The 132,656-nt window shown below is 50.2% G+C and overlaps 4 protein-coding genes and 2 pseudogenes across 4 annotated transcripts; 3 read left to right on the forward strand and 3 right to left on the reverse strand.

The window, feature by feature from the left end:
- Positions 1–1,093: 1,093 nt before the first annotated feature.
- Positions 1,094–27,817, reverse strand: PPM1F (protein phosphatase, Mg2+/Mn2+ dependent 1F). The gene is made up of 8 exons (XM_028095505.2): positions 27,755–27,817; positions 20,797–21,043; positions 15,961–16,109; positions 10,830–11,032; positions 10,018–10,206; positions 8,236–8,379; positions 6,402–6,495; positions 1,094–5,224 (listed from the first exon to the last, which is right to left on the reverse strand). The coding sequence occupies exons 2-8, from the start codon at positions 20,991–20,993 to the stop codon at positions 4,872–4,874; spliced, it is 1,329 nt and encodes a 442-aa protein (XP_027951306.2). The 5' UTR covers positions 20,994–21,043; positions 27,755–27,817; the 3' UTR covers positions 1,094–4,871.
- A 4,661-nt stretch (positions 27,818–32,478) lies between these two features.
- Positions 32,479–54,863, reverse strand: TOP3B (DNA topoisomerase III beta). Its single transcript, XM_028095515.2, has 18 exons — positions 54,776–54,863; positions 48,783–48,965; positions 47,694–47,825; positions 46,359–46,465; positions 45,637–45,711; positions 44,148–44,344; positions 43,549–43,705; positions 42,657–42,770; positions 41,089–41,179; positions 39,084–39,238; positions 38,832–38,937; positions 37,898–38,044; positions 37,577–37,750; positions 36,175–36,303; positions 35,529–35,678; positions 35,057–35,157; positions 34,054–34,255; positions 32,479–33,042 (listed from the first exon to the last, which is right to left on the reverse strand). Exons 2-18 carry the CDS (start codon positions 48,850–48,852, stop codon positions 32,561–32,563), a joined length of 2,589 nt encoding a protein of 862 aa, XP_027951316.1. The 5' UTR covers positions 48,853–48,965; positions 54,776–54,863; the 3' UTR covers positions 32,479–32,560.
- Positions 54,668–62,204, forward strand: LOC114202358 (peroxisomal trans-2-enoyl-CoA reductase-like; annotated as a pseudogene).
- A 13,624-nt stretch (positions 62,205–75,828) lies between these two features.
- Positions 75,829–76,559, forward strand: LOC114202338 (swi5-dependent recombination DNA repair protein 1 homolog pseudogene; annotated as a pseudogene).
- A 21,064-nt stretch (positions 76,560–97,623) lies between these two features.
- Positions 97,624–98,326, reverse strand: LOC114202357 (melanoma antigen preferentially expressed in tumors-like). The gene is made up of 2 exons (XM_088019401.1): positions 98,297–98,326; positions 97,624–98,168 (listed from the first exon to the last, which is right to left on the reverse strand). The coding sequence occupies exons 1-2, from the start codon at positions 98,324–98,326 to the stop codon at positions 97,665–97,667; spliced, it is 534 nt and encodes a 177-aa protein (XP_087875527.1). The 3' UTR covers positions 97,624–97,664.
- A 24,355-nt stretch (positions 98,327–122,681) lies between these two features.
- On the forward strand, positions 122,682–123,680 carry LOC114202348 (immunoglobulin iota chain-like). The gene is made up of 2 exons (XM_028095513.2): positions 122,682–123,009; positions 123,095–123,680. The coding sequence occupies exons 1-2, from the start codon at positions 122,754–122,756 to the stop codon at positions 123,499–123,501; spliced, it is 663 nt and encodes a 220-aa protein (XP_027951314.1). The 5' UTR covers positions 122,682–122,753; the 3' UTR covers positions 123,502–123,680.
- Positions 123,681–132,656: the final 8,976 nt, after the last annotated feature.

Below are 132,656 nucleotides of genomic sequence, written 5' to 3' on the forward strand. Positions count from 1 at the left end.
TCGGTCCCTGCCTGCCTGGGTGCCTGGTCCCTCAGGTCTTCCCCCACTCTCCCTCCCCAATGGCCCCAGAGAGGATGCTCTCTGGGACTCAGAGCTCAGTGACAGTGGGGTAGGGGGGGCAGTGTGGAGCCACCATCTGGCTATAGCAATGAGATTCAGACACATGAGGCAATTCGTTTGTGAACAATCAAGACAGCATATACTTAAGAACGAGGTTCTGCTGGGCAGATTCTGCAGGGAGCTTCCAAGGAGGCGGAGAGGACCCGGCAGGGGGAAGACAGATGGGTGAGTGGGCGGGGCTGGGGGCGTGGTGCTCAGGGCCTGGTTGGGAGCCCCAGCCCCCTCTCGGTGACATGTTGGAGACAGATAAAGCTGCCTCCTTTGCAATGAGGCCTGGAGTGGGAGGGGCACGGAAAGCTCTCAGGGTGATTTGAGAAGGGACCAGAAGCTGGTCTGGCAAGGCCCAAACGTGGGCAAAGGCTTGGCATCCAGGGCAGGGCTGGGGGGTGGGGAGGGGGGCAGGGACGCAGCAATCTGCCTAGCTGGCCCCAACTAACCCAAGTGCCTCCCTTACATTTTGGGGAGTTCGGGCAGCATTTTGGGGCCATCGCTCAGCAGTGTTTGCATGGAGGCATTCTGGATGTTTTCCTGTTTCCCTGGAGTCTGAGTTCAGCCAGGAGCACAAGAGAGCCCCAAGCAACTGCTGGCCTGCCCTCTCCCATCTGAGTGTTTTGCTGGGAGCGTCCCCATCCTCAGTGTCTCTGGGCCACTCCCGGCTGCCCCGGACTCCCATGTTGTGAGGTGCCCCCCTGGGGCCTCACCCCTCTCCTGTCAGCCCCTGCACAGGCTCACAGTGGCCCATGCCCTCGTGCTGCAGGGACAGTTGTGGGCTTGGAGCCCAGAGAAGAGAACCAGGCCTGACTGGCTGGTCAGAAGGCAAGGCAATCTCCCGAATTAGTCTGCTGCTTTAGCCTTTGGCAGGTGCCCCCCGCCCCCGCCCCTGCCAGCACCCCGGCGGCTTCTAAACGCACCCTGGACACTCAGGGGCACCAGGTGCTCAGGGGTGAGAGAAGGCAAGACTCAGGCGACAGGGTTTCAGAACTCATGATTTATTGACACTTAGTGACCCCTGGGAGGAGACCGAGTTTCTGGCCCCCTCATCCTGGCACTCGTCCCTACAGACAGGGGAAATGGCCATCCCGTCTCGGGACGAGACGCCTCTGGCGGAGAACACCTCTCCCAGGAGCCCTGATGAGATGTGCACAGATGAACCCTTGGCAAGGCTGGCATGGCGCATGAATGGCAAAGCTCGGCGCATTTGGCAAAGCTGCGGAGCCTCGGCGAAAAGCACAGGCCTCCTGGGGCTGCCTCCCTTGGGCGACAGGTAGAATCAAACCCAAACCAGCTTATCTTGCATAGGCCCAGCAAGTTTCCATTGAGCCCTTGTCAGGGTCAGGCCTAGGAACCGGCGGAGCTGTACCCCAGGCCCCGGGAATACTGCTGAGGTAGCCGGGCCACCTGCAAGGGGACACGGGAAGGGGTGAGGGCCGCATGCCGGCTGGGGAGGGTAGGGGGAGAGAGGGCTGCGGCCAAAGGCTGGCTCGGGACCTCGGAGAGCTTGTGCGTCTCCAGTGGGGCCTGCCCCTGTCACTGTTCCCCCTAAAGCACATCCCTTTCCTCGTCCTGGGTGCGAGGTCAGGGAGAGCCCAGCTGTACCCTGCCCCTCTCCATTCCCTTTCGCCTCACACCTGCAGAGGGAGGGAGCCGAGCCTGTCTGCTTCTCCCACCCCTGCTGGCTTGCAATCAGCTCTACCTGTAAAAGCAGGGCCTACTCTGAGCTTTTGTGTTCCATGTAAGGCCCAACCCTAGCATCTGCAGCTCCATTCTTTCCCAGCCCACTTAACTGTAAGAATAGACGCTAATAATACTTCACCACCCCTCCCTGCTAGCAGCCAGGGAGGGCTCTCGTGGCACGGGCAGCAGCTCCCTGGGACGCACCAGGCTTGCCTCGGGTAGCCCCCGAACCTCCAGAATCACAGCTTCGGTGCAACCCTGTGCCCTAGAGAGGAGAAACTGAGGCCAGGGAGGCTCCATGACTTGCTCAGCTCATACAACAAGCTAGTGGCAAAGCGAGGATTTGAGAAGGGGATTGGGGCTTCCAGACCTGGGGCCCTCTTAGGACTGTGGCCTGGAGAGGAGGGGGGCCAGGGCTTTCAGAGGCCGAAGACGCCCAGTGGCTCCCAGTCCAGACCCAGTCAAGAGGGAAGAGGCCTCTATGCCTAGGTGCTTGCACAGAGCCGGTGTCTGTGCAGGAGGAAGAAGGGCTCCCTCAGCCCCCAGGCAAAGATGAGCAGCACCAGACAGCAGAAGCCTCTGCCAGACGGAGGTGGCCACTGGGACAAGCCTGGAGAGATCTCCTGATGGAGCCTCGAGCCAGGGCGTGAATCAGACCACCACACGGTGAAAGCCACACTCCACGGGGGAAGCCCCACTCTTGGTGGCAATCACAGGATCCGACTGGCAAAGAAAGGAGGACAAAGAAGTCCACGCTTCCACCCTCTGCTAAGGTCATGCCGGGGAGCAGCCAGGCCGCTGGTGAAGGGCAGGCCCACATGCTGCCTCTGACCAGCCCTGCGCTGGGGAAGGGCCGAAGAGGGGGCTTCAGGCCCTAGAAAGCAGCGACGCCTTCAGATTAAGTGGGGCAATTCTAGGTCACTGTTGGCTCCCACCAAACCTCTGAATTGCAGTGACCATGTTTAAGATGCCTTCCATCTCGAGCCTTGGGGCATGGCATCGGCCGCATCATATGGGCTCCCTCATCCCTGTTGTGGGAGTGAGGAGTAAAGGCCAAGCCTGCGGGGGGCAGCTCCCACTGCCCCGCTGCCTGCCCTGAGCTGCCTCCCCCTCCCTTCCTGCTGCAGGGTCCGGGGCGGGGGGGCGCCTAGGCTCCCCTGTGCACTGGGATCACGGTCCTCCCTGCACTCTCCTTGCTGGGGCCTAGCCACTGCGGGTGGATTCTGAGTACCCTCACAGGACCTCCCAGCCTGGGGGACCTGGTGCCAAGCTTCCTCCTGCTGCCCACCTCCCAGCGACATTCTCCAGAAGCCTCAGCTAAGCCACCCACTGCCATTCCCAGACCTGTAGGCCTGGGTCCTCCCACCGGAGACCCCTCTCTCTGGGCCCTTGACCTCTGCCTGGACTCTTCACCCAGCCCTGCCACTTCCAACTGGACACCCATGCCATATTCGCCTCACTGGATGTGAGCAGCCTGAGTCACCCAAGTTTCGTGGCTCCCGAGCCTCATGTGCCCAGAGCATGCTAGGGAATGTAGAGCTCTCCCCCATGTGGTCAGAGCAAGATGGCAGAGGGTGCAGCCGTGGCAGGCGGGAGACAGGAGGAGGGGTTTTGGGGGCTGTGGGGCGGGTGGGCGGGATAGGCTCCAAACAGAGCCCAACGCCCTCAGGCTGCCCTCGGACTTGCTGGGGACTCTAAGCGTGTTTTCCAATGAAACCAATTTGATTACTAACACAAGACATTCTAGGACATTCCAGTCAAACGAGGAGCCCACTTCATGGAGCTCAGTCCCTCAGCCTGGGCACCAGGCCAGAGACATGAGCAGCAGGGCCCAGGCATGGAGGGAGGCTGGCGGGGCTGTGGTCGCCCTGATCTCCCGGAGCCCTGCCGTCTGGCCCAGGCCACACAGCACAGCCTATGTTCTTCAGGGCTGCTCTGCTGTCAGCAGCGAATGGAATCACAAGAGGTGGAAAGAACTCGTCTGGGAAGAATTCTAGCCAAAATCATGCCACTATAACAAAATAAATCCTGCTTCTGTAAAAACGGAAACATGCCTGTTAGAATCTGTCCAGGCCCGGCGGTTCTAGCCCTACCTAAAGCTGTTTAAGGCACTTGAATGGCTTATTAACACCACCTGGAAAAGTTTTTGTTTCAATCCTGATTTAGGGGAAAAAAAAATTCAGTAATACTGCAAAAGAAGTTTCTTCTAAAAAAAAAAAATCAATACTTCAGTTTTCTAAGAATAAAATAAAAGCTAAGCTCTGCTTAAGTTATATGACACAACAGGTCAACTTGGCACTGACAAAACAAAGACAAAAACCTGAAATACTGCTTCTGAGTTAGACTTCCCTGGGGAGAAAAAAAAGACCACAAACAAAAGACACACGTGTCATCATTCTGACCTTCCCCTCCCTGGGTGTGTGCGCGCTGGGAGGGGACCAGGGAGGCTGGGGGCCGCCGAGCACCCACCGCAGACCAGATCCCTGATGCTCCCTCCTTCCCAAAGGGGCTGTTTTCCCCACTCTGGGAAGCCGGCTTGGCAGGCCAGGACCAGCCAGGGGCATCTATACAGATGAGTCCTCCCAGCCGTGGCCAGTGAGGAGCCAATGAGAAACCTGGGCCGGACACCCAGGACACACCTGGAGATGTCCATGGCCTCTGGGTCTGTCCGGGGTCTCATATGCAGTGCCCTGTTGCCCCAGGCGTGTGCCCAGCGTCTTTGGTCCGACTGCGGCCCGCGCCTGTGGCCTCTGGTCCTGCCCCCTACCCAGCGGGGCCTGGAGAAAAGCTAATCCACTTCTCAGGTCACCTCTTTGGTGAGGTCTCCTCCCTAGGCCTCCTTTGGAGATCCGGGCCATCCCACTGCCTGCACGAGCAGGGCATAAATACCCCCCCCCCCCCCCGTGCAGTTCTGCAGCCACCAGGATGGACTGATGCAAGCAGCACAGGGGACTCGGGGCCCTGGGAAAACACTGTGAGGGGGACACCCGCCCGCCCACTGTCACTGCCTCCGCCGGTCAGGTCCTAAGGCATCCGAGGGGGAGGGGCCTGAGGTGGGGGCAGGGGGCCTGCACCTCCTAGCTTCTCTGTGGAGTGTTGGTCTCTGGCTCTGAGAGGCCAGAGGGCACATGCCCTGCCCCCTGGGCCCTGCCCTTCAGTAGGTCTCGGGGGTCCCTGAGGAAGACCACCATGACCGTGATGTTGTCGTGGGAGCCCCGCTCCCGGGCTGCAGCCACCAGCTCCTCGGCCACCTGCAGCCCGCTGCCCTGCTGCCTGACCAGGTGGCTCTGGACAAGGCCAGGGACCTCCTGGTGGGGGACGACGTCGAAGAAGCCATCACAGGCCAGCAGCAGGTAGTCCTCGGAGCCCGTCAGCTTCCGAGAGGCCGAGTCCGCCTCCCCTGACACGTAGGGCTTCTGGAACACGTCCCCTGCGCGAGGGAGAGAAGGGCCTCACGTCAGAGGGCCGGGCTGCCTGTTGCCGAGGGCCACCTGCCGGGCCCGGGCCTCACCACGGCCACCCCCCTCTGGCACCCGTGCTCACTGGTGAAATTTGGTAATTTCACACAGTGCTAAGGGCTATGAAGAAAATAAAGAGAGGGCGATGTGGCCGACTTATTCTGGTGTCCCAGAGGGCCGAGTTAGGGCCCAGCCAGGCCAGAGGTCAGCTCGACAAACAGCCTCTTCACTGCCAGTGGAGCCTGGCCCGGAGTCGGAGACGGGGGAGAGCTGAGGCGGAGGACCTCACTTTTCCTTCCTTGTGCTCAGGTCTGCAGGTTCCCTTCCCCTCAGGACCCTCTCTGTGGGACCCCACATCCAATCCACTAGCCAGTCCTGCTGGCTTTACTTTCAAAGTGCGACTGGAACCCACCGCCCCCTCCTCACACCCTGCCCAGGCCCGCGGGTCCCCCGCCTTCCACTCCTGCCCTCCGAGGGCGCACCAGCCCACGCCGCTTCCTGACACGGACCTGCCCAGGGTGTTCCCCTCTGCGGAAGGAGCCTCTGCTTGGAGAGCTCCGCCACCGCCACCTCCCCACCTTAGTGTGTGCAGAGGCCCTACGGTGGCGGCAGCAGCAGGGAGAAGGTGCCACATTGTGGGGCTCAGCAGGAACAGAGTGGTGTCTAGGTACCTGGGGGGAGAGGTGTGGCTGCCGAGCCCCAGCCTGAGGCCCAGCGGCAGCAGGATGCTGACAAAATAGGATTGTGGAAGAATAGGGGTCTTTTTTTTTTTTTTTTTAAGATGGAGAAAAGAATCAGCATGAATGGGGGGAGGATAATCGATAATCTTCATTTATGGAATATTTGAAAATGACCTTCCAGCACAGATAGTAGCTATCCAAGGGTCTCCTAGTCGGTTTTTTCTGGGGAACTGTTTTAACGAGGAGATAATCGCATACAACTTAAACTGGGATTATTCGTGAGAGATGGAAGTCTCTGAGGTGTTTGCACGTGGGCTATCTAAATTCACCAGAGGTCCTTCACAGACTGATTACACGGCCCCACAGGCCACAGGTGCTTTATCAGCACTGGACACTGCTGTCCCCAACAGCTGGGTGACCCTCGGGCTGCAGACAAGAGGCCTTGGTCCCCCGCCCCTTGCCTCCTTACCGATGGCTCTGGACACGGCCAGGGTCCCGTTGACTCTCCAGCAGTCCATGTGAGACACGAAGCCGCCCAGCGCCTCGATGCGCTCCTTCTCGTCCTGTGGGGGACAGCCAGAGTGGGGGCCGGGGCAGGGTGCCTGGCAAGGCTGCGCGAGCGCAGATGCATTGGTTTCCGACACTGAGCTGTGACCACAGCCCGGGAACGACACCCAGAGGAGGCATCAGGAGAACAGCGAGAAACCATGAAGAACCTGCACGTCCTCCTCTGAATGCAGGCAGGGCCACCGCAGCTGCGCGGCAGACACAGCCAGACCAGCTGTGGCCACCGACCCCCCGCTGCCTCACCTTTCACTTTGGGATACTGTCCCCTCCTCGCAAGCCGCTGGGGCGAGAGCAAGCCTGTGCTGTGTGTGGCCACCTGGCAGGCCTGGATGAAACCTCAACAAGGCCTTGTCCTTTCTCAAAGGGCCCCTGCTCCCCCTCCTCCCAAGAAGTGAAAGCAGCACCGCCATGTTGGGCCCCAGGGTACCAGCTTTCTCAGCTGGGAGCTTCCCATGCCCCCACAGGACAGTGTCCGCTGGATAGGCCAGTCCCCTCTCTCTGGGACCACGGATGTGGGCCCTTCCACCCGGAGACGGTCTCTGTGCACATACAGACCCGCCGCAGGGCGGGAGGGAGGGGGCACACCCGTACCAAAGGCTGGGCCACCCACACGGTTCCCTGCAGAGGCGGCGGCAGTGGGACTTGGAAGGTTTGCAGGAGCCCTGACCTGTCGGCACGGCTCCCTCTGGGCCTGAGAGGCCACCGTGGTGTTGAGCAGTGCCAGAAAAAGACAAAAAGGATCATGAACGTGGGCAGGGAAGGAGGAGGAAGGAATTCGCAGGTGGAGGGGAGAGAGAGACTCAGAAGGGTCTGGGGAGAGGCAGGTAGATACGCAGGCTGGCTGTGCTCTTTGCCACGGTGCCACGTGGCAGGGCTCCGGGAAAGGCTGCCCGGAAAGTCCCTGCTGGGCCGCAGAGGTGGCGCGGGACAGCAAGCTTCCGGGGACACGGGCGGGCAGGAACCTAGAGGCTCGCATCTAGTCCTGACTTAGACCGCATTTCAGCCGACTGCCCGTCCTGGGGCAGGACGGTCCACCAGGGAGCAGATGCCAAATGGCCCGGTGCTGCAGTGACGGTGGAGGGACCCGGGACAGCTGCCATTTCTCAGCTGTGTGCTCTGGGCAAGTTACTTGACCTCTCTGAGCCTCAGTCCTCTCCTCTGTACTACCGGGAGAGCTTATGGAGGAGGTGAGGCCAAGGAATGCTGTCCCTCCCCGCTGTTGTGGTGATCACTGCCTGACACTCCCTGCGGTGCTTTCCAAATCTAGAAACCAAGAAAGGACAGCTCCATTCAGTTACACAAAAACCAAAGTGTCTACAAGGCAAAAGCCCATAAACATAGACAAAGCGGTGGGCTAAGCGGCGGGCTATTTGCAAATCGCCCTGCAGACAAGGAGCTGACCTACAAATTGATAAGGACAATAGCAGGAGACCAATGAGCCAAGGACAAGAAGGAAGGGCTCTCCAGAAAGGCAATGTAAATGATCTTCAGTGGCTGAGAAGGTGCTCGGCCTCAAGTCCGTAATGGCTAACGCCCCAAGCTTTCGGAGACCCCCCGCCCTCAACCCCGGCCACTCGAGTCACAAGGGCCCTCCCTCTGGAGGAACACCAGGAGCTCCCTGGGAAGGTGGTCCAGGGCTCCTCTTACTTTGTTGCCCACCTGACCATCCACTATCCTGCACGGTGCAGCGTGACGGGGCTGGGGATGTCCCAGGCACAGAGGAAGGGGGCCCTTACCTGTCGCTCAGGTCTGTGAGGTTCCATCAGCTTCACCACCTGTCCCTGCTGCACCAGGATGACCTGGGAGTCCCCAAGCCAGGCGACGTGCAGGGTCTTTCCTGCGATGAGCGCACACACCCCCGTGGTGCCGCTCTGCAGCCGCTGCAGGGAAAGAGGGACGCCCGTCCAGGCTGACCGACTCCTGGAACAGTGCTCAGCCAGGTAAAAGCTATGTCCATCACGGTGGTGAGGGTTACACAGCTGTAGACAAATGTCAAAACCTATCCAACTGCACACTTTATGTGTTATTGAACCAACTGTACATTGTACGCTTGTAATACATGCAATCTGTTATGGGTCAATTATGTCAATAAAGCTACCTTAAACTAATAATAACCTAATTTGAACACCTGCTTCAGGGAACCATTACTCTGGGAGGTGGCCCAGGGGCTGAGGCATGTCAGTTTTTCACCGGGCTCCCACGTGACAGTTCTGGATGCTATACGGTTTTCCGTTAAGATGCAAGGTCTGGCTTTGCTGATTTCCGCTGGGGTCTGTGCTCAGAGTGTCTGATGACACTGTAACCCCTTCCGAGTTTCCCGATGAGCCATGTCAACTGGGGCAGATCCGTTAAGCCCTCTGGGCCTCAGTTTCCCGATGTCTAAAATGGACACAATTTTAGTAGCTACCTGCCAGGGCTGCTGGGAGGGCCCCATGGAAGTTCTACAGGTAAGGTTCAGTGGGTGGGAAGTTCACAGACGAGGGGTTGGACGTGTTCTTTCAGAAACAAGTGCCCGATCCCTACATGGCTATGATTCCCGGGGAGAGAACACGCCCAGCGGGCACCAGCAGCCTGCCAAGACCCTGCCCAGGTGAGCAAGGGGAGAGGGGACCGTGTATTAATCATGGGTTTTTTGATCTTTTCTTAAAAAAATTTTTTTTGTAAGATTTTTAAAATTTTTAAGTAATCTCTACACACAACATGGGGCTCAAACTCACAACCCTGAGATCAACAGTCCCATGCGCTTCCGTCAGAGCCAGTCGGGCGCCCCTATTTTCGGATGCTCTGACAAACTGGGGTACTTGCTAATCGTGGAGCGAATGCCCCTTCCAGCACGGCTGGTCCCTAAAGATAGCATATGTCTCCCCCGGGCGCACAAACTTCTTGCACGAGCCAGCTGGTCTGAACCCGTGTCCTCAGCCGCGTCCTGTGTCTCCCGCCAGGCTCTTTCCCCTGGCCTGGATGGCTGGGGGCAGCCCGGGTAGCCCAGAGCCCAACCAGGTCATTCAAACCATCCAATCCTCCACTTGCCCTGATGTGCCTGCCCTGCCTCACCCTGCCTCGCCCAGGCCTTGGTGTGAGGCCACCTGAAGGCTTCGCCATGTGGTGCTCCCTTCCTCTGCCTCCGGACCAACCCTGGGGCCTCCTCTTGGGCACTGGAAGTAATCAAACTCCTCTTTCAAGGTGGCCTCTGTGCCTGTCATCTTGCCATACCTGAGCAAAACAGAATCCTGGGCGCATTTTACAACAGCTGCCTTCCCTGGGAAGCCTGCACCCCCACCAGAGTGGGGCAGGTCTATGCTACTGCGGGGCCAGGGAAGCTTCATGTTGCCTTTATTCAAATGAAAAGCCAGCCTCCCTGTACTAAGAATGCAGTCACATGATGGCCAGCAGAGTTTAGTGGGGACCTTCTGACACCACCAAGTGCTCTGATTTCTCTCCCTCGGCCAGGGCCAGCCTCTCTGATCTGAACGGCTGTTGGCCCACACTGCATGCAAGGCCCATTCACCGGTTCTCACCTCTCGCTTGGCTTTCCAGAGAAACATCTCATCGGTGTGCCGGAAGGCTTCTCTGAGGGCTCCGGCGGGGTCCGTGGGCAGCTCAGGCCGGCGGGCAACGTTGCTGTGCACGTGCACGGCGGCGTACCGTGCGGCATCCACCCCTCCGTGACCATCAAACACAGCGAAGTAGGCTCGGTCCACGGGGTCCTGGTGGGGAGTGCAGCGGGAGTCACACTGACCTCGCCCTGACCCACGCTGTCACCTAGCCAGAGGCTCTCGTCTGGGGCTGGAGCCCAGGCGTGGACTGGGGTGGGTCTGGGAGAATCAGCATGGCCTTGGACATCAGGTAGGTCATCCTGACTCAAGCACTTAGGAGCAGCAAGACTTGGAAAAGGAAAGGACAAGCCTCCAGAGCCTCGGTTCACCTTCTGTTAGAGTTGCTGGAGTATAAAATGAGGGAAGATGTACCAGGTGGCTCCTGGTGCCTGAGACAAAGCAGGGCTCAGCAACCGTGAGTCTGGGGCGAACATGACTCCTGGGGCCTCCCCTTCTAACAGGCTCAGGCAGAGCATTCCCTTTCCTCAGTCCCTTAGCTGGGAGAGCAAAGTGACCCAGAAGTGCTTGGTCAATGAATCGGTCCTCTGAGCCTCCCTGTGACATGCTTGGCCTTGCCCCCTTCAGAGCACAACGACGGGCATCACTCCTGCCTCGGCTCTGGCTGGCCGCTCTGCTCGGAAGCCCGGGTGGCCCCCACCCACCCCCTACACAAGGCCTCCGTGGCTGTTCTGACTGGGGTCTGGGAGGAGGAGCACTGCAGGTGGAGCACTCACGGACAGGCCGAAGAGCTGGTTGAAGGTGGGAAGGCACACGTGCCGGTCCTCCATCTTGCGGCGGGTATTCCGGATGGCATGCATGGAGACCAGCCATTGCCGCTGAGGAAGCTGGGCGGTCAAGGGCACCTGCTTCTGCCACTGGCTGCATACTTCCCAGAGCCGGTTAAAGAAACTCCACGCCAGGCCCTTGGCATCCAGCACTGATGCGCATGACAGAGGACTGTTAGGGAAGCAGCTGGGCTCCACTTGACCTACCTGCCTCCCTTCCCCGGGGCCCCTGCAGCTCTCCAACAGTGCCCCCCACAAGCTTGCACAGGCCCCACCAACCCATCAGCCCCGGGGGCATTCCGAGCCCCCCAGCCCAGTAAACTATGCGTGACAGCCTGTGTCATGGACACCCAGCGATGTCTGCTTGGGCAATATGCACAGGAAGGAGCCTCCCGTCCCATAGTGAGCAACTCCACTCATGGCAGCCCACCCCAAGGAAACAGCCAGAAACGCAAAGATAATTTCAGGACAAAGTATAAAATCATTTATAATTGCACATTAATTAGAAGCAATAGGTATCCAGTGACAGAGTAAATTATGGTCTATTTTCTTGATGAAGAATTAAGCTGCTATTAAACATGATTTTCACAACTAAACACGCAACCGCCACACTGCCCAGCAACTGCACCCCTGGGCATTTATCCCAGAGAAATTAGGATGGCATGCGCACAAAACCCTGCGTGCCCCAGGGTTCACAGCAGCTTCATCTGTAATAGGCAAAAGCTGGAAATGGTCCAGTTTTTCAACCTGTGAGCAGGTAAACTTCGGTACATCATGCCACCGAATACTACTCACGGAAGGAAGGAGGGAAGGAAGGAGCAAGTGAGCTCCTGGCGCGTTACAGAAACTCAGATGAATCTCCCCAGAGTGATGTGGAGTGAAAAAGCCTATCCCCAAAAGTTACGTACTCTATGATTCCACTTCTAGGCATTCTTGAAACGACAGAATTATAGAAATAGAGAAGATTAACGGTTGTCAGGGTTAGGGACAGGAACATGGGGCATTAGGGTGACCACAAAGGATAACATGAGGGATCCTTGTAGGATGAAACTGTTCTGTATTTTGACTATGTCAAGATCCTGGTCGTGATAATTTACTATAGTTTTTTAAGACATTACCGTTGGGGGAACTGGGTAAAGGATACATAGAATCCCTCTGTGTTATTTCTTTCAACAGCACGAGAGCCTACAGTTATCTCAAAGTTTAATGGAAAAAAATTAAAGGGTAAAACAAAAATGGACTTCTAAAGAGTGCGCGAGCATGTAAAATGCTATGTCATAATATTAAGGAAAAAAACATTAAGGAAAAAATGTCACAAAAAAAGGAGAACAGAAAATCCCACACACAGTTTGATCATGAGGACCTGAAAAGGCCTTCAACTGCTTGGACCAGAAAATTGAAGGCAGGAAAACCACACAATCAAAATGTCAGCAGTGGGTGTCTGCAGGCGTGACTCTACAGGTGATGTTTTTTCTTAAGAACACTTTTTTGGTATTTTCTCAATTTTCCATGACAAGTGTTAGCCCCAGGTGATGGTTTCAAAATATGTCCATTATTCTTTGATGCCTGATTGGGAGCCCAGTTCCCTCCCCTTGAGCATGGGCCTTAGGGACCCGCTCCTAATAAACAGAATCGTCTGGAAGTGACCACGAACTGCTTCCTAAGAGGCACTGTGGCTCCCGCCGGGCACACTCTCTCTCCCTCCCTGTCTGTCTCTGTCTGTCTCTCTCTGTCTCCTGGTGAGTCACTGGCCCCGAGGGAAGCAGCTGCCACGGTGTGAGGACACCCAAGCAGCCCCATGGAGGGTCCACACGGGGAGGGACTGAGGCCGCCTGCTAACAGCCAAGTGACCGAACCCCTTGGAAATGGAAACTCCGCCCCACTGGCCACAGGCTCAGGACCACGATCCCATGAGAGACCCTGGGCCAGAACCACCAGCTCAGCAGCTCCCAAATTCCAGACCCACAGAAACTATGGGATAATAAATGTTTGTTTTAAGCCACTAAATTTCAGGAGGAATTTGTTATGCGACAACAGGTAAGAGCCCCCCCTACAACACACACACACACACACACACACACACACACACACACCCACCCCAAATCCTACCCACACTGCCTTCTAAAGAAAAGCTTAACAAGGAACTAACAACGGACAGGTCCCAAGGAATCCTCAGGTGGTGTGCCTCAGAGGCTCAGGTCATTTCCACACACAAAACCCTCCTGGGACTCTTGCTGGCCAGGGTGCATGAAGCTGGCACAGGTGAGTCAGGGCCCGTCTCCTCGGAGGCGTGTTCAAGGGCAGACTCTGAGGAGAGTCGCAGGCCACACTTGAAGGACTTGGGGTGGGGGGAGGTGTTGGAGAAGGAAGAGCTCCTGCCCAAAGGTGAGGGCCGCAGAAGAAAAAGAGAAGGGCAGAGGCCAGGGAAGGCAGAGAGGGTCTGTGAGGACGAGAGGTCATGGAAGACATGTTGAGGGAATCCAAACGTGAAGGCGGGGCGTGTGTGTGTGTCTAGAACTGGCCACCGCCAGCACACCCAGGACACAGGTGCCATTCAGGTGTTTGGCAAGAAGTGGGAGACCAGGCGGGTTGGCCCGAGGGGCTGTGGGTACAGGAAGGCTCAGCTCTGGAAAGACAGGTCCACATGAGCTTGGCCCAGTGCATCCCCTGCCAACAAGTCGTTCTGCTGGACCGCACAGCGCTGCCTCCCTGGCCTCCCCTCCGCTGTAGACAGCTGTGCTCAGAAGACCATCTGGGCCGCTGAGCTCCTTCCCTCTCCCTCTGGGCTCTGCTTTTTTATTTTATTTTATTTTATTTATTTATTTGTCAGACAGAGAGAGAGCACAAGCAGGGGGGACGACTGGCAGAGGGAGAAGCAGGCTCCCCGCAGAGAAAGGAGCCTGATTCGGGGCTTGATCCCAGGACCCCAGGATCACAACCTGAGCTGAAGGCAGATGCTTAACCAACTGAGCCACCCAGGAGCCCTGGGCTCTGCTTTTATTAGGCCTAGACACCCAGGGAGGCACAGGGCGCCGAGTACTCTCTTGCCTTAGGTTGTGCTACCATTTCCGTCAACACGTTTGAACTTGAATTTCGGCTTGAGCAAAGGCAATTACCACTGACAATGATAAGCAATGGATAAGCCAACGGGAGAATTGTCCGCTCACTGACTCCTGATGCCGCCGGCAGGAGAGCCTGCTTTCCAGGCTGAGGGCCTCATCCTGGCGCCCACAGGACCAGCCCACTGGAGAGGGGCCGGCTGGTGTTTCCACATGATCCAGCCACAGAGTCTTAGTTATATCTCTGTCCTTGAGCAGTGGTGCTTGTATCACCTGCCGGGAAATCAATTTTGCAAGAAGGGCTTCGAGATGATAGACTTAACTATGTTCTGCTTCAGTGACAGGGACGGCTGATCAAGGCTGCGAGCCCAGGCCTGTACGGAGGGCGGCGGCAGGCGGTGATTTCCTCCCCCGTTCCCTGGCCTGCAGGAGCCCCCAGGGGCAGGGCTCTGCGGGTGTCAGCCACCGCCCGGGGCCTTCCCGCCAGCAGGTGGCGCTGGTTTCCCGCCGGGACTCGGGGGCGGCGCGCTCCCTTTGTGGGGCTCTACGGACAATGGCTGCCTGTCACTGTGGGCCACTGTCTCCCGCACCTCCCAGGCAGGAATGCGAGGCTGTGCTGGGATGGAATGTGGGCAGGGAGCCACGGAAAAGGCCGGGGACACGGACAAGAACTCAGCATGTGCTGAAGCGAAGGGCCGCATGGGTTTGTCTTCTTTCTCTGCCCCGCCCCCCCCTTCCTTGCTTTGCCCTCACGGCTCGCTCTCGGGCTAAGCTTAAAGGAACATAGATAACAAATATGGGACAAGATGGAAGTAATCATATGCAAAATATAAAGAGACCAAATCAATAAATTATACAGTAGTCCCCCCGGATCCACGATTTCGCATTCCGTGGTTTCGGGTACAGGCGGTCAACGGTGGTCTGGAAACGGGGTCATCCCGTTTGTTTTGCCAGAAGGTCCACAGTAGCCCAAAGCTACACTGTCATGCCTACGTCACTCACCTCACTTCATCTTATCACGCAGGCATTTTACCATCACACACCATCACCAGAAAAAGGGTGAATACTGTACACTAGGATACTGAGAGAGAGAGAGGAGGACCACCTTCATATCACTTTTATTACAGTACATCGTTATAACTGTTCTATTTTAGTATCAGTCATCGCTAATCTCTTACTGTGCTTAGTTTATAAATTAAAGTTTATCACAGGTATGCGTGTATAGGAAAAAAATGCAGTATATATAGGGTTTGGTACCATCTGCAGTTTCAGGCATGCCCTGGGGGTCTTAAAATGTATCCGCCTTGGATGAGGGGGGCCTACTGTATTAGGAAAGTGAAAGAAAGATATGCAAAGTAAGAGCCCTGACTTTTTATGAAGAGGTTCACTGCCCATTTCTGGGTTCCCCTGGCTGTGCCGGGTGGCTCGGGGTGCGCCCTGCTAACCAGTATCTCAGAAGGAGGCCGACCCACAGGCCCCTTCGGCCCCTCCCCAAGCTAGCTCTCAGACGCCGTGGAGCCTCCATCTGACGGGGTCCCGAGTTGGATCAGCCCAGGCAACAGGCCCAAGTGCTGGCATTTTCTACCAGCTGGACCCTGAAGCCGCCCCCAGGAGCCGCGCACACGTCACCCTCCTGACTCCCACGCCACCCTGAGGCAGTGTCAGCTGAGGCAGAAGAGCAAGTGGGCGACCGAGGTGCCACCTCAGCTTCCTCCCATGTAGAATGGGAAAAGCATTATTCATCTCCTGGGTGGTTCGGAAGCTCAGGGAGACGGCGGCTGCGCTCCCCCTGCCGACCTGATGCTGGAGCGGGCGCTCTCTCTGCATCCTGACCCCACCGCACCGTCAGGAGCATGCATGGCCGCTGCCCTTCCGTGGCCCTCAGCCACGTGCTGCCCACGACTGCCCTTCCACCAGCAAACCGGGAAAGGCACCACCCCCCCACCCCCACCCCGTGCCTCGTCTGGCGGGTGAGTCTGTCGCCTGCTAAGCCTCCGGGCCAGAGAGGGAAGAGAACTCACGGGTCACAGGGGCCTTCTCTTCCTTGTCGTCATCTTCCTCTTCCTCCTCCTCCTGCCCGGGCAACTTCCTGAACTCAGAAAGGTCCGTCTGTAGCAGCCGGGAAACTGCCTCGTGGGCCAGAGATGCAGCAAGTGGTGGCGGGGCGCTCCTGGGGACAGGAACAAGGAGTGAAGTGGGGCTGGCACCTCAGCAGAAGCTAATACCCCAGTGCCTCCCCGAATGCTCCAGATGGAGACCCCCTTTCTCCTCAGGAAGGCCCTCCCAGAGGAAGCGATGACTGCTCGTGCCACAGCGTGTGGCGGCAAGCAGATCGGCCTCTGGGGCCTTGGGGAGCTGGATGGGACAGGTCCTGAGCTACACCGAACGTGGGTGGGGGCTGGTGGCGGGGAGAAGAGGTGTCTGCTGGCCCCTGTGGCCGGGCCGCACACACTGCCCAACGTCCAGCCTGATGACAGCTCCTGGCCACCAATACCAGGTGGGGCCCTCTAGAGCGTCAGGAGTCTTATGGGTTGAATTGTGTCCCTCAAAATTCGTATGTTGAAGTTCTAGCAGCCAGTGCCTCACAATGTGACCTGATTTAGAAACAGATGCAATTAGTTGCAGTGAGGTCGTATAGGAGGAGGGTGGGTCCCTAATCCAGGAACACCGGTGTCCTTATAAAAAGGGGACATTCAGGGGATGCCTGGGTGGCTCAGTCAGCTAAGCGCCTGCCTTCGGCTCAGGTCATGATCGCGGGGTCCTGGGATGGAGCCCTGCATCGGGCTCCCTGCTCAGTGTGGAGTCTGCTTCTCCCTCTGCCCCTCCCCTACTTGGGCACGCTTTCTCTGACAAATAAATAAATAAATAAATAAATAAATAAATAAATAAATAAAGTCTCTCTTTTTTTTTAAAGGGGGACATTCAGACACAGATGCACACAGGGGGAACTGTATGTGAAGATGAAGGCAGAAGCTGCGGTGATGAGCCAGAAATCACCAGAAGGAACCAGCCCTACTGACACCCTGATCTTGGACTTCCAGCCTCCAAAACTCTGAGACAACACATTTTTGTGTTTAAGCTGCTTGGCCTGTAGTCCTTCCCACACCACATCCATGGAAAGCCCTCCCTGGCTCCCCGGCGCATAAGGGGTCCATTCCTCTGCTGCCCCTGTACCTCTCAATGCATCCAGGCCCCAGAATCTGCCTCCCCACCAGCGGGAACCCTTCAGAGGCCAGACAATGTGTCTGTCCTCAAGGGCTGGGGGTCCACGCCCAGGGTAGCCAGTGATTCTGCACTGGGCAGACACACCTGGCTTTTCCCTGAGGACAAGGACCTCCCAACAGCCAGGCAAATGGGTCACTTCCCTTTGGGGGCTGGGCATCCACGGTGTGTCTATAGATGGTCTCAGGAATTTACAGGGATGAATCTGATTTTTTAAAATGAGAGGGTGACTCAGGGGAGAGGCCTCTGGAACTGCCTTTGAAAAACAACCAGCCAAGACATGAGAAATGAGTTCCCCTGCCATTTGGGGATTTCCTGCTAACCACTTGGGTTTTCCTTTTTCACAGCAGGGAGAAGGGGCACTGTTCTCTTTGCTCCTGGGGAGGTGGTGCCATGGATTCCTGCAGGCCTGCAAAGGTCACTGGGGCCAGGAAGCAGCTTCCGGCCTGGGGAACACAGACAATGCCTGGCCTCAGGCCATAGGCCTCGCTTCCTGGATGCGCCCTCCCTCCCCATCCAGGGCTCCCCCCCCACCCCCCATACACCCTCCAGGCACTCAGGCCCTGCAGCAGTCAGGGCTCCTAAAGACTCCAGAAGATGCTGCAGTGAACAGAAGGTGGGTGCAAGGCCCAGGTACCCAAGAAACACTCTAGTTTCACCTGCTCTGGGGTTTTCAAGTTTGCAGCGTAGCAGCCGAGATGAAAATGCAGAAGAATAATTATAGCATAAGGTGTGCCTTGCTCGGGGACCTGAGATGGGACACAGAACTGCTCACAACAAGGGGGAAGACAGGATGTAAATCACTGCACTCTTGAACTTGGTGATCTGACTTCCCAACAGTCTCATGGAAGACACCATTTACAACCTGAGAAAACACCGTGCGCCACTATGCTTGGGGCCCCGTGCGCCGCAGGGATGGGAAGCAGCCCGGGAGCTGCGAGGAACGTCTGTGGGGGTGCTCCTGACAGACCCAGAGTAGACAACATGTGATCACACGTGTGAACACCATGCTGCACGGGGAAGAAATACGCGAAAAGAACGAAAGGAACTAAAAATAAATCCATCAAGATGAGTAGAAAATACATGACTTTAAAATATTATGTTTTAAAGGTGTTTTAAGATGGATGCGTTAGGAAGTTGATGGGGGCCATGGCCCTTGGCCTCTCCCTCATGGCTAATAGACTCAGGCCTGCTCCGCCATCCTGCTAATTAACGGGGCGCCTATTCAACGCCTGAGCCCAGGGCCTGCCATCAGGGCCTCACGGGGCAACCCCGTCACCTCAAGCAAGTCCTGCTTTTCTCCTACACGTAGCCTAGACACCTGCCCTCCAACATAATTGAAACCCGCTCAGTCCCAAGGCCCTGCACCCAGCAGACCCCTCTAGTCAGACCCCCGACTTCTCCACCTCAGGGCCCTCCCTGGGCAGGAGGGCCGGTTACCTGCTCCTGCTTGGCCACCCTCCTCTTCCTCACCTGCTTCCATCTCCACTTCCATGGAGCAAAACCAGCCCCACCTTCCGGGATCCTGCCCCTGTGGGCAGGGCCCTCCTCTGTGCCCTCTCCTCCCCCCACCGGTGGACTGACTGCTCACCCTGGTGGCCCTCCCAGGCTTGGCCCTGTAGCTTGCCCTCTTCTTCTTTTTTTTTTTTTTAATTGTTATTGCTATGATGCAGTTAAGTTTTTTTTTTTTTAAGAGTTTTTTTTTTTATTTGACAGAGAGAGCAAAAGAGCACAAGCAGGGGGAGCAGCAGCAGGAGAGGGAGAAGCAGGCTCCCCACTGAGCAGGGAGCCTGACACGGGGCTCGATCCCAGCACCCCGAGATCATGACCTGAGCCGAAGGCAGATGCCTAACCATCTGAGCCACCCAGGTGCCCAGCTTGCCCTCTTCTGACTCTGAGCCACCAGCCTTGGGCTCTCCTCCCTCCGTCCCCAGGTCACTTCCTCTCTCTCCCCGGGGACAGGTCATCTCCGACACAGCAGGCTCCGTGCTGGGTGTTTTCACTCTCCCCGGGCTCTGGGCTCGCGCGCAGGGGCAGACGGGCACCAATCCTCCCCGGCCTGCGATTCCTCCCACCGCCCCTAAAGCCCCCACAGGAGGCCCAGTGGCTGCTGGTGGGACAGACCCTGCGGCCCCGGGCCCTGAGGAAGGCAGAGCCCTGGGAGCCCTCCCCTCCCCTCCCCCACATCCAGCAACTCTGACCTATTCTGTTCCACCGACTCGCCTTATGCCACCTGCCTCTAAAATACTTCCTCAATGCAGAACAAAACAGGCCAGTTAACACCCTCTGCACATGCCACACCCTAAAGGGACATGGTCACTGGGCATGTCCGCCTGAGCTCTGTGGGGCCGTGGGGCTGTCAGGATGGACCAGGCCAGCTCACACCGACCTTCACGCTCAGTGACCCGGGCTCCCACACTGTACGGGGTGAATAAGAGTCATTAACTCGGGCGCCTGGGTGGCTCAGTTGGTTAAGCGACTGCCTTCGGCTCAGGTCATGATCCTGGAGTGCCGGGATGGAGTCCCACATTGGGCTCCCCGCTCAGCAGGGAGTCTGCTTCTCCCTCTGACCCTCTTCCCTCTCGTGCTATCTCTCATTCTCTCTCTCTCAAATAAATAAATAAAATCTTAAAAAAAAAAAAAGTCATTAACTCTGTTGGATCCTAGCAAGCAGGCCCTTAGGGGGTGTGTGCAGGATCGAGCTGACCTGTCACAAAGGAAGCACGCTTGGGGACACTAAAATGCCGGGATGCTGAGGCTGGGGGCATGGTCCGACTTTAGGGGTGACACGGTGACTAGGGACTGTGGGCCCGGCCCCTGGGGAGGGATGAGGTTCACGCAGACGCTGCATGGGCCGTTAGCCTTTACTGTCTATTGCTTTCTCCCTTCAAATCTCACCTCTGTGCCTCAGCTGCCTGGCCTGGGAACAGGGGACAGCACCATCACCTCTTGGGTCATTTGACTAGGCTGGGTACATGGCCTGGCCCTGCCCCCACCCTGAGGCCTCTGCCTCCCAATTTGTGAAATGAGACAGAAACAGGATTGACTGCGCCTGTCATGGGTTGGACTGTGTCCCCCCAAAAGATATGTTGAAAAGTCCTAACCTGCTCAGAATGTGACCTTATGTGGAATTAGGGTCTTTGCAGGTGTAAGATGAGGTCATACTGGCCCTCAATCTCAAAGGACTAGTGTCCTTACAAGAGGAGAAGAGACCCAGACAGGGAGGGAATGCCACGTGAAGACACAGACGCACGGGGCAGACACCATGTGACAAGAAGGCCGGGCTGCAGGGATGCCTCTGCAAGCCAAGGAACCCCAAGGACTGCTGGCAACACCGGCAGCTGAGAGAAAGGCCTGGAACCAATTCTCCACACCCTTTGAGAGAGCAGGACCCTGCTGACACCCTGATGTTTGACTTCCGGCCTCCAGAACTATGAGACAATCCGAGCTACTTTGTGACGGCAGCCCTGGGGAAGTGATGCGGCCCTGTCACGGGGATGTCATTAGGGAGCATAACCGGCACGGGGCAGGGTGTGTGGGGTGAGCGGGAGCTGCGGTCAAGTTCAGCCGGTGGCACGTGCCAAGCCCCTTGCTCCCGGCCCGTGCTGTCCCCTCCTGGCAGGTCCGCCTCCTACCTGCTGCTCAGGAAGCCCATCGCCAGCTCGGCCAGCTCGCCCTCCACCTCCTCCTGACTCAGCACTGTCCCCGGGACCTTCCATGGCACAGGGCTCTCTAGGCTCAGCGGCGCTGGGAAGTCGCAGAGGAAGGCGTCCAGGAAGCCTGGGATCTCCTCTGCCAACTGGCTGCTCTGCTGGGGGGCTCCAGATGCCATGCCCAGAGCATCCCGGGAGGTCTCTGCTGGGATTCCGGGTGGTCTTCACTCTGAGGAGAGACGTGAGGGTCAGAAAGCACATGGGGATCGGTGCCCTCACCCCACAGTGCTGAGTGTGCGGTGCCTTGCTTTCTCTCCTTCACCTCGGAGCATCATGCAGCAGGTGCCACGCCAATCCCAGGGCCTCAAGGCAGAACGGCAGGGCCACTGGCCTCACATAGAGTTCAGGGGACCCAAGTAAGGGGAAGCAACAACCGTGGTCAGTGTCCTGACACAGCTCCAAGAGGGGGCACTCGGAAGCCCAAGAGAAGTGGCTTCAGGAGACAGAGCTGGAATCAGAGGCCACATGGATGCCCTGAAGGAGAAGTGACAGAGAAGGCAGGCATGTTCCCGGTAGGGGATGGCTGGCGTAGACAAAGGTGGGCGGGGGGGGGGGGGCACCAGGGCCAGGCCCCTGAGGCAGGAAAACACAGCAGGTAAAGGGGCTCAACCTGACCCTGGGACCTCAACAGCCAGAAGGTGAGGAAGTGACGCCATCACGTCTGTGAGCCTTGTGGGGAGAAGGGAGAGGGGATGCCTGTCAAGGGAAGAAAAAGAAGGGCCTCGATGGTGCCGGCGCTGGTCCTGGGATGTTTTGGATGTGGACAAGAGGGGGAATAGGAAGGGACCCCAGAGGCTGCAGGGCACCCCAGGGCGTGGGCAGGAGAGAAGCCAGGAAAGCTGGGGACACCTGTGATGTGTCCTCTCCAACAGGAAGAGTCCTGGGCCTCCTGAGTCCCAGCTGAAGGAGAGGCACCAGGGACAGCCCAAGCCACTGACCCCACTGCCCTGGGCACTGGCTCCTACCTCTCAGGCTCTTCCTCCCCCGTCCTCAGGAAGGCTAAGGGCTTACTAGCTGCCAGGCCCTGTGCATTGCCCATAACAACCCTGGGAACCAGGACGAGCCCCCATTTCACAGATGGGAACACTGAGGCTGGGAGAGGGGCAGCCCTTTGAGAGTGGAGGAAGGATTCTGGAGCCCATACTCATCACCATCCCACCCAGCTCTTCTCCCACAACAGCCTCACTCACACCTGGCTCCCGCCCCATCCTCCTCCCCCCCAAGGTGGGCCTCCAGCTCCTCTCCCCCAGCTCAGGACCTCCACACACCACCCGCCCACCCTCTTCCCTCACCCTGCCCCCCTGGGTTCATGGGCCAGCGGAGGCCTGTCTGTCAGACTCCTGCACGACCCGTCTGGACTCCCACCTCTCCTGTTCAGCCCTCCAGACCCAAATGGTCCCAGAGCATCTCTCTTCTAGCATACACCCTCCCCCATTCGCTCTCTAGGCCCCACTTCCTACCCCACACCCAGATGTGCCACCACTGGCCACCAACGCCGAGCACAGGCCCTTGTTTCGCCCATTCCCCTCCAGCTGGGAGCTGTTCTGTCTGAGCCTTCCCAGGGCTGGGGCACCCCCAGGGCCTCCATGACACCCAACTGGGAAGCTTGCTTTGGGAGCAGTAACAGCTTGACTCGAGGGTCCAATCCCAAGTTGCAGGCGGAGAATGTGGGGAGCGATTTCACGGCCCATCCCCTCCCTGAGGCCTTCCCGGTTGTGATGAGCACAGGCAGGGAGGAGGCATGGGAGAGACTCTTCTGTAATTCCTCATGCCTGCAGACGTTACCGGAGGGCAGCAGTGGACAGGGGTTGGAAACTGGAGGCTGAAGGGCCCTGCCTCCGAGGGGAGGGGTGAGAGCCGGCCTAGCACCCACACCCATGGGCACGGCTGCCCTTTTCCAGAGCCACTAACTCAGCACAAGTCTGTGGCAGAATAAAGAAAAAAACAAAACAAAACAAAAAACCACAAGAAGAGCATGGGGTGAAGGGGAAAGGGCAAGTTAAATGTCTAATCTGGGAAGGACTTGCAAGGACAAGGGGGGGTAAATGCAAAACAAACCAACGAACCAACCCACAAAACCTCTCTTTCAGGGCCCTGTCAAAAGTTGACTTTTTAAAGCAGACACAGAAATAATACAGAAATTAGGGCACTTATGAGGGAAGGTTATGGGGACAGATTTAAAATCACTGCTATCCTCCATGCTTACTTATCAGTAGAAGTAAAGGCCTGCAGCCCCAGGTTACAAAAGGTGAACAGGTCAAAAGATAAAGAGGCTAAAATAAAGAAGCAGAACTTAGGACAAGAGCAGGTTGGACAACCGAATCATAACCACAAGGGTAAGGCTTGGTGAAATGGGGAGATCCGAAAAGGCTGGGAGCCTCACCGGGGGTGGTAAGGATCACCTGGGGAGAAGGCAGGCTGCCCAAGAAGCCAGCCAGAGAAAAACAAGAAGAAGATGGCGTGAATTTCCCAGCAGGCTCCGACACCCGTCGGCAGAGAAAGAGGCCAAGCCACCTCCTCTGCTAGGGAATAGCTCTGGCCTGTTGCTTAGGGGAGAGAAATGTGAGTAATGCAGAGCTGCCCTCGAGCAACACCCGGCGCCCCTGGGGTCGGGAAATGCCGCCTGGCTCCCTGTGAGTCCTGAGCCCAGTCCGAGCCCAGAAATAATGCTCTACAGATGCTGAAATCTTCGGCGGTGCACGCGCTCCTGTGTTAAGTCTATGATCGGGACCTAAATGAGAGGAGGGCTGGCTCACCAACCTCCCCAGAGTGCACAGGAGGGCCCTGCTTGAGAAACCCTGGCCCCCAGCATAAAGCACAGAATGCAAGACCCTTCGCCTGCGTCCTCACTTGCTGGTGGCATCTGCTCGGCATTTTGGAATGCGGGTACCTCCTCGGGATGTTTTCTGTGCCTGGGGCTCCCCCCATCCCCCCCGAGTCTGCCCCTTTCCCTGGGGGTCGGGCCCCTCCTCTCCGCATTGCTGCCTCGGTACTCTGCCCCGTGCCCACTGACCCGTGCCCAGGGTTGGGCACAGGCCCCGAGGGCAGCCTGTGACATGCCTGCTGAGTAGGGTTGGGGGAGGGGGGCACGGGGGGGGGGGGGAGGGAGGGAGAGGGCAGGCGGCAGGGAGAGGGCAGGCGGCGCGGGCGTGACAGTGCTTGTATGCATGCCTGGCCTGCATCTGCCCGGGTGTGGGCTGCCTTATCCTCAGGGCCTGTGCCAGCCACCCTCCTTTGCTAGACAGGCGGGTGGCCCAGAGCCATCCTGCCGGCTGAGGACCAAACAGGCTGGTTTCTACATCAGCAGGCTGAGGCGAGAGGCAAGGAGAAGAACCAGGACATGGCTTTCCTTCTCTGGGGTTCAGCTGGGGAAAAAGACAAGAGTAAGTTCCTTCCAGGGCTCCTGGGTGGCTCAGTTGTTTAAGAGACTGCCTTTGGCTCAGGTCATGATTCTGGAGTCTCAGGATTGAGTCCCGCATCTGGCTCCCGGCTCAGCAGGGAGTCTGCTTCTCTCTCTGACCCTCCCCCCTCTCATGTGCTTTCTCTCTCTCTCAAATAAATAAATAAAATCTTTAAAAAAAAAAAAGGGTAAGTTCCTTCCTTGCCCTTCTTTTTTCCAACAAACTCTGAATCTGTGATATAGGCTATACAGAGAGGAGCAAAACAATCCCGCTCCCAGGAGCCCGGGGCCTACAGATAAAGGCAGGAAGCACGCAGCGGGGAGGGATTCCCAAGGCAAAAGCAACCCCCCCCCCCCCGCCCCCGACAGCCCCGGTGCCAGGAGGGGCAGGGGACCGTGCCGTGGTCCTGAGCTCTTGCCGGCCCAACGGGGGTGGACAGGGTCTCAGGGGTAGAAAGCAGGATAAGGTGGTGGGAGATGAGGCAGAGCTGGGTGCAGGGTGTCCAGTTAGATGCAGTGCTGAGGGGTGCTGGGGAGGGGGACTTGTTGAGTCTGGGTGAGTCATCAAGGACCGGGGGTGGGCAGGGGAGGAACACCGGGCTGCCAGCCCCCTTGTCACCGGCCTCCACCAGACTGGCCAAACGTGGCCCAGGAACCGGGGACTCCCGGCTCCCAGAATGCTGCCTCTCTGCACTGCTCATCAGCTGCCAGGCAATACCCTCCAGGGGCCCTCGGCTGCCAGCGTCCAAGGCACTCCTCCTGCTGCGTCTCTTTCCACCTCCCAGCAACCTGTTGTCATTACCCCCACGTGGGGGTCATGACAGGTGCAGGTGGCGGGGGGGGGGTACAGCAAAAGAACCAAGCAACTCGTTCAAAGTCCCTCGGTGGGGTTCACGCTGGGGAGTCACCCGCCAACCCCTCACTGGTCACCAGCCTGGGAATTCAGTCTCTCGTGGCCTCTTCTTTCATCTCTATGCCCATCACCCTGTTCCTGCTCCTCACCTCTGTGCTCCTGTGCCTTGCCTCGTGGCATTCCATTTTGCTCCCCCTGCCCCCCCCCCCCGATCCAAGTTCTGCTGAGCTGTCACACCTCTGGGGTCCAGCACACTGTCTTCCATGTGCTAGATCCCAAAGAAAAAATAGTTATTTTCCTCTAGTTTATCGGTTTTGACTCATAAGCTCAACTAACGCACATTTGTACAACTGCCTTTTTCTTGATTTTTTAAAAAAGATTCATTTATTTATTTTAGAGAGAGCGCGTGCATGAGCGGGTGGAGGGGGAGAGGGAGAGAGTGAGAGAGAATCCTCAAGCAGTCTCCCCGCTGAGTGCAGAGCCCAACCCAGGGCTCAATCCCAGGACTGAGATCATGACCCGAGCCGAAATCCAGAGCTGGCCGCTTAACTGATTGAGCCATCCAGGCACCCCAACTGCCTTTTTCTAGGTGGTAGGGACAAAATACTTGTTCAGAGTCCTGCTCGACTTCAGAACCCAGGAGCACAGCAAAAAACAGCAATCCTTAAGAAAGGAAACTGCATCATCATGACAACAGTATTGCCTTCCTTCTTAAAAACTTCTCTGTAAATGGAGAATCTTATTTCTTTGTTCATAAGTAACCACTGGGAAGAATATGGCATCAATTTTCCAGAGCTTTTCCTACACACGTATCTTTTTTCTTTTAAAAAAAAATGTATGGCAAAATACACGTGACACGTAATTTATCGTTCTGCCCATTTTTCCATCTCCAGTTCTGTGGCATTAAGTACATTCACATTGCTGTGGTTGGGTGCAAGTCTACAGGCTTGACTTTCTCACTAGATGTTCCCTGAGTCAGGAAGCCCACCCCTGTCCTCTCAGGAATTAGCCCGTCCCTCTGTGCATATGGTGTCTGGCCAGTGTGATGGTGGAGGGAAGCCGGGGGCTGCCTTCTGCCCCTGCCAGTGGGTGGTGTGGGCTGGGATAAGCAGCCTGACGCCTGGCACCTTCCAAGAGGAAGTCAAGATAGTCTGTGGAGAACAAGTGATCGGAGGAGAAAGGTTTTAAAGACAGGGATGGCCGCAGGCAGTATCTCAAAGGAATTCTACAAATGAACTTGTATGGAGGTTTACAGCTTTCAAAGTGGTATTCAAAGTGGTATTTGTTTTGTTACCTCTTGCACAACTACTCCCAGAAGTACAGGCTGTCAGGCCACATTGCGGATGAAGAAACAGGCTCGGGGAGGGTAAGCTACCCGCCTAGGGTCACACAGGTAGGAAATGGCAAACCCGGACTCACATGAGGTCTTCTGATGCCTTTTGTCACTTCCAGTTTGGTTATAGGAAGAAAAGACTGAGATGTGACAATAGGGCCAGATATGGGCATAAAGGCCAGGAGTGAGGGGCGCCTCGTGGCGCAGTCAGTTGAGCAACTGACTCTTGGTTTCAGCTGGGGTCGTGATCTCGGGGTTGTGAGATCAGAGCCGGGGGGGGTCTATGCTCAGCGGGGAGTCTGCTGGGGTTTTTCTCTCTCTCTCTCTGAAATAAATAAATCTTAAAAAAAAAAAAAAAAGGCCAGAAGTGTGCTAGAGATGACCTCAGAGTACTGGCCTTACATTCTATCTCCCATGGTGGGAGTACAGCTAGGCCCACAGGACTTGCCCCAGGAAATACCATGAGGACATGTGTCACTCAGGCCATGTGTCCCGCTGGGTGGAAGGCTGTGGGGGAGGAGTCCATCACCATCAACTAGTCCTGGCTATGTGTTAGGCCCTGCATTAAAATCCCTACAATCAGGTGCCATTTCTCCCTCCCTGCAGCAAAGAGGTTAAGAGGCTCGCCTGAGGTCACACAGCTCCCAGCGGTGGAGTCCATCACCTCCCTGCCTGAGATTTCTATCTCACACACCTAGGGCTGAAAGTGCGGCAGCCCAAGCATTCGCTTTCACTAAAACACTCGCTTAATCACTTGGACGAGGGCCACGGATGGGGGCAGGCCATGGGGTAAGGGCACGTGGGCAGAGATGTGGACCGGCAAAGGTGCAGGGGCTGGTGGGATAGGGGTCGGAGCAGTGGGTCCGGCCCAGATGCTCCTAAGAACAGGGGCTCGGCCACGGGCAAATGGGGGCACGTCACCCCTCGGCATCCATTCTGCTTCACCGCCCTTGGTTCCCACCTGGCCTTTGGCTTGGCCACACCCCCGCCGGCCCCTGGGCCCCCAGGTCTGCACCCTTGCCTCCCTGGCCCTTCAATTCTCTGCCTCGGGCTCCTCAGATCTTCAATTGCTCCCCTCCGCTCTTCAGCCCCCCACTCGGCCCCTGAACCCCTTGGGTCTTCCCATTTCGGCCTCCCTGCCTCCCCAGCCCCCCTTTTCCACACCCTCCGGTTCCTCAGCGCCCCGTTTCTTCCCTATACGCCTCAGGTCCCCACCTGAGCCTCACTCCAGCGCGGTCAGCCCCCCGGTCCCATGCCCCGGGCTTCCTCACCCCCGGGACCCCCAGGGCCTCACCTGCTACTCCGCCACTCCGGGCCCCTCGAGCCGCTCCCGGCCGGCCCCGCCCACTTCCCGTCCCCCGCCGCGGGCTCCGCGCAGGCGCAGTCGGGCCGCGGGCGGGCGGGGTCGGGCCTCTGCTGCCCCCTGGCGGCCTCGCGGCCCTTTCATTACAGGTGGAGAACAGCTGCGCTCCACCCAAAGAGTCGCGTGGTGTCGCGGCCCACATCCTGGGTTCTGGAGCAAAACCCGTGATCACTTGTGAATTGCCTCGCTTCTCGAGCCTTGGGTGGTTGGTAGATGGGGACAGCAATCCCTACCTCACAGCGCCCAGACATTAAGCAACATGTGCTGTAGGGAGCTGGTGAGCAGCGAAGGGATGCCGACCCAGACTGCCCCAGGGCCCGCGGGCCATCAGGCAAGGAGGCACAGTACCTGGGGCCCAACATACTTTTAGCGGTTATGTTGGTTTCTTATTGCTGCTATGACAATTAACACAAACTTACACAAATTTATTACTTACAATTCTGGAGGTCAGAAGCCCGGAAGGTCTCAATGGACTCTTAAGTTTGAAGCGTCGGTAGGGTGCGTTCCTTTCTGGGGGCTCTAGCAGGCAATCCGTTCCCTTGCTTTACCGGCTCCTAAAGACTGCCCATTCCTTGGCTTGCGGCCTCTTAAGACTATCTTCAAAGCCAAGAACATCCAGACGAGTCCTCGCGCTGCCTCCTCAGATTCCCTGTTCCTTTTTTTTTTTTTTAAAGATTTTATTTATTTGACAGAGAGAGACACAATGAGAGAGGAAACACAAGCAGGGGGAGTGGGAGAGGGAGAAGCAGACTCCCCGCGGAGCATTGAGCCTGACGCGAGGCTCGATCTCAGGACCCTGGGATCATGACTTGAGCAGAAGGCCAACTGAGCCACTCAGGCGCCCCTCCCTGTTCCATTTTTTAAAAAACTCTTGTGACTGCCCAGCTGAGACAGGATAATCTCAGTATTGCAAAGTTAGATGATGGGGTGCCAGAGTGGCTCAGTGGGTTGAGCAGTAAACTCTTGGTTTCGGCTCAGGTCATGATCTAGGGGTCCTGGGATCAAGCCCCGCAGGGAGTCTGTTGAAGATTCTCTCTCTCCCTGCCTCTCCCTCTGCCCCTCCCCCCCCACACCCATGGGTTCTCTCTCTCTCTCTCAAATGGATAAATCTTAAAAAAAAAAAGTGAGATGTGAAACCTACATTCTGTCTGCAACCCTGATCCTCCTTTGCCATGTAATCTAACACAGGTTCCAGGTATGAAGACATGGACATCTTCGGAGAGGGCATTTTTCTGCCACAATAGAGGCTCACGAAAACGTTTTCTTTTCAAGCTAGAAAAAATAAATGAACTTTTAGATTAAAAAAAAGTTTTAATATATATTAATATATTCATCTTTATATTAATGCAGTTGTACAGTATAATTTAAAAAAATTAAAAAACATTTTTATGGAAGAAGGGCCTTCAAAAGCCATACTGCAGCCCCACCTCCTTGACTTTCAGGCCCACATATGGGCCTCTGTCCTTTCCAGGAATCACGGTCTCTAGAATGCTTCACTAATAGGAGGGGTTCAGTGAAGCAAGAAACCTTGGAGAACTAGCAGTTGGCTGATATGAAAGGAAACCATTTTGGGTAGATGTGAGCCTGGAGGGTAGGAGGTATTTAGGCAGAGAAAGCAGTGTGGGAGAGGGGCGCTGGCTCATGCCATTCTCCTACTTACACCTTCCTGGATCCTATAGCCCCCTGTCAGTGTGGTGACCCCAAGCAAGGCTTCAGGTTACTTCTTATAACTTGTCCTACCTTAGACATATATGTTCCTTAGCTCATCTGGGCCTGTTTCCTTACCAGAAAAACGGGGACTATAGCAACCAAGCTATCTCATGGGGTCGTTGTGAGACCCTGCATCAGTGTTTCTCAAAGTCTGTCCAGAATGCCTGCATCAGGGTGACTGTGGGGTGAAGTTTGAGAACCAGGGCACAGGTGAAGCGGTGCTCGGCACGGGGCCTCCCGCACCGTGAAGTGGGGTGCCTGGGAAAGCTGGGACACCTGCAGGCCTCTTCAGCGAGGGCCCACATTCAACTCTTTGAAGCACTGATTCCACTCAAGATTCCATTCAAGGCTTAGAGATGACAGCAAAGTGGGGCACTGCCACTTGGCCAGGAGCTGGCCCCTTAGGGGCACTAGGCCAAGGCATTGCCTTTGAGATGACTTGGGCCCTGTGGCTTCTGTCAACCCCTCCCCGTCTGCATTCCATCACGCCTCAGCTTCTGGCTCTTGGCTTTCACCCTGGTGAAAGGAAGCTTTCAACGTCACCCACCCCACCCAGCCACTGATGTCCAGCTCTGCCTCTCTTCCCAGGCTGCGCCCCTGGCGTTGGTGAGCCGAGCACACAGAGCTCCTAAAGCACTCAGCCTGGGTTTCCCTCCCGCCTCTGCCCCCTCTGACTGAACCCTCTCCTGGTCCCCACATGTCCATTATTCCGGGTCCCCACCCAGAACCCTCTACTCCCGGGCCATAGGACCTCCTGAGTCTGCGGGTGGTCACACCTACCTCCTCCTATCTTCCCGCCCCACCCCTTCTCACATTGCCAGACTCATTGCAGAGGTGGGGTGACATTGCTCTTGGATTTTCAAACCATCAGCGGTGCTGTGACCTTGGAAAGAAGGTACAAACCCTCACCCCTGACTTCTGGGACTCCCGCTTGGCTTCCTGTTGCCGGCAGTGCTGCTTTCTTAAAGGGAGCCCACAGAGCTTCCTTGGCTGCTGGTATCTGCAGGTCTTCAGGGGTCTGACTGATCCATGGTGGAGGGGGGAGTAGGGTCCTAACTGCAGGTCTATGGTGCCTTCTCCTGTCTAGCAGCCCCAGAAGGGGTGCCACACTCAACCGAGCAAATGCACCTGAGGCACCTAGTGGCAATATGCACCAGAGTCTCGAAGTGACCAGAATAGGCGTTGTCCGGGGCAATGGTCTGTGTCCAGCCAATTCAGCTGGACAACCAGGGCCTGCTTCTGTGGGTCACACACAAAGGCCTAGTCTGCAGGAGTTCTGCCCCCTGCTCCTCCAGAACAGGTCAGCCTGAAGCTACGGACCTCCCTGACCTCAAGGGCAGAAGGTGCTGTCCTAAGGAGCATGGAAGGCTGTTCTGGCCAGAGTGGCCCTCGTGTCTTCCTGTCCTCCTGGCTCCTGCAGCCACGTTGGAAGAGTTGTATGCTGTTGGGGATTCGAGATGAAGGGGCCCAGAAGGTAGACTCCAGCTTTGAATGCCAAGGACATTCATACACAAGGGACAGTTGCAGAGAAAGAGGAATGAACCCTTTATGATTAGTCCTGCTTGGGGCTGAAACCTCAGTGCAGAATCCCGGTAAGGAATAGGTAGTTTGGGTTTAAAGCCTAAGGTACAGTCTCTGCCCCCCTAAGCGCCTCTGGCCATCCACCTGGGCTGCCTGTGTCTGTGTCTGTGTCTGTGCATGTGCGTGTATCTCGGAGCAGAATGGAGTTGGGTCACCCTCCCATGGAGAAGGCCCTGGGTCCACCTGCTATGTGATGGGGTGGCAGAGCAGTCATAGCCCTGTGCCAGGGACACTACCCATTAGCAGATGTGGCCTTGCTGATGCCGCTGAGTCTGGTCCTAGCAAGAGGGCAGTGGGGGGGAAGGAACACAAGCATCTGAGGGCCCCCCTTCCCCGGGGACACCATCCCAGCAGCTTCCCGGGAGCCTGCCCTCAGGTCACGTCGTCACCTCCCCAGCTCACTGCATATTTTCTTTGAACTTCTAGAGTGCTTCCACAGTGTTCCAGGCACACCCAGGTTGGTTTGCTGGGGCCTCCCAGAAGAGGGAGCCTGGAGGGTGCAGTGCCTGCTTGGAATGCTAGGGGGTCACAGGTTTATTGATGGAAGCTCTTCTCAGAGCCTTGAACATTCTAGTACCTGCTACCCAGATGGGGAGTCCTCGTGCAAAGCGTCTCTGACCTGCCCCTCACAGAGGTGTGGCGCCACACCTTTCGGAAAGCTGTTTTACCACCAGCCTGCGGGGGCCAGAACGGGAAGGACGGCAGGTGCAGCACAGCCCACAGGGCCGTCTGGCTGATGGAGTCTCTTCTCAATCGGGCATGCAGACGGCTTCTGTGGGGCTCCCTGTGGCTCAGCATGGCACCCTGGCCCAGCTCCTCTGAGGAAGCGGCTGGCCTGCCTCTGTCTGGGACAATAAGGGCTCGTGGCAGAACAGGAATCAGGACAGGCCCTGGGAGGCCGCCAGGGCCGCACGCACCACACACAGACCTGCTCAGAGCCGCCCTCTGACCCCAAGCAGTGGGCTGCGGGGATGGCCAAGGTCCAGGGAGGACTTCTTTCAGCCCTGCCTCCTCCCACAGGCTGCCCTCCTATGACATCTGCCTGGGATGACAGGCCGTTGGGGCCTTCCTTTCTTCCTTGCCTTGCAGACATCGGGACGCCTCCTGCTTGCGCACACAGCTACCGTGCCGTCCCACACATACTGAAGAAAGGTGTGAGCCTCGGACAGGGCTCGATCCCCCTTCCCACACTCGGTGGCCTCCTAACGGGCAACACCGGGGTGTGGGCAGGGCAAGGGCACTCAGGTGGTGTGTGCAGAATGAAGGGAGAGGTGGGGCAGGGAGACCGGGAAGGGCAGGGAGGAGAAGGGCAGGGAGGACACCATAACCCTTTGGCTCCAGTGAAAGGTCCCGAGCTGTTTGCTCTGGAGAAGACAAAAAGCATTTTAATGATTTCCGTGGCCCATGGGACACCTGGGTGGAGCCTGGTGAGGGACGGTGGGGCCATCATACAAAGTAGGCAGCCAGGGCTGACATCTTGTCCTTGGGCCGCCTGGCGCTGGGCTTCCCGGGGGGCCGCCGGCCCCGGGCCCGCCCTCGGCCCTGCCTCCTCCCTGGCCCGCCGCGGTGCATGGGGTGGCAGGAGGCTGCGTGCTTCAGCTCCACGAGCTCCTGGAAGATGGGGTCGCAGAAGACGCAGCCCGTGTGCTGGGTCTCGTCACCCGGGAGCGGGGACTTGGCCTTGTTGAAGTCCACGGCGAGTAGGGCAGCCTCGCAGGTGCCACAGGTGTCGGCTGACACGCGCACTCGGTAGGCGTTCTCGAAGCAGTGCGCCACCACATTGCACTTGTTGCAGGCCACCTTCCACTTGGGGCCCGAGGTGGGGTCCAGCACCAGCACGCCGCTCTCGCATTCCACGCACTGGCCGATGCCCAGCATGCTCAGCGAGTGCTGGCAGGTGGGATGCGTGCACTCATTGCAGCCCATGCCTGGTGGGGAGAGGGCAGCCTGATGCGCACCCCCAGCCCCGCCCCACCCCCCCCAGGGGCCTTCTCCAGGGCCTCATGGTCCACACCCTTCATCCCAGCAGAAAGCGTTCCTCTCGGCCTTGCACACCCTGGCTCTGGATTCCTCTGCTGCCACTGCCCCTGCTTCTCTGCTTCTCTAAAACCTCCTCAACCTCTGAGCGCCAACACCCCGATCATTTCCACAAGGCCCTCCTGGTGGCCTCCAGCCAGGTTCATCCTCCCCTTCACTTTGCTTCCACAGCTCGTTATGCCACTGAGTCACACGGGGCCGTCGGCTTCCCTGGAAGCTGCTGGAGGGCAGGGAAGGGCCTCAGTGACCCCAGCAGCTCAAATGCAGATTGTCCCTGCCTCACAGGTGAGGTTTGAGTCAGGAGGGGTGAATTGAGACCCCTGAGGGCTCCCGAGACCCCCAGATGAAAGTGGGTAGATGCCTCTTGCTGTGCCTCGCTCCTGTCTATAGCATGGGGTGATGACACCCCAGGGGCTGGCTGGGGTGTCAAAGAGACGGCACAGGCCAGGGTGAGTGTGCTGGGCCCTGGGCCCCCTCTAGACTCTCGGTCCCACCTGGACACATGCTCTCCTTTCTCTAGTAATAACAGCGAGGAGAGAGAACAGTGGTGGATGCTGACTGAGGGCGCACCCCTTGCCAGGAGGGGCCCCCCAGCCTGCTGCGTCCTCTCACTCACCCTAGCCTGGCCGGGGGCACAGCACGCCTACTGCCCAGATCCCGAATGAGCTGACTGTAGGTGCCCACTCGATTCTGACCAGCATGAAGAGGGGCAGATGCCTGGCTCCGCCTCAGCAGGGCCCAAATCCACCCCAGGTCTCCTACCCCTATGCCGGCGAAGGGGCCGGGGAAGGGCCCCTCAGAGGCCAGCATGGTGTGGGGCAGGGGCAGGGCCTGACTGCCCAGGGGGACGGGACAGCCTGTCTCCGGAGGGAGCGTCCGAGGCCCAGAGACATGGCACTCACCTTTCTTCATGTCTCGGAAGGGCGGGTGGTTGGAGCAGTAGGGGCACAGTGGGTAGCTCTTGCCCCGAGAGCCCGATGACCACAGGACCAGCTCGAAGTCATCCAGTGGGCACCGGAGCTCCTTGTAGAGCTTGATGGTGCCATTCTGGGGGAGGGTGTAGGTCTCGTCACAGTGCGAGCAGTGCAGGCGGCTCGGCTTGGCCTGCAGTAACACCAGGGAGGGGGTTCGGGGTCACCGAGGCCACCAACTCTCCTGTCCACCCTCACTCTCATAATACCGAAGTAACTGGTAACGTGATACGTACCGCATGTAACACGTGATCTATAACATATGCTACACAACACAGACTATGCAACACATAACGAGTCGTGCATGATACATGATACAGAAAATGTAACATGTAATACATAATACATGACATACATATATCATATACACAGCCTGATACACTGTTTATATAAGACGTGAGTACTATGTAACACAAAATACTAAGGCATGATGCATAATATCTATGTATACCTCCGCAAGTAATAGCAGAATACAGACCTATGTAATACACATGTCACGCGTAATCTGTAATGCGTAACACATAATACATAATGCATAACGTGGAACGTGTTGCCACGCAACGACCTCTCAGGCAAGGACCCCTGGCCAGGAGTCTCAGGACACCTGCTTGCACGGGTGAAGAAAAGCAGTTCTAAATCCCCTGTGTGTATGTGAATACCCAGGACAGCAAATAAGGTGTTGTTGGGAAAGAATGGACAACGTGTTTAAGCGGCCTCACAGTTTATATGCTCCTGGGGTCAGGGGGACACTGTGGGTGTCTGCGCGAGGCTGCGGTAGGCCTCTCAAGCGTGTGTGACCACCAGGACCAAGACTATTATTCCCGGAGGACTGAAGATAAAGCAGAGGCCTCCAGAGGTGACAAGACTTGCCCAAGCCTGTGCACAACGGTGCCAGAGGCCAGAAGGGGCGGCCACAGCCCTTCACCCCACTTACCTGAATGTACTTCATGAACCGGTGGCACTTCCCACAGCGGGACAGGGGCTTGCCCGTGGCCGCCAGGGGCGAAAAAGACACCTCCATCAGCTCGTCCATGCCTGAGGGCAAGTAGTGCAGGGAAGAGTCACATCCTCCGGGCCTGGCAGCCCCCCTCCACCTCGGACAGGCGGGTGGAAGGGAGGCCCCCATGAGTGGGCAAGGATCGCAGTGAGTGCGTCTCTATCCCCGAGGGTGCGGGGATCACGGGAAGGCAGAGCTGCAGCCGCACTGGTCACCTGAGCCGGGTACCTCGCGTGTGGTGTTGAGATGCCCACTCTTTAACCCCGATGATGATGAGGACGGCCCAGCAGTGAGGCGCCACCGCCTCGTCCTCCCAACAGAGCCCCAGAGCCTGGAGCCCAGATCTGGATGCTGGTCCCGCACGGCCGTGGCGGCCCTGGGCCAGGGGTGGGGAAGAGGCAGGCCTCACCGGCGATAGAATCCACGAAGTAGTGGAACTTCCTCTTGAAGACATCCAGTGTGTGGCTCAGGACCTGGCGGTAGTCGGCCTTGCCCTGGGCGATCAGGTTCAGCTGCTTCTCGACCGCACTGCGGATGGTGGGGAGCACCAGCTCCGCATCTGCGGCGGAGGCGGGGGGGGGGGTGAGGTGCCACTGTGAGCACTCGCACCGAGGGGCTGTGGCCGCCCCCCCGCCAGTGCAGGCTGGAGTCATGTGACCCCAGGCCTTTCCCGATCTCCTACCCAGAAAATCCTGTGTGGAGTGGCCAGGGACATCCTGTCTCTAGGACGGTGTCACAGTTCCTGGGAGTCCTTGGGCCAGGCCTGTGCTCTGCCATCTCCCCTGGTCCCCTGGGAACCTCTCGGGGACAGAGCAGACAGCTCCACAAGGAGGACCCGGGCCCCACCAGGAGCCAGTCTGTGGGGAAGAACCCCCTGCACCGCCCCCCCCCCCCTTTGGATCCTTTGCACGTGACCATTCATGCATCAACCACACAGAGCCCCTGCTGGGGCACGTCCTCAGGGGGGCCAGTGTAGCACCCTTGCAGTGGGAGTTTATTGGCCCGTCAGAGGCTGTGGGCCGATAAATGCAGCGCCACAGCTCAGCCAGACTCACCGATCTTGTAGTAGCCGTGCACCAGGACGATGCCCAGGTTGGTGGGTCTGAGCCGGCGCCCACTCTCCACAGTGACATAGTTGCGCTGACAGATGTTGTTGATGTGCACAGGGATACTGGCGTCTGTCCCTGAAACACACAGCAAGGCCCCGGGCTTCCTCAGCCTGCGCCCGTCACACTGCAGGCTCCATGTCTGCCCCCACCCACCACGCGGGCCCTGGTTCTCAGCCCCTTCCCCTCTGTTTTTGGCCAACACTGTGCGAGACACCACAGTGTGTTTTGAGAATGGTCTTATGAATCAAAAAATGGCCCTCCCAGTGCCAGCGCTGGGTGCTTAATCCCCCTCTACAGACAACAGAGGCTGACAGAGGTTAAGGAACTCTGCCAATGTCACGGGAGCTCATTCTACCTGCCCCTCACACCTGGGAAATGTCACCTCCTCGGCCTCTCCTGCCTCAATCCTGAGACACTCGACCCTTCTAGAACCAGGGCTCAAGACCCCTGAACATGGAGGAACTCCCATGCTCGCTGCCAAATCGTCCCCTCTGAAACCTGCTCAGTATTGCCCACTTTCTGGCTCCTAGGTCCCTCGTGATCAGTTTCCGGGGCGGCACCTCCCCTGGAGACTTCAGGGATGCTGCCCTTACTGCCCCGCCATGCTGAGGAGCCTCCTTAGATGGTGCTCAGAGGCTGAGACCACTGAGGTACCACACTCGAAGGATGATGCTGGGACTGGGATCTGAACCAGCACACTCCCCGCCGTGCCCACCGCATTCCTGCCACCACTGGAGTGGTACCCCCCTTCCCCGGCGAGAGCGTCTCCACGCAGCCCTAGGGGCGCCTGGTCAACAGTGGCACTGTCATGTTCAGAAGGTCACGTGAGCCCTCTTCGAGGACACAAACTCATTTTGGTCATGGGGTCTAGGGAGACATGGATGTCTTGTCAACGGGGAAGGAGAGAGGATGCTGGGGGAGCAGCACCCCCACCCCACAGCATCTATACCTGAGGACCCAGGGCAGGACCCACCAGAGGCACCCAGGCCCCTGGAAGCAGCAGGCTCAGCTCTCCAGCTGAGGCCACCACTGTCACCAGAACCCCAGCCTCGGGTGAGACGTCACCTGTCACAACTGTTAGTGATAGAGCAGAAACCAGGTACAGCAACCTGGATTGTTCGCAGCCCTCTAGAGCCTGGTCAGCTGGTGCGGCACATCAGGGAAGAGGCAGTTCCCATCAGAGTGATCACTGCCTGGGGAGCTGGCCACACCCTGGGCCCCAATTACCAGGTGCTGGGCACGGAGGGGTCACTGAGCAGCTGTGGAAGCACCGTCTCCTGGACCTCGGTCCTGGGATGGGGACCCTCGGGCCCAGGGCCTGGGCAGGCGGGAGGGCGGGTGCACCCACCGATGCCGTGCTTCTCCATGAGTGTGATGAGCTCAGCTTCCGTCAGGTAGTCAGGCGGGCTCGTCTGCTTCTCCAGCATCTTCATCTCGCTCACGGGAAAGGTGTCGCCCCTCTGGCAGGTGGGCAGGCTCTCCTCCAGAGGCACGCTCTGCCAGGGCATGATCTCCGTGAAGCCTGGAGACACAGGGTGCTGCCACTCAGGGTCCCATCCCAGGCAGCCCAGGCCCAAGACACTGAGACCCCCTCCCCAGGTCTGATGGAGCACATTCTGTCCGTCTGTGGAGGCGTGGGAGGAGCACACGCTGGGACCTGCAGTTTTACCTGGAGACATGACGGTTTTCCCTGTGCAGGTGAAGTGCTCGGGCCCGATTCTAAAGGAAATGGTGCTCTGGAGGTACTTGCAGTCGTAGCTAACCGTGGCGATGAAGTGTCTGGTGATGTACTCATAGAGCCGCCACGCCTCGCTTCCTGCAACGGACAAGGAAGCTGGTCACTGGCCGGGGACTGGCTCTAAGCTCCGCCCCCCCCCCCCCCCCCCCAGCGCTCTCACTCAGGCAGCAGGGCCCAGGCTGTCCAAACGGGATGCCAGGGCTGGCCTACACCCAAGCTCGAGAGAGGAGGAAATACACAGGAAGGGAACGTGAGTCTCCCAGGCCACGGCGGTTCCTTCATAGCTAGGGCTCCCACCTCCCACCCCTGCTTTGAGGTGGGACTGCTCTTCAGGGCCTGGCCAGTCCGCAGCTAGGGACTTGCCACCGTCACTTCAAACTGGGGCTATGCCCAGTGGCTCCTGTCTCTACCTCTCCCCTTCCCTGACTCCTCCCCCCGCCTTGATCAGGTGGGAAGCAGGCTGGGCCCTAGCACTCCCTGTCTCACTTGGTCCTTGCCCTTCTGTCTCACCCTCCCACTGCCGCCTCCTGTGAGCAGCTGCCTGCACCCTGCACTCAGGCACGCCACCACACACCTGCTGCCACTTCACTCCTGTCCTGTCCCTCGGCCACAGAACACAACTTTCAGGCGACCCCCTCTGCCACAGCCAGAGGCAGGTGGGGGAGGGAGGGAGCCCCCACATTGCCAATGGGGCCTGACACCATCCAAAGGTGCCATGTAGCTTCCCACCCAGAAGCTTGGAGAGAGTGAGAGAGAGTGAGAGAGAGAGAGAGAGAGAGAGAGAGAGAGAGTGTGTGTGTGTGTGTGTGTGTGTGTGTGTGTGTGTGTGTGTGTGTGTGTGTGTGTTGGGGGGAGTGCCCAATACCTAATTCGGCCTCTGTGGCAGACCTCATGGGGGTGATGGGGGGATGGTCACCAGCGTCGTGGCCCTTCCGTGGCCGATTGATACCTTCTGCTAACAAGCGCTTTACCTGAGGGAGAGAAGACAAGGTGGTGTGAGTCCGGGTACAGCCGCCCTCCCACGGGGAGGGAGCCAGCACCAGTTCTGGGTTTGGCCAAAGAGCCTGAGCTGGGACCCAAGACCCTGGCAACAAGTGTGCCCGGTGGTTCTGCTCACCGTGTCGGCCCAGTAGGGGTGGTTGGCCTGCTGCCGCAGAGGGCCCTTCAGGTCAAAGTTCTCGGGGTAGTGGGTGGTCTCAGTCCGCGGGTAGCTGATGTAGCCTTGTGTGTAGAGTCGCTCGGCGGTCTGCATGGCATGCTGTGGCCCCATGCCTGTGAGAGAGGGCAGGCTCAGCTGGACCACAATGCTGGGGATGGCCAGGTCCCTGCCCATGGGCCTGGGCACTCAGGCTCCCCACCAAAGGCGGCCAGGGCCTCCTGGTAGGTGAGGATGGCTCTGGGTGGGCACCGCGAGCGCACGGAGCTGCTGGCCAGGCAACTGTGCCCGGGCAGCATTCTCCAAGGCCGAGGTCCTGAACCTGTGAAGGTGGACCCAGGATGGGGATGCGCCACAGTGTCACCCTCACGACATGGGCTATGCTGATTAAATGTGGCCTGCAGAGTGCTGATATTGGACACTCTGGCCATGGTGCACATGAGGTCTGCCTCAGGGTTGGCTGATGTCCCACTATGACAGCAGAATTAGCACTCGCCTCCCCATTCTGAGGCCCCTGGGTGTTTCTGTCCTTATGGCACTCCGGGACCACTGAGGGAGGGCTTGTCCTCCTGCTTCCCCTGACCAGCAGAGGCTGGCCCTCAGCTGTCGGTCACTTGGTGTCATCATTGCCCTCTGAGGATCCCTGAAGGGGACGCTCTGTGAGGACACTGCCCAGCTTCCGGGGGCCGCAGAGGCCACCAATACCTTGAGGCCAACAGCTGTCAGAGAAGGCCAACTTTCCAGTCCCCACCCCTTCTCACTACCATGGAAACAAGGCTCAGAGAGGTTACGTCAACACTGGTCACACTTGCCCCTGCAGGAGACGGGCCTGGAGCGCCAACTTCCCACTCTTGGCCTCTCTCCCTATACCAGGGAAGCTGCTCTGGGATGCTAATGCCAGGCTGCCCCTGTCAGGGAGTGGATCGCCTCTGCTCTTGTGAGGATGCACATTTCAATCATTTCATCCTCAGAACAACCAACTCCAGTGATGGTCGTGATGGTCGCCCTGTGTTCCTGTGAGGAAACTGAGGCTCCAGGACAAGAAAGAAAGTAGCCAAGCTGAGATTGGACCAGAGTTTGGGTCTGGACCTGGACCTCCATGGTCTAATGCCTCTGAGGGGACTCCACTGAGCCAGTGACACATTGAGGGCTTGCCCCACAGGGAGGGGTCACTGACCATGGCCTTCCATGTACAGCCCAGGCAGCAGCTGCATGGATGTTTAGTAATACAAAATGGTCTGAGTTTTCCCCACATAAATTCAAAGAGCTGTTGAATATTAACCAATTATCCTCTGAAATGGGATCCTCTCACGTGTTTGTTAGTTTATTAGTTATTTTCACTCTGGAATTTTTTTTTTTTAAAGATTTTATTTATTTATTTGACAGAGAGAGACACAGCGAGAGCAGGAACACAAGCAGGGGGAGCGGGAGAGGGAGAAGCAGGCCTCCCGCTGAGCAGGGAGCCCGATGCGGGACTTGATCCCAGGACCCTGGGATCATGACCTGAGCCGAAGGCAGACGCTTAACGACTGAGCCACCCAGGCGCCCTTCACTCTGGAATTTAAGAGAAATGAACTCTGCATGAGGCTCAGATTCCCACTAAGCCTCACAAGACACTGCAGGTGGGCTGTTCCTTGACACAGGTGAGCACAGAGGGATTACTCGGCACAGGTGAGCACAGAGCAAGGGGCCTCGGCACAGATGAACACAGAGCAGGGGGTGCTCGGCACAGGTGAGCACAGAGCAGGGGGCACCTGGCACAGGTGAGCACACGGTGGGGGCACCTGGCACAGATGAGCACAGAATGGGGGCACTTGGCACAGGTGAGCGTGGAGTGAGAGTGCCAGCAGAGGTGAGAGCATCAGCACTGCCCTGCATCCCCAGGCGCCGCAGCAGGGCTGAATGGCTCACCGCGTGCCCGTCCTGAGAAGTCTTTTATGGGCTTTAGAGGAACGCCCTTACATACCCAGAGAAGAGCTAGCTACTCGCAGCATCTCCACAGTGTTCAGGGCGAGGGGCCTCTGCTTTGCCTTCTCTTTCCTGCTTGTGGCCTCCACCTAGAGAGAAGACAGAACAGATTCAGGGATTCGGGCGGCAGGGGGAAGGATGCCATAACAGAGAATCTGGATGTGTGGGCAAAGGGTCTCATTTCATTCATCTGGTCTCCCTGCTTCTTGATTTCACTCTTCACAGTGGTCTCAAGACTTGAACATTTATGTAGGCCCAGGAAGGGGAAAAAGAAAAAAAAAATTCTTTTCTAGAGAATTTCTAGGAAAAGAGAAAACTTGGAAGAATGGCAAAGAGCGAGGAGAAGGGGTTGCAAACTCAAAATCCTCCACGAGCCAGTGGTGGCCGGGCCAGGGGGACGGCAGGTGAGGCCTGGGCCAGGCCACGGAGCGCGGGCCCACCTCGGGGGCAGCCACTTGCCCTTTGCTGCACCCGAGCACTCCCACCAGGGCCTATGCGTGGTGCTCCATCTTCCAGGTCGTCAACAAAAGCTGCAAATCAGGACTCTTATGTGAGTTGGTAACTATTTTAAGTATCTGTAAACACCGTGCAGTTTAAATAAAATACCGGTCAGCTTCAAACTCTGGGCTTGAACAACTGTCAGAAGAGACGACTCTGTCTTGCCCGTGGCAAAAACAACCCAAACAACTCAACTCCGATGCCTTGCCCCTCCCAATCCCATGGAGACCTGGCCACGGGTCAGTGCAGTGCCTTCTGAATTCCAGATGGACAAACGTGGGGGCAAATTTAGGCCAAAATGGGTGTGTGCTACAGTGGAGGTTGGGGTCACTGTGGGTGAGATCTGGAGATGGTGGTGAGGGGGTCTCTTGAGGAACATGACTGAAGATAAAAGTATGAAGCAGCTTTGGAGAAAGTTCTGGAAGCCTGAGTCAACTGCATGGCTGAGCAGAGAGCACCCAAAGAAAGCTTGGAAAGGATAAGAGAAGGCAGCTGAAGGCGACCAGGCCACTCCTCCACGACTCTGGTAGCTGGTAAGGCTTTGGGGAATGGTGGTGGAACTCCACCACCTGGGGCAGCCAGCCCCTCATCACCCTCTTCTAACAGCCAAGCACGTGACCCTCAAATTCATAAAGACCCTGAGTAAGAGCCACAGTACCATAAAGGCCATGAAAGCCGACCGAGGTGGGGATATCCCATACTAGCTGTGGGACCCCGGACAGGGCCACTGACGTGCACACAGGTCCCTCTGGAGCTGTTAGCATTCAGTATCACAGAAAATGGACCTCTCTGTGAAACGGAGTCCTGCCAAAAGGAGAGAATGCCCCTGGGGTCACGTGGAAAGGGGCTGGCAGGTGGCGGATGCAGGGCAGCGCCCAGGGCAGAGCAGGGGCGCGGCATTCCGCAGTGACTACAAGCGTCAGTAACCGTCCTTTCCGAAACACGTCTGTTTCCAAAAAGGAGACAAAGACGGGACACTGGGTCATGAGGTGCTCTCCCAGCCAGAGGCGCCTAGAAGCCTACTCCCACCCAGAGCAAACATGACAGATGTGGGCGGCGCAGGCCCACCTGGGCTTCCTTCTCCAGCTTTGTCAGGTTTAAAAACATCTGTGCGATCTCCCGGTCGAACACTCGCACTCGGTCCCAGTCCAAGAGAAGAGACCTGTCTTTATCCACATTAACCTGCAGGAAAAAGGGTAAAAGAAGTCGGGAAAGAAAACATCCAGGTGAGCACACTGCCAGGGAAGAGAACTGAGTAGATGAAGCAGCTCCTTGTCTGGGAGGAAAATGGTCCCGTCCCTAGGTCTCACGGCCACCCCTGTACAAGTGTGTACAGGTGCACGGACACACAGGCTGAGACCCTGCCCCACCCCAAGGAAAGGCTGCTCTGATTCCAGGCCTCTTCCCTGAGATTAGGGAGGTGGTCTCACAAGGGGAGCCCGAAGCCGAGGCTGCTGTGTCCTTAAGGAGTGTGGGAACCTCCACCTCAAACGCCATCCCTGCCCACGCTCTAAGGCCTGGCCAGCACGAGGTGTGGTCCTTCTGGGGGTCCCCAGCCCTATGTCAACCAGACCAGCTCTGTATGATTTAAATCTTACAAGCAGCTTATGTGGAGGATTTTATTTGAAGAAAGGGTTCTAAGGCTTCAAAAAGTTTGAAGTCACTGCCCTATGGCCCTCAGTCCAGACCTTGGACCTGACCATCACAGCTGACGGCCCTGAGGCGTGACCTCCCGTCTCTGCGCTGCCAAAGCTAACTTCATTCCTGCTTCTCTAAGTTCAATGCATCCAGGCCTATGTAGGCTGGGGTCCCTTCTCCGGGCACCCTGCAGACCAATCTGGCCTCCGTCCTCTGTCTGTGGCCTGGGGGGCTTGCAGGGCTATGATGATGATGGAAGACCCTCAGAGTCCATAGCCTGAACCCGGGAAGACCCAGCGTGCATGGGGAAGGGAAAGCAAACCTTGGCCTGCAGCACCCAGTAGGTCTCCGGTTTGAAGGACTGGATTTTATCATGTCTCTCCACGCAGAAGCCCAGGGTAGGGGTTTGGCATGGCCCAAAGGAGATGAGGGAGCTGTCCAGATTGCCATATTTTCCCTGGAAGTACTTAGTTTGAAACCTACAGGAGGCACGGGGCAGAGAGAGCTATTCTGGTCATGGATTCACTCCAGACACCATCATTAACCAGCCATGTGAGTCCAGGACTGGGCCAGCTGGTGGCGGCGCCCTGCTCAGAAGACAGGGGGACAGGGTGAGGACACGCTCAGCAGGGGGCCTGGGGAGGGTGTGTGTGGGGGGGCACACACGGCGGGGAAGGCATGAGAGAAGAGCAGATGGGGCTGGGAAATCCTTCTATTCTGTTCCATCCCCTCCAGCCTCTCCTCAAGACCCACACAGTGTAGAGGAACACCCCGCTCATCATGTGGTGCCCTGTGTAGTCTAAATCAGCTAGATCGTTTCCTTCATAGAATGTTGACATTGGCCTAGAGCTAACCAGGCCCAGGGCAGCCAGTGGGGACTGGCGAGGCAGTGGCTCTGGCCAAAGGGCGGGCAGCCAGTACCTGGTGAACGCGCAGCCGATGCGCAGGTCCAGCTCTTGCCTGGCGTCCACCGACAGGGCTTCGTTGTGGTCGGGCTCGCCCAGGCGGGCCATGGCGGCGCAGATGTCCGTGTCTGTGATGGAGCTGAACCTGGCCCTGAACACTATCTTTTCGCCACCACGGGTTGAATTCATGACAGGCAGCACAGCGTCTAGGACCTGGGGGAGGCGGCCCAGCGGTCACCCACCTCGGAGGCCTCTGCCTCCGGCTCTGCATCCCACCTGTGGGGCCGCGGCTCCTGTCCCAGCCAAACCTCGCTGTGCGTGACTCCCTCTCCCTCCTCCGTCCCCTTCCTGGCCCAGAAGCTTCAGTCTCTCCACAGCACTCCTGCTATATGGCTTCCTTTCCTTCCGCTGACAAACCTGTTCAAACACCCCCCTCCTCACTACCACCCTTTCTCTCTTCCTTCTGCTTTCATCCCCGCTAAACCAGGAAATGCTAATGCCACGAACGCCAGGGGGCGCAGTCTCGAAATCCACCCCACTTGACCCATCTCCCTTCCCTCTAGAGGGCAGAGTGCCTCTAGAGGAGTGGGTGGACCTTTTAAGAGACTGAAGAAAAGTCAGGGAAGGAAAACAGAATGAGGAGGAGAAGGCAAAGGGCAGGAACGGGGAGGGCACAGGGGACTCCCAAGGTGGGGGCTTCGGGGCGCTCAGGGCTAAAGCACGGCATGGGGCCTGGAGCCAGACTCACTGGGAAGGCCGTGCAGTGTACGGGGAAGAGGTGCTTTTGTTTCGGAGAGGAGAAAGCCCTATGAGCCTCCATCCCCAGATGCAAAGGCCCCCCCAGGGGAGGAGCAACCCTGTAGGGGAAGGGCCAGGAGAGGAGTGTCTGGGAAGGGACAAAGTGTGATCGTGTCTACTGAGGGTGCTGTGCGGGAATGGGGGGGTGCCCTGAGCTCCCTCTGTCACACAGGAAGCATTTCCTGAGCCCCAAGGTGTGCCAGGCCCCAGGTGAGAGCTGGGGGTGCAGAGGCAGGAGGGTGAGCGGCACCAGAGGACACCTGCAGTCAGGACCCGCGTGAGGGTGCCACAGCTGCAGCTGAGGCAGGCTCAAGGGCATCTTGGGTGGGGAGAGGACAGTGAAGGCCGGAGGAGAGGAAAGGAGCGAGGAACGTAGCCGAGTGGCAACCAGCCTCGGCCGAGGGTCCCTGAGAGGTGCCCAGTAGGCTGGGATGATGAAAACCAACGCTCTCCCATCCACCAAGAAAATTCTGCCCTTTCTGTTGGCTCACACAGTGCACCCCAGCAGGGGAAGTAACATCCCTTCGCCCTTGGTAGCGTCCATATGTTTGAAAGTGTCTCTGCAGTTTCCAAAATGAAGGAGGAAAGAAAAGGCATTTCTAAGGCAATGTAGCGGATTCCCGGGCTGCAGCCGCTGGAATGGGGTGACTGTGGGTACGGTCGGCAGGAAGGCCTGAAGTGAGGACTGCAGCGGGGCCCCCTCTCACCTCAAAGCAGATGTTCTCCCCCTCCTTGTCGCAGTCCAGCCACAGCACAATGTAGTCGCAGCCTTTGCCCTCCACCTGCCACACAGCATACAGTGACTGGCACCTCCGTGGCCCAGCCGGCAGTGCCCACCCACGGTGCTCCCGCCCGGCCCCTGAGCCCTGGGGAGGAGGACGGGTGCCCAGAGCAGGGCCTAGGCAGTTAGGCTGCCTTCGCCACTCAGAGAACTTTGCTCAGAACTTAGTTTTTTGGACACAAAAAGGTTATAATGCAATATCATCTTAACCCCAAAAACTGCACGGGAAGAGGGCTGAAATGAGATAAGCTTCAAGGTTAATGGTGGTTGTCTTAGGTTGTGGGATTATAGATAATTTTTTCTTCCTTCTACTTTCTAATATTTTCCATAATATGTATGCATTTGTTTTAAAACTAGAAAAACCACCACCACCACCGATTTAAAAAGCAGAATTTCTGCTCTCCAGGACTGAGTGACAGGGCTGCCCTGGTGGGCCAGTCGATGGTTCTAAGGCGAGGAACAGGCCTGAAAGGTGCCTCATGCGCCAGCACAGGGCGCTCAGAGAAAGGGTGGGGAGGCCCGCCCAGGGCTTCCAGCAAAGGCCTCCAGGTTCATGAAAGGGGCAAGGACTCAGGGAGGCCGCCTGCAGTGCCGGAAGCCAGGGATGGAGGCTTCCCAGGTGCCGGTGCCCTAGCCCGCCCCACACACCTGCAGGAACTTCACCATGTTCAGCTTGGGGTTAGCTTCCTTCTTCTCTGTCGGCGCTTGGCTGAACAGCTCTGCAGGGTCCACCTTGTCCCATCGGTTGTACTTTCCTACAAACCATAGCCACAGAGCTTGACCTCTGCAACGGTCATAACCCCAGGAGGAAAGGGACGGCTTGGGGAACAGTTTGCCCAGGACAGCCCCACAACTGGAGGCGGAGCTGGGCCTTCGTTCCCCTGGGCTGCCGAGGTGACACCACACCATGGCCACCCCCAGGAGCCACCCCTGGGCAGGGCCGCCACCGCCCCAGCCTCACTTCAGGACGTGCCCTGTGGCTGGCAGTGCCATTCCTGGGCTGGCTCACTTTGCCAGAGCACTGAACCACACCACTCGTACTTCTGCCTTCTCTCCCAGCCTGAATTTCTGCAACTCTCCCCCCACCCAGCACGTGAACGCACACAGGCCAGGTGCTCAGGTGATCCCTGCGGGGAACCAATCTTTTGAGCCTCATGAGTGGTACCTCCACCTACTTCTCTACTTAGGGCTCAGTGCTTGCATGCTGAGCCCTCTTTCTTTTAGTCCCCATTTCGTGCAGCCTGGGAGAACAGGGTCAAATAGAGTCAAGTTCAAATCCCAGCTGGCTGGTGAAAAAACTCAAGAGTCCAAATGCTTGGCTACACAACTGAATCAATGTCATTGCTGTCACTGAGCAGCAAAAAGTGCTGAGACTTTGCTGTATGCTAAGCTCCCTACCTTCACGGTCACACTGAGTCCTCCAACAATCCTGGGAAGTGGCTGGCACTGTCGGAAGACCCACTTCACCCATGTAGGACAGAAACTCAGAGAGGCCCCAGTCCCAGCCCATGAGCCCCTGGAGGTGGACTCTTGTCAACCACAGGGCCCTGCACCTGGCTCTGCTGGGTCACTAAAGCTGGCTCTTCCAAGGTGACAGAGAGCAAAGATGCAAGGGTGACAATGACGGCCACCGAATGGCCATGGGCAACAGTTACATTCAGCAGGAGCCACTTCCTGAACGCCTGCACAGGCCAGGCCCCCGGAGTTGGGCATTCACCACCTCTAGGAAGCACAGGAAGAAGGAACATAGGGCCTGCAGTGACTAAACGGTGTCTCTGGGATGGGGAACCAGGGGGCACTGAGCTCCAAAACCTGGGTTCTGGGCACCTCACCCAGGGACCCCGGGTCACCTCTTCATGATCCACTGGCCTCAGGACTCATGGGTTCTGCACACACTTCTCTGCCTGGAGCCCTCCCCTGGCTCCAACTAGAACCACGACAGCACTCTGCAGGGCTTCCGTCAGAAGGGGCTTGGGGGCTCACCCAGGAAGTCCAAGGTCATCACGTGACCGCAGACAGACGTCATCTTGAAGCGGACGGGCTGGCCAGCGAAGGTCCCGCTGTACTCGTGCACTGAGCACGTTCCGTTCAGCCCTTTGTGTGAGGACATGTTTCCTGCAAGGAAGAAGTACAGTGATGGCTCACCACGCAGAGCCCTGGGTTGGCTGAAGGCCAGGCGCGCCCTCTCTGAACACTCTCAAGAGCAGGCACTCTTGGGCCCTTCGCTGCATTTCTGCCTCACTTCTTTCCAACTTCACTTGAAGGCCTCTGGGGGCCTCCTCATTATCAAGTCCCCCGATGTCTTCTCATGCTCCCCACTGACAGCCCCTCGGCCTCTGGGGACTGGGCACTTCTCAGCTCTCCCCTTCCCTTCGGAGAGACGCCAGCCCGCTGTCCTAGCCAAGGGGAGGTCACGGTGGGCATGGGCCATTTCTAGGTACCCAGCACTCAGGCACCCTTCCTGTCTGGAGGGAATTCAGAGATAAGAAGGGAAGCAGCACCCCACCCGCTGCCTCAGTAGCCAGAGGGGGCTAGCCTGGCATCTCAGGAGGGCTGTAGATAAGGGTCAGCCTGGTGGCTACTCTCGAGTGACGCGAGGCATACCAGCTGCAGCTGTAACCTTCAAAGCAGGGGCAAGGGTCCTGGGGTGGCAAGTGTCCGCGGCGTGGCCTCACACTTACACTGGGGTCTAAGATCGGGGTCAGACTTAGACTAGGGTGGGCTCCTGGCTCTGTCTTCTTTCTTCCAGTGAATTCTCTTTCTGTGTAAGTTACCAGGGCTGGTTGCTGCTTATGCCCAACAGCCTGACAGGCGCAGTGCTCTTACAGGGGCTTGCCTGGTGCCAGGCTGTGACCTGGGCCTGGATCCTTTGGGAGTCCCAGCCCTGGCCCACACTGGCTGTGGCAGTAAGCGCACCCCACAGTGACTAGTACTGAGGTGCTGCAGTAGTGCCTGCTGTCCTGAAGCACGTCAGCTCCAGAGGCGGGGTCCCACTTGGGGAAAGAAAGAAACGACCGTGCTTACAGTCCTCCCCCCCCCCCCCCCCCAACCGCCGAGGTCTGTCCTCCCTACCTCGAGAGAGGATTTTAGCAATGGACTGGGCCAAGGATGGCTTTTCTGCAACCATGAGCACGGTCTTCATCTTGTGTTAAACCTGCCAGGGACTTCGGCCCTTCACACTCCAGTCTCAGAGAGATGGCAATGAAGGTCAGAAACTTCTCTTCTGCAGCTCAACACTACTGTCAGCGCTGACTCCTGAAGAGAAGAGACACACCGAAAACAGAGATACTTCCAGTGGAACCTCTACCACTAAGAAGGGAACTCACTTTACAAAATGAAAAACAGGGGCATCTGGGTGGTGCAGTTGGTTGAGCGTCTTGGTTTGAGACTCTTGGTTTCAGCTCGGGTCTGATCTGAGGGTCGTGAGATTGAGCCCCTCATTGGTCTCCACACTCAGTGGGGAGTCCGCTTGGGTTTCTCTCTCCCTCTCTCTCTGCCCCTGCCCCCGCTTGCAAGTGCTCTCTCTAGAATAAATAAATCTTTAAAAAAAAAACACCCCAAAAAACAAATAATTTCTTTGGGGCGCCTGGGTGGCTCAGTCGGTTAAGTGTCCGACTCTTGATCTCAGCTGAGGTCTTGATCTCAAGATTGTGAGTTCAAGCCCTGTGTTGGGCTCCACAATGGGCATGGAGCATACTTAAAAACAAAACAAAACAAAAAAGGGGCACCTGGGTGGCTCAGTTGGTTAAATGGCTGCCTTCGGCTCAGGTCATGATGTCGAGGTCCCAGGGTCAAGCCCCATGTCAGGCTCCCTGCTCAGCGGGGAGTCTGCTTCCCCTCTCCCTCTGCCCCTCGCCCTGCTCAGCTCTTTGTGTCTCTCAAATAAATAAATAAATAAATAAATAAATAAAGTCTTTAAAACAAAACCAAAAAAAGTAAAACAAAACAAAACAAAAAACACCCAAACCCCCAAAATCGGGGTGCCCGGCTGGCTCAGTCAGTAAAGCATGCAACTCTTGATCTCAGGGTTGTGAGTTCAAACCCCACATTGGGTGTGGAGTTTACTTAAAAAACAAACAAAAAACAAACCTGAGGTAAGAAAAAGAAGTCAGGGAAACTTGAAGACATTGGACAAACCAGGGCAATGGAACTGGCTTAGAGAGGAACACCTTGGGAATTTGGGTTCCTCTGGGAGAAGTTGATGTGGCTCCATGACCTCAGGTCAGTCTTAGGAAGACTTTCTGGGCTTTGGATCTGGACTGATAGGCTGGGGTAGGGCAGATGGCTGGCCCTCCTCCTAGGGCACAGTTCTGTTTGCTCCCCAGGGCTGAGAGCGGCACCTCCACCTTAGCTGAGAATTGGGATGCCCTGGGACATATTTTTGTTTTTATTTTTAAGATTTATTTGAAAGAGAGAGAGAGAGAGAGAGAAAGAGCACACAAGCAGGGGAGGGGCAGAGGGAGAGAGAGAGAAGCAGACTTCCCGCTGAGCAGGGAGCCTGACTCGGGGCTCATGATCCCAGGACCCTGATCACGACCCGCGCCGAAATCAAGAGTTGTCAGATGCTCAACTGACTGAGCCACCCAGGCGCCCTGCCCTGGGACATTTTATAAAATGCAGATGCCAGGCCATGTTACCTAGATCGTTCTGACCCAAAACCAGGCCTGAGACCCACTGGCCAGGGAATCCAGACCCCAGCAGAACTCAACAGCCCTTTTCCAATGGGCTCTGATCTATCTTCCTGCCTGCCCCATGCAACCTCTAGCCTTGCAGACCATCCTCTGGCCAGTTAAACTAGACACCACTGTCTAAAGAAAAACATACTCCCAAGCCTCTGTTCCCTTGCTTGGAATATACCGCCAAGCCCAGAGAATGCAGCTCGACCATCTGAAGGCCCGGCTCTACTGCTAACTGTTGTTTAAAGAGCTCTCCAAGCACCCGCTGGCAGGCCGAGAAGCTTCCTGGTGTCCCCCCGCCCATTACAACAGACTGCGCACCCTGCCACGGTCAGTTACTGTCTCATCTCCCCAGCCGCGCATCAGTGGCCTGAGGTCTGGATCACTGTTGGTGACTGTGACAGCTGGTTCCAAGATTGCTACAGGACACTTAATTCCTGCTGGCTAAATAAAAGAAACACGAGCCCTTTCTTTTTTGATCATTATACATACGGCCTTGACGTTGACAAATATGACATCGTATTAAACAACAACACGACATCTACTGAGGCAACTGGGCAACCTTGGGGGGGGGCGGTTAAAGCTAGACTCCTACTTTACACTTTCCACCAAAACAGATTCCAGATCTAGCAGAAATTTAAGCAAAAAGATGAAACCAGAAAAATCCTAGAAGAGAACATAAACTTTGGTATGAAGAGAAGACATCTAAGGACTTCAGAAGCGCAGAAACACACCTCTCCGTGTTTAAAAGCATTTGCCTTCCTTTTCTGTGAATGAATTCCATTTTCTCCCCAGCCAGACTGCTCTTTTCTTATTTTTAGCAATGATTTTAGTTGCTAAAATAACTTCCTAAATAGTATTTCCTAAATAATGAGGAAATCGGCCGTTTGTGATATGATGGCCAACAACACCCATCACGGTAAAGTAGGGGTAAAATGAGCTTGTGCCTGTCTCACCAGCAATAATCACAGGATGAGCACACAGGTGGGTGAAGGTCTGGTGACAGGCAAACTCGAACAGAGGTGGTGTAAGTTCGATTGGAAAGACCTCTACGTGGAGCGATTTGACGATGTCTCTCAGAACTCCAGGAGCACATCCCCAGCAATCCCACTGCTGGGAATGAATTCAATCATCCCACAATTATTTACTGAGCACCTACTACATGCTCAATACATGTCGCCATGGGCCACGTGGGGCGAAGCAGAGCTGGGGTGGGGAGGGACTGCAGGGTGAGCCCTGCAGTGTCTGGGGGATGTCCAGGGAGGTTTGGGGGACAGTGGGGAGGGCGGCTTTGGACTTTGGGTTTGCCCTGAGGGAACTGGGAGGTAGCGCAGGAGCAGGCTGACCTGACTCCAAGTGTTCAAGGGATTCCTCTGGCTGCTCGAAGAAGGGAGTCACTGGGCCCCCAGGGAGCAGCAGCGGAGGTGCTGAGGGAAGCCTGGGGTCCAGGCAGATTCCGAAGGCAGAGCCAACAGGACTGGGAATGGGAAGTGAGGCGAGTGGAGAATGACTCCAGGGCTTTTGGCCTAGGCAGTTATAGGACGGGATTCCCATTTGTTGAGATGGGAACTGGGAGGAAGGAGCTGCGTTGGGTGTGTTCAATGTGAGCTGCCTGCTGGAGGATGAGGTGGCATGTGGCGGCATGTGGAGCGGGAAAGGAGCCCAGGCTGGGGGTCGGGGAGGTGAGCTGACTCAGGAGAGGTGGGACCCTGAAAGCCCAGAGAAAAGGCACTTCAAGGGGGAGCCACCACCATGTCCAAGGCTACAGATACCCACAGGCCGAGTGAGGTGACAGCAGAGACCTGACCTTGGAGTCTGGAGACTTGCAGGTGCCAGGTGACCCTGAGGGGCGCTGTTTCATCAGTGCGTGCTAGAGGTAAAAGCACGAGTGGGGGGAGCTCAAGAAGGCCTGGAAGGAGGGGAGAGGGAACAGTGGGCTTTTGCATTTTAAGATGGAAGCTACATCAGCACGTTTGTCCGAGGACAGACCTGGTCGAGGAACGAGGGAAGAGAAGATGCAGGAGGCGAGGAGGGAACTGCCAGAGAGACGTCTCTGGGTGGGTGAGAGGGTAGGAGCCCGAAGGGGGGCCACTCTTCTCGTAAGGCAAGTTCAACAGTGAGGACAGGAGGTGGCGCTGGGGGCAGGCTGACAGCCAGGGGAGAGCTAGATTGAGCAGGGACAGGATCTGCTAGGTCGGTATGAGGGACAGAGAGGGGCCGGGATTGAGGGGAACGATTTTCTAAGATGGGTGAGGAGGAGGGAAGGACGTGGGAGGGTGCAAAAACTGCAGGTGCTAGAGTGGGGAGGAGGAGTCAAAGAAAAGAGAGGTCAGAGGGCAAGGTGCCTGGCTGGGCCCTTTTTCTTATGGTGTCAAAGTTTCTAGAAGTTTTATGTTTCTAGTACTCCTCTTCATACCTAAGGATCCTAAACACTTTTTCAGTAAAGAATTAACAGGTTCTTTTCCAAAGATCCGTTTAGAGAGAAATGTTTTGCCATAGCATCTTCAAAGGGAATACCTCATTTATCCAGGGCTAGGGATACAACTGGACAAAGGCACACCGGCATCTGTCCTGATTTCAGATCACCTGTCCACATGTCAGACTAGTCGCTATTCCACACTGATACATGTAGGTCTTCAGCAGCTTTGGCTCTAGGTCAACAGTCTATATTTCAGTTCTGCATGGGTACTCTGTAATGATCTCAGTATCACTGATTTACTAGGAAACAGATATGACTTCCTTTAAGGATTCAGAATCATGGAATCCTGGGAAAGGGACTCTGGTGATGAACTGATACAGCCACCTCAAGAAAGAACAAACTAAGACTCAGAGAAAGATTTTCCAAAAGTTACCTGGGAAGTTTGCTGAGTTGTGGTTGAAACTTCTGCTTCCTTACCAGGTACCTTTTTTTTTTTTTTAACTGCATCAGCTTCTACCTCTTAAAAGAATTCTGCAGTCTTAACTGTGATTAATTTTCTGTGATTATCTTGGGGCCTCTCCATTTTTCCATTAAGGCACACTCCAATTTCAAAAGGGAAGTCAATGAGAATAAAAGTGGAAAGCAACGGTTTGCAAACTTTGATCATACTGTCATTATACCATTTAACATCTAATGATGCTCTACCGACATCATTACTCACTTAAGTTTTTGCTTTTTAACAAATGCTTAAGTGTATACTTTTTAAAAAAGGGAAGTAATATAGCCTTGTAGGACCTGAAAGCCTGTAATCAATGGTCAGAACCAGGTTCTTTCCGTAACCTACATGGTTAATCAAGTTTGATCCTGTTGCTTGCTAAAGCTGAGTCTGAAGTTTGTTCTCTTATTTCAAAAGGGGAGATCAGCAAATGCTAAGGGAGTTAGCACCCCAAACTGGAACTGTAATTAGGAGGGCCCAAAGTGAAAGAGAGTAGCAGGTTAGCCTGTTACTACCTGGTCAACTCTCACCAGCAATACCACCAATGGTGTGTGGCCTTTGGGACGGTACCTAAAGTCCTTTCCTGTCCATCTTGCGAACAACTGAACTTAGCCTGGGAGTGGAGGCCGAGCAGTGGTCCAAACAGCATTTAGAGCTCTAGGATCTCCCACCTTAGTAACTTAACCCAATACCCATGGAGTCAGGAAAAGAGGGAACAGGCAAGCAATTGCTATAAACTGCTACTTTGTTTAATCTTGCCAACCACTCTACAAGGCTGGACTTGTAAATTTCTTTTAGCTATGAGTAAACTGAGGTTCAGAACAATTCAGACTAGTGTCAGGTGACCTTTGCCAAGGTTCTAGGGACCCCAGGGCTAAGTGGCCATCAAGCCCACGTTGGACTTTCTCCCCGTCCTGCTCCCAAAGGCGGGAGTGATAGAGAAGCAAGATAAGGCCATCGTCTTGTCTTCCTTTTCACCTGCCGAGAAATTACTGCCCCTGGATTCCAGCTAATTAGTTCACAAAAGGACCCTCCTTCATCTCCATCAACAACAACTGAGAGAAACACACCAGAGTGCCCTCAAGACTGAGCCAGGGCCCAGGGGGCAGCGAGTGGCCCACTGCCTCCCGGAACCTCAGTTTCCCTACCTGTGACAACAAATTCAGACAACAGACCGCACCTCAAAGAACTGCAGGGCGGTTCGATGAAGGGGAGTATAAACTGTAGCGCCTATTCCTTCCAGGCACCGGACTAAGCGCTGGCCCATCGTCACCTCCCTGAACCCCCACCGCAAGCCCCCGGGTGGGGGTCCACCCCCTCCGGGAAAGAGGCGGCGAGAATATGCAAGAAGCCCGGATCCTCTCCCATGCTCCGGGGCTGGGGACCGCCCGGCCAGCATTCGGGAAACGTGCCCGAAAAAGGCCGGCGTTTCCCACTTCCCGGCGTAGCCCGCCGCCCGCCGCCCGCCGCTCACCCGCAGCCCCACCGCGGCTCCCGCCTGGCCTCCCGCTTCGGCTTTCGCTCTGGGGGTGGGCTCAGCAACCTCCACTTCCGGGTCCGGCCGCCGCTGGCGTCCCCTCGTCTGCCTGCCGGCGCGCGCACGTCCGCGTCCGCGGGTTCCGTGGCTGGCGCGTACCGGGAGCACGGCCTCCAGCCTGACCCTGCTCGGCGTGGTCGGCTGGAGCCCCCAGCCCTCCACCCAGACTCCTCCTCACAGCCGTCGTGGCGAGGGGGTCCCAAACCTCCATCCTGACCCCTCCCCGCGGCCTCCCCAAATCCTCCACCTTATTCTTCTCCGCCACCGGGGTAGCAAGAATGCATTTTATAATGATTATAAAAACTGGATGATAAACATGAAAATATACATATGCCGTTAATAATTAAAATAAAAGTGCAGATATGTGTATAGCGGGTTTCTTTCAATGCTATGAATGTTTGTGGAGTGAATGAACTGTGTAAAATATATCTGGAAGACGAATTGGGCAACAAAAGCAATTTTTTGTGTCTGTTAAAGCATTAGGATTATGGAAAGCTTAAAATAATTTTCATGACCTTATTTAAATATCTCTTAAATAATAGTATACACGCATTTATTTCCCTTGCTCCCTGTAGACGCTTTCCCTAACCTGCCTTTTTGGAATAGGAGCCCTGATAGATGCTCTGGAAAAAGAAATGTTTTATGGTCAAATGAAGGTTGGGGAATGACAAAAATCAAAAGTCACAGTGAGATTCATTTTCAAAACAGAACTCCTGATTCCAAACCCACTCCTTGGCAAGGTCTCCTTTTCCAAAATGGCAGCTTCATCTTTCTGGTTGCTCAAGCCCAGTGCCTTGAAAGCACCCTGCATTCCTCTCTTCTTCTCAATTGTGACCCATCTGAAAATCCTGCCGTTCCTGTCCTCAAAATATGTTTGAGATCCAATCAATCCTCCCTGCTTCCACAGCCACCATCTTGATCCAAGCCCTATCTCCCTCCTGGTCTCCTGGACTGCACCCTGCGCCCTACAGTCTGTTTTCCACACAGTCTGTTATAGGAGTCAGGTCTAAGACTGGATCTAAGGGGTGCGACCAACTGGCAGAGAGGCAACACCAGAGACCCTCCGCTCTTTTAATGCAGTTTGGGTTCATTCTGTGCACCGGGAGATAGGACCTGCAGCCTGGACCCAGCAGGGGGCGCTGCGCGGTCAGCTCTGGGGGCTCTCAAGAGTGTTCTTGTCAGAGCTGAGAAACCAGCTGCCCTCTGCTCTCGCCTGGAGAGCCCTGCAGCTGAGTCCTCCGCACAGATCTCCCAGGGAACTGCGGGGCAGGCCGTCCTGTGGACCCTTAGGTTGACAAATGACCCAGATTCAGAGGAACCCTTTGACCTTCCTTCCTTCCTGCCCAGGTGCCTGGTAGTGGTGGATGGGATACCCGAGACATCTTGGCTCTCTCTTCTCTCTTGTTGGGCATAGGCTGGGCCATGGTCCCGATAATACGGTTAACCCACCCAGTACTTACTCGTTCTAGGCAACTTTCTATTTATCAGTGCCTTTAATTCTCATTTCAACAATGATTACCATCATTCTCATCCTTATTTTACACATAAAGAGACAGGTCGTGCAGATGTAAACGGCAGAGCCAGCTTTCAAGACGAGGCAGCCAGGTTCCAGAAGCCAAGTTCTCAACCACTGGCTGCGGGGCTTCTCACTGCTTTCTCACTCTCTTTATCTTTTCAGGCTTCGGGGCCCGGTCTGTGCTGACTCAGCTGGCCTCAGTGTCGGGTTCCCTGAGAGGCATGGTCACCATATCCTGCACAGGAGGTGGCAGCAACATTGTGGGATGTACCTTAAACTGTACCAGCAACTGCCAGGTCCCCAAAGTCCTCACCTACAAGAACAACAATCAGCCCTTAGGATTCCTGACTTGTTCTCTGGCTCCAAGTTGGGCACCAGGGCCCTCCTGACTGTTGCTGGGCTCCAGGCTGAGGACAAAGCTAGTTTTTTTTTTTTTTTTTAAGATTTTATTTATTTATTTGACAGAGAGCACAAGTGGGGGGAGCAGCAGGGAGAGGAAGAAGCAGACTTCCCGCTGAGTAAGGAGGCTGAAGCAGGACTTGATCCCAGGATGCTGGGATCATGACCCGAACCGAAGGCAGACGCTTAACCGACTGAGCCACCCAGGCGCCCGACAAAGCTAGTTATTACTGTCACTCCTATGACACGTCAGTTAAGCCTGCATGGCTCAGAGCTCCAGACCCCGAGGTAAGTGAGACATAAATCTTTTGGCTCTCACAGCACATTCATGACATCTGCTGGGTAAATTTTACCTTCTTGTCACCAAGATGGTTTGTAAGTCAATTCTGGCATTTTTGTGTTTTTAGTATTCACACCTTATGTATGCCGGCTCCACGTGCATTTCTGCCTTCATGGCTGACGATGGCATATTGAGAACTGTGGCCTTTATACTGGAAGTCAGTTTGGCTGGACCTAAACTCCTCCACTCATGTTTTCCTTCCTTGAATATCTTAAATATGTCATTCCAGTTTCTTCTGGTATCAAATGTTGCTCTCAGTAAGTCTGATCATCTGATTTTTCTTTCTCTTGTGATTTTTTTTTGTCTCGATGCCCAAAGTCTGTTTCTTTTTAAGTTTATTGATTTTACTAGAATACATCCTCGTGTTTGTCATTGGGATCAGCTTTCTCAGGTTCACCATTTCCCTTGGAATATATGGTTTCAAAGATGCTTTTTCAAATTTAAGGGAAGTTTTCTTGAATCTGTACTATTTGTACTTGACTTTGTACTATTCTCTTGTCTTGGTTTTCCTTCTCAGAGTCTCCTATTATATATAATGGAATATCAGTCAGTTTTTAAGATGATAATGAATCTATTTTAAATAAAACGAGGTAGGGACACCTGGGTGACTCGGTCGGTTAAGCATCTGTCTTTGGCTTAGGTCATGATCCCAGGGTCCTGGGATCGAGCCCCACACTGGGTTCCTGCTCAGCAGGGAGCCTGCTTCTCCCTCTCCCCCTGCTGTGTTTCTCTCTGTCAAATAAGTAAATAAAATGTTTAAAAATAAATAAAACGAGTTAACTTAGACAGGCTATTTTTTTAAGTATGAAAAATGTTACTATGTAAGTGACCGTGGCACTCCTGGGACTCAGCTGCTTGGAGGAGACGGGCACTGGGGCAAAGGCAGGAGCTGCCTGCTGGCCAGCCTGCTGCGAGACCAACTGGCCATCGTCACCAGGGGGGACACAGGTATGAGAAAGGCCATTGTGACTGAGCTCCTGCAGCTGGGGTGTAATGTGGTCATTGCATCTTGTAGCTTTGATAGACTAAAATCCACTGCAGATGAACTGCAGGCCAGCCTGCTCCCCCTCCAACCAGGCTCAGATCACGCCCATAAAATGCAACATTGGCAAAGAAGAGGCGGTGAACAATTTGGTCAAGTCCACCTTGGATATTTATGGTAAGACCCATTTTTTTTTTTTTTTTTTTTTTGTAAACAGTGGAGGAGGCCAGTTCATGTCTCCTGCAAAACACCTCAGTGCAAATGGATGGCATGCTGTGATTGAAACCAACTTGACCGGCACCTTCTACATGTGCAAAGCAGTTTACATAAAAGAGCACGGAGGATCTATTGTCAGTATTATCCTTACTAAAAATGGATTTCCAGTATTTGCACACAGTGGAGCTGCCAGAGCAGGGGTTCACAATCTCACCAAATCTTTCACTGCAGAATGGGCCAGCAGTGGAGTACGGATCAACTGTGTGGCCCTTGGAGTCATTTATTCCCACTGCTGTAGACAACTATGGTCCTTGGCAAAACACTTATTTGGAGGGTTCTTTAAGACAATCCCAGCTAAGGGAATTGGAGTTCCTGAGGAGATCTCCCCATTGGTCTGCTTCCTGCTGTCCCCTGCAGCTTCCTTTATTACTGGACAGTTGGTGTTTGTGGACGGGGGCCAGTCTTTGTGTATGTGAGTATTCGATATACCAAATCATGACAACTGGCCTCAGGGAGCAGGGGACGTTTCTGTTGTCAAAAGGATGAAGGAGTCTTTCTTTCTTTCCTTCTTTTTTTTTTTTTAAAGATTTTATTTATTTATTCATGAGAGAGAGAGAGAGAGAGGCAGAGGGAGAAGCAGGCTCCCCACTGAGCAGGGAGCCTGATGCAGGACTCGATCCCAGGACTCTGGGATCATGATCTGAGCTGAAGGCAGACGCTTAACCATCTGAGCCACCCAGGCGCCCAGGATGAAGGAGTCTTTCAAGAATAAAGCCAAGCTCTAAGCTAAGGAAACTAGAGGTGTCTTTTGTCCCCAAATGCCTTAACGTCTCAAGAATGCACTTTGGATGGGGCACCTGGGTGGCTCAGTCAGTTGGGCGTCTGCCTTCAGCTGAGGTCATGGTACCAGGGTCCTGGGATCGGGTCCCACATCAGTTCCCTGCTCAGCAGGGAGTCTGCCTCTCCCTCTGCCCCTTCCCCTGCTCATACTCTCTCCCTCTCTCTCTCAAATAAGTAAATAAAATCTTTAAAAAAAAAAAGAATGCACTTTGGTATTTTATAGGAACTAAAAATTTGTATGGACCAATCACTTTCTGCCTTTTTAATGTTATCGATTATGCCCGTGCAAAAACTATTCCTGAAATAAATGCATTTTTAAGCCCCAACCAATGTTGTTTAGCCTGTGATTGGAGATTTTTTTTATGAGTGGAACTTAACATACTTTATGATTAGACTTTTTTTTTTAAAGATTTTATTTATTTATTTGACAGAGAGAGAGACAGCCAGAGAGGGAACACAAGCAGGGAGAATGGGGGAGGGAGAAGCAGACTCCCTGCTGAGCAGGGAGCCTGACGCAGGGCTTGATCCCAGGACCCTGGGATCATGACCTGAGCCATAGGCAGATGCTTAACGACTGAGCCACCCAGGCGACCCATGATTAGACTTTTTATGTCTAAGAAAGATGTTTAATAAAATAATTTCAAATTAATAAGGAAGGCAATAAATCTAAATTGTGGCATCATTATGATTTTTAAAAATAGATTTATACAGTGACTCATTTTTGATGGCAAATACTTTTGGATCCATAAAGCTTTATGGTAATTATCGATGTGTGGTTTGTTTTGTTCATGAAGTCAAATTTGTATAAAGCCTCTTAATTCAAAAGAAAAATAAAGTTATGTGTAATAAAAAAAGATTTTTTTTTTTTTTACTATGTAGTGTGTTTGACGCTATTAAGATATATCTGCTCCTTAAAGGAAAGACAGCAACATGTTATTGTGGCTGGTTTTCACTCTCTTCACACAGTGCTGGAAACATTCACATCAGCTCACACATTCCTTTCAGCTGGCTTGTGCATACTTCTACCCAGTACAGCACATTTTAGACCTACAACAGTAGCTCTAAAAGCTCACATGAAGCACGTTGCAACCACTATCTCATTTAACCTTCACACACACACACACACACACACACACATACACACACACACTTCACGAGGTATGTAATACCATTTTATAGCTGAGGAATGCTTTGCTTGAGGTCATGCAGCTAGTAACTGGAGCTAGGCGTTCTTAACATTGCACGCTCTTCTCCCCCTGTGGAAGGTACTCAACTCAGAGGGCAGTTCTGAGGATTAGGTGTGCTAAGTCACATTTCTTTCCTTAGCCCAGTGCCTGCCATGTACTAAGGAGTCATTAAATGATAGTTATTATTATTAAATTATTAATAGTATTTACTTGTGCATATCTGGGGTCCCATGTAGAGGTTTTCCAACCATTTTGTTCAATCCATGTACTTCAATATCATATAGCACACAAGTGAGAATACCTCCAATGTTGTGATTCCATAAATTAACAGAGTTAAGACTAGGAAGATAGAAGCACTCACAGTTGAAAATTTTTAACTCACCAGTTAGTGCAACTGTGGGTCAGGATGATGTAAGAGAGTAATGAGCTAATGGGGCCATCCTAGTTGCTGGACAATGTTCTGGTCAGGAGTCCGTGATGGCAGTACTGTGGGATGGGCACCACAATTTGGAGTCTGGCTCTCAGCACTTGCAGTCCAGAAATTAGATTTAGTCAGTATATGGAGAATTATTCAAGCTCTTGGAAATTATTAAAATGAACCAAGCTAACCAAATAACAAATCTTTTAAATCCTATTGTCAATTATGTATGTATAATTAGAGATATACCTCTCCTAGAATGGGCTATTCTAACCCCTTATTGCCCTAGCAATGAGAACGAATTCTTGCTCCCAGGTTGTCCATGGAAATCACTTCCCTAACCAGAGCTCTTCCTCTCCAAATCCCACCAAAGCCTACTATATGTTTTATTTTTCTGTAGCATTTATCATTATCTAATTTATCTTATTTCCTCCTAGATTGTCTGCTTTCCTCTACTAGAATGGCAGGTTCTTGGATGTTTGTTCATCACCATATCCCTAACTTCTAGAACAGAGCTTGACACATACTAGGAACTCAATATATGTTTGAATGAATGAATGTAATCTGGTGACTGTAAATCCAAGTTAGATGAAAGTCGATTCAAACTTCTTTCCCTCAACAGACAATAATTCCCTTGTAACTGAATTGAGTCAATTTGTGCTCTCAGGAATCCTCCCCTAAAATACAATTTATTGGGCGCCTGGGTGGCTCAGTTGGTTAAGCAACTGCCTTCGGCTCAGGTCATGATCCTGGAGTCCCGGGATCGAGTCCCACATCGGGCTCCCTGCTTGGCGGGGAGTCTGCTTCTCCCTCTGACCCTCTTCCCTCTCGTGCTCTCTATCTCTCATTCTCTCTCTCTCAAATAAATAAATAAAATCTTTAAAAAAAATAAAAAAATACAATTTATTAAGTTTAAGTGGAGTAACAGAATAACTTGATTTTTGGTTCTCCTTACCACTCATTAGAAAGAAGGCATGAGAGATTGGGGAGGGTTGACTATGGCAACAGGGTGTGAAGTCCATTCATTTCCTTATCCTTTTAACACATAAATTTCTTAAGCTCCTATCTCTGTCAGCATCTTGTTAGATGTTGGAAAGGGGGGGGGGTCCTGTTGCCTCATTACTCTGTAATGAAAAAACAAGAAAGCAAATTTTTAATAGTTTTTCCAGCCAAAGGAAAATGCCCTTCAATGAAAACAGCTCCAAAAGGGCTGTTTTCATTGCTGTATCAAAAGAAAGAAACAATCTCTATAAAGTACTGGATTTACCCTAGGTACAAAGCAGTTAACTCATATAAGGTAGTGGGAATTCTGCTCAGAGACTGCTCATATGTGAGAAGTTCAGGAATGCTTTGCAGAGCAAGCAGTACAAAAGCCAAGACCAAAAGGATGTGTGGGAATAAGCCTGGAGAGGCGGGAGAACCCGTTTGTGAAGCTAACAGAAGAGCCAACACGAAGGCACAGAAGTAAGGGAGATTTGGGTCTGCTTAAAGAATCAAAAGAATTCCACCTGCTGGGAGCTTAGATTTTGATAAGGAATTTAATCTATTTCTTGCATTAAGTCCCATTTCAACATATGGCTGGAAACTCTCCAGACGTGCCTGTCTGCTCTTCATTTTTCTGTAGGATCTCTCAGTATATATACCTAGGTCCTGCCCTGTCTGTCGTATCATGTATGTTTCCTTGTATTTTTCCTTGTCGCAGTATCATTGTTCCTGTCTCTATCCTTAGTTCTTCATAACACACAACCTTATTATTTTTTACTTGTTCTATTTTTAATATTCCTTATTTTTAACTGGAAGCCAATAAAGCTTATTGTATTCATATTTTTCAAATGTGAAACAAAACGTAGACGGTCATGCCTTAAGAAGTCAATCAGATCAGCCCTGATGTTTTATGTTCTACAGTACAGATCTGATTAAATGGATGAGGCTTTTGGAACAGCCTGGCATTGGAATTTTGCCTCTACTCCTTACCCGCTCGGTGACACTGGCCATTTTACTTAAGCTAAGCTTCAGTTTCCTCATTCATAAAAGGAGTATACAAATAGAACGGGTGAAACAGTGTTGAGGAGAAAGTCTTGTCTATCATTAAATATCTCAGGATGAGAACTCCTAGATCTCTAATTCAGAGATGACTTTCAGTAACCCAATTAACACCTTTAGATTCAGGAGGCTTACCCCAGGGGTGTTTTAGGAAGGCAATGGGCCATCATTAAGAATATAAAGCACCATGGAAAGGGAGAAACCATTTTCTAAGGGTATGTGGGAAGGAAGCGCTGCTGGAGGGACCTATGTCAACAGACCTAGGATGCCAGAAAAGAAGGAACCTCTGAAACAAGGAATATCACAGCGGTAAAGGGCTTCTCGGAGCCTCCACGAAGAGCCTCACTTAGGGACTGGTTGGATCCACTTCCACTCACATCTGAGCACGGAGGGTCACAGAAGAGCCCTCAGAGAACTCGGCGGGATGAGTCCAAAATGGCGGCTGGCCGTTGCACGTAGTGGCCCCCAGCACAGGCGGTAGAGCCGGAAGTCCGTTCCTGGTTCCACTCCGCGGGCTACTAGCGGAGTGTTGTTCCTTAGTTCCTAGGGACTGACCGAGGCTGAGGCTCTTAAGGCCCAGGGCGTGCCCTGTGCCAGATGTCCATGGATGATCTGTGTAGGCAGGGCTGAGTTGGTTCTGAAAGGTCCAGAAGGCCGGGGAACCGAGGAGTGACTCAGTGTAGTGCGGCAGAGTGAGAAAAACCTCTTACTGAATTTGCATAAAGCCCCTTACTAACTGGAGTCTTTGTTAAAGCAAAAGAAAAAAGATTAAAGAAAGCTCAAAGGGGGCTATGGGGCCAAGCATCTCCACCGTGGCATAGATCTCAACCTTTCCTCATGAGGTTTCTCTTACCTCTTTGGACAGTTATAGCAGCATAGGCTGTGATCTAAGGTCACACAGAGGGGCGCCTGGGTGGCTCAATCATTAAGTGTCTGCCTTTGGCTCAGGTCATGATCCCAGAGTCCTGAGATCGAGCCCCGCATGGGGCTCCCCGCTCGGCGGGAAGCCTGCTCTTCCCTCTCCCACTCCCCCTGCATGTGTTCCCTCTCTCGCTGTGTCTCTCTCTGTCAAATAAATAAAATCTTAAAAAATAAAGTCACACAGATCTGTGATTAAATCCTGGCTATGTCTCACTTCCTGTGTAATTTTGGTAAGTTACTTAAGTTCTCTAAAGCTCATATTTTTATCTTTAAAAGGGGGGAAGTAATTATACTTGTTTTAGAGTTACTGTGAGAAAATATATACATCACATAGCACTGAGCTTTATGCATAGTGAGTACTCAATTTACACTTGCTCTTTTAACATTATGTGAATTAATGAAAACGTTTGCCTGGTTTGCTTCATCTTGTCCTAGCGGCCTATGGCACTCTCTTGGAAAACCAGTGAGGCCAAAACAAAGATTCATCACATGTTGAAAACTGTTTAATTTAGGAAAGTATGAAGTGGGTTCACATTGCCTTAAAAAGGGCAAAAGAACACTAAAGTTCACCATAGTTTAGTCTTTAGATTCATGAAAGGATTCTCAGAGGAAGAGACCATGGAAGGCAAAGAAGAATGAATAAACATTCCAGACAATTGGAATAGCATGTGAGACGTCCCCGAAATGAGCTGAAGCATGGTAGGTGTCGGGAACTGAAGTTAGCCTCATTTGAACGGAGATATTAATGAGGGGATGGAGAAGAGTGAAGATCAAGAGGAAAGCAGGGCCGTATCTTGTATGGCCTTGTAAGTCCCGTTAAACAGTGGTCATTCGAATTATCCTTCCTGATCATATATTTATAATGTATGCATTAGATTAAGAATCTTAGGATGTAGACAGTGCGGAATTGGCAAATTACAGCTGCCCCATATGGTAACAGAGGTCAGGTTTCCACAGAATACAGGTAAAGTGCCATCTCAGTTCCATACATGATGTCGCATGAAGGAATGCTCTACTTCAAGTGAATTATTGATTTTTAGGGAGTTCCCCTCGAAAGGATCCTGGAGGTGTCTGGATAAAAGGCCAGCCTAAAGCTGTTACTGCCAATTCAGCCCCATTCAGCAATGGTTTTGAAGATGAAAATTCCTAAGGCTGCACTGCAGGAAGAGGAGACTAAAAGGGAATTGTGCTCTTACTTTGTGAGAGAATCTTCCCATTGTCCTACTTCAGATACTGGCAGCAGGAGCTAAATGGGATTTCCCAAGGATGAGAAAGAAACCACCCAAACTGCCAAAGAAACAGTGCCTGGGTAGGGCGAGGGGTTCTGCATGGAGTCAGCTGGTCTGGGGCGAAACCTCACTCTCCAACTAAGTTACCTGCCTGTGTAATCTCTTTGACCCTTAATTACCTCATTTATAAAATGGGTATGGTATTACCTTGATCACGAAACTGTTGGCAGGAGCAAATAAAACATTTCACGGAGAGCTCTACTCTAGTGCCTGCATGTAGTGAGACCTCAAGAAATCCTAGTAATTATGAGTAGTTTTCATCTTTTCATCTTACACCTTTTTGTGAACATGTGATCATTTGAATCTCACAGCTTTGCTAAAGTGAATATTGTAGATTCAGAAAGCCATACTCAGCAAACTCACCTGACATTTCTTTATTCTTTTTTTTTTTTTTAAGATTTTATTTATTTGAGAGAGAGAGAGCACAAGCAGGGGAAGTGGCAGGCAGAGGGAGAGGGAGAGGCAGGCTCCCCATGGAGCAGGGAGGCTGATGTGGGGCTCCTTCCCAGGACCCCAGGATCATGACCCGAGCCGAGCCACTCAGGCGCCCTAGAATTTATTCATTTATTTCTTGAAGTCATTTGTGTTAGTTTACCGGGGCTGCCTGGTAACAAAATACCACATAACAAAATTCCTATAACAAAATACCACAGATTAAGTGGCTTCACCAACAACAAATATTACCGACAGTTCTGGAGGCTAGAAATCTAAGATCAAGGGGTTGGCGGGGTTGGTTTCTTCTGGGGCCTCTCTCCTTGGCTTGTAGATGGTCACCTTCTCACTCTGTTCTCACATGGGTTTCCTCTGTGTGTGCATGTCTGCATCATAATCTCTTCTTATAAAGACACCAGTCACAATGGACGAAGGCCCACCCACATGGACCTTATTTTACTTTAATTACCTCTTTCCAGGCCCCCATCTCCAGATACAGTCACATTCTGAGGAAGTGGGGATGAGGACTTCAACATATGAATTTTGGACGCAGGGTGGGGGGGGGTCACAATTCAGCCCACTATAGCATTTTTTCAAAAAAAGCCTTTTTCAATGGAAATGCAAAGGCAGAAAAAGAAATAGTACAATAGATCCCACATACTCATCACTCAGCTTCAGTAATTATCACCTCTTTGCCAATCCTTTTGCATTCACCACCCACACCCTCTCCTCTTTCCTTCTGTATTTCTTGGAAGCAAATCGCCAACATCACATCACTCCATCTGCGAATAGTTCAGCATTGACTTCCAAAGTATAAAATAGAACCACACCACTTTAGCACATGCAAAGAACTTAATTTTGTGATATCCAATACCTAGTCGGGGCTCAAATTTCCAGTCATCCCATAAGCTGTTTACTTAAATCAGGATCTAGATAAAGTCCACATGATGTTTGGGTGATATATCTTTTCAGTCTTTTTAAATCTATAGTCTTTTTCCCCCTATAGATTTATTTTTTTTAAAAGATTTTATTTATTTGAGAGAGAATGAGATAGAGAGAGCATGAGAGGGGTGAGGGTCAGAGGGAGAAGCAGACTCCCCGCCGAGCAGGGAGCCCGATGCGGGACTTGATCCCGGGACTCCAGTTTCATGACCTGAGCTGAAGGCAGTTCAGCCACCTGAGCCACCCAGGAGCCCGCCCCCTATAGATTTAGTCTTTTAAAAAATGTAATGTAGAGGTTTAGTCTCAGCCTGCCTACACACTGTGGCTTCCCCCTTCCCATTTTCCTTCATATTTAATACCTGTCATGTTGTATATTACATATCTGGTGTACTGTCTCTTCATCTGCCTATCATTAGAATAAAAGCTTCATGAGGGCATGGGAAACTTTTCTGGGAGCAAAAACTGGAATGTGCTTGACCCATGGCCCCTTCTAATAGTGATTTCCAGAACTCTTCTCCTTGAGACGGGGAGGGTGAGAGAGAGGTATTGCATTTATTCTTAATGATTATTCTCTTCTAAACTGATTTATTCAGGGTGATCAGCCTAGCAAGAGTTGGTCTGATGACTGGATGTTAATTTTTTTTTTTCTGTTTGAGATGACACTGATCAAGATGTGAACTTCCAAGATCAACCTGGTAGGGTTAGAGAGGAAACGTGGAGAAAAGTATGGCGATAGGGTAAAGGGGGTGGTTTGGAATGGCGATGTGTGGGGTGGTGGCTTTGGCCCAGAGCATGAGGTAGCCCAGGGTCAAAGACAAAATGCACTGGACAGGTAAGGAGATTTTATGTAGGCTGTTGCAACAGGGAGAGCACCCCAGATCCAAAGATCTGAGCGTCTCAGAAGAATGGTTCAGCCTCATACTTTTATAGTGAGGGGCAAACAAGTTGCAGATGAGATTGTAAGTAGGGGAAGTCTCAGTTGTCTGACCAGCAAAAGTTTTTCTTTGTGGTTTCAGGGAGACAAACATTTCTAATCTCACCAGGTTCAGGGTCTGTGTCTGGCCTTGCCACAGGTAAACAAGGGAGTCCTGAGAAAGAATGGGGAGTGAATCTTATCTAAGTCACATGGGGAAAGGTAATTCTTTGAGGTAAGCTGTTTCCTAGAACACAGCTTTTCAGAAAACAAAAGGTTGGGGGGATTTCACCACGGCAGTTTTCTGGGTGCACAGGGCTCAGGTAAAGTTCGATATTGTCAACAGCTTGCCTGTTAGAGGGCAGAATAGGTAGGGAACTGCTGGAGTTTCATTGCCCTGAGAGAAACTACCCACAAACCCGCACTTGGAAGCATGCGTAGTCAAGGTCTAAAACCAGGGCTGTTGCCCAAGGCCTGGCGGGTGCTGAGCTGCAGACAAGTGGAGACTGTCTGATCTCAGGGAAGTTGCCTTACCATCCTTCTACCGCCAAACCCACAGAGCCAGGTAGTTACAGTCTGAGAGTCTCCCCCTGATTCTGCTTCTCCTGAGAGGCAGGTGATCAGACATAATTGATTTTGGGTTTTTTTCTGGTGTTCTCCAACCCTAGGGCTCATTCACTGCCCACCCCCTTCGCTATTTGGAGCCCACTGGATCCCAGTCTGGTCTTCATCCATTCCTTTGCCCTAGTGTGTGTTATTTTTATGTTCAGAAAATGATTTACTATCAGTTGTATAATGGTCTCAGTCAAATGAATGGGAGAAAATCCACCAAAGCACGGACCCCTTCTTTGGGCATAAGTGGTCATTTATTTATGCACTTTTAAAATTTCTGAAATAACTACTGGCATACACAGCCCTCTCAGCCCCCTTTTTACAGATGCTCGGCCCGGGCCTGAAGCAGTACTCAGGGACAGACTGGAGAAGGCACTGGGTGGGGACGATTTTATTTGAGCAACCCATAGGTCAGTGAAAGGGTAGAATGGCCTACGGTGGCCCAGCCTCACTGTATCTCCCACAGCCTACTTGGTCTCCTCCTGTGCTCCTCTCATTGTATGGGTGGGGATGGTCCTCAGAGACCTGGGGGCTGCTCCCCAGCATGAGTCAGCCCCCTCTGGCTCAGACCCCAGAGCAGGTACATCCTGGCCCAGCCCAGTGATCCGTGTGTCTGCTCTCCCAGCCTATGCTAAGTCAGCTGCCCTCCCTCCTCTCCATATCTCCAGGATCAACTGGCCACACTCACCTCCACCCTGAGCCACTGCTTCTGGGTTGGTGACTACAGGATGTTCTGGTATAAGCAGAAACCAGGGAGCCCTCCCAGTTTCTCTTAGCCCTTTCTTCAGACTCAAGGAAGCCTCAGGCTTTGGGTCTCCAGTTGCCGTTCTGGACCTAAAGATGCCGGTGGCCAGGCATCTGCTTCTAACTGACTCTAACCAGTTCTGGCCCAACAGTCTCCTCACTGCGACAAAAAGGGGCTGGGATTCACAGATTCTGAGTACTGTGATCCTTCTTGGTTGTTAAGATAACTTTAAAGTTGTTACAGTACTAATTTATGCAACTGAAAGTGAATTTGTGCTTGTGGTCATTGACTCTCCCCCTCCCATGGTCCCATTAAATATGTTTGAGGACTCAAAAGGCTAACTCTCAAGACCACCCTGAAATAGTTTCCTCCAGTCTTTTTTTTTTTTTTTTTTTTTTAAGATTTTGAGAGACAGCGAGAGCGAGCACGAACTGGGGGTTGGAGCAGAGGGAGAGGGCGAATCAGACTCCCCACTGAGCACCGAGCCCCACAGGTGGCTCGATCCCAGGACCCTGTGATCGTGACCTGAGCTGAAGTCAGATACTTAAGGGACTGAGTCACCCAGGAGGCCCTCGAGTCCTCCAGTCTTCCTTCAACACCTGTGGTACCACAATGAAGCTCTCCAACACTGGTGTCCTAGAGCTGTCCCTTCAGAGGCCACACTGAGAGTGACATGCAGGCAGCTGAGCCCTCCTGTCCTTCACACCAGGCTTCTTCCTTCAGAGGCCTGGGAGACTCACAGGCAGTCCCCCCACTGGGTGACCCCTGCCCTTGTGGGAGGCAGAGAGCGAGCTTCTTTCTCAGCCAGACACACGTGCCTGAGAGGCTGCGGTGCGCGGCCTTCCAGGCACCGTGCTCTGTGCGGAGTCGGAGGCAGGAAACACTCCCAGGGGAACTTCGAAGGGAAGCCAGAAGCTCGGGAAGTGTGGCTGCTCTGAGAGTCAGAAGGAGCTCAGCGTGGAGGAAGAACAGGGATGGTGTGGAGGACCCCGATCCCACCAGAGAATGTATTTGTGTCCTGGGGTTCTCATGCAGGACTGGGGTGCCAAGCCAGGAGAGACTTTATTCAGCTCTGTCGGGGCATGGTGACACTATGTATCCGGTGTTTTCTGAGAACCATCCGTTACTGTCTTCTCTTCATTAAAGTGAGGGGAAGTGATTTCTTTAAGTTGGGTTTTTTAAGATCAATTGAACTACTTTTCAAATGACGAATTCACAAGGCAGAGATCACAGACTATCTTAAGTTCCGGAAACAATTACCTGCAATGCATGTAACCTCTTACCCACCAAGTCCGTTGTTTACTCCTAGCCACATGCTCTTTCACTCTGGGCATCACCCTAATCTTGGTGTGGCTAAATACACGTCCCTCGTTTCCACAGGTTCGCCCACTCCTTTCATGGTTCTACTTCCTGTTTCTTCTGCATCTTGTTCTGTGCTGTTCCCGGCTGCTCTGAATCTCTGCAGTCCCTTTAGGGGAGTGTGCTGATGTCAAGATGCTCCTGGCATCCAGGTGGTAAGTAATGGCATCTAAAACCTGTTTCAAAGTTCCATGCTATCCCATGATGTCACAGGAGCTGAGGCCTGTCTACACAGTGACCGACTTCACAACCCCCAGAAAAAGCCTGTATTCCATAAAATGTGGGGGGTGGGTCATTTTCAGGAGACTGGCATGAAAACTTAAAAATAACTCCATCAATCCAAATAGGATGGGCCTGCCCTTTGTTTTTCTTTCCTTTCCTTCCTTCCCTGAGAGAGGGAGAGCACAAGCAGGGGGCAAGGGGCAGAGGGAGAGGGGGAGAGAGAACCCTAAGCAGGCTCCGCACCCAGCATGGAGCCCGATGTGGGGCTCGATCTCACGACCCTGAGAACATGACCTGAGCTGAAATCAAAAGCTGGACACTTAAAAAAAAAAAGAAAAGAAAAAGAAAAAAAGTTGGACACTTAACTGAGCCACCCAGGTGCTTCTCAGTTTGTTTTTCTATTGACCCTCTTAAGATAGAGATCTTATGCATAAATAAGCACTATCAAAGACCAATGGGTGGGGCACCTGGGTGGCTCAGTCGGTTAAGCCTCTGCCTTTGGCTCGGGTCATGATCTCAGGGTCCTGGGATCCAGCCCCGCGACAGGCTGCCTGCTCAGCGAGGAGTCTGCTTCTCCCTCTCCCTCTGTCCTTCCCCAGCTCATGCTCTCTCTCTCTCTCTCTCTCTGAAATAAATAATCCTTTTAAGAAAAAAAAAAAAAAGACCAGTGGGGCTCGCGATGTGGTTGTCTGTCCTCAGTGGTGCTGGGAGCAGGTCTCTGCAGACTTAACACTCCCAGCATATCACAGGGAGATGGTCACTCACAGGTCAGGTCCTCAAAAATGTGAAATTATCCGGGCAGAGGTAGAAGTACTTTCTAGAAATTGAATTTAATAGCACCTGTTAAGGGAAAGAAAAGCCTCCATGGAGATTGCTCAGAATGAGGTTCATGGAGTCAGAAGATCTGGGGAAATCCACAGAAGAGCCTACAATGTGGCACTGCGGGGAGAAGGGTTCCGGCATCGTGGGGAAGAAACGCAGAATCTGAGGAACCCGAACTGGGAAATCAGCTTTTCTGCTGCCCGCGATCTCAGCCAACTCACCCCTCCTGCCCATTCCCTGTCCTGGGCAGGCCCTGGTGCCTGTAACAGTGAACCCAGGAAAGGAAAAGACAGCAGGAAAGGCAAAACAGGAATAGAAAAATGGAAGGAACAAATAGAAGAAAAATAGTAAGATGAGAAGAACGTGTGGTTTTTTTCCTCTGATACCAAATACATGTTGTTTTTCACACCAACTAATTCTGACACTAACTGGGTATCTAAAATTTCAATTCAATAATGACATGGTCTACCTGGAGTTAGCATCAGATTCCACAAATTAAATGGCTCAGTCCCACAAGACTATGTCCACTTCAGATGCCAGCCACACTTCCGCCTGGCCGATTACAAATTTGGGGGTTCCCCCTACCCCCTCAGGTTTGATTAGGACTCAGAACTCAGGAATGCACTTTACTTACAAGTACTGGTTATAAAGGCTACACACCATAGTAACAGCCAAATGGAAGTGATGCATAGGACATGGGGTAGAGGGTGGGGGACACAGAACTTCCATGTCTTCTCCAGGGTGCCACCCTACCAACACAGCCGTGTGTTCACCAACCCAGAAGCTCTCTAAAACTTGTTTTGAGGATTTTTTTTATGGAGGTTTCATCATTACATAGGCATGATTGACTGAATCACTGGCCACAGTGATTGAGCTCAATCTCTGACGCCTCTCCCCTCCCAGAAGGTTGGGAGTGAGGCTGAAAATTTTAGCCCTCTAATTATGTGATTGGTTTTTGTTTTTGTTTTTTTTCCAAACTTAAATTCAGTAGCCACCATAGAGTACATCATTAGTTTTTTGATGTAGTGTTCAATGATTCATTAGTTGCCTATAACACTCAGTGTGGTTGGTTTTTCTGGCCACGAGCCCACATCCTGAAGCTATCTAGGCACTCCTCCTCCTAGGAGTTACCTCATTAACATAAAAAAGACAATAAACTCCAAGAGTTTTAGAAATTCTGGACCAAGGACCCAGATAATGTTTATTATTATATCATATCATATAGACATAAATCCCACCACACCATTACATTAAATACATATGGCTTAAACACATTAAGAGGAAGAGACTCTGAGATTTTAAAAAATATCCAAAATAAATAGTAAAACCCAAAAAAAAAAAATATCCAGCTATATGCTACCTACAAGAAATCTACTTTAAATATAGTGATGTAATATCAACAAACTTGACATTTGTAGAACTCTCCACTCAACAAGAGCAGAACACACATTCTTTCTAAGCACCAAAAGAGACAATATCCTAGACTATAAAACTAACAAATTGAAGAAAACTGAAATCATGCAACGCAGGCTTTTGAACAAAATAAAATTAAACTAGAACTCAGAGAAAGGTACCTATAAAATATCCAAATATCTGAAGATTAAGGAAAGTCAACAGGAAGTCAGAGGAGAAATTTTAAAGTATTATGACTAGAAAGGAAATAAAAATAGTTAACCCTCGAACAATGCAGGGATTAGAGGTACCAAACCCTCATACTGGCAAAAGTCTGCATATAAATTTGATTCCCCCAAAACTTAACTACTAATAGCCTGTTGACCAGAAGTCCTAAGATAACATAGTCGATTAACACCCATTTTTTTACGTTATATGTATTATATACTCTATTGTTATAATAAAGCTAAAGAAAATGAAATCATAAGAAAAAACACATTTATAATATTGTACTGTATTTGTCAAAAAAAAAATCCAGGTACAAGTGGACCGTTGAAGTTCAAATGTGTTGTTCAAGAGTCTACTGTGCTATATATCGCCATTCATAGGATGCAGCTAGAGCAGTGCTTAGAAAGAAATTACTAGCATTAAGTATTTATGTAAATATGCCATAGACAAAATGACCTTACACTGGATGTGAACCTCAATCTGGGAGAGAATTTGACTGGCACTCCCTGGAGGAAAAACAGCCACCCATGAGCCTGGTCATTGGGTTCCCATGGGAACTTTTCCCATAACTTCCCGGAAGGTCTACCATAGGAATCATTGGACAGAGACAGAAAATGAAAGCTAGGACTTTATCTGGCTAGAAACCCAACATATTCTTTGTACAAAGAGAAAGAAGAAAGAGTGGCATGGGGCGCCTGGGTGGCTCACTTGGTTAAGCGACTGCCTTCGGCTCAGGTCATGATCCTGGGGTCCCGGGATCGAGTCCCACCTTGGGCTCCCTGCTCAGCGGGGAGTCTGCTTCTCCCTGTGATCCTCTTCCCTCTCGTGCTCTCTCTCTTTCTCTCTCTCTCAAATAAATAAATAAAATCTTTAAAAAAAAAAAGAGTGGCATGGCAGAAAAGGTAGGATTGTAGCACAGGATGGTTTTGATCCATTGACCTTGGGTTATGAGTCCAGCACCCTTTTGCTACCTGTGCACCTCCGTTCTAACAAAAATCCCTATTGTCAGGGCTATAGGGGAAAAACACTCGTGGTATCCCTGTAGCACAGTGAAAGGGTTAATTCAAACTAAACTTAAACCCAGGGCCCTTAACCATGAGGGTGCTAATTGGAGGATCTTATACAGATGGGGAGAAATATAGGAGAGCCCACTGAAGTATATACCCAGTAACTGGAAGGAGAAAGAAAGAAACCTGGACAAAGTGAGGGAACGATAACAAAGGCTAAAATAAGGGTCCACAATTTGACCCAACTGGAAATTCAAAATAAAAAAATTTGCTACAATAACAAAAAGGCACAGACTGGCTTTGCGCCTCTTTAACATAGGTTCTGAATTAACTTTAATATCTGCTGAAATGTGCCAGTTGGTAAACCTTCATGGCCTTAATACTGAGGCTCAAATTATAGTTGTATCTAGAGGCCCCAATAAATTTACCCAAGGTGCTCCTTACAATCCTTTAAGGGAGTTACTGAATATAAAGTGCAGGACAAACAGGTAGGCTTTATCTTGACCATCAGAACTATTATTGTCTTGCCTAAATCTTCACGGTCATAGCACCCACTGGCCCAAAATATCTGGTGTTTTGGTGGGTAAGAAAGCTCTGCCCAAATGAGTAATAAATTAAAATTAAGACTTTGGCAATTATAGGGTCACCTGGCTGGCTCACTTGGTACAGCATGCGACTCGATCTCAGGGTCGTGAGTTCGAGCCCCATGATGGGCGTGGAGCTTACTTAAAAAAAAAAAAAAGACTTTAGCAGTAACAAATCGTCTTGACAAAACTGAATCCCCATGGACACCTCTCCTCCACTAAAATAGTTAATATAGCCGAAGTAAATTAAAATAGGCCTTCCTTTGGGCACCTGGGTGGCTCAGTCAGTTGAGTGTCCAACTCTTGATCTCAGCTCAAGCCTTGGTCTCAGGGTTGTGGGTTCAAGCCCCATAAAAAAAAATAGGCCTTCCTTCAAAGATCGAAACTAGAGAAGATCTAATGAGTGAAGAAGTGATTGTCCCCACTACTGACCAATTCTGCCTGTTATCAAACTTGGAAAGAAGGGAGGTACACCTCATGGTAGATTGTATGAAGTAACTATCTTCGAACTCTGAAGTCTACTAGAAGGTTTGCGGTTTCTAGGGGAAGGTTTGAGTGGTAAATCCCAGTTAATTTTGGTCACTTTCAGCTCTTGGTGTAGCAACTGACGTAGGAAAGACGTTATTAGGATTCGAAGCTGACAGCCAAGAAAGAATTCTTGAGACGTCTTGGGTGCAAAAAGGTGGTTTCATTAAAGCATGGGGACGGGACCCGTGGGCAGAAGGAGCTGCACCGGGGTCGTGAGGAGTGGCCCATTATAGACTTTCAAATTGGGAGGGGGTTAGGGATAGTGTAAGTCTCCAAGGAATTTTGGAAGCAAGGCTTCCAGGACCTTGAGTGGGCTAGCTATTGTTGGGAAAAGGTCATGTATTACCGTCTAATAAACCCTTAGACGTGAGACCCCTCAGTTGTATATCGGTGGGCCATATACTTGGGGGATGATTGCCAACACGTATCTTTTGGGGGGGGTGTTTAGAGATAAAGGAAGTTCCCAAAGGCATTCTTATACACTAAAGTAGACTTACAGGATCAGCCGGGGGGCGGGGCTAGCATTGCCTTTTGCCCTTAGCAAAGTATTAACATCGAGGCAGTTGAGTCCCTGGAGGAATGTCTCTCTGCCTGTTTCTAGGACATGTCAATAGGCTGTAGGTAGTAAGGAAATTTAATTTTTCTTCTGCCTTTGTTTCCCACATCAGCAACAGCTACCCATTCTCCACTCCCCAACCCCATGGCAGGCAGCTGTGCCAGTGTACCTAGTGTAGCTTGGGGGAACTGTCACCAGGGGGACCCCCTAAACTCTGGAAGCTCCTAGAAGCTTCTACCCTACTATCAATTTTATCTTTTAGAACTAACAAATTGGGGTGCCCAGGTGGCTCAGGCGGCTTAGTGTCTGGCTCTTGGTTTTGGCTCATGTTATGATCTCATGGCTGTGGGACCGAGCCCTTAACGGGCTCCCTGCTCAGCAGGGCATCTGTTTGTCCCTCTCCCCCTGCTCCTCCCCCCAACTCACACTCTTTCTCTCAAATGAATGAATTAAAACAAACAAACAAACAAAACAGGCGCGTTTTCTGCACTCTGGGGATGGCGGAGGGAGAGGTAAACCAAGATTTTATTTTCAAGATGGAAAACCCATCCGACTCAGGTGTGATTTTACCTAGCACTCCACGAGCTTGCACCAATCCACCATCTCCCCGGACAAGGAGCACAAGAAAACAACCTATGAGTGCAACACTTAGAGAACGACTGAGGAAAACTAGATCTTCATTTAATTCCCGTTACAGTGCGGTGAAACGTCTTAGAGAATGAAGAAAGCGATCAGGCTTTTCCTGAGAAACCAGCATCTTCAACAGAAGAAAACTGTTTGGAACTTCAAGAAAGTTTTAAACACATAGATGGTGAATTCAAAATAAGTACATATATGAAAAATACCTTCAAGAGTATCAGTGCATGTGAATCTAAATCTCTTGATACTGAGTCTTGCAGTGATCTCCAAAGTGACTTTGTGAATGAGAATCTTCCAAAACAAGGATTAAGTGAAGAAAGAGCAAAACTGGTGAAGCAGATTGAGGAGAAAGAAGACTTTCTTCGGAGGCTAAAACCGGTCAAAATGTATAGATCAAAGAATGACCTGTCTCAGTTACAGGTGTTAATACAGAAGTGGAGAAGCTGTAGCCAGCTGTTGCTTTACGAGTTGCAGTCAGCTATGTCTGAGGAGAACAACAAACAGCCTTACTCAGCTGATAGACCACTGTGGGTTAGATGATAAATTACTACACTATAACAGAAATGAAGAAGAGTTTATCGGTGTTTAATTCATTAATTTTTTCTCCAGAATATTTTTGAGAATGACAACTTAAAAGATAATACATTTTAAAAGGAAGGTAGAAACCATTAGGGCCTAGAGAAAGGTATCTTGATGAACATCAATTTAGGGCACTCTGTTATATAAATGTAAAATAAGTTCTAAAATGAAAATTTAGTATTTTGGATAAGTTTGCCAAAGAAAACTTGACATTTAAAGAAATGTGAAAAAAAATTAAATCATGTTTAAAAAATAATTTGGTCATTTCTGGAAGTCAAATTTAATACATTGTTTTGTTTACTCTGGTAAAAAAGTTCTATTTTATTTTAAATGTTAAAAAATACTTCAGTCTGGTTAATGTCTAAACCTGAAGTGGTCTAAAAATGCCTGCCTGTCTCCTAAGTTTATGAACCGTGTTTTTATCCATTTACCACATATTTCCTTCTGCATGGTTGTAGCAGGTAATTAAAGTTGTTCATATGTCAAAAAAAAAAAAACTAATTGTTAGAACAGGAAAACTAATATTTTGAGTATGGCCCCCAGGAGAACGCCTACACAGATGAATCCTCAAGTGCCTAACAGCTACCTCAGTTTCATTATAATGTTAAAATCCCTGGGAGGGGCATAAAACTCGTAACATGACATACAGTATGAGTGCTGAGGGTGCACGTACACCTTTTTGCCTGTAATGACAAGGCCTCTGCCTCTGAATATTCATCCCAACCCTAATAAAAGAACCCCTGCTCGGGGAATTACAGCTTTGGAAAGGAGTCCCTGTGATTTCCTTGTTTGCTGCAAATAAAGATGACTTTGCGAGGCAACTCCACCTGGGTGTAGTCTCTTGTCTATAATTCACCAAAGAGTGACCTGCATTGGTTGGGTAATACAATCAGGATGGGTAAGAAGGACTTTGTCCTCCAAAAATCAGGGATCTGTGTTTTGATTGCTCTTGACCGTACATGTGCAGACAGAAGCAGGCTGACACTGTGGTAATTCCCATGGGCCAAAGCAGCTTCCAAGGAGTTTAAAAAGACAGTAGCTATTTTCCCCCCATTTTTCCCTTTTCCCCTTTTGGGAGCTAAATATTGAAGGATTTAGATACTCAAAATCAACAGCTTCAAAAACTTTAGAAAATCACTGCATATATCCTGAAAAGATGTAGGCTCAAAGAAGAACAAAGAAGACCTTAGATTTCTATCTCAGGTGATGTGATCCCCAGCAAAGATTCCCTACAACAACAACAACAACAACAAACCCAACCCAGTAAACCAGGGGGAAAGGGAAGAATCTGATTTATGGAGCTCCCATATTGTAAGATTCAAATGTCTAGTTTTCAAAAACAACAAAAAAATCACCAAGAAACAGGAAAGAATGTCCCATTCAGAGGAGAAAAAAATAAATCAACACTTTCTGAGAAAGCTACATGGTGGACATACTGAACGAGGACTTTAAAACCACCACCGTAAAGATTGCTTAAAGAGCTAAAGGAACAGTGAACGACATCCAGAAAACAATATATAAACAAAGTAGAAATAATTTTAATGTTTTCTAAAACAAAACAAAACCAAAAGGAAATCCTGGAAAGTACAGTAACTGAAAAGAGATATTCACTGAAGAAATTCAAAGGCAGATTTGAACATGTAGAAGAATCAGTGGACTTGAAAATCAGACAACTGAAATCAGTATCACAAAAAAGATATGAGGGCGCCTGGGCGGCTCAGATGGTTGGGCGTCTGCCTTCGGCTCAGGTCATGACCCCCAGGGTCCTGGGATCGAGTCCCACATCCGGCTCCTTGCTCAGCGGGGAGTCTGCTTCTCCCTCTCCCTCTCCCCCTGCTTGTTCTCTCTCTGTCTCTCTTGCAAATGAATAAATAAAACCTTTAAAAATAAATACATAAATAAATAAAATCTTTAAAAAAAAGATATGAAATAGAGCACATGCACATAATAAACCAACTTGATCTAATAAAAATATACAGAACACAACAGACATTCACATCCTTCTCTAACACATATGGGACATCATCAGGACTGACCACAAAACAAGACTCAACAGATTTAAAGAGATATTATAGAAGGTATCTTATCTGACCACAATGGGATGAAGTTAGAAATCAGTAACAGAGTGACAGCAACAAGATGGAGAATGAGGAGATCCCAACTCTAGTGCCCCACAAAAACAAGGATTTAGCAATTACCCAAGCATGAAAATAGCTTTGGGAGAGATATGGACTACAGTTAATGAGTTGCAACAACCCAGCAAAGCACAAAAACTGGATAATCACACAGAAAAGGGGTACGAAGCATTATTCCTGTGTCACCACATCCTCGAGGCTGGACCATCTCACTATCAAGAGGCATTACCTTGGCTGCCAGTTCCCTTGTGGGAGAAAAGAGCAGGACCTCCGCAGTCTTTACCACTACACTGCAAATCCCCTCAGTTTTCAGAGATGTGGATCCCAGCTGCTGGAGGAGCTAGAGTTGTGTGCCACCTAAAGTGGATGCTGCCATGGGATCCTACCCCTCGCCACCACCACTGTGCCCCCCCCACTGCTGGCGCCAGCATACGCCTACCGGGAAACTTGCACCCACATCATCCCCTATATCCAGTGCCAACACGCGCCCCCACCTAGCCAGCGGCCTCAAACTCACTCGCAGGTGGTCTTTCCCTAACAAAGCCAGCCTGGGAAGTCGAGAAGAGGTGACTGCTTCTTAAAATGCACAAACGTCAATACAAGGCCACAGGAAAATCAGGGACATGACACCACCAAAAGAACGTAATATATTTCCAGCAATCATTCCCAAAGAATGGGGATCTAGGAATTGCCTGGCAGAGATTTAAAATTGTTTTAAAGAAGCTCAGTAGGCTTTAAGAAAATGAAAAAGAATGGTGAAAGCCCACACGATTTATGGGATACTACCAAATAAGCCAATATACACATTACAGAAATCCTAAAAGGAGAAAAAAGCAGAAATATTACTTAAATAAGCACCAAAAACTTTCCAAATCTAGGGAAGGAAATAGACATCCAGACTCTGGACACTCAAAGGAGCCCAAATAATTGAACATACCGAGGTTTACACTGAGAAAGATTATAATTAGTGTAGTTTTTTTAAAATTTTTATTTATTCATGAGAGAGAACACAAGCTGGGGAAGGGGCAGAAGGAGAAGGAGAGGGAGAAGCAGACTCCCCGCCGAGCAGGGAGCCTGATGTGGGGCTGGATCCCAGGACCCTGGGATCATGACCTGAGCCGAAGGCAGGTGCTTAACCGACGGAGCTCCCCAGGTGCTCCGAGAATAGTCCTCCTTTATCCAGTTTTGCTTTCTGCAGTTTCAGTTACCTGTGGTCAACAGCCGTGTGGAAGCAGATGACCCTCCTCCTGTTATGTAGTCGGAAGGTCAGTGGCCGCTTAAGCTACCATCACAATTTTTGCCACATTCACTTCATTTTGTCTCATCGCATAGGCATTTTATCATCTCACTTCATCACAAGATAAAAGGTGAGTACCGTACAATAAGGTATTTTGAGACTTGAGAGACCACCTTCACATACTTTATTCCAATATATTGTTTATAATTGTTCTGTTTATTAGTTGTTAATCTCTTACCATGCCTTATTTATAAATTAAACATCACAGATATGCATGTGTAAAAAAAAACCAGTTATATATAGGGTTCGGTACTATCCACAGTTTCAGGCACCCACTAGGGGTCTTGGAACATATCCCCTGCAGATAAAGGAGGATTACTATAAACTGTCAAAGCAGCAATCAGATGCAATTTTATCTTATATTTATTTATTTTTTTAGAGAGTGTGAGTGGGGGGGGGGTTGAGGGAGAGAGAGACTCTTTAGCAGGCTCTATGCCCAGTGTGGAGCCTGACGTGGGGCTCGATCTCACGACCCTGAGCTGAAATCAAGTCACACGCTTAACCAACTCAGCCACTCAGGCGCACCTCGGATATAATTTTATTTTTTTAAGATTTTATTTAGTTGACAGAGAGAGACACAGCGAGAGAGGGAACACAAGCAAGGGAAGTGTGAGAGGGAGAAGCAGGCTTCCCGCGGAGCAGGGAGCCCGATGCGGGGCTCAATCCCAGGACCCTGGGATCATGACCCGAGCTGAAGGCAGACGCTTAACGACTGAGCCACCCAGGCGCCCCTCGGATAGAATTTTAAAAGCAGCAAGAGAAAACCATCTCATAAGGAACCACCCCCTCCCCACCACTCCTTCTCCCTCTGCGCCCCGCCCCTGCTCATGCTCTCTCTCAAATAAACAAAATCGTTTTAAAAAACAAAACAAAAAAACCCCACAGAACTTCTCCCTGAGGAGTGAGGAGTTGAAGTTCCACATCAGGAACTGCAACCCTTAGGTCCTACATAGGAGACAGGAGCCCCCAAAAAGCTGGGCTTTGAAAACAGTTTACTACTGTTAGTTTTTACAGCAGTTTTATTACCGTTAGCATTACAGAGCTAGAGAGAACAGAGAACCCACTTTCCTAAAGGGTTCACAAGCGGTCTCATCCTGGGGCCTTGCAATTAAACACCAGTTGGAAAAGCACCTAGAACATAGGTGAAGGAGACCCACTTCTAGCCCTAGGGCATCTGTTGGAGAGGCAGGAAACTGCAGATACACTCTCTAGGGAGGGAGGCACTGTTGGGCGCCATTTTTGCAGTCACTTTCCACCTTGCTAGTGGCAACACTGGAAGGTGGCATCTTGGAACTCTCACTCCAACCTGCTGATGCTGATAGGCATGCACTGCTGAGAATCCTGCTCACTGCCACAGCCAGGGCAACAGTACTGCCGCACCTCAGCTAGCTGCCCAGGGAGGAGAGCCCTGCCCAGCACCACAGCCGTAACAGCAACCTCAGGCCCCCAGCCAGCCAGGCTAGAGGGAGAGCCCTGCCACCTCTGCAGCCACAGCACCAGCTGTGGCACCACCAGCCATAGCAGCCCCAGCCAGCTGCGCTGAAGGGGGGGATGGGGGAGCCCCACCCACCAGTCACAGCCACTGTCCTGCCAAAACAGGTGCACACAGCTCACACAGGGAGGTCCCTTGAGCCCCCGGCTCTGGTGACACGGGGGGATTGCTTCTGGGCCCCATGCAACATCTCCTGCACAAGCCAACTCCTTCAAGACTGGGAGAGGCAGCCAATTTGCCTAATATATAGAAACACATCATCAAGGCAAAATGAGGAATCAAAGTAACATATTCCAAACAAAAGAACAAGATAAAACCTCAGAAAAAAGACCTCAATGAAACAGAGATAAGTAATCTACCTGATAAAAAGTTCAAAGTAACAGTCATAAAGATGCTCACTGTCCTCAGGAGAAGAATTGAGGGACACAGTGAAGACTTCAACAAAGTTAGAAAATACCAAAGTACCTAGGAGGGGCACCAAGCTGGCTAAGCCGGTGGAACACGCGACTCTTGATCTTGGGGTTGTAAGTTTGAGCCTCACGTTGGGTGTGGAGATTACGTACATTAAATCTTTTTTTAAAAAGATTTATTTATTTTAGAGGGAAAGGGCAGAAGGAGAGAGAGAATCTTAAGCAGACTCCCTGCTGCGCGTGGAGCCCGACGTGGGGCTGACATCATGACCTGAGCCAAAATCAAGAGTTAAGACACTTAACCGACTGAGCCACCCAGGTGTGCAGAGGAAAAAAAAGTTAGTGAGGATAGCTTAAGGGACCTCTGTGACAACATCACATGTACTAACATTCATAGGAGTCTCAGAAAGAGAAGAGGGAGCAGAAAACTTACTTAAAGAAATAATGGCTGAAAACATCCCTAACCTAGGGAAGAAAAGAGACATTTGTATCCAGAAAGCATAGAGGCTACTAAACAAGAGAACCCAAAAAGATCCACACAAAAACGTATTATAATTTAAACGGCAAAATTTAAAGATAAAGAGAGAATCTTAAAGTCAGCAAGAGAAAAACAAATTGTCACATACAAGGGGAACCCCCCATAAGGCTATCAACCCCCCTTTTTTTTTTGAGAGAGAGAGAGAGAGGGTGGGGGGAGGGGCAGAGTGGAAGGGAGAGAGAGAATCTTAAGTAGGCTCCATGCCCAGGGCCGAACCAAAGGTGGGGTTCGATCTCACGACCCTGAGCAGAGCCTGAGATGGTGCTTGATCCCTGAGATCACGACCTAAGCTGAAATCAAAAGTTGGACACTTAACCAACTAAGCCACCCAGGCGCCTCTATCAACTGATTTTTCAGCAGAAACAAAGCAGGCCAGAAGGCTGTGGCAGAATATATTCACAATGCTGAGAGGGAAAAACTTTACAACCAAGAATGCTTAACCGAGCAAGGTTATTGTTCAGAATTGAAAGCTAAGGAGCTCACCATCGCTAAACTGGCCTTACAAGAAATTTTCAAGGAGTCTCTTTACACAGAAAAGGACAGGACATAACTTAGAAATAAGAAAATACACACACACAAAATCTTTTTTTTTTTTTACGATTTTTTTTTTTTTAATTTGAGACAGAGAGAATGAGAGAGAGAGAGCACATGAGAGGGGGGAGGGTCAGAGGGAGAAGTAGACTCCCCGCTGAGCGGGGAGCCCGATGCGGGACTCGATCCTGGGACTCCAGGATCATGACCTGAGCCGAAGGCAGTCGCTTAACCAACTGAGCCACCCAGGCGCCCCCCACACACAAAATCTTGCTGGTGAAAGCAAATATGTAGTCAAAGCGTGGGTCTGCCACTTTTATTAAAAAAGCTTGAATGGAGGTCAAAAGAAAAAACAGTAGGGGCGCCTGGGTGGCTCAGTCAGTTGAGCGGCTGCCTTCGGCTCGGCTCGTGATCCCAGGGTCCTGGGATCGAGCCCCGCGTCGTCGGGCTCCCTGCTCGGCGGGGGGCCTGCCTCTCCCTCTGCCTGCCTCTCTGCCTACTAGTGCTTCTATCTCTCTGTCATATAACTAAATAAAAAAATCTTTAAAAAAAAACAGTAAAAACAACTGTAACAACAATACGTAGTTAAGGGATACACAAAAGATGTAAAGCATGACATCAAAAACATAAAACTGGGGGGTGGGGAAGTAGAAATGTAGTGCTTTTAGAATGCATCTGAACTTAAGCAACTATCAGCTTAAAATAGATTGCTGTATCTATAACTCGGTATATATAAGCCCTGTGGTAACCACAAACCAAAAACCTACAAGAGATACACAAAAAATAACGAGAAAGGAACCCAAATATAACACTAAAGAAAACCAACTATCCACAAGAGAAGAGACCAAGAGAAGAACAAAAACAACCAGAAAACAATTAACAAAATGGCAGTAAGTCCTACCTGTCAATAATCACTTTAACCGTGAATGGACTAAGTGCTCCAATCTAAAGACATAGGACGGCTGAATGGATAAAAACGGTAACCAAAAAAGCAGCAAGACCCAGCAAGAGACGCGCTTCAGATCTAAGGCAACAAACTAAAAGTGAAGGTATGGAAACGGATGGTATGGAAATGAAAAGAAGGCTGGGGTAGAAATACTCGTATCAGACAAAACAGACCTTAAAGAGTGTAACAAAACGCAAAGAATGGCATTACATAATGACAAAGGGATCAATCTAAAAAAAGGACGTAACATTCATAAATATTTGTGCACCCAATCGAGGAGCACCTAAATATACAAAGCAAATATTAACAGACATATAGGGAAAAACTGACAGTAATACGGTGAGAGTATTTTATTTTTTAAAAAGACTTTAATTTTTAAAAGATTTATTTATTTGACAGAGGGAGGGAGGGAGGGAGGGAGAGCACAAGCAGGGGTAGTGGCACGCAGAGGAAGAGGGAGAAGCAGACTCCCTGCTGAGCAGGGAGCCCAATGCAGGGCTCAATCCCAGGACCGTGAGATCATGACCCGAGCCGAAGGCAGATGCTTAATAGACTGAGCCACCCAGGTGCCCCTTAGAAGACCTTGAGAGAGAGAGAAAGAGAGCAGGGGGAGGAGAAGAGGGAGAAGGAATCTCCAGCAGACTCCTCGCTCAGCAAGGAGCCCGACATGGGGCTCAATCTCAGCACCCTGAGATCATGACCTGAGCCAAAATCAAGAGTCAGATACTTAACCGACTGCACCACCCAGGTGCCTCAATAGTAGGGGACTTTAAACCTCCACTCACATGAATAGCTAGGTCATTAGATAGAAAATCAATAAGGAAACACTGGTCTTAAGTGATGCATTAGACCGGTTGGACTTCACACAGGTATACCTCATTTTATTGCATTTTTGCAGATGCTGTGATTTCTTTTTATATTTTTATTTTTAAGAGAGAGAGAACATGCACACGAGCAGAAAGGGGGAGAGGGAGTGAGAGAGAATCCCAAGCAGGCTCCTCGCTGTGTGGAGCCCGACGCAGGGCTCGATCTCACGACCCTGAGATATGACCTGAGGTGAAATCAAGAGGTGGACGCTCAACCAACTGAGCCAACCAGGCGCCCCGCAGATGCTGTGATTTCTAAAGACTGGAAGGTTTGTGGTAACCTAGTGTTGAGCGAGTCTATGGGTGCCATTTTCTCCAACAGCATTTAGGCACTTCATGTCTGTGTCACATTTTGAGAATTCTCACAATATTTCAAAATTTCTCATTTTTATATTTGTTATGATCTGTATCAGTGATCAGTGATATTACTATTGCAACCGTTTTGGAGTGCCATGGACTGCACCTATTTAAGAAGGTGAGCTTCACTGAGAAATACTGTGTGTTCGACAGCTCCACTGACTAGCTGTCCCCTCTCCCCCTCCCTCTCCTTGGGCCTCCCTATTCCCTAGAGCATGGCAATATTGAAATTAGGCCAATTAACAACCTAAATGCCCTCTAAGTGTTCAAGTGAAAGGAACACCTGTTCATCTCTCACTTTAAACCAAAAGCTAGAAATGATTAAGCTTAAGAAGCATGTTGAATGCCTAGATAGGCCAAAAGCCTGGTCTCTTGCACCAGTTAGCCATACTGTGAATGTAAAGGAAAAGTTCTTGAAGGAAATTAAAAGGGATACTCCAGGGAACACACGAATGATAAGAAGGCAAAAAAGTCTTACTGCTGATATGGAGAAAGTTTAAGTGGTCTGGATAGAAGATCAAACCAGCCACAAGAAGTCCCTAAAGCCTAAGCCAAAGCCTAACCCAGAGCAAAGCCCTACCTCTCTTCAATTCTATGAAGGCTGAGAGAGATAAGGAAGCTGTAGAAAAAAGTTTGAAGCTAGCAGAGGTTGGTTCCTAATGTTTAAGGAAAGAAACCATCTCCATAACATAAAAAGTGCAAGGTGAAGGAGCAAGTAATGATGTAGAGGCTGTAGCAAATTATCCAGATCAAGCTAAAACCATTCATGAAGGTGCCTACAATAAACAATTAAAAAAAAATTATTTGAGAGAGAGAATATGTGCTCATTTGTGAGTGCACAGTGGGGAGGGGCAGAGAGGGAGAGGGAGAGAGAAACTCCAAGCACACTCCACGCCGAGCACAGAGCCCAATGTGGGGCCCGATCTCACAACCCTGAGATCACGGCCTGAGCAGAAACCAAGGGCCGGACACTTAACTGACTGAGCCACCTAGGGCCCCGCAACAAAATTTTCAATGTAGACAAAACCGACATATTGGAAAAAGATGTCATCTGGGACTTCACAGCTAGAGAAGAGAAGTCAATGCCTGGCTTCAAAGCTTCAAAGGAGGGGCTGACTCCCTTGTTAGAGGCTAATGCAGATGGTGACTTTAAGTTGAAACCAATGCTCATTTACCATCCCAAAAATCACAGAGCCCTTAAGAATTATGCTAAATATACTCTGTAAGTGGAACAACAGAGCCTGGATGACAGCACATCTGTTTACAACATGGTTTACTGAATATTTTAAACCCACTGTTGAGACCTACTGCTCAGGGGAAGAAAAAAAAAAGATTCCTTTCAAAATATCACCACTCACTGACAGTGCACCTGGACATGCCTTCTGATGGAGTTGTACAGTAACATTAATGTTTTCATGCCTGCTAACACATCTGTTCTGCAGCCCATGGATCAAGAAGTATAACTTTCAAGTCTTATTATTTAAGAACTACATCTTGGGGCGCCTGGGTGGCTCAGTCGTTAAGCGTCTGCCTTTGGCTCAGGTCATGATCCCAGGGTCCTGGGATCGGGCCCCACATCGGGCTCCCTGCTCCGCAGGAAGCCTGCTTCTCCCTCTCCCACTCCCCCTGGCTTGTGTTCCCTCTCTCGCTGTGTCTCTGTCAAATAAATAAAAATCTTAAAAAAAAAAAAGTACTACATCTTGGGGGCACCTGGCTGGCTCAGTCGGAAGAGCATGAGACTTGATCTCAGGGTTGTAAGTTCAAGCTTCAAGTTGGGTGTAGAGATTACTTAAAAAAAAAAAAAAACATTTTGTAAGGCTAAAGCTGCCACAGTGATTCCTCTGATGGATATGGGCCAAGTAAACTGAAAATCTCTGGAAAGGCTTCACCATTCTAGATGCCATCAAGAAGACTCTCATGGTAGCCATGCAGGAAAAAATCTATGATACACAAAAGATAAAGAAATCATCAAATAATAAAGACAGCAAAGAGAACAGAATTGCAAAACAATTAACAAAATGGCAACAGTAAGTCCTCATCTATCAGTAATTACTTGAAATGTAACAATTCAATTCTTTTATTGAAAAGATTTATTTATTTGAAGAGAGCATACATGCGCCTGTGCGGGGCAGAGGGAGAAGAGAGAGAATCTCAAGCAGACTCCCTGCCGAGTGAGGAGCACAACATGGGACTCAACCTCAGGACCCTGAGATCATGACCTGAGGTGAAACCAAGAGTCAGATGCTTAACTGACTGAGCCACCCAGGCGCCCCAGGGTCAACGTCTTTATTCAAAAGGTATAGAGTGGATAAATAAAACAAGAGCCAGTAACATGCTGTCTGTAAGAGACTCATGTTACAGGAAGAATACACACAACCCGAACCCGAAAGTGAAGGAATGGAAAAAGATATTCCATGCAAATGGTAACTAAAAGAAAGGATGGCTATGCTTATGTCAGACAAAATAGACTTTAAGTCAAAAACTGTCTGTAGAAACAAGGAATGTCATGTAATGATAAAAAGATACCGAAATGTAAGAACTGTAAATATACATGCACCCCATATCACAGCATCACAGTGAATATACAGTAGTCCACCTTACCCATGGTTTTGCTTTCCATGGTTTCAATTACCCATGACTGACTGTGATCTGGAAGCAGATGATCCTCCTCCTGATGTAAGGTCAGAAGGTCAATAGTAGCCTAACACTACATCACAACGCCTATGTCATTCACCTACTTCATCTCCCCACATAGGCATTTTATCATCTCACATCATCACAAGAAGAGGGGTGAATACGGTCCTATAAGCTATTTTGAGAGAGAGACCACATTCACATAACTTTTATTAGCGTATATTGTTAAAAACTTCTTGTTTCATTATTTGTTGTTAATCTCTCACTGTACCTAATTTATAAAGTAACCTTTATCACAGGTATGTATATTTAAGGAAAAAAATAGGATATAATACAGTTGATCCTTGAACACCTCAGGTTTGAACTGCATGGCTTTTTAGAGTTGACAGCATAAGCCACGAGGCATTTATTTACAATTGCATTAGATCAAACTGAAGGCCTTTGGCACTGAGGTCATCATGCCTGTTGCCCTCTGAATGCCTAGAGAGGCTTAATGAGGCTGTCAGCATTCCCCCTAGGGGGATCTAGGACTGGGCAGGGTGCAGGTTGCCTCATGTACTAATGGGGTAGCTGGGTTGAACTCCTGGGGCTGGCAGGAAGGAGGCTGGGCTCAAGTAGAAGAAGGTGCCCGGGGGGCGGAGACAGTGCTGCAAAGGGAGCCCCACAACCCTGGCGCCCCCTTTCCCCCCAAGTCCTCTATGCACTGGGCTCTAAGGCTGTGCTGGGGTCACTGCAGGCCTTGGGCCCCTCTTGGGCTGGGTGTGGACTCCTCTCTGTAGTGGTGCCCCGGCCCCAGGGCCTCCTGGAGGCCAGCACACTCAAGCTTGGCCACAGTGGCTGTTGACCATGGCTGGTGGTACACCTGCGGGTAAATGGGGTAGCAGCTATTCTCTATCTCCAGGTTATTGTGGCCACCTCTGGGCCCACCAGCAGCTGCCACTACTGAGCCGAGGCTACAGGCTGCAGAACATTGCCATCCCAGGGCCGGGCCTGCCACTGCCACCACCCCTGTCCTGACCCAGTACACCTATATGCGAATTTTTTTCAATAAGTATATGTACAGTACTGTAAATGAATTTTCTCTCTCGCTCTCTTTTTTTTTTAAGAGTGAGAGTGTGTGCACAAGTGGGGGGGGGGTAGGGGAGGAGGAAGAGGGAATCTTAAGCAGGCTCTACGCCCAGTGTGGAATCTGACGTGAAGCTCAATTCATGACCCTGAGAGCAAGACCTGAGCCGAGATCAAGAGTCCAAGACTTAACCGACCAAGCCACCCAAGTGCCCCTGTTTTCTTTTTCTTTTTTAATAATTTTTTATGTGTGTTATTTATTTATTTTTAAAGATTTTATTTATTTATTTGAGAGAGAGAGAGAATGAGAGATAGAAAGCATGAGAGGGAAGAAGGAAGAGGGTCAGAGGGAGAAGCAGACTCCCCGCCGAGCAGGAAGCCCGATGCGGGACTCGATCCTGGGACTCCAGGATCACGACTTGAGCCGAAGGCAGCCGCCCAACCAACTGAGCCACCCAGGCGCCCCTCAAGTGCCCCTGTTTTCTTGTCTCTAGTTTACTTCATTGTGTGAATACAGTATATATAACATATAAAATATATGTTAATCATATTGGTAAGGTTTCTGGTCAACAGTAGGCTATTTTAGTAGTTAAGTTTGAGGGGAGTCCAAAGTTATACAGATTTTTGACTGTGTGTGGGAATGGTGCCCATAACCCCCATGCTGTTCAAGGGTCAACTATACTACCAAACTAAATTCAATAGCACATCAAAAGAGTCATATACCATGACCAAATGCGATTTATCCTTGGGATGCGAGGTTGGTCCAACACATGCAAACCAATCAATGTGTATTGTGTGATACACAATACAAACAGAACGAAACATTAAGTATTACATCATCATCTCAATAGATGCAGAAAACACATTTGACAAAATTCAATATCCAGTCATGATAAATAAAATCTCTCAAACTTCAACACAATAAACTACACCTATGGAAAATCTACAGCCAATATCATAACCAATGAGTTAAAACTGGAAGACTTTCCTCTAAGATCCAGAACAAGGCAAGGTTCCCCACTCTCACTAACTGCTATTCAATACTGTCCTGGAAGTCCTAGCCAGAGCAGTCAGGCAGAAAACAAAAATACAAGGTATAGAAATTGTAAAGAAAGAACTAAAATTATCTATTTGCAGATAGAATCATCATATATGTAGAAAACCGTGAAGAATCCACAAAAAACCCCTAGAACAAATTCAGTAAACTTACAAGCTACAATATCAACATACAAAATTCTGATTTCTAAAGACTAAGGAATGAACTATCTAAAAAGGAAACTAAGAAAACAAGCATTATAATAGCAACAGAAAGAATAAAATACTTAGAAAATAATAAAAGAGGTGCAAGACTTTTATGTGTTGAAAATTATAAAACATTGATGTCTTTATAAATTATAAAGCTTCATAAAATTATAAAACACTGCGTCTTTGAAAATTTCCTTCATTAGGGGCACCTGGGTGGCTCAGTCGGTTGAGTAGCTGCCTTCGGCTCAGGTCGTGATCCCAGGGTCCTGGGATTGAGCCCCATATCGGGCTCCCTGCTCGGTGGGGAGTCTGCTTCTCCCTCTCCCTCTGCCTCCCCCTGGCTTGTGTTCGTGCTCTCTCTCTCAAATAAATAAAATCTTTAAAAAAAAAAAAAAGAAAATTTTCTTCATCAATGTTTTAGAATGTTGTGGATTGGAAAAATATTGTTAATATGTCCATACTACTCAAAGTAATGTATAGATTCATTGCAACCCTTACCAAAATCTTCACAATGACACTGTTTACACAAATAGAAAAATTGAAATAGAATTCGTATGGCACCACGAAATACCGCAAATACCAAAGCAATCTTGAGAACAAAGCTGAAGACATAATGCTTTCTGGTTTGAAATCATATTACATAGCAACCACAACCACATAAAAACAGATAAAGCAATGGAACAGAAGAGAGAATCCAGAAGTAAACCCACACATTACAGCCAACTGATCTTCCACAAGGGTGCCAAGAACACACAATGGGGATAGGATACTCTTCAACAAATGGTTTTGGGAAAACTGGATATCTACATTCAAATAATGAAATTATACCCCTAGCTCACACCATACGCAAAAATCACCTCAAATGGATTAAAGAATTAAACCTCAGGCCTGAAACTACAAAACTCCTAGAAGGAAACAGGGAAAAATCTTCTTGATATTGGTCTGGGCTGTAACTTCTCAGATAGGAACCAAATTACAGGCAGCAAAAGCAAAAGCAGCCAAATGAGACTACATGAAATTAAAAAGATTCTGCACATCAAAGGAAACAATGTGAAAAGGAAACCCACGGAATGGGAAAAAATGTTTGCAAACCATATATCCAACAAGGCATCAATATCCATAAAATATATAAGGAACTCCTACAACTCAATACTAAAAGTATAAGTAACCTGATTTAAAATGGGCAAAAGACCTAAATAGCACTCTTTAAAGAAGAAATTCAAATGGCTAACAGGGACGTGAAAAGGTTCTCAACATCTCTCATCAGGGAAATATAAGTCAAAACCACAGTGAAGTATCACTGCATGCCTGCTCGGCTGGCTTTTATCAAAAAGACAAAAGATAACTAGTGTTCGTGAAGATGTGGAAAAAGGGAGCCCTCATACACTGCTGGTGGGAATACGAATTAGTACAAACATGGAAAACAGTATGGAGATTCCTCAAAAAATTAAAAGTAGAACTATCAAATGATCCAGTAATCCCATTTCTGGGTAAATGTTTCCAAAGAATTGAAAGCAGAATAGCAAAGAGGTATCCACACTCTCATGTTCTTTGCAGCAATAACCTCAATGTCTGTCGGGGATGAATGGATAAAGAATATCATATTTCCTTTATCCATTTGTTGAAGTACATTTATATACATGTATGACGGAGTACTAGCCTTGAATAGGAAATCCTGCCACTTGTGGCAGGATGGATGGAGCTGGAGGACAGTATGCTAAGCAAAATAAACAAGATACAGAAGAGACATACACTGAATGATCTCACATGTGGAGTCTAAAATATTCAAATTCGGGCGCCTGGGTGGCTCAGTCGGTTAAGGGTCTGCCTTTGGCTCAGGTCATGATCCCAGGGTCCCGGGATCGAGCCCCACATTAGGCTCCCTGCTTGGCGGGGAGTCTGCTTCTCCTTCTCTCCCACTTGTGCACACGCACACTCTCTCTCTCGCTCTCTCTCAAATAAAAATCTTAAAAAAAAAAAAATATTCAAATTCATAGAAGCAAAGAGTAGAATGGTGGTGGCCAGGGGTGGGGGTGGGGGAATGTGATGATGTTGGTCAGAATACAAAGTTTAAATTATGCAAGATGAATAACTTCTGGAGATCCCATGTATGTACCTCATGGTGCCGATAGTTAACAATGTTATTTAATTTTTTAATTTTTTAATTTTTAAAGATTTTATTTATTTATTTGACAGAGACACACAGCCAGAGAGGGAACACAAGCAGGGGGAGTAGAAGAGGCAGAAGCAGACCTTGCATGGAGCAGGGAGCCCAATATGGGGCTCAATCCCAGGACCCTGGGATCATAACCTGAGCTGAAGGCAGACGCTTATAACTACTGAGCCACCCAGGCGCCCCCAATACTGTTATTTTTTTTTAATTATTTATTTATTTATTTATTTGAGAGAGAATGTGAGAGAGAGCACATGAGAGGGGGGAGGGGCAGAGGGAGAAGCAGACTCGCCGCCGAGCAAGGAGCCCGATGTGGGACTCGATCCTGGGACTCCAGGATCATGACCTGAGCCGAAGGTGGTCGCTTAACCAACTGAGCCACCCAGGCGCCCCCCCTTTTTTTTTTTAAAGATTTTATTTATTGAATAAAATCTTTAAAAAAAAAAGAAAGAAAAAATAAAGGATTATAAGAAAGAACTATGAACATTATGCCAACAAACTAGATAACCTAGAAAAAATGGACAAATTCCTGCAAACATAAAAGCTACTAAGACTGAATCATGAAGAAATTAAAGTTCTGAATAAATCTAGAACTTTTAAGGAAACCGAAACAATCAGAAAGCTTCCAGCAAAGAAAAACCCAGGACCAGACAGTTTCACTGGTAAATTCTACCAAGCATTTAAACAATTAACATCAATGTTTCACAAATGCTTCCAAAAAACTGAAGAGGAAGGAAAACTTCCTAACTCATTGTATGAGGTAAGCATCACCCTGACACTTAAGAAGGACAGACACCACAAGAATTGAAACTACAGGCCAATGTCCTTCACGAATACTGATTCTAAAATCCTCAACAAAACACTAGCAAGTGCAATTTAACAACATTTAAAAATGATTATACATCATAACCAAATGGAATTTACCCCCAGAAAGCAGGGATATTTCAACATTCAAAAATTAATGCAATACACCACATTAGTATAATGAAGGAAAAGAGCTCACATGATCATTTCGACTGTTGTGTATCTGACAAAATTCAATACCCTTTTGTGATAAAAAGCAATAGTTAATAAACTAGAAATAGAAACAGAATACCTCAATGTAATAAAGGCCTTTATGGAAATACCACAGGTAATGATGTAGTCAGTGGTAAAAGACTGAAAGCTTTTCCCCTAAGATCAGGAACAAGACAAGCATGTCTGCCTTCAACATTTCTATTCAACACAGTATTAGAAATTCTAGACAGTGCAGTTAGGCAAATAAAAAATAAAAGGAATATGAACTGGAAAGGAAGAAATAAAATTTTATCTTTGTAAAGTTGCAGGATATAAAAATCAGCTGTATTTCTATACACTAGCCATGAACCACCAAAAAAATTAAGAAAACAATTCTATTTACAATAGCATCAAAAAGAGTAAAATACTTAGGAATAAATTAAACTATGGAGGTGACATCTGTATACTGAAAACCACAAAATTATAAAATAGAAATAAACTAAAGACCTAAAGAAATAGAAAAATATCCTATGTTGTTGAATTGGAGGACTTCATATTAAGATGACCATATTATGTTAGGGGTTGAACTGTGTCCCCCCACAAAGATTACTTGACAGCCTAATTCCTGGTACTTGTGAATGTGACTGTTTGGAAGTAAGTCTTCACAGATGCAATCTAACAGGAAGTCATACTTGATTAGGCTGGCCTCTACTCCAATATGACTGTTGTTCTCACCAGGAAAATTTGGACACAGTCAAGAAGGGAAGACAACCATGTGAAGATGAAGGTAAAGACTGTAGTCACATGCTGCTACAAGCCAAGGAAATGCCTGGGCTACCAGAAGGTCTAATAGGCAACATATGCTAGAGATTTCAGAGAGACCATGACCCTGCCAAGGCCTTGATTTCACACTTCTAGCCTGCAGAACTGTGAGAGAATATATTTGTTGTTTTAAGCCACTTCATTATGGCGGGGGGTGGGGGGGAGAATAAGAAGTTACTGTGTAAAGGTGAGACTATTTGGAGTGAAGAAGTTTTGGAAGACAGTGGTTCTGGTTGCAAAACACTGTGAATGTAACATGTCACTGAATTAACAGGTTAATTTCCATAGAAGGAGTAGAGAAAGTTATCAGGATCTATCCTGCAGGAAGCACCAAGCCCAGAGTGTTTCACAGAGAATTCTACTAAAACTTTTAGAGACTATAGATTTCCCCTGCTATCCAAAAGTAGAGCATTTTTTTTTCTAAAAGATTTTAATTATTTGACAGAGAGAGTGCGAGCATGCACACAAGCAGGACGAGCAGCAGGCAGAGGGAGAAGCAGGCTCCCCACTGAGCAGGGAGCCCAACATGGGGCTCGACCCCAGGACCCTGAGACCATGACCTGAGCCAAAGGCAGACCCCTAACCAACTGAGCCACCCAGGCGCCCCCGAAAATAGAGCATTCTTAGGAAACCTTTCATAAGTTGAAATGTCTGTGTAATTACCATTAGTTTATATGGAAAACATCGTCGTGTTCCCAGACGCAAAAAATAACCTCTCCTAGATTTGTCTGACACCTTAGCACACATCTTGCTAATAAAAGCACAAAATAAACCAAGATAAAGCACAGATGCTCACAGACACAGTTCACAGCGATGGTGGCTTGACGATGAGATGCTGAGCAGAGTTCCCAGGGGGCACTTGGCAGGGCCACTCTCGCTTGGGGTGCACGCTGCCTCTATAATGGCTTGCTGCAAAACACGCTGAATGTTTTCGCTTTTCTCCTAAAAGCGAAAATCCTCTTCAGATTTCTTTCGATTAGCGGGAACAGGTACTAATGTAGGTCTTTTGCACAAGTGGCATAACGCAAATTTTCAAAAAAGCAGGGGACACCTGTGTCTAGGAAAAAAACAAAACAGCTGAAGTGGGACACACTGAGACATCATCCTGAATGAAGAAGCATCATTTCCAACTGCCATATGCTGGAGACATAGCTTACGACATCAGGAATGAGACAAGGGCACCCACTCTCGCTCATCATCGTATTGGAGATGCTAGGCTGAGTGATAAGGGATAGAACTTGTAATGGAGACATAGAATTGGAAATACGCAAGTGAAACTGCTGCTATTACAGATGACAGGAAACACAAAAGTATAAATTAGCTGAAATAACAGAAGGAAGTGAAATGGGCCCAGAAAGTTAAGGGCAGTTCTCGGGAAGTAGTGCAGGACAGGAAGTCGGGTGGGGAAGAGACACACGCTTAGGGATCACCATTTATTATGAAGGAAGAATTAGAACGATTCTTCTCCATTTCCCTGCCCTCCACCTTAATCACCTCTGTTTCAGCTCAGTTCCTTTTCTCCAGGGGACTCTATGCAAAGGGCCACTCCATGAGAGGGGATTCTCCGTTTTCACCATCAAAGGGTTTGACATATCCTTCATCCTCCATGTCGTTGGCTCCTTCTCACTGTACCTCCCACTCCTCTGCCTGGGAGGGCTCTCCCCAGCTCTCCTGATATCTGGATGCAATACTCATCTATCAGTTACTGGTGTGTTTCCAGAGAAGCTTCGACTCCCTGACCTCCCCCCACCAACTCCCTCAAAAAGAGCAGCCACTATTAAGGAAAACTCCAGTTCTGTCTCTCTCCCTCATAGGGAAAAACCCATTTTCCCCGCTGGGAGTCTTTCTCCCGTGTCTCCTTTACTCCTCACACAAAACACTTTTTCTTTTTTTAAGATTTATTTATTTATTTATTTGAGAGAGAGAGAGAATGAGAGAGAGAGAGCACATGAGATGGGGGGAGGGTCAGAGGGAGAAGCAGACTCCCTGCCGAGCAGGGAGCCCGATGCGGGACTCGATCCCAGGACTCCAGGATCATGACCTGAGCCGAAGGCAGTCGCCCCACCAAATGAGCCACCCAGGCGCCCCAAAACACTGCACTTCTGACACTTGTAGTCACCAAATGTGTGGGGACTTTTCCCTGTAATAAAAACGAAGTCACACCACATCTCTGACACCATCCGCCGGGAGATAGCGGCAGGCCCCAGCTGAAGGGCTCAGTCCCACAAGACTGCCCCCACCCTACTTCAGATGCCAATAGCAAGTAGTTAAGTCCCCAGGTTACCCACAACTTGTCTGATTTGGCTACAAATCAGAGAATCCCGTGACCCCCTCCTCAGGTTGAGTAATTTGCTAGAGTGGCTCACAGATCTCAGGGGACACTTACTTAGGTTTACCAGTTTATGAAAGGATGATAAATAGTAAGGATGAAGAGCCAGATGAAGAGATACACACGCTGAGGTCTGGGGGGAGGGGATCCAAGTGCAGGAACTTCTGTCCTCGTCCTGTTGGGGTACATCACCCTCCCAGTATGTGGAAGCTCTCCAAACCCCCTACTACTGGGGTTTTATGGAGGTTTCCTCATGTAGACATGATCAACTCACTCCATTTCCAGCCCCTCTTCCCCTCTGGAAGATGAGGGGTGGGGCTGAAAATTCCAAGCTTCTAATTATGGCTTGGTCTTTTTGGGGACCAGCCCCGTTTGGGAGCCATCTGAGTACCCACCCTGAGGCACCTCATTAGAACAAAAAATGATCCTAGTGTTACCACTTAGGAATGTATAAGGGTTTCAAGAACCCCGTGTCAGGGGCGGGGTCAAAGGCCAAATGTTGGAACAAAGCATGCTCCTAGTGTTATTACTTAGGAAATGACACGGGTTTCAGAAGCTCTGTGCCAGGAACTGAGGACAGACCATAAATTTTCCCAATCATCCCACAGTCCCCCACTCCAGTAACCCCTCACCATACAGGTATTGTGTTGTTCTCATGGCACTCCTCTGAAACCAGCTTTCTAATGGGTTTGCTGACCTGTCTAGTGGTCCCCCCCATCCCCTTCCAAAGCTAAGTTCTTTGTAGGCAGACACCTTGAACGTTTACACCATCTTCCTCAGTGAAAGCAGTTTCTGAACAAAACAGGAAGTCAACAAATATTTGAATAAATAGGTGAATGAAAGCTGTGTGCTGAACACCTTATATTCATCTATTCCCTTGATGAACACGTCAATGATCCCACTTTATAAAAAAAAAAAAAAGTTTTGAGAAGAAACTCACCCAACTGCGTGCTGTTCAAAGCAGGAATACTGAAACAAAACGAAAGGGAAATTGGGTAAACAGACCAGAAGGACAAGTGTTGGGAGAAGCTTTCTTTTTATATCCAGCATTAGAACACCTGCACAGTGTTATTTCTGACCCGTGCTTGTCGATGTCATGAATAATGGGGCCCCAGGTGGATCCAGAAACAGCAGTTCCCACCAGACCGTTCGTTGTGTTTTTTCTTGTTTTCATAGTTTTCTTCAAAGCCACACCATCCCGTCGGGAAATCCACTGCCCTGGCTCCAGGACCCACCACTGCCCCTCTTCCCCATCAGGTCAGCTGTGCATTTTCATAAGTCAGGCCACTGAGGTCGGATTCGTCAACTCCACGTTGGCCCCCTGTAGCGCCTGCAACATTTCCCGCAACTTGGCGTGCACACAGGCGAGCTCCACTCCGTTGAGGTACCCCCACCTGTATTCATCCAAGTACACAACACACTCGGCAGGGATAGGGTACTGCACGCGCTTCAGCTCCATCAGCCCTGCCAAGTGCCGCAACATGCTCATGATGCCCGAGGTGGAGATGACATTGTCATTGAACACCAGAGAGCGGAGGCGGGAGCTGCAACACAGGGCAGGCAGCAGGGCTCGGAGCTGGGCCTCCTTCAGCCGGCAGCTTCTCAAGTTCAGGTACTGCAGAGTGCCGGACACCTCCCCCAGTAGAACCTCCAGGGACCCAGGAACCGTTTGGCACAGGTTATTGCCACAGAGGACCAACTCCTTCAGGCGGGTGGCATGAATGCTCTGGGACAAGTAGGTGATGTCATTCTCAGTGAGCCTACATCCATTGATCACCAGCGTCTCCAGAGATTTTCACAGGCCACTGTGGAGAGATGGACACTGTTTACTTCTTGGAAACTGGAGTCTAGCACTACATACATTTGGGAAAGATCCAGAAATCTGGCCTGAAAAATTTGCACTATGCCTACCTCAGTCTGGATGCAAATGGTGGGAGCCATCTTCTGCAGCGGTTAAGAACACTTGGAGTGAAACATTTCTGCATTCCCCACAAGACCTCTCTGTTTTCAGAGTGTGGTGTCAGGCACACCTCTTAGCCTCAGCTTCCTAACAAGCCATGTCAACACAATTATTACTCATGCTCCATAAAGTGTTGTAAAATTAATGAAATTTAGATATAGCTCCTACACACAGTAAGGCCTAGGTTTTACTCAGTGGAAGATTCAGGAAGATGGTTCCCCATGCTTCTATTTACTCAAAGACCAGGCCCCAGTAGAACAGCTCCCTATTCCAGGGCATGCCACAGAGAAGTCTGTGAGACATAAATGAGGGGGATGAGTTCACTAAATCAGCTGAGCTTAGATATTGTGGGGGCAGTTCCCTCCCTCAAACACCACCCTCACAACTTACCATACTTATTCACCTTCTCTACAGAAGCTCTAGGAAGACAAGACCCTGATTTTGTTCAGGGTTTCATATCCATTCTTGGCTGTCTGCTTGGCATGGACTAAGTGCATGAATGAAATGAGTGTGCGAGTGAATGTATGAGTGGATGAGATGCACGCCAATTTCAGATGTGCATCTTTCTCTTCTAAAGCAGCTGACAGCCAATGGCTGGCCCAGGACCCCAGCCTTGGAGTCTGGGTCCAGCAGTGACTCTGCGGACTCACAGAAGGGGAAGTCCAGACCTGTCTCTGCACCGACGCAGCAATGCCCAGAGACCCATCGAGGGATCCTGGCCTCTGTTCCTTCTGACGACCTGCCACACACTCACCTCAGCATCTTCTGTAGCTGGCCCGAGAGATAGCCGAAGATGAGATGGAGCTTCTGAAGGTGGCCCAGCAGACTTAGCAAAGAGAAACAGTCTGCAGGGAAATCCCAGGGGATGTCGTTCATGACGAGGTGGCCCAGACTGCTCATCTGCCCTACGTGGGTGAAGAGCTGGGTGAGGTCCGACCAGAAGCAGAAACTACTCCTGTGATAAAGCCTCACCTCTCGGATGGCCTCCAGCTCCAGCATTCCCAGGATCTCTACGTGGCAGCGGAACGGCACCTGGTTGATGACCAGGGTCTGACAGCGGAGGCACAGACAGCCATGGCTCTTCTCGACTCTCTGCAGTATGTACAAGAACCCCGACAAGTGGAAGCAGCCAAACAAACCACTGAGGAAAAGGTCTGTGTGGATTTCCACGGGTTCTTGGCGATGTGGAGGCTGTTCTCTGGAACTGGGCGCCAGCGGGTCTGCCTCCAGCTCTTCCAGCATATGCGTGATGACAAAGGGGGCGGGAGTAGTCTCAGAGCACTCCTCCCAGTTGGAGTGCTCAAAGTCATGGGTAAAATCCAGCACCTTCAGCTTCGATCTCCCGTGGGGAATGAGGCGGAGAGCAGAGACTGGGACTTTCCAGCCAGCAGAGCAGGGCTGGTAGGAGACCAGCAGCAGCAGACCCTGGGAAGGGGCCTCTGGGCCAGCCAGCAGCCCTGCCCACTGCCATCTGCTATGCCTTCGAAGGGCCCTCCTCAGTGCCCACCTTTCATACAGTCTGGAGATACCACCCAGGAACCTAGCCACACTCTTCACCACCTCAGCAGCGTGATCAGCTCTGAACACCCCAGGGCTCTCTTCTCAGAGGGACCCTGAGCAATGGCCTCAAGGCCTCACAATGATCGATGCTGTACCTGGTAGCACATGCTTGGGCCCCACGTCCCTGAATCCAGCTCCCGCTTCCTCAATTCACAGGGCCCCTACCAGCACCCCGTCTCTCCAGTTACCTGGGGCATGCAACATTGGTAGAAACCAATTCCAGCCCATCTAGAACAGCTTCCAAGAGGAAGGGCCAGGCCCGCACCATTGCTGTCACAGTCTTTGTGTGTCCTCCATCAGAGGCTGCCATGGACAGTGCTGGGAAAAGGCCCACAGGGAGCTCCTCCAAGGCACAGACAGCTGAGTCCTCATCATTCAGCAGGCTCTGTGCTGCAAGATCCGAGAGACTGAGAGGGTCTTGTCTGCTCATCTCCACTGACCTGGCTCAAGGTAAGGGAAAATCCTGAGTGGATTTTTACGGACCTCAACCTCCCTCTTTTCGGCCAGGACAACCCAGCCTCCACCATCCTTCTTAGCAGGAAGTGAGATCCCCGGAGGTCCCCCAGCCCTCCTTCCATCCTACAACTTCTAGTCCTAAATCTGCAGCTCGCTTGCTCTCTGCTGGTGGCACCCAGTGTCCCTTACCCTGATCCCAGCTGGCTTAAATAATTAGGGCTTTATCTCCGTTCCTTATTGTGCTTCAGAGCATAAATTGTTTCAAACTTAACCTCTTGAACTTTGCCCAAGATCATCCCCATCTCCAAGGTGATTTTAAGGAGGAGTGAACAACCCATCCTTTACCCTAGTCCAGTGTAAGAGGTCAGGTCCTGAGATTTTGTTTGCCTTCTCTGGCAGGCAGGCCTTCTAAAACGGTAATGGCAACTTTCCACATGTTCAGATCTGGCCTCCTTCCTGCTCTACAGAGTGCATTCCTACTCACATTCCACCAGGCTTCAATGCAATTCAGAGACAAAAAAATTATTTTCAAAAAATCAGAAAGATGTACATCTCCTCTTGTGGGCCTAATAAAATTCTGCACAGAATGTCAAAAAAGACAAGAAAAACGAAAATTAAAGCACCATCCCAAGTATAAGTAGATACAACAATCCTAAATAAAATAATTAAAGAGAACGAAGCAGCATCTCATAACGAAGCAGAATCACAGAGCGTTTCTTCCAGGAACAAATGGAGAGTGACACAGTAGAGAATCTATCCGTGCACTCTGATGACACTTGGACGACTGAACACGAGTGCTCTGAGCTGCCACCCAAAAACCCAAATGCAGTAAAGAAAAGTTAAAACCAGAAAGTCAGAGAGAAGGAGTTAGACATCCCTGCTCTTCAAGAAAAAGCCAAGTTTTGGAATCTGGAAAAAGGTGGATCAGGGGAACTAGTGTGCAGCACACAGAAGCCAAAACCTAAGCCTGTGTGGACGGTGAAGTCAGAAATCAATTGCCAAACCTGCGAAGGCCTCAGGAGTGACGCCCACAAGCAGGGCCCCGGGCAAGGGCCAGAGAGTGTGGCCGGCCCTGTGGTACCGGAGGAGTCTCTACAAACACGGGCACTTCCCTCCACCACCAGCACAGCCAGCAGTCCACAACTGGGCCCAACCTTCCTCCGGGTCCCACCCTGACTCCGCTCTGCGGCTCCCTGGAGCAGCTCTCAGCCCTCAACCTACAGCCCGCTGCTCTTCTGTGTGCTAGAGCTGATTTGGTCAATGATCATTTTAACCACCAAAACACTGGACTCTGACCCACCTGAGCATTTCCCACCCATGTATGAGTGAGAAGGGCCACCTGCTCAGGGCTGAGGCCCGGGAGGCAGGATGGAGCAGACAGGGCAGGAGAGGGAGCACCAGGCCCGTCACAATCCACCAATTGTTCTGATGGCAGAGGCTGTGTCTGAAGCTTCCCCCTGGACTTCGGAAATGTCCCATTTCTCTGAAGGAACAGCCCCAGGGAAGCCGCATGCCTGCGACCCTCAGGGGCATCTCTGCCCTTGCCTCTCCTTCATGCCCCCTCGCTCCGCAAGTCTGTCCGAATACCAAACTCTTCATGAGGCATGTATAATCTACTGACGTCTACACAAGACACAGAGAAGAGGTTCCCCAAACTTGGCCGTAAGAATTCCTCATACTCTCTGAGACAATCTCGCTTCCCCTCCCTCGGCCTGCCGCCTTCCTACCAGATGCCTTCCTTAGGAGGAGCCATTCACACCTGCAGCTTCTCCCAACTGAAGCCCCTAAGCATCGCCCTGCTGCACACCTGAAGGATCCTCACCAACCTCCCTCTATGGTGGAGGAGCATGTCATAAGCACACATTCTACTTGTCACACTGATTTCTCAGGGCCTTCTCCTAGGTTCCAATGCATTGTTTCCACTGCATCGGAATTTTCAGCCCAAGGCCCACGGGTCTCAGCCCAGCAGGATATGAGCTGAGGCCTCTGGCTCCTTTACTTGCCCACAAAACCCAGGATCTATTGTTGGCCGAATCCTACCACGTGCACTGCCGGAATGCACTTCACCTGCTTGGAAAGCATCTCCTCCTCTGGGATTCCAGTGGCCTCTAATCCTGGGGGAGACTTAGAAGAGGCGGGCTAGTGAGGTAAAGGACAGTCTTGGCCACTGCAGCTGGTCTTGGGCTGTGATGGATATTCATCTTGTCCTCTCTGCATTATTCGTTGTAGATTCCCCTCAAGGTCCCTATCGTCTCTGCTGTCCTTGCTGTGTGCCAGGTGGCCTGCCTCACACCTCATCTCTGAAGGCTCCAAACCCTGTCACTACGCCTCTTGCAGTGAGGGCTGTGGCACCTGTCTTTTTACTGTCACAACGGGGAAGGGATACCAGGAGGCCCTGGGAGTCAAATTTATTCCTATCCCCTAGTTTAAAAGCAGCTCTATCCTCTCCTAATGTGGCTCAGTTACTCCAAGATGGGGGCTCCTTTTTCTTACCAGCTGGGTGCCAGACACAAAGAGGATAAAGTGTTCAGCTGACAGCCCCAGCTTTTAACTCAACGGGACCCTTCTGCTTCACAATGGATGGTGGCTGAACCTAACCAACTTTATGACTTGATGGGTTTGACAGAACTTACCTCATGACAAGCAGCTCTGGCCATAGGGTCATGTCATGTCTGACGGCCCTCTGCCAGGGCCCAGCAGCACTCCAGGAACGGCTTTACAAAACACACGTGAGTCATCTCTGCAGACTGCACGGCCGGGCTCCAGACCCCTAGACGGTACCTTTTCCTACCACTGATACCCCCAGTCCCCTCAGATCTGCGCAGTCTTGTGGCCCGAGCTCCAGGACTGCTCTCACCGCAGCCCAGACTTTGCTACTCTGCAGAGATCGTCCCTATTCTGGGATATGCTCAAAGTTGCAGTCTTTTTGGGCCCTGGGTGGCTCAGTCGGTTAAGCGTCTGACTTCAGCTCAGGTCATGATCTCAGGGTCCGGGGATCCAGCCTGTGTCGGGCTCCATGCTCAGTGAGGAGTCGGCTTCTCCCTCTGCCCCTCCCCCTGCTTGTGCGCACATGTGCACTCTCTAATGAATAAAATATTTTTTTAAAAAAAGTGGCAGTCTTTTATGTCACCTGGTATACAGGCCAGAGAAGTGTTCTGAGATATGGAATATGTTGTCTCCAAAACCTCAAGAGTCCTACCAGGCATCGTGCTTCCTTCTTTGCCATAGAAAGTGTAAGTGGTGATAATTCATCTTTTCCTTTGGATATGACCCAGCATGTCCTTGACTGCTGGGACATTCCAAAATGTTCTCATGCGGCAGATCCCTGAATCTTCACAGGCGCTGTGTCTCCAATGATGCAGTGTATGTTTCTTACCAAGGCCTCCAACACGCCCGCCATTTCTCACTAATCTAGCTCGATTAGTAGTGAATCGGTGCGATGTTCTGTGGGTGTCCGGGTGGTAGGTGGTCCAGATCTCTCTAAACTATGACAGGGGAAAAAAAGGTATAATCCTGGGGCAAAATTAAATGTATACTCTTGCCTGTTCCATGTGAATACAAACAGTATCTGACAGGGATAGAAAGGAACACATTTGCCGATTAATGTTTGTACTCCATATACCCGAGATTTCATTAATCTGGCTCGAGCAAAGCAAGCCCATCTGGCATAGCAGCTTTGGCTGGGGCTACTATCTGGGTGAGTTTACAGAAATCCTGGCCAACCTCCAGGATGAACCTGGTTTCTGGAGGGGAAGACTGATGAATTAAATGGAAATATAACAAGGTCCACCACTCGAGTCCTCTGCATCCTTAAGAGTGACAACATTATCTGTAATTCCTCCTACCATGTGATACTGTTTCATATTTACTATCTTGACCAGGGATGGAAACAGGTACAGAGACCTCCACTTGGCCTCTCCCGTCACGATAATTCTTATCCCACACATGAAAGATCCAGTGTGGGTACTGCACTGACTTCCAAATATTTTATTCCAATTACACATTTGCAAACTGGGCAATGACACACACAGGGTTACCACTGTGAGCCGGATTCTGACCCGGGACTCTATTTATTATCAAGCTCCCCATAGGCCTCCCAATTCTAACAGTGGGCCACAATTATGTTTTGTACATCCAGATACTAAGGTCAACTCTGACCTTATATCCAACAATATTCAATTTGTTTATATATCGCCCTTTCCCCGGTCCACTCCTCAAATTGCTTGTATATTCCAGTCCCCCATGTGTGGTAGGCAGCGCCCAAAATGGCCACAATGATTCTTGCCTCCTGCTATCCATTCATGCTCTTGTGAAGTCCCCTGCCGCACTGAATAAGGCAGGCCTGTGATAATCTGTGGAAATTACAGTGTGTGACTTCCGAAGTTAGGTCATAAAAGGCACTGTGACTTCCACCGTGCTTCCCCTTGGATCACTTGCTTTCATATCATAGAGACACCCAAGCGGCCTTATGGAAAGGTCCCTGTGGCAAGTATGAGGCCTCTTGTCAAAAACTGACCAGGCATGTGAGGGAGCTGCCTTGGAAGTGGGTACTCCAGGCCCAACTGAAACTTCAAATGACTGCAGCCCCAGCTCAGGTCCTGCTTGCACCCTCAGAGACACCAATGAGCCAGCACCATCCAGCTAAGCTACAACCAAATTCTTGGCCACAGAAACCATTTGAGATAAGAGCAAAAAGAACTAATTAGGCTGCGAAATTTTGGGCTAACTTATTCCACAGCAACAGGTAACTGAGACACTAAGTAAATGTGGCTAAATTCCTTTGAGAAAATTATATTGAGTCCCCTTGCCATAGAGTTACATGGTCCTTCCTTCTGGGGACCTGGCCTCTTCTTCAACCAGATGGTTTCAGGCCTAAAAACTGACTCGGGTCTAGAACGTGCCAAGGGATCATGCCTTTGTATTGGGCTGACTGCCCTCAGCCTCCTAACCATCAAGACTTGAGTTCTTTTGATAGTAAGACTATTACTCTTGGTGGCTGCCCTTCCATTCTGCACCTAAGGACACTGTGTTAAGACTTACTCTTGGTGGCTACCCTTCCATTCTGCACCTAAGGACACTGTGTTCTTTAAACCACTTCTGTAACTCTGTGGGTCAGATGCTTTGGCTGCCACTCCAACCTCATTCTCATAGTAAATGGGGTAAACCTGGCTTCTGATGGTTAGATGCCACTGCCTGACTTTAACTGCTTCAGGGTACTATCATCTCTGTTTCTACGAGTGAGTCTCTCTCTGTGACAGCCACTCTGTTTGTCAGCACTGGCCTACACAGGTACCCCACCACTGAACTGTTTAATGCTGCCCCTCTCATCAGCATATTCCTAGAGCCTTAGTAAATGGTGTGTTCGCCAGGGCTTCCTGTGGAATAGACCCATCTGCTAGGGTTTTCTGGCCTTACACAGTAAGCATAGCTATACCAGTGTGGCAATTTCCCTGAGTGTGCTAGCCCAGACTTCAGCTGCCACCTGTCAGCAGTCCCGAAACTGCAAACTCACTGAGCACGGGCCATCGCTTTCTTTCATGCTTCAGGAATCCATCCTCATAGCAAGTTGACACAGACTCCTGCGGTCCCTGACAGGATGTTAAATCTTCTATCTCAGAAAAATACTCCCAAATCTACAAATTCACCTTACCCAATCTTAACCCCCCTTCCCCTTTATCGAGCACCCATAATCCAGTCCCCAACATAGTCCTCAAGCTGGTACATGCTGGTTAGGTCTTTCAGTTTCTTTAGGGTGTGGTACCTTTATCTTCCTTCTCAGCCTAAGCACATCTCCTGCTCTGTTAGGCTGGGACACAGCCCTAGTTATATGCCAGGAGGGAAACTGGGGAAGGGAGCAAGAAAAGCGTATTTTGTCGTAGTGAAAGATGCCCCTGCAATGTATTCAAATAAAAGATTTTAGGGTTTTGTTTTTTTTTTTTAATAGGCTCCACACCCAGCATAGGGACCAACCTCACCACCCTGAGATCAAAACCTGAGTGGAGATAGAATGGGACACTTAACCAACTGAGCCACCCAGGCGCCTCAAGATTTTGGTTTTTAATAGGGTGGGGTGGCCCACTCACTTCTGCGGGCTCAGAGGATTAAGGAGAATTTCAGATCATAGGGCCTTATTGCAGGTAACTCTCTCAGCATGCCAGGGTGCCGTTCTTTCCCAACCAGGATGACTTTGGTATAGCAGACCTGCTGTGGTTGGGAGTTCAACCTTCTTTGGAACTCCACTTCCCTGAAGATTAAGTCCCAGCCAGACCCTTAGCTTTTCTCCCCTGAGCCCCCTCACCCCCGCCAAGATGAAGGCCTCTTTGTTTGCTACCAAGGAGATCCTGAAGGTGGCTTTCAATTGCCAGTTGGCTCTCTGCCTTTATCCTTTACTACGGTGTCAACCCAGCCTAGCAGTAGGCATTCAATCCCATAGTTCTCATTACTAATTACTACTCCGTCATGCTTTCCAAAATGCGTCACCTACTGCGCTCGCTAGTGCACTCCCTTCCATGGGCATGCTATCCCAATTCACCCACCACCAGTTGAAGCTCTAACTGTGGGGCCGCCATCTTGTGCCTGGGCTACCTGAGCTCCAATCCCTGCCACCAGTGATGGCTCTCAATGCCAGGAGGCGGTGCGCTGCATCCGGAGGCAGGGCATGGCGGGGTGTCAGGGTCAGCCCGTCCTTGCAGGTCCTTGTAGGTGCGGGCAATGCTGGGAATCGGGCCTATCATGTGCCCTCTGTCCCACCGCGTTGGTGGCCGCCTCCCAAGGAGGGCACCACCTGCGGTCTTTGGCCAAGGGTAACAGGCAGCACAGATGGTTACAGTAAGAAAGAACGGCTACCTTGGCCCTGTGATAAGAAGTCTGCACCCACGTGGAAGTCCGCCCATTTGGCTTTCCTCTGGAACTTTTCCGGATCCCCCATGAAGCAAAGCAGACAGGGCGCGCCCCGCATCCCGCACGCCCACCTGAACCGCAGGGGAGCTCCGGACCCCGGGGCCCAGGCAGCTTCACATCCCGGCGTCCAGGGTCTTGGTGCGGGAGCCCTGAGCTCCTGTTCCACGTTTTGAGGACCCAGGTGACCCCAAAGCCTACGAGGCAACTGAGAAGGGCGACCTGGGGAATGAGAGTCGTCTGAGACAAAGAGGCCGAAACGGAAGACTCAGAACCTGACTGCAGCGCCTCGAAACTTCCTAAGGCGCGGGCGTCTTCCTGGGCCACGTGGGGTGCTGGCGGGGAAGGGCTGGCGGCCTCACGCAACTCACGCGGGCAGGGCCTGCTCCCTCTCACGTTGGATCACGTGAGAAGCAGGGCCGACCAGCTCCCCACCCCTTCTGCGGGTCATGTGGGCGGGGAGGGGCCTGCTTCCTACCAAGGGACGCTTGGGAGGTGCTCTCCTAAAGGCATCTTGGGTGGCTGGGTGGGGCCTGAGCGGCTCACCCTGGTCACGTGTTCCTCCCCGGGGGTCACGTGGGAGGTGGTTAGGGCCTGCTCGGCTCGCACCAGTCTCGTGGGTGGCGAGTGTGCTGGGAAGGACGGAGAGGCACCCGGGGACTGCAGTCTGCGGGTCATAGCGCCCGTATGGGCTTGGAAACCTGGAGGGCTGAATGAGGTCGGGTCTGCAGACTGGGCGCCAAGGCTCTGGTCCTGGCCTACAGCCAGCCCGGACCTGTTGGGAGAGACTGAGGAAGGGGCATGGAGAGGACCCCGGAGGCATCTGGACCCTGGGAGGGTGCCTCTGGGAATTGGGCAGAACGAGCCTGCGAACCTTAGAAAAGGGTCTTTGCGCACCGAAGTCCCAGCACTCGGCGTAAGGATTAGGGCTGGAAGGCGGCCCTGCCTCAGTGAGCAGCTTGAAGACCCCCGTCTTTTACCTTGTATTTTGGTTCCCCAGTGGAGTGCCCAGGGGTCTGCAGCAGGCCTGCTCTGAGACATATTTTGTAGAGAGAGCAGGTTCCCAGCCTTCTCCCCTAAGGCATCAGAAGCCTGAAAGAAGTAATTACCTCTTAATAGATGTTTGCCATGTGCCAGGCACCCTGTCAAGGGCTTGCTGTGCCTTATTTCCTCCTAAGAATCCTGCTGGAGGTTCCACACACACCCTTCCTTTTCTCATGTCTAACCCATATCGTTTTCTCCTACTGGAACATTCTTGTTAACTTCATTAACCTTCATTAAGGATATTGTTATATATATATTGTTCATTCCAAAACCCTGAATGTAGACCATTCATGTACACTTCCTAGAATAAAAATATTTGTAGGTAGTGCCTCTGGTGCATTCTCTGATGATTCTGCACTAAATAAGACTGCTTCAAAATAGAACAGGTGCTTGGACATAGGGGTGCACTGATCCACCCTATGGTGATTTACTGAGAATCATGTGTACATGTGTGCATTTCTGGGCATCCTTAATAGTGTGGTCAACAGGGTGAGTTAAAAAGGAATCACTCTCTCATTCATTCCTTCATTCATTTCGTGAAGAAGATGCTTTCCTTTTTTCCTGCACCCCAGCTGTGGCCTTGGCAGCACAAGGATCTGGGCTTGAGGCGGGACTGCAGTCAGGGATCAGAGAGCAGATTAGCAGGGAGGCCACTCCCTCACCCCGAGTGGGGGAGAAAAGTCAGTGGAGGCACCTTCACCCCCATCTTGAGTCCTCAGACATGTGCTTCCCTCCTCTCAGCTCTAGAATTAGGTTGCATAGACTCTGCTGCTCACAGGATTAGGGACCAGGATCAGGACACTCCTTACTGCCCTGGCTGCTTTTTGTGGGTCTGGGCGTCTATGTTAGAACCATGACCCCTGGGTTTTGTCTTGGTTTCTTGCTGGCTTTAGAGGTTCTGAATCACTGTGTTTCACCTTGGGCGAAGTTATAGAAGGACCCTTCTTGAGTACCTGTCCTGCTCTTTGCACCCAAGAGATGTTCCTTCCATGGGCATCCTCGTGGTAACCTTCCAGAGAGCAGCTTCGTGGTAACCTCTTGCAAACCGCACCGCAACTAAAATCATTTGCAGCAGTTGAGGCTGAGCACCCTCCTCTGACCTTAGCCCTTACCCAGGACTCCCTCTCCTCCACCAAAATAAATCCAACTTCAAAAGTCTGCAGGTGTAATGTATATTGTCTTCACAGGGGACAGAGGAGAGGTTCCCAGGGTAATGGCAGTGAAACCTCTTACTTTCCATGAGCCAATCTCTCCTTCCCTCCCCCAGCCTGTCAGCCTGGACATGCTCCTTTATTAGCAGAAGCCATTCACACCTCTAGCTTCTCCCAATAGAAACTCCAAATTAGGGATACCTGGGTGGCTCAGTCTGTTAAGGTCTGCCTTCCGCTCAGGTCATGATCCCAGGGTCCTGGGATCAAGTCCCACATCGGGCTCCCTGCTTGGCTGGGAGTCTGCTTCTCCCTCTGCTGCTCTGTGCGTGTGTCAAATACATAAAATCTTTGGGGGGAAAAAAACTCCAAATGACCTCCCTGCTCAGCACCAGCGGGAGCCCCTCGGATCCCCCCTCTCCAGTTGAGGTGGGTGTTGTAAGTAGCATGCATTTTACCTGCCACACTGATTTTCTCAGGACCTTAAGTTCCAATGCAGCTTTTCCTCCCACTTTCTGGCCCGAAGCCTATGGGTCTCTGCCCAGCAAGACCTGGAGGGCAGGGAGAACTAAGGTCTTTGATTTCCCCCCCGGACTTATCAAATTTCAGGCACTTTTCCTAATCCAGGTGCCTTGGGGTTTCAGGCACCAACTGTGTCATGAACTTGGCACAGGATCAAGGTTGGGGAGCTCCTGATGGAGAACAGGCTTCAAGTAGACATTTGGTATATAAGGCAAAAAAAAAAAAAAAAAAAAAAAAAAGCCTGAAAACCAGTGGGGAAAAAGATGATTTATTGATGCCATTATTAAAATTGGTTCTCCATAGGGAGAAAAATTATGGTGGACTCTGTACCATACAGCATTAAGAAAGAAACCCAAGTGGGATTAAAATAAAACTGTAAAGATAATGAGTAATCTGCAGGAGAACTTTTTTTCTGTAACCTGGAGGTGCTGCTTGAGCATGGCACTAAGCAGAGGGGAAGCAAATCAGTGAATATTAAACTAAAATTTTCTATTCAAAAAGTTAAAAGAGACAACTGTAAATGCTGGATTATAAACTGGGACAAGATATTTACAAGGCAGGTGATTAAGTTCTGGGAAATGAGAAAACCACCAATCAAGAGAAGGAAAAGGGGTCTCACGGAAACATACACAGACATGTATATACATGGGCAGCTCCCAGAAGGTTAAGAGGTAAAGGCCAAATGCATGCCTTCATGGTAATAACAATGCTGAAAATTAGAGAAAAAAAATCTATGAAGGTGGCAGACATTAGGAAGACCTGATGACGTGGGTGGCAATGGAATGATGTGCAACATTCTGGGAGCAATCTGTCAGTATGAGTGAAACGAGCTGTCCCTCCATTCCTTCTAGTTGGCAGCTCCTCTCTCATGTGGGGCTCTGCTGGGCATGTTCCCTGTCCCTCCCTTCCCCCGTTTTGTGGGGAGATGTGAGGTGCATGTGACCACAGAGTTGGTCAGTCTCCAGGGCAGCAAGAATCACAGCAGAATCACTGAGGAGCTTTAGACATTATGAAAGCCTGAGCCCACCCTCGATGGTTCTTATTCCTTTGGTTTGGGAGGAGTTCAGAGAACAGAATGACTTCTGGAAATGCTTTCCTGAAGTTTAGCCTACAGACAAGTGCATGAAACACAAGTGTACAGCTTGATGAGCTCTCACCAAGGGAACTCTCCTGTGTGACTAACACCCAGATAAAGAATTAGAACACAGGTGCCTGGGTGGCTCAGTTGGTTAAGCGGCTGCCTTCGGCTCAGGTCATGATCCTGGAGTCCCGGGATCGAGTCCCACATCGGGCTCCCTGCTCAGCGGGGAGTCTGCTTCTCCTTCTGACCCAACCCCCTCTCATGCTCTCTCTCTCTCTCTCCTTCTCTCTCTCAAATAAATAAAATAAAATCTTAAAAAATAAATAAAAGAACTAGAACACAACCACTGCTCCGTTTCTTAGGCAACAGATTTTTAAAAGAAACTCCCAGTTGATTCTAACAAGCAGTAAGTACGATTTCCAGAAGTATCACACAGGGCAGGGGTTTCCAAACTTTGTGGCGTCTTGGAATCACTGGAGAACTTTAAAAAACATTGATGCCTGGCTTCAACCCCCAGATGTTCTGGTTTAGTAGGTATGGGTGAGACCCAGTCATCCAGTTAATGGAGTGCTATGCAGCCATAAACAGAGAGAGATCTCTACATGTACTGTAGAGTAAAAAAAAAAAAAAAAGTGACAAATTGGGCACTGCATAACAATAACACTGATGCAAATTAAAAATACTCATAAAACCGTGGTCGCCTGGGTGGCTCAGTCGGTTAAGCGTCTGCCTTTGGCTCAGGTCATGATCCCGGAGTCCTGGGATTGAGCCCCGCATCGGGCTCCCGGCTCATCAGGGAGCCTGCTTCTCCCTCTGACCCTCTCCCCTCTCATGCTGTTTCTCTCTCTCTCTCAAATAAATAAATAAAATCTTAAATAAAATAAAATACTCATAAAACCAGTATCATTTTCTTTTTTTAGAGAGAGGGAGAGAGCCCACTTGAGCAGGGGTGGAGGGGCAGACGGAGAGAGAGAATCTTAAGCCCCAACTCAGGGATCGATCTCACAACTCTGAGATCATGACCTGAGCCAAAATCAAGAGTCGGATGCTTAACTGACTGAGCCACCCAGGTTCCCCTTTTTTCTTAAGATATATATGTGAGCAAGAGAAAGGTAGCTAGGTCCTGACAGCTGGGAGCCTGCCTGGTCCTATCAGCCAGGTCTTGGGCTGCTGGGAGTTGGCCTGGCCCCCCAGCTCCGGTGAACATAAACAATTTCACAGAACACCAGCCTCAGACAAGGCCAGTGATGGATCAAGACAAAACAAGACCATGCCAGAGTCATATCTGAACACAGACAAAACATGAGATGTTGTTCAAACCACAAAATGACCAAACACCCACCACCTTGGGTGGCTCCTATGAGGGACTGCTGTTTCTCTACTGGCTACAGCTTCATACCTGTTCTACGCTCCTCCTCTTAGGTTAGAATTAGGACACTCTTCAATGATAGAATCACCCTGTCTTCCTGACAGCATCCAACCACCCAGCAAAGCCCTGCTTCCTTGAATCCTCTCCAAAATTCCCCAAAGCAAACCCAAATCCTAGAATTCTTTCCTAACACCCTCTTACTGAGCCACCCCACCGCTTCCCAGGATATCCAGTATCCGACACTGCAACAAGTCCATAAATCCAACCCTGTCTGGCTACAGGTGTATCCTGGAGGTCTTTGTCTGGAGAACATTGACAAGTACATAGGATCATAAATCTAATTGTATTGAAGCACAGTTATCAGGATATTAGAATGAACAAATCTATGAGATTGTAGCAGCAGGTCTAATCTGATAACCACCAGAATTTAACTGTAGTGATAATTGTAAACTACATTTGCAAGTTGGTCAACAACTATAACATGATGTGAAAGTAACTGCGATTTCTCTTGGCGATAAATAGGTATTGCCAAGACTGCGGTGGTCTCGTGCTTATGTTCTCCACAGAAGGAACTGCTGAATTTTAGTGAGAGGCGAGTTGTAATAAAAGTATACAATTTAACCCCCGCAAGTTCACAACCCACAGAATTCTACCCCAAGCCCGGTTAAAGCCCTGTGCTGGAGCTCGCTCATCTTTGACCGGCAGGGGGCGCTGTGCAGCTGTCCTGAAGAGAACACCTGGTGGGCGCCTCCTACCAGGGGACCTCTCAGGGGACTCTAAAGTAGGTGAACCAACAGTCTTCAATGGGGTGTGACTGATCGCAGCTGTGCCCTGCCAGGACCAACGGGGTCCTAATGGGACCAGGCGCCCCTGCCCTGCTGTCCCCCACCCCGGCCCTGAGGTGGCTTCAGGAGGCCAAGCCCCGCCCCCAGCCCATGCTCAGACTGGCCAATCAGGAAGCAGCATCTTTCTGCGTCTCCGCCCCCCCCCCCCCCCCCACGTAGGTGTTAGCAGGTATTAGAGGGACCTGAGAGACCAGCCTCTGCTGTGGGCTCAGGGCCAGCGCTCTGTGGTACCTCCACCGTGGCCTGACCCCTCTCCTCACCTTCCTCTCTGCCCAGGTGACCTGCTGATGGGGTCTCAGTAAACAGCAGCTGGGCTTCTCTCCTGCCTTCCTTTGTGTTCAGTGTGGCTTTCAGCTCAGGAGGACTATTCTCTGTGTCTCCCTCCCTCCAGGGTCCTGGACCCAGTCAGTGCTGACCCAGCCAGGCTCGGTGATGGAGGTTCTGAGACACGTGGTCACCATCTACTTAATAAAATCAGAGCTTGACACAGAGTTTGGCACAGTACTCAGTATTGGAGGAACCATCCACAACATGTACAAAATGGAACTCGGATGGATCAAAACCTAAATGTAAGAGCTAAAGCTATAAACTCTTAGAAGGAAACATAGAAGCAAATCTTTGTGGCCTTAAATATATTTCTTAAACAGGACACCAAAACCACAAACAACAACAAGACAGATAAATGGGGTTCATGAAAACTAAAACCCGTGTGCATCAGAGGACACTGTCAAGAAAGTGAAAATAAAATTCACAGAATGGGAGAGAATATTTGCAAATCTGGTAAGAGTCTATTGTCTAGAGTATGAAAAGAACCCCCAGAACCCAACAATAAAAAGACAAACAACACGATTTAAAAGTGGGCAAAGGACTTGCATAAACAGTTCTCCAAAGAAGGTATCCAAATGACCAACAAGCACATGAAGAGATGCTCAACATCATTAGCCATTTCACAAGATGTCGCTTCTTCCCCAGTAGGATGGCAGAGTCAAAAAGTTAGACAATAACAAAGGTGAATGAGGTTGTGGAGAAATCGGAACCCTTGTGCATTGCTGGTGGGAACATTAGATGGTGAGGAATTCTACACTATGTGGATTTTATCTCAATTTAAAATAATTGATTTCTACATCTTCCCCTTAACTAAATGAGAAATGTAGCCCACTCACATGCCAGTCATGATGGTATTTCTCCCAAAAGTGTTTCTTCCTGCCGAACTAGGTGTCAACATTTCTGAGGCCTTTATGACGGAGACTGATTCTATTATGCTATAATATTATGCTCCCTAATTCATAAAATTTGGCTGGATATAGAATGCTAGGCTTAACTTCTCCCCCATTCATTACATTGAAAATATTTCTCTATTTTTTTCTTGCATACGGAGGTGTGTGTGCAGTCAGCCTGATTCTTGTTCCTTTGTAGGTGATCTTTTTCTCTCTTGAAATTTTTAGACTTTATTCTTTTTTTAACCCTTAATTTTACTATATGTCTTGGTGCGGGGTTTTTCTTATCTCTTCATGGGCCATTTCAAGCTGAGGTCTTTCATGATTCTTTAATTTTGGTACATTTATCTTCTACTGTTTCCTCAAATGTTTATTTCTCTTGGGCTTTTCCTCTCCTTTTATATCTCTTACTTGCACTTCAGCTGCCCATCCAACGGCTTGAGATCACTCTAGAATCCTTTTTCTTACTCAACAATCCATCCCTCACCACGTCGTACTAGTGCATCCCACAAAAGACAAATATGGTTACAGTTATTTGGAAAAACCTATCTTCTGGAAGACCCAGCATTTTTTTCTCCTCAACCTGACATGGGGAGTTCATTTTATAGAAAAGCAACAGCAAGAGAATGGCACAGACAGCTCTACTATGTCTAAAGTATGCATGTAAAAATGATTAATTGCTCATAATAGCAACACTGAAGCACTGAAAGATACCAAAGTACTTTCTGAATCCAAAAAGTACTAGATTGTACTCATTATGGTTTAATTTTTTTAATTTTTAAAAAAGATTTTATTCATTTATTTGAGAGAGGGAGAGAGCATGAGTGGGGGGCGGGGGCAGAGAGGCAGAGGAAGAGGGAGAGAAGCAGACTCTCCCCTGAGAGCAGGGAGCCCGACGCGGGGCTCGATCCCAGGACCCTGAGATCATGACCTGAGTGGAAGGCAGATGCTTAACCGACTGAGCCACCCCGGCACCCCTCATTATGGTTTTAATGTCCTTCTATGTCTCAAAGTTCTAATACACCAACGTTTGGGAAACCAGATAACCAGAACATTCAACATCCAAGTCTTCTGGCAATACATAAACTTACCCATACTCGTCTGGTATTTTGCCACACAAATATTTTAAAATTCCAATTCCTTGGTTAAGTGATGTATTGCTTGAATTCATTAAATATGTTTAGACTTCTCTATGAAACAAAGTTAAATGTGCAATTAAATTAGTAAAAAAGTGCTCACTGTGGTCTTATGGAACATTAATCTTCTGACAAAAATGTTTATTAATGTACTCTGTACATTAGTAATATTGCCTTTTTAATTTAAATGTTCCCTTCTATTTTATAACCAGTTTTGGGGGAAGGAGGGAGGTAAAAAAATCTATGCCCTTGTAATTCTTACAGATTCTTCTCTTTTTCTCTTTCTTAGCTTAAATTCAGTACAAATTTTATTGGTATCTTAAGCTTTGTGCGTATACTTACTCCAAAATAAGAGCAGTTCTTCAGAGATCCAGATTTTTTAATTTTTTAACATTTTAATTAATTAATTTATTTATTAATTTATTAAGAAGGCTCCACACCCAGTGTGGAGCCCAGTGCGGGGCCTGAACCCATGACCCTGAGATCAAAACCTGAGCTGAGATCAAGAGTTGGACACTTAGGGGCTCCTGGGTGGCTCAGTCAGTTACGCATCTGCCTTGAGCTCAGGTCATTATCCTGGGGTCCTGGGATTGAACTCAGCGGGGAGTCTGTTTCTCCCTCTCCCTCTGACCCTCCCCCCTGCTTGTGCTCTCGTTAGCTCTCTCTGTCTCCCTCAAATAAATAAATAAAAAAATCTTCAGGGAAAAAAAAAAGAGTTGGACCTTAATGCTTAACCCACTGAACAACCCAGGTGCCCTGAGACCCAGCTTTTTTTAAAAAAAAACTTTTTTTGGATATATAATTGACCTATTATATTAGTTTTGTGTGTACAACATACTGGTTCAATGCTTGCATATATTGTGAGATGATCACAGTAAGTCTAGGTTATATCCATCACCCCACCTAGTTATGAATTTTTTTCTTGTGATGAGAACTTTTAAGATCTACTCTCTTAGCAACTTGCAAATATATAGTATCATCAACTGTAGTCACCACGCCGTGCCAGCTTTCTTCTTAGAGCTCAGCACTGTTTGAAGCGATTACTTGAATTTTTAAGTTGCAAAAATTGTAACAGTACATTTGGAATTGTCTTTAAAATGTTGGCAAATAATGAAATATAATTGTGAAGGGCACCTGGGTGGCTCAGTTGGTTAAGTGGCTGCCTTGGGCTCAGGTCATGATCCCAGGGTCCTGGGATCGAGCCCCGCGTCGGGCTCCCCGCTCTCAGTGGGGAGTCTGCTTCTCCTTCTCCCTCTCTCCCTGCACGTTCTCACTCTCTCAAATGAATGAATGAATGAATGAATGAATGAATAAATAAATAAATAAATAAAATCTAGAAAAAAAAGAAATGTAATTGTGCAATGTATATGAAACTTCAGCTTTAAGATTTTCTCTAAAATGATCAATACTGAATAAAGAATAGCAAAGTATTGTTTTTAAAGAAAAGCCTTGGGGGACCTGGCTAGCTCAGTCGGAAGAGCATGCAACTCTTGATCTCAGGGTCATGCGTTTGAGCCCCACAGTGGGTACAGAAATTACATAAAATAAATAAATAAAATTTAAATAAATAAATATAATAAAAACTTAAAAAGCCTTCACTTGGGTTAAAATACAAGAGTGATGAATATGATCACACTTCTTTGAAAAATAACTATGAATATTGCAATTCCATATGAGGAGAACATAAGGATGTTAATATTATAAAATGTATTTTTGTTCTTTTCATAGCATTGATAAGAAGCAGATAGTTTGCGACCAGTTGATCCAGGATGCCTCCTTGCAGGCATCATTAGAATCTGCACGGATTGCATGCTCTGAGCAATACCCCTGGCTTCAAAGACCCAGTTGCATTTCATGGCAAGACTTAGTGTCTCAGACTCAGTCTGGCAGCTTTGAACTTGTAAACCCTCTTTGGAGTTTCTCCCAGCCCTCTGAGATGGGGTCTTTTATCTCTGGACAGACAGGTGATACCTGAGCAGCAGCAGCTGGGTATGGTGTCAAGGAAGGGGGTAAAAGTTCTTTTTCTAGCATAAGGCCAGGAAAATGCTGCTCCTGGTGAGGATGAGAGCCCTTGCTGAGGATTTCCTCGTTCTTCTTCCTTCTCCAAAGAAACCTTGTCAGCCTCTCTGCAAATGGCTTCTTCATAGCCAGGATTCCTTCCAAACCGTGGGTCATAATATAGAGCAGTTTAACTTTCTCCACCACCACCACCGCCACCACCACATCAAAGAGTCTTTCTGCATCTCAGCTATAAGATAGACTTCTGAGGGTTGTGCTCCCCATTTGCAGCATTGACAAATATTCTATAATTATCTTCTGGTGTTCTGATCCCTGTGCCCTCCAGGGAAACTGGCGGTCTCCAGGGCTATGTCTGATTCCTTCTTTCCATTCCCTAAAAAATAATGCTGTGGGTGGGGTTTTTTTCCTGTATTTTTGTGGACTTTCTTTGGTTCAGTGTTGTGGGAAAAGTAGTTAGTGAAGATTCATCTTCATCTCCTGAACCGCCATCCTCACGATGATGCAAGTGTAAGAGGTGCTCAGGATCATTCTCTTGACCCTGCCTTTGACCTTGCACTGTGATATCTCCTTGTAAAAACTTTCCTGAGCAAGGGAGCCCATAGTCTCATCTGAGATATGAGCTTTTTCCTCTCCATATGTGACCCTCCCTCTGGCTTACTGTCAAGTTCACCCATCAGGTTTTCTTGTCTCTCCAGCTCTCCCAGCCGGGCCCGGCATTCTTCATCCATAAGCAAATCATCCTTGGACTTTAAGTCATCTTCAAAATGTGAAGTTTTGGGTTTCAAATGAGGTTTGTGTGCAATTTGGGGTTTTCTTTTCAATACAGAGTTGTTTTGAATATGTTCTCTTATCTCAAAAAGATCACCTGCCCCCTCTTGAAAATTAAAAAAAAAAAAAGATCGCCTGCCCCCACGCCCTGTCCTGCAAATCCACTGTGAATCCAACTTCAGATTCAAAGTTTTTCATGGCTTTTTAAAAGTCATCCAGTGCTTTCCTTACATGTTCCTTCCCGTGTTCTACTAGACCCACTATTTGCTTTGCAGAGCGTGGACAAAACCTCTTGCCCCCAAGGAAGACAGTGATTTTGTTGACAGCTTGTTAGCCTTCCCGGAACAAAGGCCAGAAGCTCAGAAGACAAAGCCAAGTTCTTGGATGGTGTCTATTCGTTGCCAGTGTGAGATTCGCTCTGGCAACTAGAGCCCCTCCTTTCCTGTTCTTGGAGCTTCACAGCCTGTGGGGCATCCCAGCTGCCTGGAGGTGGCCAGAGAGGCTGGCTAGGGGGTGGACACCCGGGCTCCATGGCTTCTGCTTCTGGGTGTGTGCGGTGCTCATCTCTGTTGGTTCTCTAGGCCCCAGACACATTGGCTTCTTCTATCTCCAAACACTCACCCCATTCTCCGGAAACAGGCCTTCCCACATGCCCACATCTCTGCCTGGTACATACACCTGCACAAATTGTGGAGCTGGATCTTGCTACCCTTGGGTATCACTCTATTTTTCCCTTCTCAGGGGGACTTTGATGAATCCTACTCCATAATGGGCTCCCAGATATTCTCTCTCCGGACACTTCCTAAAATATGTAGTTGTAATTACACTTGACCTTTGAACAACGTGGGGGTTAGGGGCACTGGCACCCCACACAGTTGAAAATCTGCGTATAACTTCTGAGTCCCTCAAAATTTAAGTGCCAACATCCTACTGTTGACCGGAAGCCTTACCAATAACATGAACAGTCACTTAACACGTATTTTGTATACTACATGTATTATACACTATATTCTTACAATAGAGTAAGCTAGAGAAAAGAAAAGTTTTTTGTTTTTTTTTAAGATTTTGTGTATTTATTTTGACACACAGAGAGACACAGTGTGAGAAGGAACACAAGCAGGGGGAGCGGGAGAGGGAGAAGCAGGCTTCCCGCGGAGCAGGGAGCCCGATGTGGGGCTCGATCCCAGGACCCCGGGATAATGACCTGAGCCGAAGGCAAACGCTTAACGACTGAGCCACCCAAGCACCCCCAAAAGAAATGGTTTTTAAGAAAATTACAAGGAAGAGAAAATAAATTTATAGTACTGTGCTGTATTTTTTTTAAAAAAAGAAAATCCACGTATGGGGCGCCTGGGTGGCTGTCAGTTAAGCATCTGCCTTTGGCTCAAGTCGAGATCTTGGGGTCCTGGGATGGAGCACCCCCCAGGCTCCCTGATCAATGGGGAAGTCTGCTTCCCTCTCTCCCTCTGTCCTTCCTCTCCCCCCCCCCGTTTGTGCTCCTCTCTCCCTTCTCTCAAATATATAAATAAAATCTTTGAAAAAATCCACATATCAGTGGACCCACACAGTTCAAACCAGAGTCGTTCAAGGGTCAACTGTATTTACCTAGGATTCCCTACTAGACTCTAAGTTCCATGGGGATAGGGACCACGGATATTCACGTGGCTGCTCTTAACCAAAGACTCGCAAAGAACGGCCTGTGTGGAAGAAGAGGTCATATTAAAAGCCCAAATCCCGGGCACCTGGGTGGCTCAGTTGTTTAAGCGACTGCCTTCGGCTCAGGTCATGATCCTGGAGTCCCGGGATCGAGTCCCACATCGGGCTCCCTGCTCAGCAGGGAGTCTGCTTCTCCCTCTGACCCTCCCCCCTCTTGTGCTCTCTCCCTCTCTCAAATAAATAAATAATACTAACAAATCTTTAAAAAAGATAAAAAATAAAAACCCAAATCCCAATTTCTTCTAAAATGTCAGTAAATGAGGCTTCCCTAGTTAGGACCACCAGCCTGTGATGTTGTGATTTATGATAAGAAATCTATACTTGATCTTCTTCCAGTTCCTGGCACAGAGCTCCTGAAACTTTTGGAGTTTCCTTCCTTCCTTCCTTCCTTCCTACCTTCCTTCCTTCCTTCCTTCCTTCCTTCCTTCCTAATTTCCTTCCTTCCTCCTTCCTTCCTTCCTTCCTTCCTTCCTTCCTTCCTTCCTTCCTTCCTTCCTTCCTTCTTTCTTTCTTTCTTTCTTTCTTTCTTTCTTTCTTTCTTTCTTTCTTTCTTTCTTTCTTTCTTTTTCTTTCTTTCTTCCTTCCTTCCTTCCTTCCTTCCTTCCTTCCTTCCTTCCTTCCTAGGAAATAGAAGTATATTGAATATACCGCAAGGGAGCTGAGGGCAGGACAGCAAAGGAGAGACCATCTGCCTGGAGTTTCTTAAGTGATGAGAGCTCTAGAGGTGTCTTTGGCTATTCATAATAAGCCCCCAGATGACCACTTTGTAATTGCGGGGTGTGGTAGGCACATTGCTGGTGGGCAACCCCTCCTGCTTCCTTTCCTGCCCTGGAAGAGGATTTCTTTCATTTCAGCTGGGAGGTCTCTGGGTCCCCACGGTCAGCATGACCCAGAAGACCTTCAGCACAGACACCAGAAGGAGCCGCTGGCAGACTGCCAGTCCCACGGGGAACTAATCACAGCCAGATTTCCTGCCCTCTGCCCTGGAAATTATTGAGGTGTGGCTCACCTTGCAGCCCCTTCTAGAATTAAACATGTGTTCTCTTCTCAGTGGCTGGTTCTCCTTATGCCTTTTGAGGAGAAACAGAAGCTCTGATGATACACCCCCTGGAGTGACCCCTTTTCTTTTTTTCTTTTCTTTCTTTTACCTCCACCAGAAGAGAGACCTTGCCTGAGAGGGCGCCTGGGTGGCTCAGTCGGTTAAGCATCTGCCTTGGGCTCAGGTCGTGATCCCACGTCAGGCTCCCTGCTCAGTGGGGAGTCTGCTCCTCCCTCACCCTCTGTCTCCTGCTTGTGCATTCTCTCTCTCTCTCTCTCAAATAAATAAATCTTAAAAAAAAAAGCCTCCTAAGAGCTGAGGACCCACTTCACTTCCTGGGCTTCTCTCTATGGCTGTGTGAGAAAGTTCTAGAATGAGATGAGGAGAGAAGGGATGATGAGGTGTGATGGTTGATCTCATGTATCAGTTGGACTCGTCAAAGGATGCCCAGACTCAACGTTATTTCTATGTGTGTCTGTGAAGGTGTCTCTAAGTGAGATCAGCATTTGAACCAGTGTACTCAGTAAAGCAGGAGGCCGTCCCCCATGTGGGTGGGCATCTTCCAGTCCATTGAGGGCCTGAATAGAACAGAAAGGGGGAGGAAGACAGGATTGGTCCCTTTCTGCTTCCTGTCTGCCTGCTAAGCTGGGACATTGGTCTTCTCCTGCCCTTGGACCGGGCTTTACACCACCGGCTCCCCTGGTTCTCAGGCCTTTGGACTCAGACTGAGTTACACCACTGTCTTTCCCAGGTCTGCAAGATGGCAGGTTGTGGATTGCTGGGTGCACGATTTTGCAGACGTCTGGCAGATCGTGGGGCTTCTCAGTCTCCATATATATATATATATTCTGTTTCTCTGGAGAACCCTGATTAACGTAAGGACATCAGTCTTCATCTGAGCATCCTGACAGCCTCTGGCTGCACAACCTGCAGGGCTTTGTGGGCAGCACGGAGCAGAGAGTAGGCCTCAGGCCTTCTGGACGTGCTTGGTGATGGGGTCAAACGCAGGTGGGGCAGGGATGGGACATACAGAACCTCTGCAGGTGCAGGGACTGGCCAAGGAGTGGGCTGAGGACCAGTGGGACGCTGCCATACCCGCTCCCTGGGCAGACTCTTGTGAAGAGGAGAGAGGTCAGGAAGCTGGGGCCAGGGCCCTGCAGGACCCGATGGGGGAACTACGTCTGCCTCCATCTGCCCTGGGCCACACCTGCCCCCCGCCCCCTGCCCAAAGTCCCTCCTGGTGCTTCTTTCTTGGAAGCTGTGAGTCACGGCTACTTCTTTCTAGGAGGAAAGGGGGCTGGGTTTGGAGGGAGGGAGCAGCAGGAGCATGGAAGGGGACAGAGTATCCCACTCACCCCAGGGCCCCAGCATTTTCTGCTGCACAAAGCAGGTGTTTTCACCACCCTGAGGTTGTGTTCTCTCTACTGGTTCACCAGGCATGTAAATTTGAACAAGAACCATATTACTGTGGGGTTCAGCTAGCTCAGGAGGATGTTGAGGTTACTCTACCTCAGGGACCCAACCTTGCAGACTGGCCTCCTGGGCACTGGCCCGTGAGTTTCCAGCAGGTGCTTCCTCTGCGAACGCTTCCATGGGGCCAAGGCAAGAGCCACAGAGGCAGCCATGGGACCGTTCCCCAACCGACGCTGCAAACTCTAGAAAGTTCGGGATGGTGGTGGCCAGGAAGCAGGCATGCAATGGCTCCACCCCTGGGAGGGCACAGGAGGGTGCTGGCCCAGCCCTGAGAGGGCCCCAGGAGCTGTGGCAGCACAAAGGAGACAGAGCCCTGCACATCTACACCATGTCCTGGACTCCTGTCCTGCTCGCACTCCTCGCCCACTGCATAGGTGAGAACACCCCAGAGCTCACCACCCCCGGCCCCATCCCCTGCCCTCCTCTGCTCCAAATACCCATGTGCTTCTGTGTCCCCAGGCTGTGGCTCTCAGCCAGTGCTGAACCAGCCGCCATCCATGTCCTCATCCCTCGGAACCACAATCCACCTGCCTTGCACCTTGAGCCGAGACCATGATGTCAGCATTTATAACATCTACTGGTACCAGCAGAGGCCCGGCCACCCGCCCAGATTCGTGCTGAGATATTTCTCCCACTCAGACAACAACCAGGGCTCCAAGATCCCGCCTCGCTTCTCCGGTTCCAAGGATGTGGCCAAGAACACGGGGTATTTGAGCATCGCTGAGCTGCAGCCTGAGGATGAGGCTATGTATTACTGTGCTGTGGGAGCCCAGGGCATGGAGAAGGTGAGGGAGATGAGGAGGGAAGAAAAGGAGCCTGCTGTTCCACGGTCCCAGGCACCCCAGGACAAACTTACCATGAGCTAAAGACAGACGAGCATGCATCCTCAGGGAGAGGCGGGTGTGGGCAAGGAGGGCCTGGGCCATGAGCTTCACAGGGCCGAGGAGAAGAGTCCTGGCTCAGCTTCTTCTTGTCTGGCAGTCTTGCTTAGAACCCCCCCGCCGAAGGCCGGATTGGGGGATTAAAGTTGCTTGTGTCCTGGGCAGTTGCTTTGCTGAGTTTGTTGCGCCTGGTGTGCTGAATTGTACTGGGGAGGCCCCAGATGTTCTGTGAAAGGTCAGAAGGAGTGGGCTGCACCCAAAAATCGACAGGGTAAAGGGCCCAGGAGACTGGCTGCTCACAGTCTGCTTGACCCAAGCCCCTGCTCCGGGGGGTCCTACGGGGGCAGGGCCTGCACCCGGGGAACACTCCTGTTGAGGACAGGAGGCTGTATTGTGCAGGAGTTACAGGCTAAGCCAGCCTCTGGGGGGGGAACAGTGGGTGTCGAGTGATAGGTGGAGAGCAGGTACTCCACCTCGGTTCTACTGACATTCGAACACGGTTCTGTGTGGTGAGGCTGTCCTGTTGAGCAGCATCCCTGGCCTCTAATCCAACAGATGGCTGCTTCTTCCTGCCCCTAATTATGACAACCAAATGTGTCTCCAGACATTGCCAAACGTCCCCAAGGTGGCAAAATTACCTTGATTAAACACCACTGATGCAGGTGAAAGAAATGCATGGATTCTTCCGGGCAAGAGAGTGGCAGCAGCTGGTAAATATGTTCTATAAAGGGCCATATAGTAAATAATTTGGGATTTTCAAGCCATGTGATCTTTGTCCCAACTGCTCAATTCTGTCCTTATAACAACGTGACAGCGGTCACAGACAATACGTAAACGGGTAGGCATGGCTGTGTTCCTATTTAACTTTATTACGGAAACATAGGGCTGCGCCAGATATGCACGGCAGCTTGCTGACCCCTGCTCCAAGGAACCCCCCTGCCGCTGGGTTTCAATCAAGCCACGCCTGGTGGGGCGATCAAGGTCAACCTCGATTCCTCCTGCCTGATAACTCCATGGAAACCTCTAGACCCATGGAAAAACCTGGAGGCAGGGGGGTGTAGCCTTGCTAACGGGCTTATCAGGTGAAGAGGAAACAGTGGGTGTCTGCAGCCCTGACCCACTGTGCAGCACCCTGAGCCCCTGGGTGGTGGGTCAGGACGTGCCCTGCAGAAAGGGACCCCATACATAAGAACCTAGGGGGGACATGCCTCATACTCAGAGAGGTGCCAGGCAGGTTATCTGTCCTGTGATCCCAGACTTGGCTGAGAACATCCATTTCCCAAGGGGTCCTCCAGAGAGGTGGGCCCATGTCATTACTGGCCCTTTCGCCTGTGTAAAACAATGGTCTCAGCTTGTGCCATGTTCTAAGTGCCCTCTGAGCTTCTACTTCCTCAAATGCACTGCGTTCTTCTTCTTATTATATTATTTTCTCATCAGTCACCAGGCCTGGCCTTCCTCTTTGTCAAGTCCTTTCCTTTAGCCTGAGTCATTTCTCACCTTGATTGTTATCTGGCTTCCTGCCTGTCCCCACTGCTGCAGCCTGTGCCCTCCGTTCCGCTTCCTTATGACTCCCAGATCCAGACTTGCCTGCACTCCTCCCCCCTAACCTCTGATTGTCTCCCACCTTCGAAGTCACCTATGCAAACCACATCTGTAGTTTTTAATTTTCTGTTGGCTATATTTTTTTAAAAAGGTGAAAAGAAACAGGTGAAATGATTTTTAATAGTGCATTTTATTTAAGCCAACACATCCCAAATGTTATCATTTCACAATGCAGTCAATATAAAAATTAGCTATGATGATTTTAAACTTTTTTTTTTCCATATGAAATCTTCAAAGTCCAGTGTGTATTTTATACTCGTGGCTCATTTCAATTTGGACCAGCCACATTCCGAGTGACCAACAGCTGCCCGTGGCTTGGGCAGGACAGTACAGATTGAAGGGAAAAATTCAGACTCCTTATCATGATGCAGCCTTTTGAGGCTGGCCCAGATTTGGTTCCAAGTCCCATGTCTTATACACCTCCCCTAAGTGTTTCTGCCACATTAAGCATCTGCAACTGATCCAACACCTCATTCTCTTGGTTGCCTCCAACTCTTTTTCCAAGCCGTTCATTTGCGGACAGGACTTTCTGTCCCTTTACAGTGTCCTCCAGCTGGCTTCCCAGCTCAGGGTTCCACAATGATCTCAAATCTCACTCCTTGGGCAAGATTTCCCTGACCTCTTTATGCAGTTACCAGCTTCCTTCCATGTGTAAACATTGTGTTTTCCTAACTAAGCACCTACCACACAGGTCTAAATTTATTTTGCAAGTCTCTCTCCTTTACTAATCTGCAAATTCTTGGTGGGCAAGATCCATTCTACTCATTTGATGTGTCTGATAAACACAAGGTGCTGACAGAGTTGAACGAATAGATGAATGAGCAATTGATCACATGACTGAATGAATTCTTGAGTTCCAAAAACCCTGCCATTCTAGGATTCCCTGAGATGGCTGGGGTCATTGTGATTCCCTAAGAAGGGAAACCATGTTACATCAGTGACTGGCCACATTCTGTCCGGCTGTCTGTCCGTCTGTCTCACACACACACACACACACACACACACACACACACACACACACACCTCTTGTGCCTTGCATTTGAAGCTGGTGATTATATACAGCACCCGGGAGTGTGTGGGAAGGGAAAGGTCAAAATAGGCCAATGCAGGGAAGGGAATATTTGGGGAACTTTCTGAATCAGCAGCAGAGGAGAGAGATGTCAGAGAGGGTGGGGTTCCCAGATTGTTGTGATCTGGTAAAGAGCCCCTGACCCCCCGCCACACCTAAGCATCTACAGCGCTCCCAGCTGTGACACGAGACAAGAACCTGGGGTGCTAAGAACTGTGGTCTGTGCACAGAAATGCTTGACACAGATCCCAAATTTGACACAGAAACACAGAACCCAATGGGCTTGGATATGGCACCAGTGGTACTGAAGACGGAGGGCCCAACATTCTGATCTGAGACCTCTGACGTCTGAGGAAGACCCAGGGGTCTTGGGGGATGGAGCATGCCAATCAGATAGAGTAAAAATGCAAGGGGCTCTCAGAGCATACAGAAGGCCAGCTCTGTATGGCTGTGACATGGTTTGGCAAGATGAGCTGGGGCAGGTGGCCCCACATAACAAGGGCAGTGGAATTAACATGAGTTCACCCATTAGGACATGGGGGGCCCTTGCATTTCATTCTAAGTTGTGTTTTTGTGATGTAAGCACAATGCCCTAATCCATTCCTTTGTTACTGGATGCAAGCTGGAGATGTCCTCATTCCTGCATTCCTCCTTCGCTTTGGTAAGAAAACTTGCCCTCATCAGTGATTCAGTCCGCTGAGGAGCTATGTGTAAGGTAAAGGCAAGATAAATGTTTGATCTTTTTTCCTCTTATTTACCAACTATCAAAATAACAAGTCAGTGTGCCAGCTTCATCCAACTTTGATTTGCTAGTGTCATGATAAGCCCATGAGTATAAGCATATTTGAGGTGTTTAAATCCATTGCAATTATTAGAAGTTTTTCTCTCTTTGACCAATACAAGCCCATTGAGATTGGTCTGTAATCAGGAACATGTGGATGTGTCAAAAACAGTACATTTAATTTTGTTTTCAGTATTTAAAAAATGTGGGCAAATTTTCATTCCGGCTACTTCTCAAGGGGATGATGATTTAGAACACACTGAATGGAGAAATGGGTCTCACACATGGAGAAAGACCCCTGAGATGAGAAAATCATTCTTTTGCAACCCTTAATGCGATCACAGTAATGATTAAGGCAAGGACCATAAATGGGAGCCAAAACCATTGGGTGTTTGGTTACTGAGACACGGAGCACGCGTAAGAGTAACCCCACATACTCTAGTCACAAAGGGAACACGGACATTTCTATTGGAGAAAGTTGGCTCTCACCTCCCATGTGGCACTCAACCCTGCCTGCTCTCTTAATGGGACGACCCAACAACGGTCCCTTCTGGAGGGCATAACAGGAAGCACTCTATGCCCAGGGAACTGGAAACATTGCACCTGAAAAAATTCAAGCTTCCAGCCTTTACTCCCAGTTCTCAGGAAATACAGGGGCCCCTGGAAAACAGCCAGACAAACCCAGACTGCGGAACGCTAGAAAAGAAAATTGGCTTGGACGCTTCAAAAAGTGAGTATCAAGAAAGAAAAGGTGTAGACACTTAGAGATGAAAAGAGTCCAAAGAGATCTAACAAGTAACTAGAATATAGGAACTAAGATTAGATCTTCTCTGAAGACCAAACCAAACAAAAAATGGTCACTATAAATAAAAGCCATCTTGTGGACCATTGTGGAAATTTGACTGTGAAGCAGATATTAGCTATTATGGGATTATAATAATTTTCTTAGATGGGATCATGATATTGTGGCTTTTTAGGAGAACATGTCAAAACAACTGCAACTGAATTTTTCCAAACTTTTAATTTTGAAATAATTATAGATTTACATGAAGTTGCAAAGTAATGTACAAGGATGTTCCATGCACATTTTCTCCAACTTCCTCCAATGTTAGCATCTTGCATAATTATAGTACAGTATCGATACCAGGAAATTGACATTGGTATAATCCAGAGCTTACTCCATTTTCTGCAATTCTACCTGCACTCATTTGTGTATGTGTGTGTGTGTGTTGTGTGTGTGCGCCAATGTAATCACGTGTATATCTTGGCACGATCACCACCAATCAAGATATTTAGCTCTACCATCACCACAAGGCTCTTTCATGCTACCCCCTTATAGTCACATCCATCCCCTCATCCCTTGCATCCCCAACCCTTGCAAGCATTAATCTGTTCTCCATCTCTTTAATTTTTATGTCCTTTCGAGGGAGTCCTAGAAATAGAATCATATAGTCGGTAACCGTTTGAGACTGGCTTTTTCCATTCAGCATAATTCCCTTGAAGTTCACCCAATTTGCTGCATGTATCAATAGTTCATTTTCTTTTATGGCTGCACAATATTCCATGGAATGGATTACCACATTTGTATAACCATCCTCTCATTAACAAACATTTGGGTAGCATCATATCCAAAAATTATTTCAAAATATCCCATAGCCCTAAATAGAAATCCTAAAACTATAAAACTTCTAGTAGAAAATCTTTGTGACTTCAAGTTAGGCAAAGATTTCTTGGATATAACAACAAAAGTATTGTCTGTCCATAAAATAACAGGTTGATAACTTCATAAAAATGAAAAAATGTCTGCTCTTCAAAAGACACTGGTGAGAAAATTCAAATACAAGCCACAGCCTGGGAGAAGATATTTGCAAAATATATACCTGATAAAGGGCTTGTATCTAGAATACGTAAAGAACTCTCAAAACTCAATAATGAGAAAACAATCCACTCAATTTTAATAAGGGAAATGTTTTGAACAGATACTTCACTAAAGAAGATATAGAGAAGGCAAATAAGTACATGAAAAGATACTCAACATTGTCAATCATTAGGGAATTAGAACCACAAATTAAGGGCGCCTGGGTGGCTCGTCAGTTAAGCGTCTGACTCTTGATCTCAGCTCAGGTCTTGATGTCAGGATTGAGAGTTCAAGCCCTGCGTTGGACTCCACGCAGGGTATGGAGCCTACTTAAAACAAAACAAAACCAAAACCAACAAATTAAATTCACAACAAGATAACACTAGACATCTATTAGAATAGCTAAAATAAAAAATCTAACAATGCTAAATGCTTAAAGGATGTGGAGCAACTAGAACACTCACACATTACTAAAGGCACCGCATGATGATACAGCTATTTTAGAAAACAGTTCGGCAGTTTCATATAAAGTTAAATGTACACTTACTTATGAATCAACAATCTCACTCTTAGGTATTTACCCAAGGGAAAAGAAGACATATCTTTACACAAATGTTTATAGTGGCTTTATTCATAATCACCAAAAACTGCTAACAGACCTGTCCTTTGGTGAATGGATAAACAAACTGGAACATTCATACAATGGAATAATAACTCAGCCACACAAAGGAATGAATGACCGCTGATATATGCAAGACATGGATGGTCTCAAGTGCAGTAGGCTATGTGAAAGAAACCAACTTCAAAAAGGCTACATATTGTATGATTCCATTTACATGACACTCTAAAAATGCAAAACTATGGGGATTAAAAAAGAGAGACCAGTTGATTGCTAGGGGTTGCAGGTGGAGGGATGGGGTGATGACAAAGGAGCATGACGGGTTTTTAGGGGTTATGGAACTATTCTATATTTTGATTGCGGTGGTAGCTACAAGACTGAATGCATTTATTCAAACTCTGAACCGTACGCTAAAGAGGATGCATTTTCATATATCTAAATTACAACTCAGTATGCCAGGTATAAAAAAAATTTTCACATAGTAAGTGCCATGTTGATCTGTCCTAGTAATGATACCACATCTGGAATAACTAGGGTTGCCACTTGATTAAGTTTACCACCATTCTCAGCCCTGATCTAAGTAGAATTTTCAGGGACCAGATGAGTGATTTAAAAGATGGGGATCCCTGCATCTACTAAAGTTTTGGAGTTGGGGACACATTTTGCCATTCCACCTAGAGTGCCATAATAGTTTTTGTTGTTGTTTTTTGTTTTTAAGAAAGATTTTATTTTGGGGGTGCCTGGGTGGCTCAGACGGTTAAGTGACTGCCTTCGGCTTGGGTCATGATCCCAGGGTCCTGGGATCAAGCCCCGCATTGGGCTCCACGCTCAGCAGGAAGCCTGCTTCTCCCTCTCCCACTCCCCCTGCTTGTGTTCCCTCTCTCGCTGTCTCTCTCTCTCTCTCTGTCAAATAAATAAATAAAATATTTAAAAAAAAGAAAGATTTTATTTTTATTTATTTATTGAGAGAGAGAGAGAGAGCGAGAGAGCAGGGGGAGGGGCAGATGAAGAAGGAGAGAAAGAGAATCTCAAGCAGTCCCACCACGAGCCCAGAGCCCCACACAGGGCTCAACCCCACAACCCCGAGATCACAACCCGAGCCGAAACCAAGAGTTGGACGCCCAAATGACTGAGCCACCCAGGTACCCCCACATTGTTTTTTGATGACTTACATTGGCTTTGAGGGTGAGGCATGATTTCAGGAGCTTGAATTTGCCCTTTTCCATCATAATGGCTCCTACTCCACAGGTCACGAATGAACATGAGGATTCTACCAGCTAAGTATGTCCATACAAATAATATGTCCAGAAACAGGAAATGATCACCAGCCAGTTTTGCAGATCCACTAGACACAGTGTGAAACTGACATGGGAGAGGAATCCATTAATCACCAGTCCTCTGTATTGTAGTTACCTGCAAACGAACAGGATGGCATTTTTGTTGCCCTGCCTTCTGTATCACCTCAGAGGCTGTGTCAACACCTCCCAAAAGTGTCTGGATATTCCCATTTCCTGGCAGTTATTGGGTAAATAATGGGAGGATCCCCTTGGGGAAGGATTTCTGAAATATCATAAGGTCCTCCCTCAAGTACACCTGGCTTTCCTATTGATTTGTTCTGGATCTGGGAATAGCTTACATCTGGAAACTGGGAAGGGTTTATGACTCTCCACTGGTGTGGCTGAATCATTGGTATGACTCACCCACTTGCGATCACTAGTCAACCCATATGTGACTGCCCCTACATCTGATACCTCGGTGCACCGTGGTCTATTAATCATTTCCACATGTCCCTGTGGACCAGAGTCTCTTGGTTGCCATCTCAACTTTTCTGCCTCTGTCAGTTTGAATCTTCTGAGGGTTAGACACCAAGCTGGGATTGGATATGCACGAGAGTTTTTAGGGCAAATAGCTGTAAGGGGGAAGGAGCAAGAATTGGTAGGGATAGCCCTCAGACCATACTACTGGTCTGAGACCTGGGAAAAGAGAAAGGGAAAGAAGGAATGGTGAAGAAGAGTCTCAGGTTACAGTTCTAGGAAAATCTTATCCACACTGATGGGGAGTCCCCAAGCAAAAGTTATCCATTAGGGGTGTCCACATGGGGGAGGAGGGGTCCATCACTTATAACTTGGCCAGTAAAGTGATGGGAATGGCCTGGATGAAGTAGCTGAGGGTTGTCATTCAATTGTCTTCTCTCAGCCCTCCCCCCAGGAGCTCTGGAAGGAAATCCAGGAGGGGCACTTGCATGAGGCCACCACACTCCCTTCACAGTATGTACTTCCACCGGGTCTCTGTGCTTTGATGCTGTCACTGGGGCTCCTGCCATACTCATTGAAATAGACTAGTCCAATTCCATGGCAGCATGCCCACCACGAGCCCCAGCCTATGGAGGACAGCCACAACTGAGCATCTCCAGAATGGCAGCGCCTCCCAACAGCTTCATTTCATGAAGGAAGTGTCATCTGAGCCCTCTGGAAAACAGTCCACTGGTGTTTCTCTGGTCCTTTACAATAAGCCCACTATAGCACGAACACCTCTCTCTCATCATTTTGACCCTGTTCCTCAAGGTTGAGGAAGTTCCAGCATCCCCATCTTTTTGAAAGTAAGGTCCCATTTATCCAAGTTTCAATCACCATCCCATTAGGACCAAACCCCAGCTATCTTAATCATGGGGGGACTGCACCAGGATCAATAAACTCACCCCATCCAGCTTTTTACCCTCCTCTTGATCCAACAACCTCAAGACACATCTAGGCATGAACTCCTAGGTCCTTTTTGGTCATTCCTCCTGTCATCCAGAGATAGTACTCATGTCAGGTCATCTTGAGACTTGATGTTTCTTATTAGTCCAAAAGAAATGATGGGATGTGGGACATTTCTTGAGTAACGCAAGCATAATCCTGAACCAGCCTTTGGGTGAGGTCTCCGCAATGTCTCCAGATAAAGTTGGAAGCTCCAGACCTGTAGGAAGGAGGAAGCCCCTTGGCCCAGAGTTTTAGGGAATCAGAGTTACCGGTTAAGTGTATGCAGCTAGATGTGCCCATGCCAAGTGCCAGGTCCCATGCCTTCCCTATCACAGCCTGACTTTGGTGTCAGAGACGCTGGGGCTGTGAAATCTGTTGACTTGTTTCTCCATTACACTCCACCCACAGATCTTGACCTTCTTTCTGTCCACAGGTTACAAAGGTCTCTAACCACTGCCTAGAAGCCATCT

The sequence above is a fragment of the Eumetopias jubatus genome, unplaced genomic scaffold (assembly GCF_037043125.1).
Source record: "Eumetopias jubatus isolate StellerSeaLion01/CBP00866 unplaced genomic scaffold, mEumJub1_p1.0 scaffold_16, whole genome shotgun sequence".
NCBI lineage: Eukaryota > Metazoa > Chordata > Mammalia > Carnivora > Otariidae > Eumetopias > Eumetopias jubatus.

Excerpts from the sequence above, each read along its gene's own strand:
- LOC114202348 (XM_028095513.2), top strand. The coding sequence starts at position 122,754 with ATGGGGCCAAGGCAAGAGCCACAGAGGCAGCCATGGGACCGTTCCCCA. Across the intron at positions 123,010-123,094 it reads ACTCCTCGCCCACTGCATAG|GCTGTGGCTCTCAGCCAGTG; the intron begins GTGAGAACACCC and ends CTGTGTCCCCAG.
- PPM1F (XM_028095505.2), bottom strand. The coding sequence starts at position 20,993 with ATGGCATCTGGAGCCCCCCAGCAGAGCAGCCAGTTGGCAGAGGAGATC. Across the intron at positions 8,380-10,017 it reads TCTGGAAAGCCAAGCGAGAG|CGGCTGCAGAGCGGCACCAC; the intron begins GTGAGAACCGGT and ends CTTTCCCTGCAG. Across the intron at positions 6,496-8,235 it reads CTCACAGACCTGAGCGACAG|GACGAGAAGGAGCGCATCGA; the intron begins GTAAGGGCCCCC and ends TGTCCCCCACAG.
- TOP3B (XM_028095515.2), bottom strand. The coding sequence starts at position 48,852 with ATGAAGACCGTGCTCATGGTTGCAGAAAAGCCATCCTTGGCCCAGTCC. Across the intron at positions 41,180-42,656 it reads AGCTGGAGAAGGAAGCCCAG|GTGGAGGCCACAAGCAGGAA; the intron begins GTGGGCCTGCGC and ends TCTTCTCTCTAG. Across the intron at positions 34,256-35,056 it reads GGTTCATGAAGTACATTCAG|GCCAAGCCGAGCCGCCTGCA; the intron begins GTAAGTGGGGTG and ends GTGTTACTGCAG.
- LOC114202357 (XM_088019401.1), bottom strand. The coding sequence starts at position 98,326 with ATGGCTCCCACCATTTGCATCCAGACTGAG. Across the intron at positions 98,169-98,296 it reads CCATTTGCATCCAGACTGAG|ACGCTGGTGATCAATGGATG; the intron begins GTAGGCATAGTG and ends AAATCTCTGGAG.